Source organism: Lygodium microphyllum, chromosome 8 (genome assembly GCF_053477565.2).
Source record: "Lygodium microphyllum isolate KBCC chromosome 8, Lygodium_microphyllum_v1.1.10, whole genome shotgun sequence".
Lineage (NCBI taxonomy): Eukaryota > Viridiplantae > Streptophyta > Polypodiopsida > Schizaeales > Lygodiaceae > Lygodium > Lygodium microphyllum.
Window position 1 is genome coordinate 33512821 of NC_141142.1, and position 144179 is coordinate 33656999.

The following is a 144179-nucleotide window of genomic DNA, read 5'->3' on the forward strand; positions in this document are numbered from 1 at the left end:
TGTATCCCGAAACACCACATAGTTCTCACCAGGTAAGTGTACCTGCAGACGCTGTATATCAGGCTTTTCATCATGCAATGCATAATCATAGATCCGCCAACATGCCTCAGAGGCAGAAACATATCGTGCATCCAAATAACTTTGTATCTCGTCCACCTCGTGAGCATCGCCACCATTCCGGATTGAATCAACTCCAACAGAAAATTTGACGGTTGCACAATCATGCCCCTTGTACACATACTTATACAAATACTTCACAGCCGCAATTGTCGAGCAAACCTCTACATTTATGTGTGCATTGTATTTTTTACTCAAGAATGGATTATATGGAACAATCCATCGATTATCAATAACATTACCATTTATGATCACAGAGTTTCCATCATCTCGTCTTCGATAAACGGGATAGCCAGAACTATCAACTGTCGTCGTGCCCACGAATTTTCGCGGGTAATCTTTAGTACATCTACCCTTGTCCATACAGGGACTCTTGGGGTTCAATCCTCCGCAGGGGCCATGAATGTTACACTTTGAAATTGTCTCAAATAAGGCTGGAAACTTAACTTTATTGGGTAACTCAGCACAAACCAGTCTATCGTAGTGACATGCTTCAGAAGGTTTGAAAGACGACTCTAAAATTAGCAAAGTATGAGAATGTGGTAGCCCCCTCTTTTGGAATTCGATCACAGTAACATAGCCAGCAACCTTTCCAAAGAGATCCTTCTGCAACAGCGTACACATCAAATCAGCATGCTTTTTATGAAACACGCGAGCAATCAAATCCGGACGATCATAAGCACTTTGCCCATGCAACAAAGCATTAGTAATCTCCAACCACTTTGGATTGCATGTCATTGTTATAAAAAGGTCAGGTTTTCCCTTACATCGCACTATAGCCATGGCATCCTGATATAATTGATACATGTGCCTTGGTCCACCTGTGAATGACGACGGTAAAACTATCCTCTTGCCAACAGAGGCACCAACAATCGGCATTGTCCCATCATCGTTTGCCCCCACTATGTCTGCCAAGCCTTTATAGGCCTCCGATCGTAACACAGATTGATTCTGGCGACACCAAGTTAACCTGCATTGCTCTATACTACAATAAGCATCAACAATAAATTGCTGCAATAGTCGACCAGCACGCAATATGCACACCTCAGTATCTTCACGCACTTGAAGACGAAATGCATAAAACTGCATCTGGGTAACACAATTTTTATTGGACAATTCATATATGTTAACAGGAACACTAACATTACTGTAGGGAACCTTTACATGCCAACCATCATCCCCCATAGGAAAAAGGAGGACATATAGCATTGGCATATATGCCCTATGCAAGTTTGAAATAGCAACACATCGACCACCCCGAGTGTAAACATGAATATCCCGACGATCAAGAGTACCCTCGTCACCCTGCCCTGGCATGATAGCTGCAACCTCAGTTGCTGCAGGAGCAGAGTATTGTTTACTGGTTCTTTGAATACCAAAAATACTCATTCTTAGTTCCTGCACGGGGTTATTTTGCAATTGCAAACCCACTGACCTAAAAGCACGTGCATATATGTTGTGTCGATGCATCATACATTGAAGCTCCCCTAGCAAGTTTGGTAATAAATCATGCATAACCCCCAGTCTATTAAGCAAGTCATGCTCGGTATCATAAACATACAGTTGTGCAAATCTTGGCCTTTCTTGACGCTGCACATCAGGAAGCAAAGTACCTATACGGTGATAAACAGAGCCATGCACTCTAAAGGTGTAACCATTCCCGATAACAGGCAGCTCATCAACATTAGCTCCGAGTGATACAAATGCAAGAGCGATGTTGTATGCTCGTATGTTGTTTTTAAATATCCTACTCTGAGGGTGCATGCCATGCAACAAATCATGCAATGGCTGCGATGGACGTTGCAATGGCGGCAACATTACTTTTCCATTTCGACAACAGTGTCTTCCAAACAAAATCGACCCTTGAACCCGAGTCTCGCATCTCCACAACTTAGCTGAACACCTTTCACACATCATACAAAGACTCCCCATGGAATGCACATCCGGCTCTTGAAATAGTAGTATTGACATTGCCGGGTGAACATCCGTTGTAGGCAAAGCATTTAAAATGGAGCACAATCCACCACTTTGGGGATCAAAAACAACAATATTATGAACACGTGACTCATTAGCCACGGAATTTTCCACATTGTGGTGATTTCCAAAATCTAAACCAACATGCTGTTCAACTGGCTCATTATCCCCATTTACAAATTCAACACGGTGAGACACACTCTCACAAACGACTCCGCTAAGATTTCCCCCATGTTGGCACATAGACATTGAAGCATTATTAACATGTGACTCAAAAGTCACATGATTAAGACCATTGCAACCACCCACTAATGGCAAAGCATTCATCAAATCCACACCAAACTGTCGCTGGGCTTGAAATCCCCTAATGGTTCTATCCGGTGATGGCAAAACATTAGCCACATCTATACCAAACTGTGGTTGGCCTAGTTCACAATGACTATTTAGAATCTCCTCATGGAACGAATGGTTTTCAATGTCTCTTTGAATGGATCTACTATGATCTAAAATCCCTTTCCGAGCCCTGAGTCTAGCAACCTGCCGTCGCTCATACCTCGTGGAAGTAAGCATGTCCCTACGAACACGCAACACATAGTCTCTCCCAGTTGCTCGATGCGAACACCCCATATTGATCACTTTGCCACAAAACCTATTATCAACGTATGCACACATTTAATATATAAATATGTAAATTTAAGATTAAATATCAAGACACAAAACCAATACAACCCAGTCAATGTATCTGTCTAAAAAGACGCTACACCATCCCATTAAAGAGAGAGAGAGAGAGAGAGAGAGAGAGCCTGGTTGCTAAGATAGAAGTAACCTTGGTAATTAACAAAAGAAAGTAAACATGCAACTGCAAAAACGACTATCAATACATTTTATCAAAGGCATGGTTTGATTTCTAAACTAAATGTATTGCGTACATTCGATGTACACAATATATCAAATCTAAATATACCAACCATCATTGGAGTATCAAATCTGCTCCATGTAAATATCAAGAAAGAGACATCACGTCATACACACTCAATACATTTTACTCAAATATGCTTTGTTATATCAAAAGTGTTACACATCTTAGCATTTTCCATGTAGGCTTTACAAAAAAGAAGCAAATATTATCATAAAAAGTGCTAGCCCATGCACTTTAAAATACACAACACAATTTGAACCTATAAGTTCCACCCTAAGCAGTTTTTGCATATACATAGTCTCCTTAGATGCGACCGTTCATCTGACGGCTCAATTGTTGCAACAAAGCATTAAACCTACTAACATTCATTTGAAACTGCAAGAACAGCAACCGACAACCCCTCTAGCAGATCACAGGTTCATGGTCATCTCCAAGCCCCCAAACGGAAGCCCACATATCGTTCACCAGCAGATTCATTAATCTGCTTGTCTCAGAAATAATTGCTGAAAGTGCCCTTACTTCACCACCCAGATCAGTCGACACTTGCTGGAGAACACCCTGCGTGTGTTTGGTCTCGCTGACAACACCATACAGACCTTTAGCCTGTTCATGTAACTCCATTGAGTACATGGCAAGCGCACTATCAACACGCATACATAAACTCGTCTGCATTTCCATCAACTCATTCATCTTGGCCTCAAGTTTTTTAAAGTCCGAAGCACCCAAAGTAGCCCTTGTGTTTCTTCGAATCTTTGCAGCTCTTGTACATTTAGCAACATGTATCTCTTGTCCCCTTGCCACCTCTTTCATTTTTCGCACATTCATTCTATTATAGCTTATACATTGGCTGTAATGAAACATATAAACAATCATCTCCAAAAATATAAATAGTAGCACTTTGACGCAATCACAATTAACAAAACTATCTTCCATACCCATGCGAATGAACCCAAGCTAGCAAGCGCCGAAGAGATGATGTTGTTGCCATTTTGTTTATTTCAACTGAATCCACTACATTCAATGGAGTCGAAAGCACTACGTCGGGAATATCTCCTATGGCTTCGCTTTGTTCCGTGGCTACACCAAACGTCAAGACATAAGTGATAGACACATTCACAACCTTCTTGAGAGTAAAGAACATGTTCCTATACATAAAGGTATCCCCAGTCTCGAAATACTGATTGGTGCCAATCCCACACGACACACAATAACTTACCAACTCACATTCGCAACCACAAACCCTAAATGCGTGAAAGAATATATGTACGCTACATTAGCACAATCTTGAGAGAAAAGAACATCTCCTATATAGAAAGATGTCCCCAATCTTGAAATACTTATTGGTGTCAATCCCATAGGACACACAATACCTTACCAACTCACATTCGCAGAGAGAGAGAGACACAAAGAGAGAGGAGCGAGGAAGGCAAACTATACAAAACGTCGCAACATATCAAAGCTACAATCATTCTATGTATCTAGTCCAATCTAAGTTACAAAAGTTCATTAGCAAAATTGCTCAGTAATCAAGAGAGAAACATAGAGAAACAGAAACTATTAAAATGGATTAAAAGTAGTTTTATAATTTGCAAGACACATACGATGTGTTTCAAAATGAAGATTTTCATCAAACAATTCATTTAAGAAGTCTTGCAAGAATTACATATACCAAGCAAACCACGACAAAGAAGCACTGGTTAACATTGCCAAAAACCTATTGTGAACCACTATTCAAAGATGCAACATTCTCTAGTGCATATCAAGGGCAATGATCTCCAATGCCAGAAGATGAGCCTGCACGGCGATTCATCTGCGTTAACATTGCTGAAAATCTATTCAAATAAACTTTCAAAGAAGTAAGTTGCACATCAAGAGCAATGTTCTCCGGTGCAACTAAGCTCTCGTTCTTGTGTGCAATCAGGTCACATACTCCATCCTCTATACGACCTGTACTATCAAGAATATCTTTCAGCTTCTCTTCTTGATCATTCAAAGATCCAGCATGCGGGCACCAATTTTTCTGAATATGCTCATAAATGTCACCTATATAACCTTTGATCTCTTCTAACTCGCCCTGTATAGTTACTGCATCAGCAAGGTGCCCTTCATATTTCTCGTCCAACAGTCTCTCAATCCTCTGTAGTCGGTCACCAATGTTCTCAGAAATTGAAATCGAAGCTTTTTGACGTCGAAATAGTGTCTTCACTTGCCTTTCAATCCCATCCAGGCGACGAATAAACCTTAAGGAACCAACGGAACTATCATGCCCTGCAACATGCTTAAATGCACAACGAACAGCCTTTTTCCTTGTGGCCTCCTTTATTTTGCGTGCATTCATTTGCACGTTAGAAGTGCACTGTATAATATCTTCTACAGACATATTCTTGTTTGTTGTAGAAGCCTCCATACTGGACAAAAAGACGCGTTAGCCTTGAGGGATATATAAAATATTCTCGAAATTTTAAAACAGCAAAAACCACCATGTCTTATACTACCAAAGTTTAACTAACCCTCTCTCTCTGCTTGTCCCTCTCCCTCTCTATACACCTAACCAACCAACCAATGCACTAAGTAACCAACCTCTAAACTAAAGTAGCCTACGAACTAAACAAACTAAACCAAGTAAGGTAAGCAACTAATCAGCCAAACTAAAGTAACTAAAGTAAACCAATAAAACTAACAACCTATTTAACTAACTAAGTTTCTAGTTAAAGTAACCAACCCATAACACATATATAAACTAAAACAAAAAAACAAACTAACCCTAAACTAAGACACAATCTTCTAAAGTAACTAAGCAACTAATCTAAGGTAAAACCTACTAAGTAACTAACCCATAACACATATATAAACTAAAATAAAAAAACAAACTAACCCTAAACTATATGTAAAGTAACAAACTAACTAACTTACTCTCTCGCTCACTCACTCTCTCTCTCTCTCTCACTCTCAAGTAACTAACACTCACTCACTCTCTCTCTCTCAAGTAACTAACACATACATAAACTAAAACAAAAAAGCAAATTAACTCTAAACTATATCTAAAGTAACTACTACCTTACTAACCCTAAACTATATCTAAAGCAACTAACACTCAAATTAAAGTAACTATTAACTAAATAAACTAACTAACTAAATAAAGTAACTAAGTTATAGTCTAAAACTAACTAATCTAAATAACTAATTAAACAAACTAACAAAACTAAATAAACAACCAAAACTAACTAAACTAACTAACCACAAATCTAACAAAACTAACTAACAACCAACAAATATATCAAAAACAAATTTACAACCTGAAGAGAGAGAGAGAGAGAGAGAGAGAGAGAGAGATCACCGACCTCAAATAGCAATCCTGACAAACAAACTGCACAAAATAAACCAAAATACCAATAAATTAAACCATACCAAGCAAACCTCTCTCTCTCTCTCTCTCTCTCTCTCTCTCTCTCTCTCTCTCTCTCTCTCTCTCTCTCTCAAAAGTAACTAACACATATATAAACTAAAACAAAAAAAACAAACTAACACACAATCTAACGTAACTACTAACTAAATAAACTAACTAAAGAACCACAAATAACTAAACTAACTAATTAAATAAACTAACTAACTAAATAAGTAAACTAAGTTCATGTAACATAGGACTAAAAGTTTACATGGGTATGCATGAAACTATTCATCCATGATTGTCTACCTAACTACTTACATACACATATACTATATCCAAATATATACACAAACACAATAACATGGATATTATTATAACCACACAATGGACCAAATAACCACAAACAACCACAACTAACTAAATAACTAACTAAACCAAATAACCACAAACAACCAAAACTAACTAAATAACTAACTAAACTAACTAACAAAACTAAATAAACAACCAAAACTAACTAAACTAACTATTTAAACCAATAACCTAATTAACTAACCAACAACCTAATTAACTAACTAATTTACTATTTAAACCAATAAATACATTAGAAAATACCAAATAAATTAGTTATAGTCTAATCAACTAACTAAATAAACTAACTAAACCAAATAACCACAAACAACCAAAACTAAATAAACTAAATAACTAAATAACTAACTAAATAAACTAAATAACTAACTAAATAAAACAACTAAACTAAATAAACAACCCTAAACTAACTAAACTAACTAAATCACTAACTAAACTAACTAAACCAACTAACCACAAATCTAATCAAACTAACTAACAACCTATTTAACTAACCTATTTAACTAACTAACTAAATAAACTAACCCTAAACTAACACAACTAACTAAACTAACCAAGTAAACTAAATAAAATAAACTAACCCTAAACTAAATACAAAGTAACTAACACACAAAAATAATTCAAACTAACTTATCTAATCAACTAACTAAACAAACCTAAACTATTAACTAAACAACTAACTAAACCAAATAACCACAAACAACCAAAACTAACTAAATAACTAAACTAACTAACAAAACAAACTAACTAACTAACTAACCAAACAAACTAACAAAACTAAATAAACAACCAAAACTAACTAAACTAACTATTTAAACCAATAACCTAATTAACTAACCAACAACCTAATTAACTAACTTATCTAATCAACTAACTAAACAAACTAACCCTAAACTAAATAACTAACTAACCACAAATCTAACCGAACTAACTAACTAAATAACTAACTAAACTAACTAAACTAACTAAACCAAATAAACTAACTAAATAAACAAACAACCAAAACTAACTAAACTAACTAACAAAACTAACTAACTAACTAACTAACTAACAAAACTAAATAAACAACCAAAACTAACTAAACTAACTATTTAAACCAATAACCTAATTAACTAACCAACAATCTAATTAACTAACTAAACTAACTATTTAAACCAAGAAATACATCAAAACACATTTACAACCTGAGAGAGAGAGAGAGAGATCACCGACCTGAAATACCAATCCTCACAAACAAACTGCACAAAATATAAACCAAAATACCAATAAGTTAGACAATACCAAGCAAAGCAACCTCTCTCTCTCTCTCTCTCTCTCTCTCTCTCTCTCTCTCTCTCTCTCTCTCTCTCTCTCTCTCTCTCTCTCTCTCTCTCTCTCTCTCTCTCTCTCTCTCTCTCTCTCTCTCTCTCTAAACTAAAACTAAAACAAACAAACTAAACCTAAACTATTAACTAAACAACTAACTAAACCAAATAACCACAAACAACCAAAACTAACTAAATAACTAACTAAACTAACTAACAAAACAAACTAACTAACAAAACTAAATAAACAACCAAAACTAACTAAACTAACTATTTAAACCAATAACCTAATTAACTAACCAACAACCTAATTAACTAACAAATTTACTATTTAAACCAATAAATACATTAGAAAATACCAAATAAATTAGACAATACCAAGCAAAGCAAACCTCTCTCTCTCTCTCTCTCTCTCTCTCTCTCTCTCTCTCTCTCTCTCTCTCTCTCTCTCTCTCTCTCTCTCTCTCTCTCTCTCTCTCTCTCTAAACTAAAACTTATCAAATTGACTGATCACCTAATACCTCAATTTTTTGGGAGCTGTAATCATCAATGAATATGCTTTAAGAGTATTAATGACTAGCCTTAATGACAAAACTAAAGATTTCTAACCTATCCATAGCTATTAATACATATGAGCTACAATATATAATAAATGGACAAGCTAATGGATGTGAATCAAATCAATCATCATCCATATTAAATGGTCCCTATCATGTCAACATATCATAACCATAATCGAGTAACTCATGTGTATCATCATAGTCAACTAACTTTGTGTACATGCACATATAATCATGTATCTATAACCATGATGAATATTATACCCTTGGGTATGATCAATGTAATCATGACAATCACCTATGCTCATGGCAGCCAAAATAAGTGTTACTATTGTGCTCATAAAAATAGGAACATCCATAACTGTAATAATAAAATCTACCATCATCATTGACATCATAGTCCATGTCTTAGTCCTTAATGATGAAAATGCTGGCTAAAAGGAAGTGATACCATCAAATAGACCTAAAGTAACAAGTGTGAAACAAATGTATTAACAAGAGATAACATGAGAAATATGTACTAGAAAATAAGCAAGTTAGATATTTGCACAAAGATGATTATTGTGAGTGCAAGGTATCCTCATGTACACATACCTAAAAATAAAGATGGTCCAATGACACTCAAAGAAAATGAAAAGTTTTTGAACATGTATGTGATCATTTATGTTCGATCCACTATATATGTGAGAGGAAATAGTTAGTTAATAATATGGTGCTAGTTAAATAGAATCTAGCAATATTGATCTCGTTGCTTATATTTAACAAATGAATGATGGTATTCACATATGACACATATCAATAGATGAAACTAGATTTTCATATAGATTATTACTTGGGTATTACTTTTATGTTGCATATTTAACAAGCCTAAGGACTCATGATTGATTTTGCAACCGACTTTGGCAAATGATACACTTTCTCTACCTCCTTCATCATAAACCGATTAAGTAGATTGAGTACACATAATTGATTAGACCAAAATTTCATGTATCACCTATAGTAGCTAGAGTCTAAAATTCTACACAAATATAAAGTAAATATTTCATAATGATTCATTTGTAAATTGTTGAGAGTGGAGAGTGAAGATGTGGCCCCTTGAGATTATCTCCCATGGGGTCTTTAAGACCCTCAAGATGAACAGTCAAAAGTGCAACTTAGGCATGCAAAAAATTGTGACCGTGCTACTTTTTGCAAAAGTAAACCTAGCCCAAAAGGTAAACCCAACTCATTATGTACCTTAAAAGTAAACCTAGCCCAATGTGTAAACCCAACTTGCCAAAAAATGGATTTGACCACCTAGGATAGCTACATGATTGTTGAAAAATGAAATGATAAGAATTTATATGTCAAAAACAACACTCACTATACATGCATATTATGTGGTTTAATGGTTTTCAATTTTGTGCTACATCCATGTGCTCATTGGTTCAAATGCCTTCATTCTTTGTATTTCCTTCAATGTTTTTATTTATCTCTAAATTTTTCTATAAAGATGCTATTATTTTAGAACATTTTAAATTTATGGAAGAGGTTTAGGCTTCTACCAAGGACTACCATATCAAAAAAGTATACGAGAAGACAAAAAAAAAATTTGCAAGCTTGCAAGGGAGGTCTAAGACAAAAATGTAAACTTGGCAAAGAGGTTTTGAAAATTTGGGAGGGGGTTCAAGAGAAGAATGTGAATTTATAAAAGTTAAACTTTGAAGATTAAAACTTTTAGGGAGAAATAATAAACTTAAGGAAATAACAAAAAGAAAAGTTTAAAGGATATGAACCCATGATCTCATGAATATAAAGTGACTTTCAACCATTATACCACACATTATGCATATATTATGATGACTACTTTTAACTTATTTTGTAGCAATTACTTTATCTGGTAAGCCATTTTAGCAACAATTTCCTAGCAACCATTTTTTGGCACGTGTTATGAGGGCTTCTATGCACATCTCAACCATTTTTTGGCAAGTTGGATTTAAATAATTGGTTGGGTTTACTTTTTAGGCCAAGTTTACTTTTATAAGAAGTAATAGATGCGATTCTTTATGCACCTAAGGTGCTTTTTTGACCATTGATCTTGATTCTCAAGGGTCTTAAAGACCTCGTGGGGATAGTCTCGAGGGATTTGGCCTATGGCCAGAGACATGACATAGTGGGCATATACTACCATTAATATCCTTTAGTCTCCCATCTACGTTGGCAACTTGGCATGCATGCAAATGAGGATCAAGAAGAGGCCTCTGGCTTTGGGTTGCTAGTTAGTGCTCCAAAGCAAAGAACAATTCAGGGGACCACATGGAAGTTGAGTATGTAGAGGCCTTGCATAATAATCAAATGGACATGGAAGAATTTGAGAAAACCCTCAAGGAGGAACTCAAAGGGATAACCAAATAGAAAAGGAGACATTACAAAGAGGCCAACAAGAAGATCATCACAACCCTTATTAGATTCTCCTTAGGAAGACTTAAGGATAGGTATGCTCTAGTTCAAAATTTTTGGAGTGTATCTCTGCTTCATGGTGAGAGATTTGAAAGATGGCTTACCCTCACTTTCAAATCAAAGGCTTCTCTAGAGTAATCAATTTTCGGTAAAGGCTTCTTCTTTTTATCTATGCTAAAAGAGAGCTCATGATGCATAGCACCCTATGTCACAAAGGTGATTTGGTTTACTCTATCCCTTGGGTTTCTCACTTTAATCCAAAAGACACATTGCAACATGAGTCCCCAATCCCAGTGGAATTTAGCAGGATTTTTATTTGCTTGATTGTAAAGGGGTTGCCATTATGGAGACCCTTGCTCATAGAGTGTTGCATGTTCATCCTAATGATTCAAGTCTCATGAAAGCTAAGAAAAAAGCCCACTTTTTGTGGGATCATAGGCTTTTCCTCATACATTAGAATCCTTTGATGTGAATGGCATTGAAATTGTTACTTACTTTGAGTTTTCATCCTTTCCTAATAACTACTATGTGTCTATGTAGAGGCTTGGGGTATTTTTGACTAAGAATGTCAACAAGGAGAACAAGGTTCTCAAAACAAGTTCCCAATAAGGTAAAAATGTGTCCCTCAAAACAATGGCAAAGAAACCTCTCATGGAGAGGAACATATTTGTTGTACTTGGGGGATCAAGGCTATGAAGATGCTTTGTCTTTTAATATGGTAGCTTTGTCAAGGAGACTCAAAATTGTTTATTGGATAGTTTGTCATTTATGCTCATCCAAGAACTTAGTTTGCCGTGATATTCTTAGAGCATGAAACCTACTAGTCTAGCTCCTCAAGAGGTCAAACTTTGACCAAAGGATTTGTTAGAAGAAATGTTTATTGGCTATATTTGCTTATGAGATTTAAGTAATAGAGGGTCTAGAGGCACACTCCTTCTAGTGAAGCCTAAGTTCTAGCCTCAAGTGGCTTGAAAGCAACTCAACAACCAAATGATAGTTGCAAATCATTCTATGGTGGATGGTCTACATTTCATAATCATATTAGTGTGTGAACCTTACAATACATCCAATGGGGAGGAATGTTGGAAACTTTTTAAGGAAATTGATAGTTTGGATAATATTATACTGGAACATGACTACCCATCTCGGCAACAGATCCCATGGTAGTGACATAATTATTGCTAAGTGAGATTAATGGAAAGATCTTATCAAAACCTTTGAGTTGTTGATATTTCTAGAATTTCCATCTAGCATAATGCCCCTTTCGCGTGGCATAATAAGCAATCCTTGATAAAGGACGACTTAACAAAGCCAAATTGTCTCAAAAAGGCTACATGATTGCACCATCACCACCTACAATTATTTTAATTGTTCCTATTTAACAAGATTCCAAACCCTTTTAAGTAAAATTATTCCTTTTTAGGTCAGGCTATACAAAATCAAGAAGGCTTAGCAATGAGCTATTATGGCAGTACAAGACTTGTTGGCTAAGGTGGGAGAAGCATATCAAAGTAGTTACCACTATTGCCAATGTATTTGGGAAGAATGGAACCAACCTTAGAATATTTTTCTAGGGCCAAGATTCCACTACCAAATAAAGAGTTAGCAAAGACCTAGCTGCTAATCTAGGGAATGCATAGTTGTAGGCTAAACTAAGGTACAATGAGCAAAACATCGACGAGTGGTTCCATCAACAAAATGTAGGCAACAAAGGTTTACATTAGAGCCAAATGGACTCTTAATGGGGAGGTTTCAAGACCCTTTTACTTCAAGGCCTTAAAGAGCAAGCATTAGAAGGAAGCCACTACACAAATCATTGATGATAATAGGGTGTCTCATTACGACGATGAGTCAATGGGGAAAGTATTCTCATCTCATCTTGCTATGTTAGTTGGAATTAATCTTGTCATGGATACTCAATTGGTAGCAACCTCAATGAAGTTTGCTTTAGAGTTGTTTGTGCAATTGCCTCTAGATCAGGCTCTCTCTTTAGCTACGCCCTTTCCCAAAGATGAAATTGTTTTGGTGGTGGGAAGGATGAAACGAGGTAAATCCCCTAGTGTGGAATCTAAGTTGATTTTTTTATCACTGGCATTTTTGGGATCTTTGTGCTCATGACAAGATGTCCTATTTCATCAATGAAGGAATGGTGAAGCTAATACCAAAAGGAGCAGATATGAGGCTATCATCATGGTGGTGTCGACTTATGCCATTGAATGTCATATACAAGATTTTAGAAAGCTCTTGCTTAAAGGATTCAATTCATTTTGTCTAAATGCATATGCATATATCACTTCATTCTAATGTGAAGAATTCAAGATGCTATCATAAACTTGGCCATGGTCATGGACCATGTAAACCATTCTAAGAAAAAGTGGGTGGTGATTAGTATGAACTTTGAACAGGCTTATGACCAAGTCACATGACCTTTTGTTCTCAAAGTCTTGGATGCATTAGGTTTAGTCCTTCCTTTTGTAAATTGGTGGCAACTTTATATGCCATAGCTTGTGTCTTAGTAATGTTCATCTTGCAAGTGAATTTTTGCATTAAAATATCTGTAAGACAAGCTACTTGTTGGCACGACTCTTTTCTTAGATTACAAATCCTTTACTTAAAAATTTGGAGCTTAAAGTTGGGGAAGGATTTTTTAAGGCCCTCTCTCTTTCTAATAACAATATTTTCTACGTACAACTTTTTGCAAATGATAACACCAATTTACTTGCAATGGAGAGAGCCTCTCCAAAAGCCATGCTTCAAGTTTATGGGAAATTCCCAAAAGCCCTAGAATCCAAATAAGTGCTTCCGAATTGGAGCTCATTTTTCTCTCCTTGATGACCTTGTAGTATGGCTTAAAGAAACGTGCTTCAAACTAATTGGTTCCAGTGTGACATTTTGATATTGGGGGTGCTTGTTAGGAATAGCTATCTCTGAGAGAGAGATTTTAGTGATAGTTGGCCAAGTTAAGAGACAAGTTAACTATGGGGTTGAGTTCAAGATGGTCTTTCTAAAAGGCTAGTAATATTGCATAACTTATTTGCATTTATTATTTCATTGTCTTCAGTTTTTCCTTTCTGTAAGTCCTGTTGGCATGAAATTGAGATAATCTTCAAGATATTCCTATGCTTGTTTAGTCATAGTAAATTAGTCCCCAGAATTGCTTGGAGATAGGTTACTTTTCCCAAGAAAAAGGCTTAGCTGATTTGGCCTCGCAGTAGCAGGATGAAGCTTCGGAATTCACATGGCACAATTGACATAACAACAGGAGAAGAGCTCGCCTAGATCATTGCTATGCAAATGGTAATGCTTCGTGGATCGGTTCTAAATGAAAACAGACTCCTCTAAATGATGTAATAGCATTTGATCATACACCCCTTTCACGTGTACCATGTTTAATTGATTATTAAGTTTTAGAAAAATAATGGATTTATGCTATATAAACGTTGTGATATCAACATACTATCTTGCTTGGAAAAAAACCTCATTTTTATTTAAAAATACATAAAATCAAAATTTCTAAAAAAATAGTGCTATTTTAAATCTAATTTTAGAAAAAGAATCATTTTCTTAAGCTTTTTGAGAGAATCTAGGGGAATCTCCTTAGGAGAAACATGTAGCTTAGCCAAAAGGTTTGCAACTATGTTAAAGGATGTAGATTATCCAAACTCTCCCTTTCAATGGTGATCATAGTATTGCATGCATATGACATGTCTACTTCGATGCGGTTATATTCCAATCTCCTAAGAGGATGGTTCAGTCCTGTGAGATTTGATCCTTCATCTTCTCCCATAGTCTTGCCCTACTCATCAAAGGGAGAGGGCCATAAATCAACCATACATTCATCACATTTCCATGCAACATCCCATTTGCATGTGTTAGGACATAAAGAACTTTGTCTAAAGCTTTAGCCAAGACATCCATCTAACCAACGTGATCTACATCATACAATTGTGCAAAAGGGTATCCTCTGTGGAAAAACGATGGGACCAAGGAATGCCATAAAGTCACCTTTGAATCCAAGTGCAAAGGCTATGATACAATCTCTCTCTTGCTAATAGTTGACCAATGAAAAGTGGAAGCCCTTACCCACATAGTTGTACTAGATGATCATTGCAGGTGCACGATATGTTTGCAAGAACCATCTAGCAAAATCCTCTTCCCTAGGGATTCTTCTCATGAAGAAGAAAAATAGTCAACACGATGAAAATATGCATACCTCTTTTTGGTTCTTTGTAGGGAAAATGCTACTAGTATCTTGAGAACTTTGGCCTTGCTTTCTACGGCATCGAACTTTCTCTCCTAGTTAAATTGTATGATGCTCTCATTCAACGATTTCTTGATTTGCTCCATAACACTAGATTGCAATGCTTTGTAGCAGATAAAGGCCTCCAGAGTTTTGGCATTCTTTGTCCTCTTCTTGCTCATCTACTCATCTCTACCCTCCCTTATCTCATCCTAGCTTCTCTTGCCGCCTTCCATTGCTTGCATCGGAGGAGGCCAAGTCTCATAGCCTTTATCTGACATTGTTGCCCTCCTAATACTTAAGGCTAATAGATGTCATCAATGGGACTTAATACCACTACGCGACCACCTATCCCACTCAATCACTCCCTTCCCTTGTCTTTCGACACATTAACAAGTGTTCTCAACTTAACTAGGGCACAATTTGAACTCAAGGTTATAGAGAAGGAAGCGGTCATTGGGGGTACACTTTGTGTGGGAAGGCCCCTTTAGCCACTCCCAACATCCTTTCTCTCTCCCTCCCTCTCTCTCTCACTCTCTCTCTCTCTCTCTCCATGCATCCACATCAACATCCAAACCCACATTTCAAATAATTCAATCTCCAACTCAGTACCCACTTCAATTGAAGTGGTTTCTTGTGGCTCAAAACACAAGATATATTAAATAAGTAGAAGGCCAGAGAACGTTCTCCTGCGTGAGTGCGTCCCTCTGAGTTCTCTCCCTCCCACCTTCATAACGTCCACTCGCAGCCATGATCAGCTGCCTCTTAACTACTAATTTGACGATTTGTTGCGTATATAAAAGGAATTCCAAGCTCGACTGAAGGAAAGGAGGACAGTTAAATTCGAAAATAATTGCGTCTGAAATTCCTTTGTTGTCTCGGTAATGGAGCTTCATCACCCCCACATGCTGCAGAAGTCCAGAGAAAGGCCGCCATGCACAGTCCTCTGGGAAGGATAGCAAATTTAATTAATACCCTCCGGCAAGTGCGATTATTATTATAAGAGCATTTTGTTAATCAGATTTTAGCTAATGGCTTTAAGGTTTTTCTCTCCTTTTAATCTTTGCTCTTTGCCAGTATGACATCAGAATCAGCAAATATAGTCATGCATCTGCAGAATGAGCAAATGTAAATCTACTTCAGTACATCTCACACTCTTGGAGATCTCACAGGATTAATAAAAAATGTTGCGCAACTACAGGAAAATTAACATTTTCAGCCCTCTGCTGACCCAATGCCACTTATATGAGTGTAATACAGAAATTAAAATAATGTTGAGAAAGGCGTGTATTTTCTTTTTTCCAGAAGGTTGAATTGAGTATGATATTGCATGAAAATATATCAAAAATATATAGCCCATTTTTTCCTTTTTTGGGGACTGTAACTTGTATCAATATTTTCCTTTTATTTTAAATACTTTCTTTTCTGCCTTCCCAAATAAAAGTAAAAGTTCTATAAAGGTGTCTTTAAAAAGACAGAAAGAATGAGTTCTTTGCAGGAATACTTCTCCTTTTATTTTAATACAAATGTCGGTAACCCATATCGTCAAATTTCCCTAAAAAATATTTAGAAATTAAGGACACCTGAAGATTTCTGAATCTTTTTCAAAATTTGTAATATTTAAACTTCCTGAGATCCTATGCTTTTAAATGTTTTTTTTTTGGGACAGCAGGGGTTGTGGTATATATCCGAGTGATGGTAATGATGAGCAGGACACACCATTTAATCAGTTTCTGCTACTTTTGGGTCTCTGAGGCCGTAGGCAATAAAGGGGCCTTTTGAAAAAATTTGAATTACAAAATTCGGATACTCTCTCTTTTCACAGGGCAGAGAGAGAGAGAGAGGGAGAGAGAGAGAGAGCCTAGAGGTGGCTTCTTTTGCATGTGGGCAGCCCAACCTCCCTCTCCCTCTCTCTCTCTCTCTCTCTCTCTCTCTCTCTCTCTCTCTCTCTCTTAGACTCTATCTAGCCTCTATTCACACACAATTGACTTTCCATCTTCCTCTGCATGGTGTCTCATTCGAGCTGGCAGTTGCTATCAGAGAGGAGGGTCTCCTTTGCTACAATTTTGTGTCTGCACTCTGTCTCAACCTACATTATTCCCCAGTGCCCCCCACTCAACCAGTCGCTGAACCCATATTCCACCCAACCAGTCATGTCTCATTGGTCGCTTTCTGTCGCTCTTCTGCCTATTCTGCCAATTCCTACGCCATTTCCTTGAATGCAAAGAAAGAAGCTCTCAATCTTGATGTGTCAAGAAAACTCTCAATATTGCAGTTCTCTGCTACTGGCCTTCAAAGAATTACCATTGCAAAGAAAGAAGCTCTCAATCTTGATGTGTCAAGAAAACTCACAATATTGCAGTGCTCTGCTACTGGCCTTCAAAGAATTACCATCACTCACAGGCACATCTCGCTTGAAGCTTAACCCACTTGGCTGATCAGAAGCTCGCTATTCCTTCCAGCATCACCAATTCGCCTCGTCATGTCTGATTCCAATCGCGGTATTATCACCTGAATTACAGTATACTACAGTCCCCACATCCCTGCATACTGCCTGCACTCGCAACATGCCAGCCCCATGGTCCTCCTGGAGGAAGATCCTCTCCTGCCGGCAAGACCTCCAATGCGCGGTCCATGATCCGAGAGGCTCCCGGCAAGACCTTGATTGTGCAGTTCATGATCCGAAAGCCTCCCGGCCCCCGTCGGGCCGGCATGATCCTGCGAAGGTGCATCATACTGTGGCCTCAGCAGCCAAGCCCGTGCATGCCAGGAAACGAACTAGCTCCTCCTCCTGCTGCTCCAAATCAGCCTGCAACAATATCAAGAATGTGATCCACAGCAATCATCCGGCGCGGGTTGCACACCGGGCGGAGAGCGAGAGTCCGCCACCACTAATGAAGAATCAGAGCAGCAGAAGCCCATGCATGCCCAAGGCCGTCGTAGACAAAGAGCACACGTTGGTGATGAGTCCTGAAGCTGGGCCAGAGATCTACAACACTAAGGCTATGCATATCAGGAAGCTCTCAGGTTGTTGTGATTGCTCGAGCATCACATTGTGCCAACCCCCTGGCCTGCTTCCTCAGAGTGCCCAACCTGCCACGCCTAGAAACAGTTCGAGCTGCAGTCACCCTAGTACTCAAGCTCTTTGTTGCAACAAATGTGGTGACAACTTCAACAAGCTTGAGGCCCTTGAGGAGCACCATGCGACATTCCATTCAGGTGCCTTAGTGACCGAAGATGAAAAAACTTAAAGCAGTATCTTTGCTTAGGCGGTCCGCATAACTGGAGATGAAATTTTTTTTAAGCAGTACATGTGCTTAAGTAGTCTGCATAGCTCTATCCTACGTTGCAAAATTTCACACAGATGATCCAATTAAGCCTTAATAACTGAAGGTGAACAAATTGTGGGTAGTATTTGTACTTAAGTAGTATACATCAGCACCTTGCAATATTTCATACAGGGGTTCCAATTGGACCTTAATTGTATTAAGGTGTACAAGTGAAGTAATCTGCAATTTCTTTGATAACGTTTTGGGTGCTCCAGAGCAACCTCAGAACATAGACTTTTTATCAGCAGGGTTTATCTATTGTCTCTTTGGCATTATATTTGAGCTGCTGGATGAGATTCTTGGAGCTGGCTATCATTTGTAGTCTCTACTCCAATTTTAGATCAGACTGTAGAAATTTGCTGAGGATCACATTGATTCATGAAGCTGATAACGTATTGTTTTCCACATCTGTATTTTCCTTGCACTGCAGTTGTAGAGTTAAAGGAGGGTGACTCTGCTAGAAGTATTGTGGAGATCATATTTCAGACCAGTTGGTTAAGGAAAGACATACCACGAGCCAAGCCGGAGCGGATCTTCAAGGTCCTGAACAGTCCAAAGACTGTAGCCAAGTTCGAGGAATACAGGGACATGGTGAAGGCCAAGGCCAGCAAGCTCATCAGCTCTAGAACCAGACACTATTCCCGATGCCAGGCTGATGGCAACGAGCTTCTGCGCTTCTACAGCACAACTGTGTCCTGCTCTTTTGCCAAGCCATGGTCTTCTTCATACTTGTGCACATCCATTACATGTGGTGTGTGCCAAGTCCTAAGGTCGGGATTCCCCATGAAGGGCCAGCCTGGTATCTTCACAACTGGAAGTAGTGGCAAGGCCCATGACTCAATTTTCTTCTCAGACGATGATTATGACTGCGGTGCCATTGGGGATGGCAGGCGTGCAATGCTCGTATGCCGGGTGATTGCAGGCCGTGTGAAGAGATTGACACATGAAAGCTCCCAGGATGGCCCTGGGGCTCTGAGTGGGTATGATTCCTTTGCAGGGGAGGCAGGCCAGTACAGTAATCTGGAGGAGCTGCTGGTCTTCAATCCAAGGGCAGTCTTACCTTGTTTTGTTGTCATCTACAGCTACTAACCCAACCCAAAGATCCATATGTTGCCTACTCCTTGTGTGCAGCGTATGTTCAGCAAACCCATGTCGATATGATTGTCATGCTTAAAGTCTGTGATCTGGGGTTTACCTAAATGGATATACATGAAAGCAAAATCTGGTATCGTATTCTTCTCAAGGAGATTAAAGTGGGGAATCCCACATCACTGCTACTCTCTTGCATTTTGCTTCAATGTCGGTCCAAAAGGTTGAAGCTGGAAAATGCAAGGGCGTAGCATTAGTAATGTTAAGATACTGATTGGCCTTCCTTATTCCACTTTTGTTATGTACTCATCAGGGATTCCCCCATGAATCCTGTTTTGCTTTGAAGGGATGGGGCCAAATGTAACTTGGGATGCTGTTGAAGATGATGCTCTCTCTCTCTCTCTCTCTCTCTCTCTCTCCAATCACACGAGACACTCCAAACAGAAGCACAAAAAAATGTTCATCTCAATTAAATATCCTTTTTCTTCTTGTAGGTCTTTTGCATTGTGAGCAAGAATCATCACTCCTATCTATAGACTTTGGGAAATACATTTTTGGTAGCAAATGAAAAAGGCTTGCAATTCAAAATTTTGGAGGGGTTTTTGAAACAAATTTCCCAAATTTAAGGGTTTAGATCTTCTATAAAATTTGATTGTTCTTATTTGAAGCATTTGTAATTCATTTATATATATATATATATATATATGGTGAAGATGTGAAATGTATTAAATTAGAAAAGGTAAGGTAAGTAGGGGATCTTGTCCTTATCAATCAAAAGCATGACTTACAAAGCTATAGCTAGCACACATTTGCCAAAAACTTGTACAAAAAGATTGTGGAGCTAGTTTGTTTGGATGAAACAAGGTGAGTTTGTTAGTTTATTTGGTTGAGTTGCAGCTTGTGATCCATTATTAGTCCAGTTTGAAAAGGGATAAAAATTTTTCCAAGTGAGTTGCAAAATATTTTTTAATGGTCAAAACATTATATAGAGCTCATAAAAATTTTAATAACATTTTGATATTTTTATCAAGTAGTCTTAGTTACAAATGAAAGGTTCATAAAATGTGGACATGGAGGGGTCAATAGAGTAACACTCCAAGATGCATCACTTTAGGGTTTTAGAAAATTTAAAATATAAATAATTTTATGGCTCAATTGTTAGATTTAAGCTAATATGTAATTTTAAAAAAGTTATATTATATTGAGTGACCAAAAAAGCCACATCTTTATTGTAAAATTGTTCTTCAATTGGGGTGGGGTGTGTTTCTTTTGGGGGTGCTACTTTATTGGCCCCTTTAGATGCATCACTTTAGGATTTTAGAAAATTTAAAATATAAATAATTTCATGGCTCAATAGTTAGATTTAAGCTAATATGTAATTTTAAACAAGTTATATTATATTGTTGAGTGACCAAAAAAGCCACATCTTTATTGTAAAATTGTTCTTCAATTGGGGTGGGGTGTGTTTCTTTTGGGGGTGTTACTTTATTGGCCCCTTTACCCTAGTGGTCATTTGACTTTTTGTGTTATCTATTGTAGAGGGGTTTCCAGTGGCTTGAGAAATTCTTAACGGTGAATCCCAATTAGGCGAGGTAGAGAAGATAGGTTGGAATCTTGATGGTGTAGTCTTTAGTTGCTGCACTATTTATAATGCTTTGGAACAATTCAATAATCTTATTGAATGTAGCTTCTTTTTTCTCTTTTGAGCATTTGGTACTACTCCAAAACATTTGATGGACGTTTGCACGTCATGTGTTGCTATTTTTTGGGCATTTCTTTGAACTTGCTAGCGAAGATTCACTTTAAGTTGAGAGAGCCAATCAACATCTTTACCATTAAAAACTTTTTTATCGTGAACAAGCCATATGGACCATAGAAACATTGCATGTATCAAGGTCCACAAGGAGAGAGAGAGAGGTCGTTTGCTTCACGTAGGAGGATTTCTTTCCATGTCAATTTATATGGATGGTCGAGGGAAATGAACTCTTGTAACCAATTGATATAACACCTGTTACTTGGGCATAAAATAAGAGTGCACGATCGTTTCTTTATCCCTCTTGCATGGTGGACAAAGGCCATTGTCTATCTTGATACGTTCTGTTGGTCTAGACCTTCCTATGGAGTATGAGCCATAGCAGATGAGAGATCAAGAGGAGGTGGTAAGGGGTCCATATTTGTTGAAAACGATATTCCCATTGATAGTTATTCTAGTTAAGAAGCCATCTTTGATTGAGGGCAACGATCAGTTTATTGTTGTCGTCCTTGGGTAAGTTGGACAAAGGGAGTAGAGGACTTTTTGGTTCCACTCGAAATCCTTCACCTTAACTTGCACATTACATTGAATAAGCATTGGGTTAAAATCTTGCCAGATTCTTTTTCGGTCTTGAATGAACCTTAAGTTGTCGGTGTTCAACTTGTATTGCCTTTTGAGCTCTTTTGGACCCCTCCAGGTTTTATTGTCCTTGTCCCAAATGTCCAACCGAATTTTGATTCCTTTCTTGTTAAATTTGGAGGCAATCCCATATTGATGAGGTTCAATTGGGGGAAGAGTGAGGCTTTTAGCTAGAGTCTCTTCCACTCCATATCTTTGATTTTTGGGCCGCAGGAATTATGATGTGCTTGAGAATAACGTTACGTGAAGCAATTCCTTGTGGGAAACCTTTCCATCTTTCTAGCTTAGAATGGATTTTGTTCATTACCCATTACCATCTTTGTTTTAGTGTCACTCCAAAGCCCATAGGGATACCTAATAATCGAAAAACTTCTCCTTTCGGGTTTCTTTGGCAACTGATGTCCAAGATCCATTGAGGGGCTTGGATAAGAGTTATGGCTTTTGTTTTGGTATGGTCGATTTTGGAGCTTGAGGCTAAATAGAATATGTCTAGGCAGTTCCAAAAGGTGAGGATGGACTTTGCATCATTGTTGAGTGTGGCATTAGTGTCATCTGCAAATAGGTTAAGTATCATTTCTTTTTTATTGGGTAGTTTGATGCCCTTGATTTTACCTTGAAGTCTAAAGTGCTTTAAGAGCGAGCTTAATCCGTTTGCAACTATGGCAAAGAGGAGAGGTGCTAGAGGGCATCCTTGTCGGATGGACTTGCACAAATGGAATGGCTCCGTTAGTATGCCATTGATTGAGATGGTTGTGGTAGCATTTCCAAGTAGAATATGGACAAAATTGACATACTTCCTACCTAATTCCATGTCTACTAAGGATTGTAGTGTATAATCCCACCCTAGCCTATCATAGGCCTTATCAAAATCTATCTTGAGAAAGATGAAGTCTTGATGTTGTTTCTTTGCATATTCCATTCCCTCTCACGAATTGATGATAGCATCCAGTATGTAGCGGCCCTTAACAAAGCCTTTTTACTCCTTCCGTATCCAAGCTTGTAGGTGGTGTATCAGTCTCCTTGCCAAGGCCTCGACGAAGACCTTGTACGTGGAGTTGAGACAAGTTATGGGTTGCCAGCTACTTAGTTGCTCCTTAGCTCCCTTCTTATGAATTAGTTTAACCATCCCTTGGTTAATTGTGATAGGGAGAGCCCCATAATGGACTGCTTCAGCCCATACCTCCGTAAGGGGCATGACCAAAAGGTTTTTGAAATCTTGAAAGATTTCGTTGGGAAGCCCATCAAGGCTCGGGAATTTTCCCTTAGCTAAAGAATCAATCGAGTTTGCTATCTCAATTGGTGAAATGTCCGTGTTCAAAATTGGAGTTGATTCAGGTGGGATAACTCTTTTTCTGAATCGAGAAATCATGGCTTTGGCGGTTGTTTGATCTAATGTAGGTTGGTTTGTTTTCCCAAAAAGGTCGAAAAAATGGTTAAAGGTGACAGTTAGGTTTTTTGCTTGGTTTGAGCCAAAGGTGCCATTAGGTTTTTCCAGCAGGGGAAGCCTCTCTTTGGCTTGCTTGGCCTTCAAGATACTGAAATTTACCTTAGTCGGTCTGTCTGTGTGGTCTGACCACCAATCTCTAAGAAAAAGGTGAAAACTTTTAGTTTCTAAGGCCTCTTCCTGTCTAAGGGCCAACCTTCTAGAGAGAAGCAGATCTTGAAGGTGAGGTTCCCCTTAATTTTTTCTTCTATGAAAGAGATTTCTTGATAAAATTTTGCCAGTCACTCTTGCCTTATCCTTGTTTGTGTTTGTTTCACCCTACTAAAAAGTTTGTGGCTTTCTTTGATGGCAGTTGCCCAGGCTTCGGCTGGGGGTTGCCTGTCGTTGGGAAATGATTGGGCCATATGGTTTCGATTCCCTCATGAACATGATGGTATTTAAATATGTCTGGGTCTGCGTGGAACTAGTCCGCTCTACATGAGACAGATGATGCTAGTGAGAAGGAAGAGATCGCTGGTTTATGATTCGACATTGCTATGGTTTGTGATGTGGTTTGGGTATAGTCTGCAAAGGATGTGAGGACATCTCTAGATACATAACACCTATCTAGACGAGCTTTCCTCATAAATGGTGGGCTTTGGTTGTTAGACCAAGTAAAGCCCCCTACTTGGCCAATATCTACCAGATTGAAACCCGACTAGTCCATTCCATTCTAGCGACTCAACACCCCCTATGATGTTGCCTTTACTTTCAAAGCGTCTTGAATATGTTCCACCATGTTGAAATCCCTTGCAAGTATCATGGGGAAGGGGATGGATTTTAGGGATTTCTAGGTGGTGATCCTATCTTTGGGAGAGGAGGGGGTGTAGATTGATGTGACTGCCTAGTCTTCTTGTCCTTTGAAGACTAAGCAAGAATTAGGGAGGCTTTTATATACAACTGGTTGTATACAAATGGGATGACCCTTTGAATTCTTGATTATTATCTTGTCCTTAAGCTTCTTACTATACCCACTTCCATTAAAATTTGGGGATGCCACCTCGGATTGATATCAGAGGAGGGTCTCTGCCCTAATACTTTACCTAATGGGGCTGTTATCGAGCCTAGCAGGGAGTGGAAGGGGTCAGGTAAATTCAGGAGCTCAATCTAGACATGCACTTTTGTAGGCTTGGGGCCATTAGAGTCGAAATCTATAGACCATTTGAATAAAGTTAGTGCTGCATTATGCAAGATCCATTGACCATGAGACATAATAGAAATCACCATGTCTCTGGTCTTGGACAGAAAAATGAAATAGTTATTGGGTAGATATCTGGTAGATACAACCTTGTATCCCAAGTTGCCCCAGTGCTCTCTAATCCACGATCTCAGGACCTTGATTGGAGGGTCTCGGGCCATGATAGAGGCCAATAAGGGCACGTTAGTAATACGGGAAAAACACACGATCTATTACTTCATCTTCTAGGGTAACTGAGCACATACCTTCCTTTCTTGGTTTGGGGAGGAGTTCTTATGTATGATCTACAACATTCGAGATACTATGACAACCTCATCGTTCGGTTGATGAACGTTAGTTATAAGGACAAGGAGGATATTTGAGATTACGTCACTCATATGTGGAGTCTCTTTAAGAGAACTCCAACTGTAGGAGCGACCGAGCGAATGAGCGGTCTTCACTGTGTTTATAAGTGGAATTCAAAGCAAAGAGCTTTACAAGGCCTTGGTGAGCAACTCAACCCTGCAAAGAGAAGCACTAGCTAGGGTCTTTGAAGAAGCCATAAGAGTGGATGACCTACTTAAGTAGAGGAGCTCAAGACCCACAAATCAAGAAAACACTACCTCTAGAACCTTGGAAAGAGCTACGATCATTAGTGAAAGATCTAGCTAGAGTACCCAAGACAAGGGAAAGAGTGTCGACCAGAACCAATCTACCAGAGCCAATAGGAGTTAGCGGACGTGAAGATATAGCTGACTAGGCTTCAAGAGATGATGAGAAGGCTTGCACGACCTTATGTGCAATGCATGAATTGCAGTGAAAACCATCTTTCGGTTGAGTGCATGGATCCTAGATCCAAAACATGTTCCAATTGCAGTAGGTTTGGCCATGATGCACTGCATTGCTAACTAATGAGGTGATTTCCATACTCACAGTCGATACAATCAACCTTACTACCTAGGGAATATACTACAACCTTTCAGAAGGGGAGCTCCACTAGCTCTTCCAGCACCCAATGATTCAAAGCCAATCGTCCCTAGAATGGACATCAACACCACAAGAATATCTAGACCACTTGGACCCATCGTGACCCATCCACTGAGCGATGCTCCGATACATTACGTAGAGGAGCCAAATGAGGACGAAGAGGGTAATCCCATCTTGATGGATTTCAAACAAGTGCTAGTGATGGCATTGGGCAAAGGAAGAGGTAGAGGGCTAGCAGGATGACAGAACCAAAAACCCATTGCTTGTTGGACTAGCGATCACCTAGGACACATCTCACCTTGATACCTTGAAAGGGAGTAAGCCAATTGAGACAAGACCGACCTGAGATGCCGTGAGTGTGGGATTACATACTTGTATGCCAAGTGTCCTGGGCGAAAACCTTCCACTAGTTTGGCTTGTGCTGTCCATACCATTGGGGTTGTTTAGAGTTGAAACACTTGATGGTGAAGCCATGCCAATTCCACTGAATGTCATGACTCAAGCATAAGTAAAGTAGGCTGGTCTTTTATTACTCAAACCTTGCAACCTCGATGCAACTTCAATAGGGAAGAAAAGCCATAGAAAAAGGAAAAAGAGGCCTGAGACAAAGACTATGCTTAAGACTGATAGTGCCACCACGTTACCAAAGGGGAAGTAGTTCATGGATGCAGAAGCAGAGACATATGCTTCTATGACATTAGAAAATGGAAGTGCCAAGATTGGAGAATATCCCAATCTAAGGTACCAATTAGAAGTGGTTGATAAGGTCAAGGAGTGGGTGAAAGAAGCTTAAGTGCACCTAAAGGATGCAGAACCAATTATCAAAGATGAGATCAAAGAGCTCTCTAGTGTGACCACACCGGTCTCACCCACAGTGTGACCACACCGATCTCACCTGCTTAGTTCAAATTAAGAGACACATCCGCACCCCATGTAGCACCACATAGATAGATCCTAGAGGTCATAGGTAGGTAGACTAGCTAAGATAATTGGCAAAAGAGCGTAGAGCCTAACTAAAAGTAGGCGATTGACAACTTGCTTATGACATTGATATCGGCCCCTGTGACTCTACCTTTGGGAGAACTCCTTAGGTAGAATCCAACCTTATGGCAAGTGCTGAAGTAGTTGGTAGAAGGACCAAATGAGCTTAGAGTGAATGACCTGCCCAACCAAGATGCAGCCATGCAGATATCTAGCTTGACCCTAAACTCAGTGTCTAAGTCCTTATATGTGAATGCCATTTGGGAAGGCATGGAAATGAACACAATCCTACCTTTCATAGCATTACGGGATGCCTAAGAAGGGGGATTGTAGACAAAGAAGCAGGAGTCACTGTACTTAGCCATGCAATCCTGCAGGCTTGGGTTAACCCATTTGTGAAGAATGGAAGGTTTAACATCACGTTGGCCAATGGAATGAAAGTTAGGCCATTTGGGGTGTTGAAAGACTAGCCCTTGAAGATAGCGAGAGTCCAATTATCAGTGAACTTCATAGTCATGAAGGGAGTAGTCTATGATATTCTACTAGGCTGACCTTGGATGAAAAATACATGAGTGATGGAAGATTGGAGCAATGGTCTCATGTTCTTGGGAAATAGATCGAAGGTTGTAAGAGTTGAGATGGATAATTGGAAGACCACGCTGGTCAACCTAGACATCATATCCACTATCTTGAAAGGAGACTCACAAGTTAGGAACTCTTACATGCCACTAACAAAGTATATCCCTTACCCCGAGGATGAGAGGGATTGGATGCATGTGCTAGCCACCATCAACTTGCCATTCTTAGATGACAAAAAAGATTATAAGCAGGCTGCAAGGACAACTAGTGAGTCCCATGAAGCCACAATCTCTTAGCTACTAAACAATAAGACCCTACCCTTAGTACCATTTTGCATGATGACCAAGAGCTCTAGTAGACAACCAACACCTGTCCCCTTCCACATTTCGTCTAACAAACTCAAAATCTAGGGAATCCTTGAATACTTGACAAGAGGGCTAGTAGGTAACCTAGATGCTGATCTCAAACCCCTTAAGGATCTCATGGATGAGCCGAAGTGGCAATGGACCAAGTACATGACTTGAACCAAATGTATAGTTGGGCACTGATCACGGATGAGAAGAAGGTTGAGAATATAAAATTAGGAGATGATTAGCAGTCAAAAGGTAGTAATTCGGACAATGAGTATGAAGAGTACTACTCTATAAATGAGGAAAGTAAGGAAGAGGTTGAGATAATAAAGTATGACATGGACATCTGAGTGATTGAATAGATACGAGTAGACTCCAAGCCACAAAAAGCCAATGTATTTAGGATCAAAAGAGGAGTCTTTAGACTGGAATGTAATTGTACCTACTTAGTTGGACCACCTAGGGGTGATAGACTATGAGCAAGCTGGATTAGTTCAACTAAGTATTGCACCACTCCTTAGAACAAAATTGACCTCAAAGTTACAACCACTAGGGGAAACTTCTTCTTCTAGCGAAGGTTTTGAGTTTGACTCTGAGTCAAAAGTGAGCTCTGAAGGTGACCCCGACCACCTAAGGCCAAACACATCAAAGGGGACTTGCCAGTCCACCTAAGGTGCAAGCGGTTGAAGGAAGATAAGAGGAAGTAGGTAAGGGGATTGGAAGCCAAAGAACAACGGAAGCCCCAAGTTCTACCTAAGTGCTTCATGAAGTTTGAAAAGGGCGACATGGTAGTGATCTTGTTAGGAGCTAAGAGGCAAGGACAAGAAAATGAACCAATAGAAGGGCTTGTTAAGGTCAAGAAAGCCAACGTAGCAAGAGGAGGGAAAAAGCCTTGACCTGTTTTCATAGCTATTGACATGACTAAGCAAGTTGTTACTTTCCTGCAAGAGTACATAGATGAATTTGCTTGGTCCTTAGATGAGCTCAAAGGAGTTGATCTGAGGGTCATGACCCATAACATCTAGATGATTCCTAATACAACACCCATTAAACAGTGACCATACCCGATGAATCCAAAGCACACACACGTTGTCAAGGAGGAGATAGATAAGTTGTTGAAGGGTGGACTCATCTACGAAATCAAGCACATGGACTAGGTATCACCCATAGTGATTGTCTTGAAAAAGAATGAAAAAATTCAAGTATGCGTAAACTATAGAAATTCAATGCTGGGACAAAAAGAGATAACTATCCACTACCCTACATGGAGCACATGCTCGAGAGTGGCAAAAAAAGAGGCTTACAATCTCATGGAGGACTTCATAGGTTATAACCAGGTGTAGGTACACCTTGAATATATGCATAAGATAGCCTTTGCAATGGAATGGGATGTGTTTGCCTATACAGTCATGCCATTTGGGCTGACAAATGCACCAACTACATTTCAATGTCTCATGTGTGCCATCTTCAAAGACATGCTTAGGTGATAATTGGAGGTGTTTATTGATGATAGGCATAAGAAAGTGTTTACAATAGAATGGGGCATGTTTGCCTACATAGTCATGTCATTTGGATTGATAAATGCACCAGCTACCTTTCAACACCTCATGTGTACCATCTTCAAAGATATGCTTAGGCAAGAATTGAAGGGAACATCTAGATAACTTTGCACAGTCTTTGAGTGGTGTAGGTTGTATAATCTCTCATTGAATGCCTTGAAGTGCTAGTTTGGGGTGAAACACAGATGTAACCTAGGGCATGTGGTGTCTAAGAATAGCATTACCACGAACTTCTCCAAAGTCAGAATCATTATTGATTTACCACCACCCACAAACTATAAGGGAGTTTAGTGCTTCTTGGGACATAGGGTACCATTGGCAATTCATTTTGAACAATGCATTAATTGCTAGACCCCATTACAAATTCTTGATCATATTTGAGTGAATTAGGGAATGCAAATGCTCCTATGAGGGACTAAAAAAGGCTTTCACTATCGCATTGATTCTATGAGCCCTAGATTGAAACATATTCCACGTGCACATTGATACCTCAAAGTTTGCTGTAGGAGCTATTTTTGTGTCAACCTGGTGAACATAATCTTGATTATTTTGTGAGCTTTGCTAGTAGTAGACAACTCATAGATACGGAGATGAAATACTCCACAATGGAGGGGAAAGGCCTAGCCATGGTATTCGCTATAAAGAATTTTTGTCATAATCTTTTGGCTACGTCCTTTGTCTTCTTCGTTGACTATCAAGCCTTGCTTTATCTAGTGAATAGACCTTGCACTACAGGACACATAGCTAGGTGGTTACTTTTGCTTCTAGAATTTGACTTCTTTGTGATTGTATGCAAGGGTAATTAGCATTATATGGCAGACCATATATCCTACATACCCACAAGAGAGGCTGTTGGACAAGGCATTGTAGAACGACTTGCCTAATGCACATCTGTTTAGCATGTCCAGTGAGAGAGAGACCTTTTCAAGACTCATCTAACACCGTATTGGGTAGATGACATAGTCCAAGTCCTAGAGCATGGACTGCATCAGAGACCTATAGAGAAAGCTAGGGTAAAGCACCTTATCCTTAAGATTCAACTCTATCAATTAATTGCCAACCATCTCTATATATAGACTAGGATAGGTTGGGTTATTGCAAAGGTGCATATGTGAGTACTAAATGCATGTTGTTCTTACTAAAGCACATGGTGGAATTATTGGAGGACACTTCAGTGGAGACACTACAACGCTTAAGGTGCTGTAATCTCAGTTGTGGTGGCCCGTCCTATTTTGCAATACTGCTAAGTTTGTGAAGCATTGGGACGAATGTCAAAGGACCAAATTACCCATTTGTAAGGATAATATGGAGTTGAATCTCTTAATAGCATGACAACTCTTTGAAAAGTGGGAGATCAACTTTATTGGGCCAATCAATCCTACAATGCAGTACTCACAAGCAAAGCACATCATTGTAGTAGCGACAAATTATATCATAAAATGGGCCGAAGCTCGGGCCACCATGAAGAATGATGCTAGGACAATGGCTAAGTTCATTTGGGAGCAGGTGATCTCGCAATTTTTGGCTGCTCAATCAAGCTAGTTAGTGATCAAGACGACATACACTTCATTAATGAAGTGATTGCCCATTTGTTGTCCACATTCTTGATCATCCATAGAAAAGCATCATCATACTATCTTCAAGCTAATGGTTAGGGGTAGAAACCATGATCAAGACCCTAGTGTTAACATGCTAGCTAAGGTAGTCTCTGCCTCACGCACAATTAGGAAAATAAACTCATGGCAGTGCTGTGGGTCTACAGAACAATCTACAAGGATGACTATAGGGCAAACACCATTCAAGCTTACCTATGGAACTGAAGCTATCTTGCCAATAGAGTTTTTCATTCCAAACTTGAGAGTGCCAGTGCAAAGAGAGATGGGATGGAAAGTAGGCATGGAAAAAATGCTTGGTAGAGCTAGAATGCTTTTTTAAGACTCGACTCCTAGCTACCCATGTGCTAATATACAAAAAGGCGAGACAAAAGATCTGGTTTGACAAAAATGTCAAATAATATGACTGTGAGCAAGGCGACCTAGTGCTATTGTACTCTGTAAAGGGCCATAAGTAGAAGATGAAGTTCAAAGGGTTGGGGCCTTTCAAGGTCCGCAACATTAGTTGAACTAGAGGGAGAGGCTTTAGGCTTCTTCAATGGCAGTTTCCTCAAGAAGTACTACCCTCCAACACATCCATTACATGGGACTCCAATGCTATAACCCCTTGTGAATGTAAGAGTGGCCGCCATCACACCGAGATACAAGACGAGGATAAGAAAGTAGTAGAACTTGCCTACCTATGCATATCAGTTGATTTCCTAGAAGACCCGTGCCTTTGACACACTTATTGACGAGGGAGCTGGCTTTAATAGTTTTACATATGATCATTGGATCCTCATTGGTCAGCTCCAACTGTGGCCTATTAATACTAAACTCAACCCATTTGGGAATAGTCCTACCCATAGTTGGAAAAATGCAAAATAACAGTCTCTATTGAGAGACTGAAAGTCTACATATGATCTTCTATGTGATGCCTAACACCAAGGCCATCGGTAAGGAATTGCTGCTAGGATGTGCATTAAAAAAAACAAGCACATTGCAATGTCGAATATGACTCTCGCAGCAGCACATTCACCTTGCCATTGGCAATGTTCGAATAGTAACAGCAAGAGCAGCGTGACTCCATCGCAGCCTGTAGTGCCATCACTAGAGGAACCAAGGTCTAAGGAGGGGAGTTGTAACTTGTCCCACCCTCCTACCAAAAGAACTGGATGCAACCTAGAGGAGCCACATCCAAGACCACTGAGAGGTAGCTCAAATGGGTGCCCAAACGACAATTACGATCCCCTAGTAGCCAAACCACACAAGCCCGTACCCAAAAAATCTCACGCCCTAGGCCTAGGAGACAAAGCTGATGCTACAGAAGCAGATGAATGATTAAGTTGCGATGGGTGCCCAAAGACTTATTGCGTGCCCAAGGCTACTACAAATGCAACAACTAGATTTGGTTGCACAAGACTATGAGTGGCACATGTGTCCCTCCATTTAGGTCCTAGGGCTCCTCTCCATAAAATCATAAGCCCAATGAGGACCAAGAAAGCACCTGATTCAAAAAGCATCAACCCCATAGAACCTCAACGAGTCTATCGACCAAAATCGCAACTAGCTACCCCTATACCCACTCAACTGGATGATACTCCTAGTGTCCCAATGGCACCGGAAGTGAAAATAAACACATCACCTGAGCCCCAAGACCAATCCATCACACAAGTGGCCGCTAAATGCCCCACTAAACAATCCACAAAGTAGGTTTCAATTCCTAAGTTATCCAATCTATAGCCAAACCCCAACCTCTCGTAGGACTAAGACCCTCGAATGAGTGTAGATCTATCCTTGCCTTAGTCTCAAACCTAGTGACAAATATGGGGGACGACTTAGTCGTCTGCATTAGATGATTGGATGCCACCTTTACCATGCTAGCTAGGAGCTACAAATGGCTCGATTTAGGGCTCCTAGACGAGTCATTCACACAGTAGATGTGGACTCCATGCCATGCATCTGGGAAGAATCCGAATTCATGTTTATCAAGATTCCCATGGCAGCCGAGAAATTGATCACCAATGAGATCTCTTAAGAGAAAGCTTGCAAACAACAGCTGATCACATCCTATAGCCAAAGCAAAGTCTTTGCAACAAACTAAGAGCTAGAAGAGCTCACAAAGCTAGTAGGCTCTGACTCTTCTTTTCTCTACGTAAATGGTATGCTCTTTGCCTTCAATGAGAACAAATGGGCTGTCAAATTATGGCCAATGCTGAGTAGAGATGGGGAATCAAAATCTTTGAGTACGATCCAACCTATGTGGCTCCTACTTCTTTCTTCAGAGGATTGGCCATTGGTCACAATCGACCATTAGAGGACCATATCTTGGCCCATCCCTATTTTGATTAAATCCTGACCAATAAAGAATTGCATATCACTAATAGGATGAGCTTCAGTGACTTCCTCACTGATGTCCTAACCTACTTTATGCATGACATCGATGGTCATGCCCACTTGGAGTATAACCTAAACTTCTACAAGTGGCTCATGACAAAGTAAAGTACAACGGGCATGTGCCTAATGTCCTTAACCCCTCATCTTGCAATCTTGGAAAGTATTTTCATCACTCCCAAGGGGGAGGGGGTAAGGAGGAAAAGAAGACATGACTTGAACCTTAACCAAACTTTAAAAAGCAAGGACTAATAAAGGTCAATTTGTACTTAAGGAGAAATTTCATGGAATTATTGGTTGAACTATGTGGACTTCTTGAAGAAAAAAATTTCATTTTGTACTTGAGCACTTTATCTTTCCATAATATATATTCATATTCCCCTAGTAGTGAGCTGTTGCATTATGACATGAACCAAGATGATTGAGCATGATAATGGCAACAAACTCCCATTCATGTAAGAAGAAGAGCTAGCCAAATAAGGCATGATGATGGAAATAAGGGCCTTTAATCAGCTTAAGTTCAGAAGCATCCATGACTTAGAAAGTGTGGTGATGAAAGTAGAAGTGGTAAAATAAATTGTTAACCAAGGTAATGTTGGCAAATATATGGAGAAGTTTAGCCAAGCCATCGACTACAATAAGTGTGCAGAGTTCTTGCAAACTTTCAATGTGAACAAAAACCGTGGCACTATGGCAGTGAGACAAGGAGGAGAGACTCGCAGAGAAGTGGAGTTGAGCCTTAAAAATGGTGAAAAGAGCTCTAGTGGTGGTCAACAAGCCAAAGAGGCATCCCAAAAAAGATGTTTACGGTATGCTAGGGATGGTGGACAAGGCCCAAGTATACACAAATGATGGAGTTAGCTTAGCTGACATTCATGACCCTGACATCATGTTGTTGTAGGCAAAGATAGCCCATGAGTTATTCTCCAATCGAAGGTACAATGCCTTGATGAACAGGATTGGAGTGTCACTCCTTGAGATCCTCACGGCTGTCCCTAGACAAGATCAATTGGAATGGCTATGTACATAAGATCATGGAATCCTCAACGAAAGTGCTAGCCACAAGAGCTAGAGCAATACCTGGGGAGTCTAGAGCTTCCACAGTAGAGATGGCAAGGAAAAAGCCAACAACTAAGGCCTCAAACATAGGTTTTGGAGGTGTGCTCACCACCATCATCCATGAGGCCGTTGGGGACTTAAAAAGACAAGAAGTGGTGGAAGAAACCTCCGAGTGTTCACTAGCCCCCCACAAATCGCATGTGTAGTCACTTGAAAAGAGGGAAGCTCTACTCCAAGTCTAGTAGTAGCAAGAGGCTTCAAGCGAGAGAACCATCACTGGAGAATGGAAGGAGGGCTCAATCCCATTGAGCCAAGGTGAAAAAAGAAAAATCAAGTTGAACATTCTAGGGAAGAAGAAGACCACCATGGTAGAAGAAAACAAGGAAGTAGGATTTACACAAAAGGAATTGAGAGAATTAGAAGATGAACAGAGAAAGAAGTAGGAAGAGGAAGAGGAGCGATTAAGAAAGATGGAAGAGGATTCAAGAAGGGTGGAAGAGGAATGAAGAAGGAAGCAAATAGAAAATGAGAAAAGAGCTCATAAGGAGAAGCCTAGGTGATGCGCCAGAGGTTCTAGCACTACAGCAGAAGAAAGACATCAAGGGCACATTATGCCGAGCAAGGGAAAGCCCCCCATGAACCCAACACCACCAACCCTAATTGCAACACTAGCTACCACCCAGGAGACCTCAGAAGGGGAAGTGGACCAAAGCAACATGGTGCTATGGGTGCAGTACATATTGAACTCAGCGAAGTAGTTGGCCTAGTGCCCCCAGTGTGGTGGAGCCTTAATAATAGGGACAAAGAGCTGCTCCCATGGATGCAAAATCTAGAAATGACCCAAACAAGTCCAATGTCAAAGCATCGACAACATCCATGCCATTGGCCATAGCAGCAGTGACCAACTATGATGAGTCTGTGTATAAGCCAACTTGAAAAGATGAAGGAAGACAAGAAGGCCACCATGGCAAAGTTAGAGATTGAAAAGGATGTGTTTGTTGCCTACCAACTAGAGAAGACAAAGCAGATAACCATCTATTAGAGGTAGGTGAATGACCTAAAGGGGTAGGTGAATGACCTAAAGAAGGAATTAGAGGCAAAGAAGAAAATGGAGGTGGAGAAGAAAGAAGAAAGTGCAAAAGAGCTACAAACAGAAAAGGTAGAGGGAGAAATGGGGCTAGAAATGGACTTCTCAAGCCTCATACATGGGCAAAAGGATATGGATGCACAATTTGAACAACTAAAGAACGTATGAGAGGAGCTCACCGAGGAGCTGAAAAGGGTAAAGACACAAGCCCATGTAGAGTTCCATAAGGAGAGGAGGAAAAATGAATGAGTACTGAAGGAACTACAAGAGATTAGGGCACAGAAGGACAAGGAGTCAACTAAAAAGTTGCTAGAGGCAGAGAACCAACTCCTTGGGACCCTCCAAGAGTAGGAACAACTAAAAAAAGACCCAAATCTTCATAAACAAGACAAGTAGAAGATGCTAGAAATCTAGAAAGAACAAGAGGAGGTGGTGACAATGCTATCACAAAAGCTAAGACCGAGTCAAGGCAAGATGGAGGAGAAGGCCAAGGCATGCGAAGAGACGAACCCTAGAAGAGTCACAGACCTAGCCAAGTGCCTTGCCCTAGTAGAAAGCGGGAAAATCATGGTGGAGGCAAGGGCCGAAGCAGTGAAGGTTGGCTAGAAGTCTAGCAACATGCCTTCCTTAACACAATACTTTATGTAACATAGGCCAGAGATGATGACTCCATGGAAGGGCTAAAGAGGAAGCTGGAGGTCTCAAGGAGAGCCATAAAGTATGGACTCCAAGAGCACACCCCAAGAACCAGAACTAGCCCAAGCTTGATGCAATGAAGGTAACCTTTGATGCAAGCAGGGCTCTTGATGGAGAAGTTAGAGCAACTCAAAATTGGAGAGTAGGAGCATTGAGAGAGTAGCCAACTACAATGGCCCAAGCAGAACCACCAACGGATGAAGGGTCCAATTTTGAGCAACATGACAACACCCACGCACATTCCAGTGAACAGAGCTCTCCCCCACTCTGTCAATAGATAAGCAGAAAGGCCAAGAAGAAGAAGAAGATCCTGTCACTGTAGAAAGAATCATCGAGGCCAAAATAAAATGCACAGAGATAATTGAACTCACGAGGAGAAAGTTTAATGCCAAACCACAAGGAATGCCCATTGTCCAAATGTTGCAAATTGAGGAATAATTGCCTATTGATTGGGCACTCTAATTAAACCATTCGGAGTAGTGGAAGAATGGGTGTAGTCCACTTGAATTTGACATTTTCTACCCTTCTACCCTGAATCGAGTGCTATCCCCTCTAGTGTGGTTGAAGGAGCCATCTAGGTCACGAAGAGGCTAGGGAAGCTGTGGCTAGACGAGAGGGTTAGAAATCCCACATTATGGAGAAGAGACACTATGAAGTACTGGGAGGATAAGGTCATGGAAGAGCCAAGAAAGGTCAAAGGCTACTAACTCCCAACCTTAATGGCACTGAAAGATCTAGGACACCAAATTTGAGGCATAGATGGCTTCTTGCAACATGCTACCATATGAAAGGGATGACCCCACCTACATGGCTTACGCAAGGTGCCGCGTATGGATTTTGACAAGGAAAAGCATGGAAGATATACAACTTCCCTTTGACCTACAATGCCAATGCCACCACTCTTGAAGAATGCCTGACTTTTGGGGCACAAGACTTCCGACCCTCCATCAGTCAATTTTTGGACGAGTTCATGAGATGCCTTGACCACCCTGCCTTCCTCACTGCTTGTAATTACCTCCACTTCTTGCGATTCCTACTAAAACAAAAACCAATAGCCCAAGAAGAGTGCATGCCACCCCTCTATTTTGATGTCAATGTAGGGATAGATAGTTGTGCACTGACCTGCCTAATGTTAAGGGCCACACTCTTGCCAACTTTTTGCATGAGCCTTTTGGAAGATATGAGTGGTAGCAAGTTCTCAAAATATAAACATCCTTTCCTCTCTACTACCCCTCTCAATGTAAGAATTAACTAAAAGGGCTACATGCAAAGCCCTGCTTTCCTTAGCAAATCTCTTAGGCCCCCTCAAAATGTAACTACTGAAGAGTATCAGGATGAGGTCTAGTATACTCCCTCCCAATATATCCCAAAAATATAAAATATATATTTTTTAAAAATAGATACAAAGAAAAGAGAAAATGAAGAAATGATCCATGCGAAGTAAAAGGAAAGGAACAAAGAGCTTCCTTATGTAACATTAGAGTGCCACATACACTGCACCTAGGGGTTCTCAAGTTAGATGCATTCGGTGGCATTGGTCTGCTGGCTCTATGCCTAACTCCCTAGCCCTCCCTATTCCCCCACTTCACACTTAGGGCACATCAAGGGCAGGACACACCTAGAGAGTTTATGCTTGATCTGTCTCCCTAAGTCACACCCACATCACCTCCCCTTGTACACAAACTGGGTCCTCAAGTGTGGAACAACACCGTTGGCTTCCCCCTCAAGTTTGACCCAACTCCCAATTTCACTAGCACACGGCATCATGCACTGTACAATGAGGTAGATACACCTCCTGGTAGTGCACTTCCTCTTCCTTTTCAGGTACATTTGACAATCCGTAAAACCAACCACCGACTTCAAAGGCCCCTACCACTCACCCAATCTACTCTCGGGCTCCACAACCCTACATTCATGTTGTAATGATTTTTCTCCATGTTTAACCACTATGAAGCCCCATCATTGACCCACATGGCAATCATTCAACCATCTAAGTCCTCATCAACAAGTGCTAGCAAGTACCATGGGATTGGGACTTTTGGCTAGGAGGGGGTAATGTTAACCCTAGTGCAAAGAAAGAAAAAAGGATATTAAAAAGATGCATAGAAAAGTGGAAAAAAGTGGCCCGACTTTAAAAAAAAGAAGGAAAAAATGTCAAAAGTACAAGGACAACCTTAAAAGTTCAGGGCAAGTGCAAAAGAGGAAAGGTGCATTTTAAATGTAAATGCAAATCCTGAATTTTTGTAAGAGAGCGCTATGCTCCCTCGTATGCAATTTGTAAATATAGACGGGCATGGGTAAAGGCATGATGTAAATAGGAAGGGAATAGGAAAAGAGTACCTAGGCTAAAATGGCCGGTCATGTAAAAAAGGGATGGGTGCCAAAGCGGTTTGTGGGTCCTGGCAATTGATTGAGAGCTCCCACCACCCTAGAGGTTTCCCATAGAATGGTAGGATAAATGATTTAGAAAGGGCTAAAACATGACTATCCTAGGAAGATTAGTTTATAACTGAGCTTATGTTACTCACCTGAGTTCCTAAAAGTCATCGTACTTTTTTTGTAGACGGTTATGATGTGAATTATGCCTTATAAGACATGATTTGATCGTAATGCATGGATTTTTATTTGGTTGCACACATTGAAGAAATATGTTGATAAATTAATTATCCATTGTGGAACACTCAAAGGGATTATTTGAATTATATTTTGTCTTAATAAAGAGATGTTACCCTTATTATGGAAAATTATTATTTTTATTTGAATCTTGTGAACCCCCTGAGGAGAAAATTTGTACTAATCTTGTCAAATGAGGGTTTGATGCATAGGTGGATCACCTCTATGGTTGCATCACGAATATATAATATTAGTAAAGAGACAAGAGACCCGAATGGGCACTACTTGATATACTCCCTAAAGGTCAAGTGGTGAGAAGATTGCAACGGGATTCTGTTTGCTTCTATAGTAGCGTCCAGGGTAGGAAGGCTTTAGACACCCCACATTGAGCCTAAAATGGAGTTGGAAAACCTCCATGGCCTAATGTTGTTGGACATTAAAAGACCCTATTTAAGACAAAGGGTGGATTATGGATTGTGTCCATGGGACTTGGGCATGAGTATCTAAGTGCTTTAGATATGGGTTCCAATGTAAGGGATGGAAGGTTGGATTAGCATTGCACCTTCTCTAAGGTGTGGATAATAACGTTATTGCTATTGTTTTCTAAAGACTATTTGATATTGTCTTTGTGTTTATGCATAAATTACATGAATGAATCTCGTGTTAATGGGTCAATTAAAGAAGTTATTTTTATATATCAAATTAGTTGTGCTAGGTAATTACGTAATTAACTTCTTCTATTATAAAAGAAAAGAGGGAGGCGGATCCATGACATGACCATATGTGGTCTCGGTGAACTGAGAGCTTTCCCTCAAAAGCATTAGACTTAGGATGTTTTAGGAAAGAGCTGGACAATAACCATCCTAGAAAATACTATAGATCCTAGCCTCATGTCATTTTAGGAGGCCGGCGTGAGACTTTGCCTTATGGGTTAAGGGCTTCATGCATTAGGTGACTCTTATTTCTCACCATCTTTGAACTAAGTGTGACATAAGTCCACTTTGGTTACAAGTAGTTGCTTGAAGATCTATGCTATATAAATTCTTAAGTGACTACAGTACGATCTAGGAACCTTATTTCATGTCAATCATCATGGGTATAGAGTAGAGCTTCCCTTGCAAGTGAGCCTACGTAATGTTGTCCATGATATTCAAAGGGAGTTTCGAATAGTGTTGCCTAAGACTATTTCGTCATGAGCTACCCAAATCATGTAGTTAAGGGAGCTTTTGACAAGCATGTTTCAACGTGACTTAAGTACCAAGATCGATGAAGTCCCATTGAGATAAGGTTTTTAGGTTGACTTTTTATTGCATATTCACCCCCTCAACCAACCAATTAGCATTATGGTTGGTTGAAGTGGGTCGGGGCTTCCTTGGTGGGCATACTACTTTGGTTATGATCAAGGATTGATCCCCCCACATATATTTGTATTATTATGTATATATTTTATAACATCAATTCCTTGATAAGATCATTATTTTTAGTATATGGAGCTAATAGTGTTTGGATAACGGTGCTTTGTTTTACGTCATATATATGTGTATTACCACAATATTCTAGATAGATATAGAACATTAAACAAGTGTGATTATGAGAGTTGTAGATATCTTAACCATACTTAATTTATTACTTATTGAATGGAGCTTCACCTTAGCATTTTATAACAAGCATATATGTAAATTTATAAAAGCATTTTGGAGTAAGCAATAATTCATACCTCTAACTTGGACCTATATATATCCACAATTGCTTTAGGTATACATACAAATGTCTTATGTATGCATTTTCAAACATATAAGCAATTTGCACCCATATAGTTAGAGTAATAATAAGTGTTTAAATTGATGATAAGACAAGTTCCCCCTTCATCATTAGGAGTAACTTTCTTCCAAGCAATTCTAGGACTACTTTACTAGGACCAAACAACCATAATAGCATCTTGAAGATTATCTTAGTTTCATACCAATAGGACTTAGCGAAAGGAAAAATCAAAGATAAGAAAATACTGGAGGAAACTAAGTTCTACAATATTACTAACCTTTTGGAAATACCTTGAAATCCATCCCATAGTCAAGTTGTCTCTTAACTTGGCCAAGAACCACTAAAATCTCTCTCTCATAGGAGTAGCCGTTCCCAACAAGCACCCCAAATATCAAAATGTCACATTAGAACCAATCATTTTAAAGCCCATTTTTAAAGCCATCCTTGAGGGGCATCAAGGAGAGTCACATGAGCTCCACTCTAGAGTTGCTTATTTTGGATTCCAAGGCTTTTGACAATTTCCCATAAACTTGAAGCAAAGCTTTTGGAGAGGTTTTTCATTGCAAGTAAAATCGTGCTATCATTGCAAAAATTTATGCATGGAAAGATATTGTTATCAAGAAGAGTGAGCCCCTTCAACGATAGTTCCCCAACTTTGGGCTCCAAGTTTTAAAGAAAAAGCCATGTAATCTAGGAAAAGAATAGGTGTGCTAGCGAGCAGCTTGTCTTATAGATATTTCTACGTAGAACTTCACATGCAAGATAACCATTAATTGAGACACAAGTTGTGGCATTTACAAATAAAGTTTCCATCAAATTATAAAAGGAAGAAGAAAGCCTAATGCATTAAGGACTTTAAGAACAAAATGCCACATGACTTGGTCATAAGCCTTTTTCAAAGTCCATTTGATTACCACCCACTTTTGCTTAGAGCTGGTTACATAGTCCATGACCATAACCAAGTTTATGCTAGCATTTTGAAATCTCCACCTCAAAATGAAGCCATATTAATATTTGCAAATACATTTAGGTAGATTTATTAAATTTATTTTAGCAAGAGCCTTGCCTAAAATATTATATATGACATTTAACAATGTAAGTGGATGCCACTATGATGATAGTCTCCTCTCAGTCCCTTTTGGTATTAGCTTCACCATCCCTTGATGGATGAAATATGACATCTTGCTAGTAACTTTGATGTAAAAAAGTACTTTATAATGTCATGAGCCCAAATCCCAAAAGTGTCGATGATAAAACTCAAGTTGGATTCCAAACTAGCAGATTTACCTCATTTCATCTTTTTTTACCATAACAATTTCATCTTTGGGAAAGCACCTAGCTAAAGAGAGAGCCTGATCTAGAGGCAATTGCACAAACAACACTAAACTAAACTCCATTAAGGTTTCTTTCCATTGAGCATCCACAAAACAACTAATTCCAACCAATATAGTAAGATGAGTTGAGAATACTTTCCTAATTGACTCGTCATCATAAGGAGACAACCCATTATCATCAATGATCATGTAATGGCTTCCTTCTATGCTTGGTCTTTAAGGCCTTCAAGTAAAGGGGTGTTGATACCTCCCCTTTAAGAGTCCATTTTGCTCTAACATAAAACCTTGATACCTACATTTTATTGATGGAACCACATGAAGCTTTGCTCAGTCTACCTCAGTTTAGCTTGCAATTATGCATAGCCCAAATTAGTAGCCAGGTATTTGCTAACTCTTTGTTTGGCAATGTGTCTTGGGCTTAGCAAAATATTTTGGGGTTGGTTGCATTATTTTTAAATGCTTTGGAAATAGTGATATCTACTTTGACACACTCCTCCCACTTTAGCAATGGGTCTTGTGGTGCCATAATAGCTTGTTGCCAAGCTTTCTTGATTTCACCTACCAATAGTGGCAACTACTTTGACACACTCCTCCCACTTAGAAGTTGGTTTCTTGTTTCCATATTTGCTTGTTTCCAAGTTTTCTTGAGTTCATCTAGCTTGATCTAGAAAGGAACAAATCTACTTAAAAGGGCTAGACCCTTGTTAAGTAGGAATAACTAACATGATAAAAACTAAAAGTGAAGTGTGATAAGACTCTTGAATGTGATATAATAGCTCATTGGTTGTGATGGTGCAATCTAATAGCTTTTTTGAGAAAGATAGGCCTTGTCAAGTTTTCCTCATCTCCAATTATCAAGGAAGACTTATTATGCCACATGAAGGGGGCATTCTGCTAGTTGGAAATTCCAAAATATAAAAAATTCAAACATTTTGATTAGATATTGTCATTACTACCATGGATCTATCGGTAGGGTGGATTTGGCACTAGGCTAGGTAGTGATGTTCTAGTCTCCCACACTACAACAATATTATCCAAATTATCAATTTCTTTTAAAAAAATTCAATGTTCCTCCTTGTTGGATGTATTGTTAGGTTCATACACTAATATGACTATATGAAACCCATGCCATCTTAGAAAGATTTGCACCTATTATTTGGTCGTTGCCTTACTTCCAAGCCAGATAAGGTTAAACCTTTGTCTTCACCAAAGGAGTGTGCCTCTAGACACTCTATTGCTTTAATCCCATATGTAAATATAGCCAAGAAACATTTCTTATGAGAAATCCTTTGGTCCAAGTTTGACCTCTTGAGGAGTTAGAATAACAGGTTTCATGCTCTAAGAAAATCATGGCATAATGGGTTCTTAGAGGAGCATAAACATCAAACTATGTAGAAATATTTTTGAGTCTTCTTGGAAAAGCTATCATATTAAAAGATGAAGCATCTTCATAGCCTTTACCCCCAAGTACATTAAATATGTCCATCAGCTTCTTTGCCATATTTTTAAGGGACACATTTCATATATCATGATGATTTATGCTTCAATGGTCTTCCCAAGCATTAAAGAGGTATGCCAATCTAATCTTAATCTCTCAATTTAGCCACTTGAATCTGGAAGTGAACCCTATAGGTCACCTCAAAGAGGGCTTCATCCCCTCCAATTTGAATAAAAAAACTCCCCAATCGGAGCTATGGTTTGAAAGTTATGCCCATTTTTGTGCACTAGGGTCACTATGGACAGGGTGTAGACCGCTACCACAATAAATCCATTAAGGAGATCAAGCAAAGGGAAGTGGGAGGTGGGTGGGATGTCAAATCAAGTATCTGTGATGGATCACCACCCGGGTCAAAGGGAAACCTATCCTCTGGGTCACAGAGCAGTTTGTGATCAACATCCTTCGTGGGCTCAGCCTGGTCAGTGGGTAGGCCATCCTCATCATTGTGCCAATCTTCCATTACATACATGCTATGAACTTTGACCTTAGCTATCTTGCACGGGAATTTTGAGGCATGATCAGGAGTGTACTTATCTCGACACTTAAAGCATAGGCCCTTTTCCTTTCGTTCCTTCACAACATCTGTAGAAATGAACCGTTGGCCGTTGGATCCATGGGAAGGTGATGCAATGGACTATTTATTTTCAGCATACTTATTCTCAGCATTAGAGCCAGATGCTTGTTAGACTTCAAGCTCATCTATATGTCTTCAGTTATGATTGTACTCGACACTTAGGACGTCCAGTTATACCACACTATGCGGACATTGAATAAGTCGGTGTTTTAGGACTTAGCTGTCTTTGGTGTGAATGGTCCTTGAGACCTTAGGTTGTACTATTCACTTTAGTTATGTGTGAGAATGGATAATGGATGTGTGAGAGAGCACAATACTCTACATTGTTACTCCAACTCTCTGTCTCTTTCACTGACTTTGAACATGGTATCAGAGCACCCATGATTGGGCTCTGTGGAGTGAAGCATTCGGGAGTGAAGACACAGGTTCTTGAAGTGAAGAGGGTTGACTACCATTGACTGTCATTGTCTGTGCAACAAGGTATGCATTTTGGATAGACGGAGTCTATGCTTCATGTTAGTGTTTGAGGCTTCTGTGGGGGCAGCTTTGGGGAGCACCCTTGAGCACATCCAAGTGCTCATCTTTATCATCATCATCAACATATGCTACTACCATCAGATCTACTGTCTGTGTGATTTCACCTGGTTCTGCTCTGCTGTCATAAATGTCTGCAAACTGTCACTTATACCATTCACAGACTGATATAGAGCTTGCCTATGCTCTTTGAGAGATTATTGAAAGCTTGGACATGTCAATACTTGGTTAGGGACTCATCAATGAGCTGAAAGGACTATTTGCAGGTCTGGAAATATTCATTGTTTGATGTATACAAGGTACATACATCATGTATGCATGTCAAACATGAGATTAGAGCCTTCAAACATGTCCAAAACAATACCCGAGCTTCTGTACATGCAAAGAATACATATGTATTGAATGCCATGCTTATAAACTGAATTTTGGTATCAAAAGAATTCAAATTTGTGAGTTCTTGACGAGCTGAAAACTGTCATTCACAGTCTATAGCAATCATTCATCTACACTGGAAGATTACATGTTTATTTTGTTGGTCTTGATGACATGTATGACATTGGATATGTCTGCAAAATTGTTTGAGGATTGACATGAGCATTGAATGCTCTTAGAAACTAAAATTTGGATTAGAAAACAAATGCTTTGACACTCTATTGGATGGTCATGAAGTGTGAATGCATTGTCTGATATTGCTCTTGAAGACAGGACAACTTGGAAGCGGTCAGGCTCATGTATTGGATCCCATGTATGGTGGTACATGTCTATGATGTTTTGAAGAGTTTGGTGGAGTGAAATACATTGTCATTGATTGTTTATGCTTGACTGAAATTTACAGCAAATGTACCTTGCTTTTGTACTTGCAGTTCATGTTGCATTCAGTGCAGACTGATATGTCTGGAATCCCATATGTAAAGATATAACTCTGAACTGTTGTAAGTGATCTTGGGGCATGTACCCTCTATGTTGAGCTCAAAAAGAGATGTTGGTTACTGCCATTTTTCAAACTACAGACTACCTGTCTATACATGAATAGGTTTTCCAAATACATGCTGGTTTTGCATTGAATGCAGTTCGTACATGCAGGCTGCAGGTGATTGCCAAGTGTCAGGAGGTATATGTACCATTGTTTTCAGGCTGGAATAACTGAATGTCTGAGCACATAGAGTGCTAAAAACTGTAATAAACAGTTGCAGGTTGAAACTAAAATGTTAAGAAGAATTGGTTTGCAAGTAGCCAGACAGGGTCTACAACATGGCAAATGTAGAAATGACAGACAATATTACCCAGGTTGTGGGGGAGAGGTTGGGCAGCCATAACTATGCCATCTGGAAGTTCAAAATGGAAAACTTTCTGATAGGTAAAGGATACTACATGAGCTCCCAGATCAACCTACAGCTGATTAGAGACGACTACATCGAGCTTGGACAGAAAGAGCTCACAGGGTCTTGCACTGGTTGTCTCTATGTATATTCTATGTATATCAGATGCCATGGTAATGTAAATAATGAGCTGCATCTCTCCTAAGGATGCTTGGGGCATCCTGGTCAAGTACTATGGCACAACCACAAGTGCCAGAAAGATATAGTTGAATAAAAAGTTCAACAACATGGAGAGAAAGAGCAGATCCATACAAGATTATGTCACAGAGATCAAGACCATTGCAAATCAGCTGGCATCTGTTGGTTCACAGGTTGAAGATGAAGACATGGTTGTTGTGACTTTGAATGGCTTGGGGCCTGAGCATAAGTCTTTTGATACTTCTGTGTCTGTGTGGGTTGAAATTCCTGATTTCAATGAGCTAGTTGCATTGCTTATCCATAAAGAGGTTAAACTTGGCTTGGCTACAGGGTCAAGCAGTTTTAAAAACAGGGATGTAATTTTTTATTCCAATCAATGCAGCCATGGCAGCCATGGTAGAGGCTATGGGCTTGGCAGAGGAGGCCAGTAGAATGCATCCTATGGAGGTAACAACCAGTAGGTATCGAATGCAAGAGGTGGTGGAAACTTTAGAGGCAGGAGGAGATCTAGCCCTAGAGGCAGAGGCTCTTGGCAGCAGCAGTGCCCATCTGACAATCGAATAAGGATAAGGATTGTCATTATTGTGGGAAATATGGGCATATTGCCAAGGAGTGCTAGAAGAAGCAGGGCAAACAGTATGGACATTTTGCTACGTCTAGTCAGGCAGATGATGCTTCATGTGATAGATTGTTTTCCATGCAGTATGTAAAAGACAGGGCTACTGGAAAATCCACTGATGATGCAATTTGGTATATTGATTCAAGGGCATCGAACCACATGACCCATCACAGTGATTGGTTCACTGACATGGTGGCTGAAAAACATGGCTATATATGTACAGGTGATGACACGCAGCATAGTATTGAGCATAAAGGCAAAGTGCCTCTTGTGGTTCATGATGACAGAAATAAAAATTTGCATGATGTACTGCATGTTCCGTCGATTACAAAGAACTTACTATTTGTCGGTCAGATGACGGAGCAGAACTTGCAGGTTAGATTCAATAAGCATGGTTGCTTTATTGAAGAGTTTGGCAATGGATGCAAGTTAATAGCTCACAGTCACAGGAATGGCAGAATGTTTACTCTTGATGCTACTTTGCCAGAGTTGAATTTAGCTATGTTTGCCCATGGTTCTGGCACTATCAGAGATTTGGAAAATTGGTATAAGAGAGTAGGGCATGTGAATTTGCAAAGGCTACAAATTATGAAGAAAAAACAGCTTGTTACAGGTTTATCCAAGTTCCAATACTCAGATATTGGTCATGTATGCGATGCTTGCCAGTTTGGTAAGTAGTCGAGGTTGCCATTTGTCAGGCATATAAGGCAGAGTACACATCCGTTGCAGTTAGTGCACTTTGATGTTTGAGGAAAAACCCATAATGCATCTATTGCTATAAGCACATTTTTGTTTGTTGTAGAAGTCTCCATACTGGACAAAATGTATGTGTTAACCTTGAGGGATATATAAACTATTCTGCAATTTTAGAAATAGCAAAAACTCCTAGATGGCATTGGATTGACCTCCCAATGCATTAAATCTAATTTTGGGAAAGTTCTAGTCTTAATAAGGGGCTAGATTTTCAAGTGTTTTTCTAAGAAAAGCTCTAATGCATTTTACTTAGTTTATACAAGGAAAGGTATTGACACTGTATTAACATCAAATGATATGGTTTTGATAATCCGAAACATTGTATAATCAACTTGAATATCTGATATTGATTGGATTTCCATCACTGTAGCTTGAAGGTGAAAGAGTTCTAACATAACCATCTACATCTATTGAGTTTAAAGAAGGTTATCAAACACTCGATAAAAGTCCTTTTTGGAGAGAGAGAGAGAGAGAGAGAGAGAGAGAGAGAGAGAGAGAGAGAGAGAGAGAGAGAGAGAGAGAGAGAGAGAGAGAGAGAGAGAGAGAGAGAGAGAGAGAGAGATTCCTTAAACACATGCAATGTATCAACCTATCTTAAAACATTGAGGAGACTATATATATATATATATGAGAGAGAGAGAGAGAGAGAGAGAGAGAGAGAGAGAGAAAGAAAGTTATATTAACGTCTTCTAAAGACCAAAACTGGCCTATGAGACAAACTGTGATACAACTAATGAGGTCCAGCTATCCAAAATAAAAGTGCTGAATGAAAAGCTAAAAACTGGAAACTGAAAATATGGTGCTGTGAGTGTGATAAGTGTCGTATATCTATATGTGCGTATGTAGCTCTGGTACTCCAGATAATGGCTACAAAAGGAGAACAAATGTCGGTTGTGATAGGGGAATAACTGTCGGCTGTGATAAAGTGGTGCGATGTGTATATGTAACAGATGTAGGGAGATATACTATCCTGGGATGTAGTAGCAGTCGTCGAAGTCGCTAATAGCAGGTGATCCCTCCTGGATGCAGGATGTGGTGCATCGGCGGTGGAGAAAGAGCAAACTGGAGATCTGAGATCCAATGTGTCGAGTGTCGTCGGATCTCAGTCTGCTGTCGATGTAGATCAAGAATCCTCCGGATCTCCTGTCGGTGTGGCTGTGGGGTTCGAAACCCCCGGATCCTCGTGCGGCGTCGGGTACGCTGGTCCTCAGCCTGCTGTAGTGTGAGCCCAAAGGTCTGGCTGGAGGCTGGTATAGTAGCTCTCACTCTGTCTGTCTGAAAGAACTGTGTAATAGTCGTCTGGGTGGGCCCCTCTCTGACTGGGACCCACTGTGTGCTCTGCTCTCTGATGTGCCATGCCTCTCCCAGAAAACGGCCAAATGATCTCTGATCCATATCAGTCATACATCCCTGAAGTGAGCTGCTCAATGTGTATCTAGATCTCAACTCTGAGTATGCCGGGCATCTGAGAACAAAATGCTCCTCACTCTTCACCTCTGATCTGCAAAGGGGGCATATCCTCTCCTCTCGTGGGATGCCACTGGCTCTGCCAATCTCAATCATAAGCTGATGTGATGATACCCTGAGCTGTCCAATAAGAACTCTCAATCGATGTGGCATATAGATCTGCATATATCTCGGAATCTCTATGAATCCCTGCTCTGATATGCTCAAGAACTGTGTATAATAATGTGCCATCTTCGATGGCAGTGGCTGTGCAGGGCTGACCCATGTCCTCTGTATATAAATATGCCATATCTCCTGTCTGATGACTCTGTTCCTCTCAGAGAGAGAGAGTGTGTAAGTGGGAGCCTGAGTATCATATAGAAGAGGTGGGAGTCTATCAATGTCCAGCCCATGTCTGTCAAACCAAGCTCTAGTCTGTGCATACCATGATGTGGTATCCCCCGCTCGAGCCATCTCCTGAGATGCCATATATGCTCTATATGCAATGCGATCTCTGTCCATATCCTGAAATCTATGTAGGAAGCAGACTGTCTGAAATAATGCCTCGACTAGCATGGGCGGTGTGGCAAGCTCTGCTCGCACAATGTCATGTGGGACTGAGGCCTTGCTGCGAATCAATCTAGATATCATGATCACTTGAGGTCTCTCCATCAATGTCCATACATAGGCCTGGTCCCCATATAGCTGCTCCATACATCAGTGCTGGAGTGACTAGAGTATCAAAGAGCCACCCCTTGGTGCGGGGCTCCTGGAAATGTGCCTGATAACACTGTCGCTCCATAAGAGCCAATGCTGAGTATCCTCTAGTGAGGCGGTCACGAGCTGCCTGTGTCATCGAGAAAGTCCCTGAAGCTGCTGTAAAGGTGACTCCCAAATATACATATGATCCAGTGACCTCAATACTCCCTCCTGCTGCCATGAAAATACTCTGTCTGCGTATCTGAGCTGATGTATGGAATATAAGAACCTTGGTTTTACCAAGGTTCACTGTCATGCCTCTCTGTATGCAAAAATCATCCAATGCTAATAAATGCTGCTGTAATCCCTGAGCTGAGTCTGAGACCAACACAATGTCATCTGCATATAGTAAGATATGAACTGTGGCTCCACTGAGATCTATACCTCCACCGGCTCGCTGTTGAATAAACTAGAGAGAGAGAGAGAGAGAGAGAGAGAGAGAGAGAGAGAGAGAGAGAGAGAGAGAGAGAGAGAGAGAGAGAGAGAGAGAGAGAGAGAGAGAGAGAGAGAGAGAGAGAGAGAGAGAGAGAGGTGTCCAAACCATTACATTACAATCTAAGGGTCTTCCAACACATTAAATATAATTTTGGTAAAGTTCTAGTTTAGGGGGTATATTTTCAAGTGATTTTCTACGCAAATCTCCAAAGCCTTACTTAGCTCATACAATGAAATTTTTTACACTATATTAACATTAAAAGATATGATTTTGATCACTAGAAACATTATCTAATCAATGTGCATATCTGATACTGGTTGGATTTCCACTGTTGTAGCTCAAAGGTGAAAGAGTTTTAGCATAACTATCTACATCTATTGAGCTCAAATAATAAAGTAGGATAGATGCGAAAATTGACAACATTGCAACTATGACATGCAAAAATTGATCATCATCATTGAGATGTTGCTCAAAGCATTCCTAACTAAGGGTTGAATTGCAATTAATTAATTATTAACCATTATAAATTTTTTAATTAACCAGTTATCTCTTAAATGATATGTGAAAATTGACCATCATCATTGAGATGTTCTTGGAAGCTTTCATAACTAAGGGTCTACACCCACTTGGTTAATTATTAATCATTCTAGATTCTTTTTTAGATATAACTTTACAATTATCATTAGAATGAAGTCTGTAGAACATGTTCTCTAGTTGATGATCCTTAATGGTAATAATTTCATATTCTTGTTGGTAGTCTTTGTCAATGCAAGAAACTTATTAAAGTGGCATTGAGCTTGCTATTGGTACAAAAGACTTATTGAGGCACCCTAGTTAGAAGAAGGCCAAGTTGTGTCACCTTGGAAAATATATGTCATAAGCATCTCCAAAAGTTTGATTGTGGCATTCTATTTTCACATTAAAAAAAAGTGGACAAGTGAGAATTGCTTTACAAGACAGGATTGTAAAATAGGATTCATGGCTGTGATTTCTCTATATATATTGATAGAAAATTTACATGTCATTATTCGGTCATATAATTTTGTAGAAGTAATGTTAGGATTTCATTTTCTTTACAAGGTTAACTAGTAATTTTATACTTCATTGTGGATTTCTCAAGTAGAGGAACATGGATGGGTTAAAGCATTGCAACAGGGATGGGTTAAATTATTTCAACTTTGTCATAATAAACAACATTTTGCTTGGAAAAAGTTAGGGTAAAGGGGCGAATAATGTGATGCCCCCCAAAACTAAAACTCACTCTTTGCAAAAAAGTTGCACAAATTCTAGACACTTAAAGTTATGATGCAAATCTTTATATATTGTATATAAGCTTATTATGACTCAACTATTCAATCATGCAATTTTTTTAATTCTGGATTTTGTAAACCCTTAAAAAAGTACATCATTGAGTGTCATTCTATTGGCCCCTCATTGTGACTCTTTTATGGACATTTCATTCATAACTTATCTACTTGATAAAAATATAAAAAATGGCCCTTAATTTATTTGAGCACCATATGGTATATATAGTTCTATTATTTAAATATGTTTATGTAACACATATTATGTGTATAGTTCTACTATTTAACAAATTTATGTGATACACACGTGCACGTGCACATGCACGTTCGCATGTGTGTGCACACACACACATGCACGCACGCACACACACACACACACAAGGGGGAGAGAGAGAGAGAGAGAGAGAGAGAGAGAGAGAGAGAGAGAGAGAGAGAGAGAGAGAGAGAGAGAGAGAGAGAGAGAGAGAGAGAGAGAGAGAGAGAGAGAGAGAGAGAGAGAGAGAGAGATGTGTCTCATATTAAGGGAACTAAATTACCTTTTGGGTTCAATTCTTTAGCCACGTTTTTGGATAGACTAAAGAGGAAATGAAACTAATACAAATTTTCTAGATGCATGATGATGTATCAACAACATTGTGAGAATGTAGGACAATCTTTGATATCAAAGTTTCACATCTTGTGAGTGCATAGGTAGTCTTTAAGAAAGAAAGGGCCATAATGCTCCTTATAGGTAGGGCCATGGCATCCTGTTCAAGTCAAATATGGATGTCTAAGTCTAAAGAGCAAACGAGCTAGAAGTCGTACATCAGAAAAAGAGGAATCAAATCCTAAATGTCACAAAGGACTAGAATATCAAAGTAGTAGTATCTACGTGTGGAGCCATTTGATATGATACTAGTCCTTTGATATTCTAGTCCTTTGTGACATTTAGGATTTGATTCCTCTTTTTCTGATGTACAACTTCTAGCTCATTTGCTCTTTAGACTTAGATATCCATATTTGACTTGAACAAGATGCCATGGGCCTACCTATAAGGAGCACTATGGCCCTTTCTTTCTTAAAGACTACCTATGCACTCACGAGATGTGAAACTTTCATATCAAAGCTTGTCCTACATTCTCACATTGTTGTTGATACATCATCATGCATCTAGAAAATTTGTATTAGTTTCATTTCCTCTTTAGTCTATTCAAAAAAGTGACTAAAGAATTGAAACCAAAAGGTAATTTAGTTCCCTTGATATGAAACACATCTCTCTCTCTCTCTCTCTCTCTCTCTCTCTCTCTCTCTCTCTCTCTCTCTCTCTCCCCCCTTGTGTGTGTGTGTGTGTGTGTGTGTGTAGCTATATACATAAATATGAAATAATTGATACTCAAATGATGATTATTGGTGGATTTATGCTAACTAATGATCTTGTAGCACTTCATTGTATTCTCACTTGAACCATGTTTTATATGTAAAAAAGTGAAACCCTAGGTTTTTATTGCCTTTTTTAAAGAAGCTCTAATCTAGGTTTTATAAAAGCAGTTTGTTTGTTTTAAAGTTGGGCACTTCTTTCTACTTTCACACATTCTCTCCTTATACAAATACAACTATAAGCATGCACATGCACATGCATAAAATATATTAGGTGCTTTGCACCTTGGCTACACAAAGCATGACATCATGAGACAAAGTGTCCTTCACAACCTAAGCCATGCTTCACATGGCAATAGTATTTTTTCCATCATCGTAGCATCCTAATCCACGTTTATAGTCATCATGCTTGATATTGATGGACTCTCCAATCATAACATCAAGTACAACAATCTACTTGGATGTCAAGAGTAATCTTCAGCTTGAATTATGCATTTATATTGATCAAATCTATGACAACTAAAAAATCATTGGCTTTAGAGACAAAACTATTATAAAAGGCAAGAAATTTATTATCACAATCCCAAGAATTTAGGGTAAAATATCCATAAAGGAACCTACAAAACTTTACATGTAGCATATCCAATTATGAATTGAACATGAGTAAGGCCCTCCTCCTCCACAATCCTACATAACTTGCCACCATTTTTCCCCTTGAGCCTCCATTCAATGTCAAAAACCTTGTGGATATGCTTGACATTGAGTAATAGGAGAGTATCTAGATTGGAAACTATAGGTTTTGAAGCTTGAAATGAGCACTTAGTATGATTAAGTATAGTGACAATAGACACATATATGTGATGGTTTTGGCACTCATACCCCATGCTAAGAAGAGTGATACTAGAGTCTCACCTTGTTAAAATCATGGCTTACTCCCTCCTACATGCATCTAGCGAGGGAAAAAGGATGGACAAGAAAGTATTATATGATTAAAAAGTATCATACACGGTTCTTTGTTGTGTAGGGTATTCCAAATTCCATCTTGTCCATCTTCTTTTCACGAGTTCCTCAAAATCTCAGAGTTTCCTAGTTCTCTATGTAGCATAGGTTCACCATTATACCTCTTAGTCAAGTATGTGATATAGTTGTTGTTTGCGAATGTGCCTATGATTGAAGGGAATCATTGGCCAAATTATGGGGTGCATTCGACATGATCCAAAAGAAGGACATAGAAATAAGCATACCAATATTATCAAAGGATATATACAAACTATTGGGCTTGTACATAGGGAATTCTTCCCATTTTAAGAAATTTTGTATTTGAATATGAGATGTTTAAAAATTTCCATTGTGACACTAAACATAATAGTAGTTATCAATGCAAGTAGGGTGAAGTTGCATATGCATGTAAATTAGATATCTAGTTTTTATTGCAAATGCAAATGATAAATTGCAAATAGGGACTTAAGACAACGATGCAAGTCAAGCCATAGCGCAACATGCCGGATGCGCTAGTAAATTGTAAAAAGCCTTAGAGTTAGTTCAAAAGACTCACAACGAGTGAATTCAAATGAGTCACAACAAGTGAGGTTGTGGGCATTCAACTTCTAAGCCCTCTTAGGTAGGACGGTCTAGCTAACATAAGATGTATGTAAATATTGAAGAGGGCCAATCAAGAACCCAAAAACTAGGAGGGGTGCCCAACTTTGTGGAGAAAACCCAAATCCAAAATCTATGTAGAAAAGCCAAAAAGTGTGTGAAAGTGACATTATTGTGTGTGCAAACTTGAGAGCTCTCTTCTCTTTGTCTCTACCTTACCTTCATGTGCTTCATGTTGAGAGTGAGGGAGCGTGAGAGTGAGTGTCTGAGACTAAGAGAGAGAGTGTGAGTGAGGGATTGGGAGAGTGAAGCTTCTCTTTTGTCTCATATTCTTCTCTTCTTCCCCTTCTTCTTTCACAATTTAGACAGTTAGAGGTGGATTCAAGGGATATCTCTTCTTCTTCTTCTTCTTCTCTATGTTTCCTCTCTATTGGAGCACTTGAGGAGTGGATCAATTGTAGTAGAGTGGTGTAGTAGAGTGAGGAAGCCACACTTGGATCATGAGACCACCATCAAGCCTTTGAACACATTTGGATTACAAGGGTAAGGAGGCAAGCCTACTATGAGCTCTTTGATGCCTTTTTTCTTGCATTTCTGGAGATAGTGGGAGAGAGTAGATGGTTATGTGATTGAATTGTGAGAAAATTATATGCAAAGTAGTTGAGTTGAAAGCCATTGAAGATCTTGAAACAATAGGAGTTTACCCAAGTCCAAGTTGTCTTGTGTGTAGCTTGACATTTCAATTTTGTTGTTAGGGCATAGACAAAATCAATGGACACTTGCATTGCAGTCCATATCAATGAAAATAAGCCTTTGGCAAGGCTATAAAGAACCTTGAAAACAAAGCATCAAGTCTAATTAACAATCTATGTTTAGTGCCACACACACAGAAGAAGAAGAAGAAGAGTATATTAACATATCTAAAAGGCCAATGTGGCCTATGAGACCAAACCAATATATACAATGGCATACATCTCTCATCTTAAAAGGTAACATGTATATCTATGAGACTATAATTTAGATAATATTATGTGTAATAATATGCATGTGGTATAAATGTAAATGATAATACTGAAATAGAGAAGAAAAGAAGAAAAGAGAAATGGTAGAAATGTGTTTTCCCTCAATGAAGTATGTCTCTGAGGTGGAGAACTAGCTCTGTGTGATTAAGATGCCTCAAGATATGTCTCCTATGGCTCTCAATGATAGCCCTACACTTTCTATGATAAGGGTGTCTGGGTCTCCTCCTAGGGTAGACATGGGCATCTCCCTCGACTAAGTGCCACTACTCTATGTAGGGAGACACCTCTTGAAGATGAAGCTACTTTGCAATATGTCCCACTTGGTTGTCTATCAACAATGGTTGGTTGATCTCATATTGGGCTGCGTGGTAGCGAAAAAGTCGATAACAGCCCTCTATCTGGGTGGAGTTGGCTATGGGGGGGCTCCTATCTTGTAGAATAGTTTCTCTACATCTCTAAATTTCTAAGAGAAAGAATCCTAAACACCTTTGGTCCTCAAACTGCATCACCTACCATATAGGGCCAAAATCCTCTTGAAATAGATAGTGGTATCTGCTGCCTCGAGTGTTGTAGTATACCATAAATCGATAGATGTAATGCTCCTCTATCTTTGACTCTCACTCACAAAATTGGCACATGTAATCTTCCATCTCCATACCTTCCAATCTACTTATCTCAATCCTTAGATTATGTGTTTGAGATATGGATCTGCCCAATAGTTGTACATAGCCCATGTAGTACTTAATTTCTAGTCTTGATTTGTTGATCTAACCACAATGGTTTAGCTTTGATCAACTGAGTTCAATTGTGGGGCAATCCAAGCTGTAATCATAGGTGGATAGTTTATCAATCTACAAACCTTGCAAGATCATCCATGTATCCATTTGAGCATGCCAACAATGTCTATCATCCTCTATTGCTAATTGTTTAGATGAAGTCAATGCTAGCCATGGTTATCTATCTTAAGGAAGTTCCCATAATCTATATATATAAGTCACTGCTTGGAGTAGGGCCTCAACCACCATAGGTGCTGCTGCCATCTTTGCTCTGATGATCTTGTATAGGGTTGAGTTCTTCAATCGTATCATACATGATATCATCATGACCAATAGTTACTCCATATGCTCCCATCCGCCGTAAAACTCCCTCTTTGGTCCATCATAATTTATCAATGGATGTCTCCTTGTGTGATAGAATCTTGGGCCCCAAATGACTACCCCATAGAGAAGTGTGGATCTAACCAATGTATCAAAGAGTCATAGTTTGGTGTCTAGTTCATGGAACTATATATGTGTATGCTCTCTCTAGTGTACCTAATGTTGCATATGCTTGTGCTAGTCAAGTCTATGATGTCTCTCTCCAAGAAAATTGTGGCCCTTTGAAAGTGACTCCTAAGTATGCATGATGTCAAATAGTCTTTACTAATTCTCCATCAAATGTGGATTGATGCTTAGATCTCATTACCCAAGTGGCTAAGGTGTTGAATATCATAACCTTGGTTTTCTCAAGATTCACCCTAAGGTCTCTATCTCTATAGAAAGTTGATAGTGCATCCAAGTGTCTCTCTAATCCCTTCGACAAGTCAGATACAAGCACACATGTCTATTCACATGCATGTTATATATTGAGACTAGTGATTTTAAAAGCAATTCACAAGTAGGGCATATGCATTCCTAAAGGTGACTAGGATGATTATGATTTGAATAATACATGAAGTAAAATTGGATTTGATGAATGAAGATTCTTTGGTTGTGATTAGAAAGGATGTGCGCTTGTGGATTTGTACAATAAACTACTTTTCCAAAAAGAATAAAATGATTTATGACAATCTCTCTATGGTTACTACCCATGTGAAGAGGAGTTAAATACTATTTAGGTAAGGTGCTTTGCATTTAACTTCATCAAGATAGAGGTTTCACAAATGTTTCTCCTAACAAGTTGGCTTATAACTTAGGTATTAGAACCAAATAATTGGCTCATCGCAAGCCCTTCACAATCAAATGTACCTTAGCATCCCAGAATAGCAAAGAAGATCATGAGGCAAGTACATGAGTTGTTAGAAAAAATATTAGCACAACCTTTCTCATTTGCTTTTGCCATGGATTAAGGGCTCTCAATAGGATCACTTCTTAGCATAAGTCCTTCAATCCACACATTTAATTCTAAGGCAAACATCTATCTTTAGGACATGATAATGATAGATATATATGGTACAAATGTTCATTCATAAAATAAGATTTCAAGGTTTTATATTGGTACCTTCATATAATTTTTTATTTAACAAATACATAATTTCATTTCATTACATGATGCACAAGTACCTCTTATGAGAATATAAAAATTTCACTAGAACTTTCTTTACTACAATCTTCATTCATGTAAAAAATGTAGATCACCAATATTTGCATGTTGATATTCATGGCATGTAAAATAAAAACAATGCTAGCTATAATAGGTATCCATTTTCCTTTGCACTCCCCATTTTTTCTCACATACACAAGTTTTCATTTTTGTCTCTTATTGTTTTTCTTAGACTCTATGTATATGTGCTCATATACGAGAGAGAGAGAGTGTGTGTGTGTGTTTTTTTTTTTTTTTTTCATACATGTGTATCTATTTGTATGGTCTCGTAAATGTGTATCCTCTCTTTCTCTCATTATTTTTATTCTCTTTTTCTTTTTCTTCCTTCTATATATCATCTTTATATACCTAATGTGTGCATATATATACATATGTATATGTGTATGCACGTGTATAGATTACATACATGTGTGTGTGTGTATGTATGTGTGTGTGTATGTGTGTCTATATATATACATGTGTGCATGTATATAAGTACGTATTTTATAAATGTATCCTCTCTCTCTCTCTCTCTCTCTCTCTCTCATATATATATTTACATATGTATATCATACATACAAGTGTGTACGTATTCACATATCTCCACTCATACAGGTGTATGTATGCATATAGTACTCATGTGTTTTTATAGTTTGTACATTTGTATGTGGTTTTAGAGCATGTATACATTGCATGAACATGTTCAACCATTAAAATATCATCTCATTTTATATGTGAAAAAGAAAGAATCACATGCAAGTTTTAAAAGACTCACCGTTTCCCTTTCCATGATCATATCATATATTTCATTTAAAGAGACAAAGAGAGAGTGTGTGTAAATACATGTGTGTTCAATTAAGATAGAAAAAAAGAGAGAATAGAAAGTAAATATAACCCCAACCCACCCTTCAAAAAAGAAGCCCTCTTTTGTTCCTAAATATCAAACTTCTCCTCCTTGTGCTACATAGGCTTAAGAGCCTTCTCATTAGTTCAAAATCCCAAAAAAAAACTCTAAATAATATATAGAATAAATAAAATTTACACTTATTACAACTATTTTGCATGAGTATGAGAAACAAATAATGCCCTTTTTGGTAAGCTCAAAATTGGTATGAAGCATGGCTAAATGTTTACATTTAACAAAGCCTCTCAATATAAAATGTAGCACTTGTGGAAAATATAATAGTATTGCCATGAATCAACAATGAGATAACACACTTATGATAGGGGATTGCAAGAAGCATAAAAACGATTCCAAAGTGTATTGAGAAAGAAATGGCTATTATAAAACATGAAATCGCTATAATGGCTAAGACTCTCAAACACTATTATGGACTCGATATATATATCAAGGTGCCATATGTAGTTTATGATTGTAATTATGCTACATAATTCAAAATAATAACTTGCATTTGAGTCGGCCCTCATTTTGTGATTGTATACAATACCATGACTTCGTAGAAAGGTTTTCACATGAGAGTAATTTCAAAAGCTTTCCAATATCTCATTTAAGGATCAAAGTGAAAACAAACTAATGTAATGTAACTCACCACGAGCCGCTACTAATACATGAACTAAACCATGCTTAGCATCATGCTAGGTACAACAATGCATCTTTATAAAGATAAAATGCAAACCACATGACAACAATGAAGTGGATCCAAGGCAAGCCAAATACAATTCACACAAAACATTCAAAGAGCTCACATTCCTATGTATGTGTGACTTAATTTTTGTATATGTGATGATTTTAATCACTTTAACCTTGGAGCTAGCTTCTCTAATGAACAAGCTGAGCTTGACTAGCTTGAGGAGACAATATAAACGATGAGTTCTTAATAGAGCCTCATAGTGCGATTGCATGACTATCTCGATGTTAGTTAATGTTTAATTACCTAATGGGTTTAGCTAAGTGAGCCAAGTGAAAGGAAGCTATCTAGCATTGTTTCAAGAGCATTTTATACAATATGTGTTGATACAAAGTCCTAATGATAAATCACATTTAAAGAAACATATGATTAAAAATCGTGGCTCATTGTTGCTTTACTCATTCTATACGTTGCATGTGAATGTGCTCCTCTTCGGTTCAATGCTATCAAGGGAGGATTACTACTAGATCCTACTAATGACAACCTAGAGGGTCCAAGTTGGACCCTTTCCAAGGAAAGGGTATGATGATTACAACACTATTACCCTTTCATGTTTGCAATTTGCTCGCTTGCAATATGGCTTTGGAGGGAAGATGTACACCACTCGATTGCAAGCCTTCGAGGTCACTAGGTCACTTTGCCTCAATTTGGGTTCTCTCTCTCTCTCTCTCTCTCTCTCTCTCTAAACAAAAAAATCATCATCGATTTTTACACTATTAGTAATTTTGTGTCTAGCAAATGTACTTAAAATGTCATTGGCTAAACACAAGCTTGCTTGAGCTTGTCGTCAAGAGACAGGCTTATCGATTTAGCTATGGTGTATACATCTAGCAATCTTTTATTGAGTAATCACTGCAATTGTTTTGTTTGCTAATGGCGATCATATTGGAGCTGTCTACCTTATCAGCCTGATACAGATACAAACACATGGATTAGAGGTAAACGTGAGGAGAGAAGACTAGGAAGAAGAAATCTTCAATAATTCTATGTCAAAAAGGAGTGTCTTGTCAATCAATCCTTGGTTTTTCAGCACAAAATCAAGAGCCCTTTGCCCCTGCACACAGATAGTTAATCAGCCAATGTGTTAGTCGTGACTTGACCAGTTCTTGTTTTGTAACTTCACAAACCATGTTTACTTCATATTGTACCAAATTAAAACTGTGCTTAAACATATCCAATACTATGCATACCACCAGAAATGCTATGCTTTAGAAGCTTTGCTTTTTGGTAACATGCGAATGAAGGGTTCATAGCACACTAGAGGATTACTTTGGAATAATAACTTGAAAACATCAAACAAACAAAAAAGAATCAACTGGTCAAACAGGATGCATGGGCATACCGAAAATGTGGTAGGTCTTGGCCCCTTCTTATTGAAGTCATTATCTGGGTATCCAAGCTCAGGTGGTACAATTATTCTGCAAAATCACCATAAACCTTCTAAAGCTTTGAAGAGCTTACAAGAATTGATGCGTGTTAATTTACTGGCAACACTCTTGTTATTTTGTACTCTTGTAACCACACTAATTTTAAAAAGGTCGTTAGAGCTCTGGCTCCTGCCAAACAATATATTCTATTATTCCAAGGTGCCCTTGAGGATGAAAAACAAGACAATGAATTGCAAGGTCCTGCCACGAGGAAGTATGACTCTAAATATTCTTGTGCTTTCAATATCATCAACAAGAAAGAGGGAGCGGAGATAACGAAGATGAAGACCAAGAGGAAAAATGATAGCCCACCAAACAGTCTCCCTTATAATAAACTTTATTGGTGGTGAAAGTTGTGGGTGCAAAGTGAAGAAGAGGAAGATGATGAAGAGAGAGAGGAAGAGGAAGATGACAAAGGAAAGAGATTTCTCCTTTAATCAGAAAATAAGTTGCACTTAAGATAAAATCAGAACCCCAAGAACAAACACTATGGCCTTGTTGCCTATAGGCAGACCAAAACAATCCCGAAATAAATATGAATGAGACAGGCTTATTCTACTCCAGGGTAACCTCTTTTATAATATGCAACTGCAGAGAGCTATTAAATGTCCGGGGTTGGATACTTGTTGCACAGGGACACAAACCCATGCTGATGGGCTCAAGACTTCCTTAGCGGATAGACTAAAGGCAGAAGCAACAAAGTAGTTTGTTTGAGAAATTTCAGCTACAAACACAAGAATAGAGTTAGAAGGGTAAGACACAGGTTGTACTCACAAAAAGATAATCACCATAGCAGCTGTATTTGGTAACTGGGTATGGTAATTCAAGACTGCTAGTCTAGGGGGTACAGGAAGTATTGATTATCTACATTGTTGACATGGGATTTCATGCAAAAAAGTGGTGTGTTTTGGGGATCACATTTCAATGGCAAGAAAAATAACAAACAACGTGTTTGTAGAGAATTGGTCTGATGGCGCACTTGAGGATTTGTGATTTAAAAAACTTGAGGTTGAGCAAGTAAGATGGAAAAGGGCTTCACTAGCCCTTTATAGCAATCAAATGGAGAAACAAAAACACCTACTTCAACTAAGCAACATTTTCCATACGTTCATGTATAATGGCATGGCAACATATTATTAATCCACAAGTTTACATGAATGCGTACTCAAAAGTTCTGATGTGCTTGACTTCTTGATAGGCAGTCCTCAGGCAGCTAGCCTGGTGCCAGAGCAGTATGTTTTGAGCTATTGGAACATGACTATGCATTTATGAAGAATACCTTCAAAGTCAATAAGCAGACAAATTAACAAAATATAAGACACAAAATGTGCAACCAAATTAACAAATATAAGACACAAAAGGTGCAAGAGAATCAAGACTAACAAATATATAGATTTCAAATAATGGCTAATACGATGGATATGTGAAGAACTTGCATCAATTCTACTCCCTAAATCCTCATCTCTGATACCCTTGCAATTGTGTTCATGGACATCTAACTCTTTTCTGGTGAAAAACTGGAGCAAACTGTACTCGCTAAAATCCTCGGCCTCAATGCACTGTAATTGTGACATTCAAGAGTGTCAGGACAGTACAGTAGGGGGCTATCTAGACAGCTGATATACCTTCACATTAAGGAGTGTCCTTCAGACATAACTGGTCCAGCTCTCCAAGTATGGCTTAGGAAAGCCATAATAGGTGCAGTGGCTGGGTGTAGAAATCACGTAAGCCTCACTGGTTTTCAACTTTCTTCACACTAAAAAGCATGCAAAAGCTGCCCACCTTGACAAGAATTCCCCCACAGTAAATCAGTGCCCACTACCAGCAATCACAAAAATATGATTACTCAGGGCAATGGATGTCAGATTTTCATTGAAGCTTTAGTTGGTTGTCCTAAGTTCAATGTCAAATTTCAGCTGTCAAACTTTGTTAGTCTTTTTCCAAGCCACAAAACAAAACGGTGTGCATAGAGAAAACAGAAACTGAAATGCCTAGAGCCATGCTTCACCATAGATGACCAGAGAGTCACATAGAGAATCTTTGATTAGCACACGCAAGGATGACTAGCACAAGGCAATGCATAACATAAAGCATGCCATTACAACTTGATAGCATGTCAACACCTGCTTCCAAGTAATGTCCAAGCTTTCATTAGTCTAGCAGACTGGCAATTTTCCCCAAAAAAGAAAAAAAGAAGAAAAAAAAAGAGAACAAATAGTTTTACCTGCGTACACCTCCAACATTCATTGTCGCAATAGCCTCCTCAAAAGCTGGAATAACCTGGACATCAAAGAGAGCAGAGTGTAGAAAGATGATATCTTACAAAGAAAAAGGGGCTGTTTTAGAAAACATCAATATACAATTTCCACCACAGAATCTGTTGAATTAGACCTAATATACATAGGCAAGCACATCATGCACACTCATGAATATTGTTGCTTTCACCTGTCTAGGCTTTCCCTTTGGTAAATAAAGAACTACCCTACCCTACACCCCCCCCCCCCCCCCCCAAAAAAAAAAACAACAAACAACAAAAGTGGCCGTGAAAGAATGACAACATTACATGCCTCCGAAAAACTTCCAAGGGATACCAAAATATGACAACTGATACTTATAACAGCTCATGAAATATGTATGGTGCACATGAGGTAGGTAGAGAGAAGCTTGTTTGAACCTCATGAGTTCCCAACTTGATTTTCAAAAAGTCCTTTTCATTTCCCTGCACAGTTTATAGCCAACATTCACACACACACACACACACACACTCTCTCTCTCTCTCTCTCTCTCTCTCTCTCTCTCTCTCTCTCATAATAGGTAATTGTATTAATTACGAAAGGAGTACGAGATTACAAGATGCATGATGGCTCTAGGCAATCGTGCATAAACTCAGCTCTCTTTTACAGAAGGTCAGAAGACTAAAAATAGTACAAAAGTCATGGTAAAGAAGCAGCAGAGATTGCCATATGCAAGGGACCAAGTCCTCCTTGGAAAGGAGATCAGTGTGTTGAATAAGATCCAGCTACCAATGTAGGAGACCTTTCAACTTAGCAAGGTATTTCTACACCCCAAATGCGGAATCAAAAAGAAAAGCATTTGAGTTGTCCAATTGTGCCAACAGCCCAAAAAACGGAGGAATGGAAACAAAATCTTCATGTTGTTGTGCCAGGGTAGGGTATTTGAGTCGAGCAAAGACCCAATCAAAGGGGCGCAATGATGTGCCAACCACAACCCTCCAAATAGCAAACAACAAGGACCAGATTTTTTGCACCAAGGGGCACAAAAGAAAATGGTGCGAGAATATTCTACACTGGTGAGGCAAAAAAAACAAGAGGTAGGAAATGTAGCGTTTTGCAAGTGCTGCAACAAGAGGCAGCCCATAGGAAGACTTTACTTTTGTATAGTGTCTTATTGAACCAACCCTCCACATGACTCTCTTTTTTTTTTTTTTCCGTAAAAGGTAATTGTATTAATTACGAAAAAAAGGTACAAGTTTACATGATTACAAGATACACGAGGGCTCTAAGCCAACGTGTGGAAAATCCCAGTACGAAGCCAGGAAAAAGTTACACAAGTCATGGCAAAAACGCAGAGGAAATTGCCATATGCCAGGGACGTAAGTCCTCCTGAGAGAGCATGTCAAAATGCTGGAGAAGATCTAGCTGCCAATACAAGAGACCCTTAATCCTAGCAATATGCCGCTGAACATTATAGGTGGAATAAAAAAGAAAAGCATTCCGAATGGTCCAATTATGCCAATAGCCCCAATATCGAAGAAAGTGAAACACGAGCTTCATATGTGGCTGTGCCAGAGTGGGGTATTTGGGCTGCACAAAAACCCAATCAAAGGGGCGTAGCGAGAAACCAACCACTGCTCGCCAAACGGCTGACAAGAATGCCCAGATTTTCTTAGCGATGGGGCAAAAAATAAATCGGTGACCGGCGGATTCCACACTAGTGGTGCAAAAGAAACAGTTGCCATTGGAGATTCGTCGCTTGGAAAGAGCTGAAGCAAGCGGAAGACCACCAATCATCACCCTCCAAAGAAAGACCTTATATTTGAAGGGTGTCTTGTTCAACCAGCCCTCCATCACAGTTGCCCTCCACCATGACCAGGATTTACGCAATCCCCATAGAGTATTCGCTTTAGTAACCAGTCATTGATGATCTTTAATCAGAAGATGATACACCTGGTTAGCGGAAGCTTTGCCTAAATTCAGCTGGCCTTCAAAGTCCCAATCCTGCCAAGGATGATCCGAAGCAAGGGCAAGAAAGGGTTGTCTGCTCTGGAGAACCATCAAAAGCTGTTCCCATAAATGCCTATATCCACGAGGGATCCTGAAAAGCCTCCTAGCTGTACGAAACGATATTAGAACATTGCAACTGGCAAGGGTGGCACCCGCGACTGAAGTTACGCCCAAACGTGCCATCCGGTTGAATTGTGGTCGAAGCTCGTATTTACCTTCCCATGAAAGTAACCGCGAGACTGCCAGCAATTCCAATTGAAAAGAATTAATAGCTAAGCGATCCTCCGCTGGATGCCACTGAGCCTTCCGCAGGACCAATTTCCAAGAACATACCAAATGGGTAAGCAGCGATGAAGAAGAACTGGAGAACCGCGAATCAGCATTAAGAACATGCCACCCAGAACTCCGGATTTGGGTATTGCCATGCAGAACCCCATGATCCTCAAGGAAATAACGGGCTATAATGACCCACGGATAATGATCCGAGCACATGGCGCGGAAAAGAGACCGACGGAGTGCCAGCATGTGAGTTTGGGCATCTAAAATAGCTCCTCCACCCATGCGTTTGAGGGGTGCAGGCATGCGACCAAGAAATCCAGGAAATACCTGCATGCAAGGAATCCTTCTTCCATAGCATGAAACGAATAGACTGAGTAAGAGCATTCAAAGTTGTAGTAGTCCAAGGCAGCAATGGCAAGAAATATGTGAGCATTGGCAATATAATTGTCTGGGCTACTTTGAGGCGAACATGGAAGGGCCAAGCTTGAGACTTCCAATACAAAAACCTAGCCGCCAGTTTTTGAGAAATCCACTGCAGAAGCTGCTTTGGGGAAACATCAACACCCAAAGGGTACCCAAGATGCCTGACAATGGAGCCACGAGGAACAACCATACCCTGCCAATCCAATGACTGCAAATCCGACTCCGCGCAGCTGAGAATGGCTGATTTCAATGCATTGATGCGAAGGCCGGACGCCTGACCAAAGAGAGCCCAAACATCCAATGCTTTGCGAAGGTTATCCTTGTCCGCACGCAAAATCATAAAGCTGTCATCAGCCAAGGATTGACTAATGAAGTGTTGTCCAGAAGGAAGTGACAATCTAGCCAACTGAGTAGAAGCTGCCATATGAGATAACATCGAAAGAACTGGATGAGTCGCAAGGGCAAAGAAGAGAGGGCTCGAAGGGCACCCATGTCTGACAGAGCGGGCAAGGACAAATGGCTCAGTAACGCCTCCATTCAGCATGACTCACGAAGATGCCGCAGCACTGATGGTGTAGATTAGATGAGGCATCCGAGCGCCAAAGCCCATAGCAGACATAAGTTCAGCAAAACGAAAGACCAGTCCAAATAGTCAAAAGCCTTTTCCAAGTCCAATTGAATCAGTATGACCTCCTGATTAGAATGCCTTGCGTAATCAATCGCCAGTTGCGCATTTAATACATTGTGCAGAATGTTTGGGCCCTTTTAATGAAAGCATATTGAAGAGGGTGCATAATGGCAAGGAGATGCTTATGGAGCCAATTCGCCATTACTTTGGAAAAGATTTTATACATAGAACCCATCAAAGAAATTGGGCGCCAATGTTTCAACGTAGACGGCGAAGGAACCTTTGGAAGCAGTTTGATAAGTTCTTCTTTCCATGAGGAAGGCATGATCCCCGTTTCCCACACCTACTGAAACAAAGCCTTCAATGGTTTCGCCAGTTGGGTAGCAAACGCCTCAAAGAACTCATTGGTGAGACCATCCCAGCCAGGACTTTTATCCTTGGGCAAGTGTAACAAAACGTCCGTAACCTCCGCCTCACAAATATCTAACTCCATAGTAGCTTGCATGTCCTGCGGAACCTGATTGTGGACCAGGTCATAAAAAACCGAACGGGCCTAAGCAGTTTGGGCTGAAGGTGGAGAAGTGGAACCAAGAAGGTCGAGGAAATAATTCCTACACATATATACAATAATCTGCGGATCAAGGACCAGGTGGCCTTCTACATCCTGGAGTCTGGTCATATTCTCTCGAGCAGGAGAGGCATGGAGAGCTCGAAAGAACTTATGAGTTTGACACGCACTATCTTGCAAAGTCTCCGTCAGATGTTGCAATTTGGCCTGCAGATACGATTTCAACTGAAACTCTTTAATAAGATCAGCCACCCCATTGCCAGTGCTAGCAGAAATGCATCATCTGGAGTCTCCACCAGCAGAGAACGAACCAAAGCCAGCAAGTCCTCCACTGCTTGTCGACGCCGCCGACAAAGAGAGGCATGATGGATCCCATACTACCGAGCAACCCGCTGCACATTAGAGAGCAATTGTTCAAACGAAGCAGTGCCTTGAGAGGAGAAGTCCAATAAGAATCTATCAATCAATTGCTACATATAGTCCTGAAAGATTGCATGCTTCAAATAAGACGAGTTGAAACGCAAACGGAGTCTCTCTAGAAATTGCTTAAAAGGTGCAATGGGTTGTGCAAGCAGCTCAAGCTGCAGAGGGAAATGGTCCAACAAGGCATATTGCTGCAACACTTTCATTTCGAGCATCTCAGGAAGGAAATCATCATTCTGCATGATGTATATGCGGTCCAACCGCGACCATGTTGTTGCATACTGGGCAGAATGGAAAGTAAACCCTGTAGAAGACGGGTGTAGCCAGGACCAGAGATCTTGCTTAAGAACAGCAAGAGCCAACTCGTGCTACATATGACTTTCCAACGCGTCCATTACCGAATGCTCCGATGTGGACTAGGAAGAATCAACACACACATTGAAATCCCCCATCAAGAAGCCCCGTCTGCCAAGTGACAAGGAAGTTTGCAAAGTATGCCAAAGCTCCCGACGAGATAAAGGATCATTCAGAGCATAGAGGCCAAGTAACCATAAGATCTCCCCTTCGAATAAAATTTCAATCACCAGAAAGCGGCCATGTACATCATTTTTAATAAGAACAGGCTAATATTTTTCACGTATAATCATGAGCACACCCGAATAATGCATGGCCTGTGTCCCTACATAGAACAAACGAAAGCCATGGCAATCCACAACTTTTCCGGCTTCTCCATGACTCTTGTGCTCAACAGCACACATGACATCCCACTGATTCTCATGCAATACAGTCCACATGGCATGTTGCTTGTGGCGAGAACAAATTCCTCGCACATTCCACGTGGCTATTTTCATGTGTATTCAAAACAAAATCAGGTACGAGACACAGCTTGCCTCAATTTGACTTTTTCTGCGAGAATGTCCAGGACTCCCTCATCCAAGAAATCTGCCAACACGGCAAAAGAGTTCTGAGGACCAGATTTGGAGGTAGACGGCATATCTACTAGCTTAGGGATGGAACGGGGATAACAACGATCCCACGGGGTAATGACGTTGCCTCTGGTATCAAAAGCCAGCTTAGCAGGTGGACCCTTTGGATGATCCGAATACACTCTCCTAGTGGGCTGAGGACGGGGGGCAGAGGAAACCATAGCAGGAGCAAAGTGCTCTAAAGACAACATTTATTTCCTGTGCATATAGGTATGCATGGAATGTTGTGAGGCAGTAGGCACAGTATTCTCCATGCCAACAACAACCCTGTTGCCTTTTTTTGTGCGTACTTCAACCCAGTCAGTGCCACGGGAATCCAAACCCGAAACCTGTTGTTTACCTTTATCCAAAACTTTAGGTGGGTGGATAGCATCCTGCGACGGAGCATCACACACCATATCTTCCATGGGCAGCGAAACATGCCCAGCATCTGAAGTGTGTTGTTGCTCTGAGCATTCAGCCATAAAATGCCCCAATTGTCCACAGGAAAAGCAATGTCTTGCAAAATTGCCCCATTTCAAACAAAAGTGTAAAGGATGCATGCTAGAGCAATTGAGACGTAACCAAGCAGGCCTTTTCCTTGCAGTGTCCCATAACATACACAACCGGGTGCGATTCACGGCCCTTAGACTTGGAGGGACCAAAACAGTGCCCACAACGGCCATAGCGTCCTTCAACAGTGGCCAATAGACAACCGGACAATTTTCCACTTCAACCCACACAGGGCATTCACGTTGCAACAGATGTTGAAAATCTGCCATTGGGCGCCATGGTACAACATGGACCAAACGGCGATAAAAAAACAAAGGCAATTTAGACAGGAGAGCAGCACGGTGCATCTCAGATTTCAACAATACCTCAAAAAACCCTCGGGGCCCAACAAAAATCTCTTCAACACATTCCCCTTGTAGCAGACTGTGCAACCACTGGCGAATCCCTACCAGTGAAGAAGAGTATCACAGCGCGATCATAAAACACTGAAAAGGAGCGCAAGACAGTTTTCGGGTCCACAGTGGCTTCCAAAACATCTTCTGGTGCAAAGTCAGAAAAGACTTCCTGATTATGTTGAACATAATCGCCAACCAGAGTGTTGGCAAATTCCAGCAAATGCTCCCAATCAACATCCTGAGAGTCCACAGAATCCGAAGCAACTTGAGCATAGGAACGATCTTGATGATCCATTCTCTCTTCCGAAGTATGCTTGGTGCATTTGCCTGCAGGCTGGAGGTCAGGACCAGGGGGCATCTCTTCAATGCACGGAACCATATCCTCGGGTTCCTCGGTATCAGAATACGGACCAAGCGCTGCCACCGTTTGGTCTATAAAATCCAGATCTAGACCAGCCATATTGTATCACTGCGTATACCGGACAGAGGCCGAGTGAAGATCTCACGGGAGGCAGAAACGCACAGGCCGCTCTCTCTCTCTCTCTCTCTCTCTCTCTCTCTCTCTCTCTCTCTCTCTCTCTCTCTCTTTGTGTGTGTGTGTGTGTGTGTGTGTGTGTGTGTGTGTACAGGCACAAATCAGCTCTCTGATCTATGCAGGGTTGCAGTCACGTGCTGCCAGGTGATGGCTCTCTTTCTCTGACTCGGCACAACAAACTGCACAGGGCAAACACCCACGGACAGCAGGCACAGCAAGCACTGCCCTCAACACTGTGCCGTCTCCTTCCAAGGCTCGCGATAGGACAGAGCGCAGCTCCTCTCTGCGTTGTATGTCAAAGGTGCCTCACAGGCCCGCAGGTATACAGTGTGCTATGGACAGCATCACGTTTGACGAAAGGCGACTCTAGTCGAAACCCTAAAACGCACAAAGAAGCAAGCAGGAGCAGGCTGCGGCTAAGCCTGTGCTCTGCGCGACCACAGGCTTCAGATGGCAGGCGTCAGGCGAGCAGGCAGGCACAGGCAGAGCAGGCAGGCAGTCGTCAGGCGGGTGGGTATTCAAGTGCGCAGGCAGTCGTCAGGTGGGTGGGTCTTCAAGCGCGCAGGCAATCGTCAAGCAGTTGTGAGGCGCGCAGGCAGGTGTCAGGCATCAGTCAGGCGCGCAGGCAGGCGTCAGGCGGGTCTTCAAGCGGCAGTCTTCAGGCGCGCATGTCTAGGCAACGACAGGACGGGACGCACCGGCGGCACCATCTCTCTCTCTCTCTCTCTCTCTCTCTCATGTAGAGTGCACCGCCCACAGCCCACTCATCCACATCCCCACTGTTAGCAGGCATGTATGTCTTGTGTGGTCATCTCCTACCTACAAGCCTCAATTTGAGTCAAACAAGGATATTAGGAGCTCTAACATTGTCTTTGTCTATCATTTTTTGTGTTTTAGACACTTTAGGTGGAGGGCACATTAGTGCGTTTCTTTTTGTGCACTTTTGGCCATTATTTTAGTGGTTTGACCACATTTAGGGTTCTCTCTCTTTTTCACATATATATAGGCAGCCTGCCCTCCCACTTTCATTATCCATCATTGATCCTTCGTGATTAGCCAGTCCTCATCATTTGACACGTAGAGCTGCGTGTTGGGGCTGATCGTTGCAGCCTTGTACCTTCAACCAATGCAATCACATCATTCCCTCTCTCTCTTGCATTCACTCTTTTTCTCCCTCTTCTCTCTGTGTTCACTTTCCTCTTTCCGTTGCCCCCACTCATATGATATTAGAACCATGTGTGGGAGCTGGAGATCTTGAAGAGGAGCACTCTGTTTGAGGCAGCCCTAGTGCCCAACACTCATCTCAAGTGCAGCAGCTAATTCTCAAGCAGACAAGCACGTGTGGACACCTGCATTTGACAGCTGGCTGTTCTTCTCTGCCCTAGGCGGCCTGTTTCTCAAGCATCTGCACTTGCAACCCTGCGTTTTCCAGCTGGGAGGCACATTGCAACTTGGGTAGCAGTTAATTACTGCTGGGTGGCTCTATCTGCAGGTTCTAACCTTCGTTTGCTGCAGGTTACCAGCCTCAGCTTTGTGTTTCTGGCTTACAGGCAGCCTATCACAGGTCTGGGCGGCCTTATCTGCAGTACTCGGGCAGGCTTTTCCAAGGAGACAGACCCTTTCTCAGCTGGGTGCAACCTATTGTGTGTTGGGTGGCGTTTTTACAGGCAATTGAAGTCTGCATTTTCAGTCACAGGGTCGTCTTCTCCCTCCTACCAACACATCCGCACACTGGACAGTTGGACAGGCTCAATTTTTCTGCTGCAATTCTTATTGCCCACTCTCTCTTTGCCACATGGAATCATTCTTGGCTGGGTGACAGGTTAATCACCTGCTTTGACTGCATTAATTGTGGCCATATTTGTGTTTTGCAGATCTGCCACTTCAGCTCAGCATCGAGTCATTCCTCCTACCTCGGATACTCCCCATCTCCATCAGTCTTTTCTGGTTTATAGGTTGCTGAACCCCGTACAAGTGGAGAACATTCTAATTGCAGCATCTTCTTTGTTTTCTTGCAGGTATTTCTTGAAGAACAAATATGGCCAACATGTATGCTATGGGGGATCGTGTGGTTCAGCATCATTCAGACCGACCACGATCTTATTAATCTTTCCTACTACATTCTTCCAGGGCTTCTAGTCCCCAATTGGCATTGATGGCATCTCCTAAGCAGGTGCCGGTCCTACCCTCTCTCTCTACATCCGACAAGTTAGATGGGACAAACTACCCTCTATGGTTGTGCCGCATGGAGTGTCTCCTTGACAATGTGACCTTTGGGATTTTGTTACAGTCCCTATACCCCAACCCACCGTGGATCCTCATGTTGGTGTGACGGCAGATTCGACAGCTTTATGGGATCGGTTGAATGCCATAACCCACTCTTTTTTCTTATTGAGTTGTACAGATTTTGTGCTTGTGCATGTGAGACATATCCGCACTACTGCAGAGATTTGGAGGAGATTGGCATCTCTCTTCTGGATCCAAACATTCGAGTATCACTTATCTCTTGAGTTGACACTACGACATTTTTCTACCATAGATTCCCCTACGATGAGGGATCACATCCACAAGATGGAGGAGATTCGGGATGAGCTTTCATTCCTTGGTACAAATATTTCTTCAGAGGACCTAGCTGTGACATATCTTTCACATCTTCCATCACCGACATATGATGTGTTCCACACCAGTTTCATCACTTCTCATAGCCGGGAGACTCGCACTTGGGAGGAAATAGTTCCATTGGTTCTTGAGCACAATGCGCATCATCGTGAGACAGATTCTTGCGGAGCCCGTGCACATGGCCATGTTTATGTGGCTTTATCTACAAGTACAAGACAACCCAAGCAGAAGAAAGGAAAGTGAAAGGAGTTGAAGTCATCTTTTGACTCAAATACAGATTTTGTGGGGAAGCATAGAGGATATCCCACGTATCCTCATTGTGGGAAGACCTCACACCTCGAGGAGAAGTACTAAAGGATATATCCTCACCTTCATTCGGAAGCGAAGGGTGGATCTACATCGGAGCCTTTGTCTACCTCTACTTTGTCACTTGCTATTACCATGAAGACAGTGTTTTTACACATTTCTCAGGTGGAGGGGCCTTCTTCGACTGTCTCAACTTCTAAGCAACCTTGGCTCATTAACAGTGGTGCCTTGAGTTATATGACTCCCCGAGGTGATTTGTTATAGGATCTCCGTCCATCAAAGGGTATCATCACTTCTTGTGACATTTCTTCGGTGCCTGTTAGTGATGTTGGCACCTTGCCTCTATTGTCTAACTGTCCCCATCAAGCTTCGTTTCTACAGCCCTACATGTTCCTGACTTGGGCTTTCCTCTTCTCTCAGTTTCTGGCCTTCCTCAACTCGGGACCTGCGTTGCCTTCACCGAGCCGGCCATCTTTGTTAAGGATTCTTCTACAGGAGTCACTTTTGTGACAAGTTTGTTGGAACATGGGCTACCTATGCCCCATTCCCCTTCCATTGTGCAAGGCCCTCCAAGGTAGCTTTCCCTTGCCGCCTCATTCTCGATTGTGCACCAATTATCCCACAAGTTACATCCCATCCCCAACCATCTCCTCTAGTGGTTCCCTCATACCTCCCATCCCTTTCAAAGGGAAACAATATTGGTGATGTGGCTGTGGATTCCCTCGCCCTTTGTGTTTCGGTGGGGGCTCCCCAAGCTCGTGAGGAGTTTCTTCAAGTTTTCCAATCTACTTTGGGCCTTTCTTTTATGTGGCCATCCCTTTTCTTCATCATCGAGCCACCATCCCCTACTGCTCGGCCCTTAGTCCTTGTTGTTTCTATACAACTTATGGTATCTTTCAATAGCTCCTCACCATCATCTCATAGTTGGGTTAGACGCTTGGCTCACCCATTCCCCACTAAAGTTTTTACGAGTGATTCGTTCAAGGCCTCTCCATTTCCTTTGCCCTTTGGTGGCCTTCTGTTTGATTAGCTGTTTATACGGAGAGAGGGTTTGGCTCCTTGTTTGGCTTTCTTCATTGACAAACTACATCGGCATTGGCACTCTTCTTGCCACCCTCGGATCCACTCTCCTTTGGCCTTCTGCTACATCCAGGATCCGAGAGGGAATGTTCACAGTCATGTGTGTCTTGCATGGTCATCTCCTGCCTATGAGCCTCAATCTGAGTTAGACAAGGACATTAGGAGCTCTAACATTGTCTTTGTCTATCATTTTGTGTGTTTTAGACACTTTAGGTGGAGGGCACATTAGTGCATTTCTTTTTGTGCACTTTTTGCCATTATTTTAATGGTTTGACCACATTTAGGGTTTTTCCCCTTTTTCGCATATATATAGGCAATCTGCCCTCCCACTTTCATTATCCATCATTGATCCTTCGTGATCAGCCAGCCCTCCTCATTCTCTTGTCCCCCCACTACAATCTAGCACCCACATTGATGCATAGAGCTGCGTGTTGGGGCTGACCATTGCAGCCTTGTACCTTCAACCATTGCAATCACATTGTTCCTTCTCTCTCGTGTTCACTCTTTGTCTCCTCTCTATGTTCACTTTCCTCTTTCCGTTATCCACTCTCACACCCAATTGAGACACCATCAAAGGATACAAACGATACTAGCAAACCATTGAGCACCTCAACCTTCAATTTATCCATGTTAGATAGACCTATGAAGATATTATGGGGTGATACTAATCCTCCCCTTTTCCCCTCAACATGCCATATCAGCTCCCCATTGCATCAGATCCCTAGTGTTTTTAGCCCTCTGAGTTCCTTCTTGTTTCCTAGCTAGGATTTTTTCTTAGATTATGATTTCTTTATTCTACTTGGAAACATGAAAGCTTCTTGAATTTCCTACCTTTGTCTCATAGGCTGATTTGGCCTTTTCTAGACACTAGTACACACATCTCTCTCTCTCTCTCTCTCTCTCTCTCTCTCTCTCTCTCTCTCTCTCATAATTGTATCAATCACCAAAATACAAAACTTAAAAGAATATGACCACAAGAACAAATGGTCTATATGATTGACAAGGGAACCAAAGAAACTACAATATGCCAAGAAAGGAGATCCTATCAAGGGAGAATATCTACTAGCTCAATGATGTTGAGCTGCCAAAGACCAAGGCCTCTCAAACGGTGTCGTACCGCTACGCGCACACCGTGTAAAAAAATCTAGAGTGTGGCTTCCTTTTAGATTTAGAGAGCCAATGCCACTTTAGGCATTAGTGTTAGTGTCCATGGTTCAAAATATTAGATTTTTTTGGACAAGTTTTTAGCCAATTTTTGATATTCTAGATATTATCTCTTGTAAAAATCCATAAAACTATAGACAACTTCTAGATTAGGATGACATGTAAAAGAAAGCATATAGCTTTCAGCCAATTTGAGAGGATTTTATGTAAAAGGAGAGATTGACAAAATCGCACGATGCGCGATCGCTGTTTTCAAGCAATGAACAGCACTCCGAAGGGAGAGATGGAGTGATCTGGTAAAATTCTGGCCAAGTGTGCTTGTATTTTATCCCCTTTCAGTGCCAATGGAAGCATCAAATTGGCGATCTGAGCAGCATAGGGAAAGGTATTATTTTATTCACGTTATTTTCTATTAGAGTTATATCTTCTCGTAATGCTGAAAGAAACTAACAGGCTTCATCTCTGTTAGTATTCTTCTACATTTTCTAATTCTTTTTTTGAGTATTCTTCTACGTCTTCAATTTCTTCGAACCCCTTCTCTTGCGTCTACTCCTCTCCCTGAATCTACCTTCACCCTGTTGTCTCTTATCTTCAAGAACTTGGCTTGAAACCTTCAACCCTTCTCTTATCTCTACCATCTCCGGAGTCTAAGCTCTTGAACCCCCATATATTCTTCTCTTGCCAAACCCCTGTGGTGACCTTCAACCCTACGCGCTGCAACATTAGTGAACCCGACGTGAAGGTTGGTGTAAGAGAACTCCAAGATGGGGGATTCTTCAGGAGATACTCTACAACAATTGATGCGCATACTGCAACAGACTCAGCAACAATAAATCCAAATGTTACAACAACAACAACGAAGGCAAGACGAAGAGAAGATTGATTCCACAGCTATCAAGGCCCTAGAGGAAGTTGGGCGTGAATTAAAACAATTTAATGGACAAAATGTCTCTGTTTTTATTCGCTTGTATTTTAAGAAAATGCTCTTCTTTGGTGTACCGCAACATGCATGAAGTCGCTATTTTGCTAGACTAGCCAAGCATGGTCTTCAAGAAAGAATCCATGGTCTTTTTCAGCAAGATGCGGATTGGCTGCATTCAAAAAAGCCCTACACGAAGAATTATTCTTAGAAGACTCTGACCTAATGACAAAGAAAAGTTTCATTGATTGGGTTGAGAAACCCAACAAAGATTTAGCTGTAACCGCTTTATACCATGAGTTTGAAAGTCAATTTGGACAACTTGATGCTGAAGACCAACAAAGTATGGAAGATCAGAAGATTGAATTATTCCTTAAGGCTGCAAATCCCATTCTGCAAGAAAAGCTTGTTGATCGCCTAGAAGATGCTACCTCTGAATCAGGAGTCAAGACTGTATGGACAGATGTTACTAATGCAGTTAATATGATTGCTCGAAGAGAGCGGATGCGGCTAAGATTGGGCTCTACTTCAACTTCAACAACTCCATTGATGGAGCTTGTTCCACCTTCAAAATCCCCAATTCCTTTGACTAATCAACCAACTCTTTCTTCTTCTATTCCTTCTAAAAATGATGTCATGGATAAACTCATTAAAAGCATGCGTAACCTTCATCTGAATCTTACAGAAATTAATTCCAAGGTGGAGAAGCTGGATGTCAAAGTTGAAGAACGAGGACATTCATCAATTCAAAGACCCATGAGAGAAGGCTTTAACAGGCATTGTATTTGGTGTGACAGCCAACAACATGACAAGAGAGAGTGTTCTACCTTCCGTGAGGCTAAAGTACAAAAGCTCGCCTTTTGGAAAGACGAAAAAATTCATGCAGCTTAAACTGATCTTTCACTAGAGCCAAATTTTGGCAATGGTGGAATGAAGAAAAGATTAGAAGATTTAGCTGTAAAGAATGCTTATGCAGCAATTAATGCAGCTACCTATGGGCTACAAATTGAGCCAACTAAATTAAGTTTGAAAGCATGTAAAGCTAATGTGCAATCTAAAGTATGGATACAGGCACGAGATCAAATGGAACGTGGTAAAACAGCCAAAGAAGATTTGGCTAATGCCAGTCAATGCATTTGAGGAATAACTGGCTAGAAAGAACCGGTAGATTCTTTTTCCGTCTTTGCACATTTGGCTGACATCAATCATAAAGAAGTCTTGATTGGAAAAAAGAGAAGAAGAGAAGATGAACCAGGGCCTTTCTCTTCTGGCCCTCCGAAACGGGTAACTAGAAGAACGCCTGAACAACCAAAGCTTGCTGAAAATATAACCCCAGATCAAGAGATGAAAGATACGCCACAAATAAAGAAGACCGAAGGAAATAAGAAAGGTAAGCAGCCAGACTACAAATTGCAGTTTGACATAGAATCTGCAACCGATCTCAAACGAATCCTAGAAGAACGAATTCTACGAAGTAAAATTGAATTTACCTTAGGCGAAATTCTTAGAATTGCCAAACGTGAATTCCATGATATAATTATTAATGTAATCAAAAGAAAAAGACAATATGTTGGTGATGAAGCTTAAGAAACAGTGCATGCTTTTTTGCAAGTTCTTCGAGTTTTTGTGTAGGATGAAGAGAAGTTGACTTCACAAGGAATTCAACTTGAAGCAGTTAAAGAATTAATTGCAACAATTGAAGCTGAAGATAAAGAAAGCATGAATGCAAAAATGAAAGAAATGCAAGCTGAAAATGTAATGGTCGGCTAGTCCAAACCAGTTGGGCAGCCCACCTCTCAAAAAGAAGGCCGTCTACAGCATATGCATGAGGAGAAATAGGCTTGGTTTATTCCAAGCAGTCACTACTCCTGTATGCATTAGGCAAAAGCAACAACGGAGACAGTCGTCAAAATTGGAGAAAAAGAAATACCATGTATTGCACTCTTAGACCATGGCTCGGAGATAAATGTCATGGCAAGGAGTCTCTATGAAAGTGGTGGATGGCCCATAGATATTGATCTAGGTTGGCAAATGAGAGCTGCAAACAACTCTTCTGGAGAGTTACATGCTGTATGTCCTAATGTGCAGATAACTATTGGAGACATAAAAGACAATTTTCAATTTTTTGTTCAAGACTCTTGTAGTTACCCTATCATTCTTGGGCAACCTTACATTTCTGAAGCCCGCTTGGAAACAAAAGCTCTTGATTATGGTTCTTCCTATGCTCGAATCCGAAGCAAGGATAATGAACGAGCTATCCAATTTCTTACTGTGTGTGTTAATCATCATCAAAACAGAGATCGACTACGTGATTATCATGTGTCTCCTAATGCCCAAGAATTCAAGGGTTTTCGGGCTGCACTGCTATAAAAGGAGGCTATGGCAGTGCGTCATGTAAAAATATCGAACCTCCTTATGCTACAGAAACTGTCTCTAGCAAATCTGTATGTATGTGCAGCCAATAGTATGGGCTGTTATAAGTCTCTTCCGACCATGACTAAAGCTGAAAGAAAATATTTATGTCATGTAAAAAGAGAGCTAAAAACTTATGACATGATGGCTGAAAATGAAGATATTTCGGGCATTTTTTTAAGGCTGATTACTACTGACACATTGGTTGCAACATAAGCAGCTTCTCATATAGAAAATCAGGCTGAAAATCAATCCATAGAAGTATGTACATTGGATTTTTATCAAACAATTCAAGAATTTGTTGAGCAGAAAGACATTGGTTTACTCAACAAGGCTGAAGCGCAAGTGGAGACAAAATACAAGACAGTGGATAAGAAAGTCAAGCCTATGGCAGTCCCACTACCTCCTGAAAGTAAAGGGCTAGCTGGTAGGGTAGCAAATTAGTCAAGTCTTTGTGATCCTTCCAACATTGGTCACAAGTTCATATCTGAAAGTATAAAAGAGCTCAAAATAGGTGAAAATTCTTTCCTTTCGCCAACTGAAAAATACTCTTTTATGAAATGCTAATGAAACATGGAAAAGCTTTTGCATTTTAACCAAGTGAAATAGATTATGTGGATCCAAATATTGTGGCTCCTATAATCATTTTTACGGTCCCACATGTGCCTTGGAACCTCAAGCCTATTCCTGTTCCAAGGGCGCATTTGCCCAAATTATTGGAGCTTCTAAATGAAAAGATCAGAATGAAGATTTTAGAACCTTCTTCAACACCTTACTCAAACCGATGATTTACCATGCCCAAGAAAAATGGATCTTTACGATTCATTCAAGATCTACAGCCTGTTAATCATATCACAATCCGAAATATTGGTTCAGGTCCAATTGTTGACGAATTTACTGAAGCTTTTGCAGGTAGACAAATTTACTGAAGCTTTTGCAGGTAGAGTAATTTATTCTATGGGCGACCTATATTCAGGATATGACCAATTTCATCTTTCATTAGAAAGCCGAGACATTACCACAATGAAGACACCTCTTGGATTGGTCCGCGTGGACACTCTACCACAAGGTGCAACAAACTCCGTAGCCCATATGATGAATGTCATCCACAAAGTCTTAAGGGACTTTATTCCACAACTTACTCTTCCATTTCTTGATGATGTACCTATCAAGGGATGTGAAATCAATAAAAAGAATAAGGAGTTTGACGAAGATGGTTACAGGACATTTGTAGTTAACCATATTCATGATTGTGACAGGATTTTAACAAGGCTAGAAAATGTACATCTTACTCTTTCTGGAGCTAAGTCGATGTTTGGAGTAGAAGAAGTCCTACTGGTCGGTCATCTATGTGGCCCCTATGGACACAAACCTTCACCAATCAAGATAGATGCCATCAGCAGAATGCAATAAAAATGCACAAATGTTTCAGAAGTAAGAAGATTTCTTGGCGCATACGTATTCTATCTCATATGGATACCAAATTTTGCTCATGTAGCCGAAAATCTTTATAAACTATTAAAAAAAGGCCAAAGATTCTCTTGGGATAATGAGCATACTCTCACTATGCGTAAATTAAAGAAGCTGTTAATTTCAGCCCCCAATCTCAAAAGGGCTGATTATTCAAATGGTCAACCCATTATCCTTACTCTGGATACAAGTCCCATTGGGATAGAACGGGCTGTTGGCCAAGAGGATCTTGAAGGTAACAGATATGCAATTCATTTTGGAGCAAAAGTTCTCAATAAACGTCAAAGAAGGTATGCACAAGTAAAAAGGGAATTGTGAGGAGTTGTAGCAGCATTAAAGTGTGATCGTGAATACTTTATAGGTGCTTCCATAGTGGTAGAAACTGATTGTCTTCCACTCTTGGGCATGATTGCCAACTGCTCTACACCCGACATTGCCATGCTAAGATGGATTGCATATATTAAATCTCTCAACCCCGAATTAAAGCATATTGCAGGAAAGGCAAATCCAGCTGTTGGCATACTATCACGTGCAAGATATGACAATGAAAAAGAGCTGATGGAAGAAGATGAAGCTGAAGAATCTATACTTACGGAATTTCATTCCATGGCTGCTGAAAATACATTTTCAATTACTACATATACTGGTCCAAAGCTGAAAAAAACAAGGTGGTCAACTAGAAGCTAGCATACTCATTGCATTGCTCAAGTTCTAGTTCATTTCCTTGAAGAAGATTGGCTGAAGATCGGCCAATATTTGAGCACAATGAAGAAGAAGGAAACTTGGACTGATGAAGAGTTCAAGCATATCAAGAGGAAAGCTTATGGCTTTTTTCTTAAAGAATGACATCTATGGAAGCACGCAAAGAAGAAAAAAGGAGCGTCAGTCCGAGTTTTAGGTAACAAAAGATTGCAAAAACAAGTAATGAATGAATTTCATGAAAGCCTGTGGGCTAGCGATAGAGGCATATGGGGAACCTTTAGTAAAGTCAAAGAAAAATATTGGTGGCAAAACATATATCAGGACATAGCACATATTGTTGAAACCTGTTATATGTGTCAGATGTATTCTATGGTCAAGCATCGAGATGGGTTACAACGGACTTATCCCTCATCTATACATTATAGATGGGTTATTGATCTTGTAACCATGCCTATAGGAATATGGAATATGCGGTATTTAGTGCTTGCAAGAGAGGATCTAACCAATCAAGTTGAAGGCAAAGCCTTAACAACCAAGACCACTCAAGTTGTTTATCGTTTTTTGCTTGAAGATGTGTTTTGCAGATATGGTTGTGTGGGTAAAGTAACTGCATATAGAGGAGAATTGGATGCTGATGAGGCACGCAACTTCTTTGCTCAATTGGGTATCAAGTTGGCTTTGACATCAACCTACAATCTTGAAGGCAATGGAAAGAGTGAGAGAGGTCATCAACCTATTCTCAAAGCTCTAGCAAAGTCTTGTAGAGGAAAGATCAAAGAATGGCCTAAAATGCTACCTTTTACATTATGAGCTGACCGGACTACTCACAGTTCAGTGATTGGCTATATGCCAGCTAAACTTATGCATGGACAACAACCAATTATGCCAATTGAAAAATCTATTCTCCATGGAGTCTTCTATCTTGGAAGAAAGACATCAATAGAGAAGAGTTGCTGACTTTGCGCATATGGCAACTAGAAAGAAGGCCTGAAGATGTTCAAGCAGCTATTGAGAAGCTAAAGATAGCAAGACTAAAGAACAAAAGAAGATTTGATAAGCAACATTGACTTCGGCCAAGAGCAATTCAAGAAAATGATTGGGTGCTAAAGCGTTGGTTTGGCCCGTATGTGGTAAAGGTCATTCGCGACAATGCCACATATTCATTGGCTGAATTGGATAGGACTAGCATAAAGATACCCGTAGCTAGAGAAAGAATCAAGCTCTTCAAACGAAGAGAAAGTTCAACATATGAGTTAGAAGACTTAAATATAATTCAATAGCATGAAGACATAGAGGAAGAAGAAGAGGCAGAAGATGAAGACATTGACATGGCAAGAGATACTTCTTCTGACACTGCAAATCCGTAAGACCAAATGCCAGAGGATGTGCAGGTTAGGAGGGGGTGGATGTCGTGCCACTACGCGTATACCGTGTAAAAAAATCTAAAGTGTGGCTTCCTTTTAGATTTAGAGAGCCAATGCCACTTTAGGCATTAGTGTTAGTGTCCATGGTTCAAAATATTAGATTTCTTTTGGACAAGTTTTAGCCAATTTTTGATATTCTAGATATTATCTCTTGTAAAAATCCATAAAACTATAGACAACTTCTCGATTAGGATGACATGTAAAAGAAAGCAAGTAATTTTCAGCCAATTTGAGAGGATTTTATGTAAAAAGAGAGATTGACAAAATCGCACGACACGCAATCACTGTTTTCAGGCAGTGAACAGCACTCGCACTCCAAAGGAGGAGATGAAGAAGGAGTGATCTCGTAGAATTCTGGTCAGATGTGCTAGTATTTTACCCCCCTTCGGAGCCAATGGAAGCATCAAATTGGCGATCTGAGCAACACAGAGAAATGTATTATTTTATACACGTTTTTGTCTATTGGAGTTATATCTTCTCATAATGCTGAAAAAAACTGACAGGCTTTATCTCTGTTAGTATTCTTCTACATTTTCTAATTCTTTTTTTGAGTATTCTTCTGCGTCTTCAATTTCTTCGAACCCCTTCTCTTCCGTCTACTCCTCTCCCTGAATCTATCTTCACCCTGTTGTCTCTTATCTTCAAGAACTTGGCTTGAAACCTTCAACCCTTCTCTTATCTCTACCATCTCCGGAGTCTAAGCTCTTGAATCCCCATACATTCTTCTCTTGCCAAACCCCTATGGTGACCTTCAACCCTACGCGCTGCGACAACGGGCGATATAACTCTGCACTCCATATGTGCCAACAGCCCTAGAATGCAAAAAGTGAGAGAACTTTTATATGTGTTTGCATAGGATTTGAGAATTTGGGCTGTCCAAAAACCTAGTCCTTTGGGACAACTCGACAAGAAAGAAATCGATGACAAGAAGTTTATTCACATGTTGTGCAAAAGAAACATCCAACATTCAAGATATGGTGTCTCAAGAGTGCAAAGGCAAGGGGAAGAGCACCAACTAACATTCGCCAGATAAAACTTTGTATTTAAAGGAAACTTTATTGAGCCAGCCCACCATTACCACAAATTTCCACCAAGTGTTACTTTTATGAAGACCTCAAGCACCATTGTCCTTTTGGGCCAGTCAATACTCATCTTGTATAAGCAAGTGGTGTATCTAATTCACTCATGCATTGCCCAAACACTAGGTCTGGTATATATCCAATCTTGCCAAGGTGTGTCTTGGTTCAAGGGGGGGAAATGCTACAACACATGTAAGGAGGTTGAAATGATCTCTCATAAATCATGATAACCTTTCGAAAAATGAGAATCATCTAACTAATCTGAAAGACATGACAACAACACTTGTAGGCAGAAGCACATCAGCAACAATGATCAGCCCTAGCGAAGCCATTCTATTCAACTTTGGTCTCTCTTGTTGTCTGTCTTTCCACAAAAGAGCCTTTGAAACAGCCAACAAGTCCACTCTCCTGGAGTTTGCCTGCTCATGATTAAGAGGGGGATGCCATGAAGATTTGGCACCAATCTCCAAGAATGCACCAATCTCTCTCTCGCTCTCTCTCTCTCTCTCTCTCTCTCTCTCTCTCTCTCTCTCTCTCTCCAATGGGTAATTATATTAATTACACAAAATGAACAAGAGTCTCATGACTATTAAGAATCACACAAAGTGATTGGAGATGGCGGCACACCAAGGAGCCACTGAAGGAGACCTCACAAACGATTAATGTAGCCATGCATCTAGAACAAGAATCAAAACGAAAGCATTATGGATAGTCCAATGATACTGACATCCCCAAAATCATAAAAAGTGAAAAACGACCAGTACATGTGGCTACACAAATCTTGTAAATTTGGGGTTTTTGGAAAACCCAACCCTGCAGTATCTACAACTTCCGGCAAAACTGAACACAAAACTTGACACAAGAGAACCATATGTGTTGAGCAATTAGGCAAGCCATAAACCCACAATGAGAGGTCTCCTCATCAACAACTATACAAAAAAAGCAAGATCCAAGGGCCCCAACAAGTGGTAGGTCTCTCACTTTTCTTTTTTCATGAAAGGAAGTTGTATTAGTTCAGACGTACAATTATAGATAGACTATATGACTAACAACGAGACTGAAGAAACCATCGTGCGTCAAGAAAGCAACTCATATTTAGGAAGAACATCTGCAATCTGAATGACTTCAAGCTCCCAATGAAGAGGATCTCTTAGAGGGACAATATATCCATGTATTCTAAAAGAAAAATTAAAAGAAGGCATTCCAAGTAGTCCATATATGCCAACAACCCTAGTAACGTAGAAAGTGGAAAACAATCTTCATATGTGATTGCACAGAGTCTCACAATTTGGAGTTTCCAAAGACTTAATCTTTAGGAAGCATGGAGGACCCAACCACTTGAGACCATACAGTGCACACAAAAGAGACCAAAGTTTCTGAAACAAATGACAAGAGGTTTCTATGTTTTGTCGTAAAAAAGAAGCAACAATCATTTGAAATACACTGATTTGAGAGTGCAAAAGCAAGAGAAAGGCCTCCAATTAGCATTCTCCAAATAAAAACTCTCTCTCTCTCTCTCTCTCTGTCTCTCTCAAATAATTGAGTTAAGTAGTAAATATTTACATCAGACCATCAGGTCAGCATTGAAAATAACAAACGTAAAGGAAAGTCTACACAGACTCGAACACAAAAATGTCACACAGAAAGAACAACTGGTGTGGAGCGAACAGTATCCAGCCAAGGAGCAGCAATGTCTGGAAGAACTAGATCAGCAACACCATAGAGGAGATTTGCCACAACACTAAACCACGAATTCGGGCCACATGACCATGAATGCCAGATACTGAATCAAAAATGAAGGCATTCTGAGTTTGCCAAATATGCCATAAGGATGTCCATCTAAGGAAATGGAAAAGGCAAGAATAATCTGAACACAAAGAGGTCATGGAGGTCATCTTTCCCATAATCCACGAACGAGCTGATATCCAGTGCCGAGTCAACAAGAACTACACACGGGAAACAAAACTCCAAATTTGTCTCGCAACAAGGCAGGAGACAAAAAGATGCAGCACTGTCTCATCACATGTAGTATAGAATACACATCGACCAGCAAAGATCTTGCGAGCACACAGCACATTCCCAGTAGGAAGAGCCCCAATAAGTAGCCTCCACATAAACACTTTTCCCTGATACGGAACCTTAGCTTTCCAGAGCTAGATGAATCTATCCTACCACTTCTTTTTGCTCTCTCGAATATGCCATACTTTATTAGCCTTACCCATGACCCATCTCTTGGCCTCCACCATCTAATGATATATCTGATTAGCTGACCTTTTCTCGAAATCATCAAGAATCACAAACATCCAATCACACCAAGGAGACAATAGTTGTAACGCAGGCAAAGGATAGTGCCTCAAAAGTCTGTCTTATATGGCCGACCAAATATCATGATAACCTCTAGGCACCCAAAAGTGCTGACAAATATGCTGAAAAGAATAAAGAAGGGCCTGCCCAAGAATGACACCATCTAGGAATGTCTGCAACCCCAAACAAGCCATCTGATTGAACTTGTCTCGCTGCAGATCTTTATCACGCCAATCCAACAACCTCGAGGTAGCCAGTACTTCACCTAGTAAGGAATTCTCCTCCTCACGAAAATCACGAGGGTGACAAATTGCAAAATATAACATCACCTGCCAAGATGTAATCGTATGGGAAAGGAGAAAAGACTGGGAGACCTTAATAGATATTGTGGAGTTAATCGCATGCCACCAAAAAGCATGAATAACCGTGCTACCATGAGAAATGCCAGTCCTTTCTATTAAAAAATTTTGATATATCTGTTCAGGGATGACCCTCTACACAGAGTGCCTGTAGAACAGGTAACCTCAAAGTAGCCATATGAAAATTAGCATTCAAAAGAGCTGCTCCCCCCATCCTTTTAGGAGTAGTCACATGCTACCATGAAATCCACACTTAGCCCAAGAGATTTCCTTTCTTTTTCCATAACATGAATCAGATAGGCTAAACCAATTCCAATAGGGACTTCTTGGTCCAAGGAAGCAATGCCAAAAAAAACGAAATCATGCTTATCATAATGCATTGAGCAACTTTAAGTCTCACATGGAGAGGCCAACCTTGAGATTTCCAGTACATAACCCAATTATGAATACGGGATGCCATCCAATCCAACAAGGCATGAGGAGCTACCTCCACACCAATAGGATAACCCAAGTGTCTGGTTATATTTCCCTTAGGAATCACAATACCATTCCAGCCCAAAGCCTGCAAATCATTTTCTGTACAAGAGAGCAATGTGGATTTCTGAGCACTAATATGAAATCTGGCCATAGCAAAAAGTTTCCTTGCTACCATTGCCCGATTAACATTCAAGCGATGAGCCTCAAGCAACGTAAAGGAATCATCTGCCAAAGATTGACCCACAAGTTGAATCCCACTAGGAAGAGACAAACCAACGATCTCACCTTGATTAGCTAACTTATCCAACAAAGAAAGCATCGGGTGAGTGACTAATGCAAACAACGAAGGGCTAAGAGGGCAGCCTTGCCGAAGAGATTGAGATAAGGCAATTTCATCAATGATCCCTCCATTAAGTGCAATACGGGCCACTGCCCCTTGACTATAGTATTCACAAGAGAAACCATACGTGGCCCAAAACCCATGATGAATATTAGCTCCCTCAAAAAAGACCAGCTTACATGATCAAATGCCTTTTCAATATCAAGCTGAAGCATAACAACCTGCTAACTTGAAGCTTTTGCAAAGTCAACAATCCCCAGTTGAACATTCAAAATGTTGTGCATTATATTCCGACCCTTAATGAAACCGTATTGAAGTGGATGAACCAAATCGGAAATACCTTTAACAATTTGTTGGCGATGATTTTTGAGAAGATTTTCTATAAAGAGCCCATAACAAAAATGGATCTTCATTGTTTCAAAGAGGTAGGAGAGGGAATCTAAGGCAATAACCGAATGACTGCAATCTTCCAGTCTGAAGGTATGACACCAAAATTCCAAACTTGTTGACATAGGCGAGTCAACATATCCTTAAACTACTCAACATTGGCTGAAAACAACTCATTAGGACACCCATCCCAACCAGGGCTTTTCCTTCTAGGCAAATGGGACAGCACCTCTTCCACTTCATCCTCTAAAATATCAGCCTCCATTAAGGCTACCCATTCTAGCTAAACCTAATTACTAACTAGATCACAAATGTATCTGCGAGCTGAGTGTACACCATCAGAAAGAATCTCTTGAGGGCCCAACAATGATTTATAAAAATCTACACGCATCTGAATGATGGATGTAGGATCTGTCACCATAGCACCTTACTCATTCTTCAAATGCACAATATTTTCCCAGACATATTTCTAATGCAATCGAGCAAAGAATTGATGAGATTGACAGTTATTGTCATGCAACGCTTCCGCTCTGGACAGCAATTTGTATTTAGCATATTCCTCTTCCTGCAGAGATTGAACTTGGCCTTTCAACCATTCAATGCATGTAAGCAAGTCATCAGTGGTATCCCCCAACTGACATAGAGACAACGAATGGGCCAACAAAGATTGCGCATGCAGCAATTCAGCACGTAAAAAGGAAGCATGTTGAATACCATACTGTCAGGATAATGAACGTGCATTATCCCTAAAAGCAGCCCATGCTTCCATCCCTTCTGATAGGACCCTAGAACGAAAGGAATCAATTAATTCCTGAATACATTCCAGATACTGATTTTGCAGCAAGAAGGATTGATTAAAACGAAAAGGCAAACGAGCCAAGAGAGCCTTATAGGCATGAACAGGTCGGTGTGTCATTTCCAAGATCAAAGGATAGTGATCAATCAAGACATATTGTCGCTCTACCCACATATCAATGACTGCAGGCAGAAAATAATCACTCTGACAAATATAGATCCTATCCAGTCTCGCCCATGTGTTTGGATGTTGAAGAGAATGATAAGTATATCTTGACTAAGAGGGATGCATCCAAGACCACATGTCCTGTTTCAAAGACACAGCTGCTAGAGCATCCCAAGCCTGTCGCTCACGACCCATCCATAACCGAGTGTTGTGAAGTCGTCTGATCCAGAGAATCGAGATGTATAGGCATTAAAATCACCCATTACAAAGCCTTGACGAGCCATGGCAAGGCAATGCAAGTCATCCCAAAGTTGACGACGCTCACGAGCAGTAGAAGGAGCATACACACCCACTAGCCATAAAACCTTTCCCTCATACAGGATTTTCAAAATTATAAATTTGTCTCGATGGTCATGAGAAATCAAAGATGGTTGTAATGAAGATCTGCCGGCCAACATAACTCCAAATTTATGTGGAACACGACCACTAAAAAAGACTGAATAATCCTTATATACATAAGATGATCTTGCCAAAGCATGTTGTTTATGCTCCACATCACAAAAAACATCCCAATTGCCAGCTAACACAACTTTCCACAACCGATATTGCTTACTACCCAAAGAAATGCCTTTAACATTCCACAAAGCAATTCTCATGAAGAATCACAGAAAAGGAAACTACTGAACCCCCACTTTCCCTTTCCCTTTTACATCAACTACTTTGGCTGCTTGAAATCTTTCCATCTCCCTTTGAATCACATCTACCAGATCTGCCCTTCGCAAACTAGCAATCGAAGTACGAGAAGGAAGCTATTGTTGTTGGGAACGGAAAACATCCCGAGGAGGCACCAACCTCCCTCACGAGTCAAAGCATAGAGCAGTATCAAAAACCCTTTTTTCATTCACACCAACTGCAGGTTGAGGTTTTATATAGAACCCTCTACCTTGGCATTGAAAAGTCTGAGTGATAGTCTGTGGAGCTGGGTGAACAAGAGTTGATTGAGGCTCGTGTCTGTTGGGTATCTCACACGCCTTACTTACGCCTACACTCATATGGGAGTGTGCGGGTGATCACTAGGACACTGGGGCACTTTTTACTCTCGGTAGGAGAGGTTTTTTCCCCCAGATTATGTGTACTATTTTGTATGTGCTTGTGGTGCACACTTACGGGCACTTACTGTGTTCGGGTGTGAACAGCCCCTTATAACTCTAAGGTATAAGGGTTATCATTTGTACTTTCAGCTTACTCTCTATTCAGTACTATTGCATTGGGTGTCGTGCTCAACTCTGTCTCTCACTCTCACACTGTCTACTGCACTTCAGCTGCACCTCGATCCTCTCCCATCTGACATTTGGTATCAGAGCTGGTCAGCAGCTCTGTTCGGTTCCCGAGGACTTGCGTCAGCACTGACAGCTCGTCAGTACCTGTCTGGTACAGCACGTGCAGCCTGTACCTTCGTCAGCAGCCACGTCACTTGCAGCTCAGTCCTGCCCGTCAACAGTCGTCCACATCTGCAGACGTCTTCAGTCCAGGCGCAGCCTTCTCTGCCCAGCGCGCTGGTTGCAGACGCCCCCAGCGCCACCTGCCCAGCGTGCCACCTGTCCTACACAGCGTGCTATCTGTCCTGCACAGCGCGCCCTGCCCAAAGGCCACCTGTCCTGCACAACGTGCCGCCAGTTCTGCACAGCGCGCCATCTGCCCAGCACGCGCGCTGTTCGTCAACGCAGTCTTCGACAGTCCTGCCCGCCGTTTTTGACCACGTGCAGCCCGCCTGCCCATCGCGACTGGTCAGCCCGTCTGACGACCTGCTCCCGCCTGCCTGCCTGCCTTTGTCACGTCAGCAGCTCGCGACGTGCTGCACGCCCAGGTAAAATTTTCAAAATTATTGTCATTCCAGCCCAGAATAAAATTCTGGAAGCGGCGGTTCACACGCGGTTGGCACAGATTTACTGGAAAAGTAAATTTCATGCAAATTTCTGACTGAATGGTCAGAAATTTTGGGGCTTTTGTGTATTTGGAGGACAGATGCACTTAAACTGCTGATACAGTCACAGACCGACTGTTTTTGACAGAGATTTTGGCAAAATTTTGGGGATTTATTCATAACAGTGTTGCACTGCACTGTTTGCACATTGGGAAACGTGCTGTGTCTGTCTGTGACACATTGAATGCACATTTTGGGGCTTTTGTAACAGACATTTGTGACAGAAATTTTGGGCAGAAAATTTTGGGGCTTTTGATGTTTTAGTGCTGCTGAGCACTAATTGCACCTTGGGAAGCGTGCATCAGTGACAGTTTTTTTGACAGAGTACCCTTTGCACATTAATTGCAGACTTGTGTTTGCTGCAATTTCTGGAAATTTGCAGATTTCCAGCCCGGACTGCATTGACATTGCTCTATTGCCTTTTGGGAAATAATGGCAAATCAGGGAGGAGATGTATTCACCTATGTGTCCAAGGAAGACCGATTGGATGGGAACAATTATTCCCTTTGGTCTTTCATGATGAAGAATGTATTAGTGGCAAAAAATTTGTGGGATTATGTCAGTGGAGAGGAAGCACGACCGGGAGTTGTGGCTCCCGCTACTCCTCCTCCAGGAGGACGTGCAAGAGGGCAACCTCAGCCCCCTCCACCTCACCCCGCTCAGCCACTTCCCCCAAGAACTGCAGCTCAGAAAACTTGGGATACACGGGATGCACAGGCTATGTCGCTGATTGCATTGGCAGTTCAGCGTTCTATCATTCCTCATATTCGTTCAGCAGCTTCTTCACAAGAAGCTTGGTTGATATTGGAGCAGATGTTTGCAGGAAAGAATGAGACTCGCATCTCTTTCTTGAAGAAAGAGCTAGAGACTCTAAAGATGAATGAGGGTGATTCTATGCAGGATCATCTCAACAAAATTCAGGACTTGCGGGAGCAACTCATGAATGTGGATGAGTACTACTCAGATGCGCAGCTGATTTCTACGACATTGAATTCACTGGCTCCCTCTTACTTGGCTTTTCATACTGCCTTGAACCTCACTATGAGGATTTCGAAAGAGCCCATCACTTTCATTCAGCTTGTCAGTTTGCTTCTAGAGGAAGAGCAAACTAGACGCAACAGTGGTGTGGATAGTATAGCCTCTGAGCAGGCTTTTATGTCAAGGCAGAAGGGTAAAAACAGCCAAGGGAAAAATGCTTCGCAGAGTTCTGGTAGTAGTAACACTTCACAGACAAGTCAGAAACAGGGGGGCACGCAAGCCAAGAAAGGAAAATGCCATTACTGCAAGAAGCCTGGCCACTACATCACTGAGTGCAGGAAGCGCATCGCCAAAGAGAAGAAGAAGGAGTCAGGGATGTCTGTTTCTGCAGCTCCTTCCACTGCTAGTGAGTCCGCGTCCTTTGTTGCAGACAGGGACTATTGTTTTTACACTTGCAGTTATAATGTCTCTTGGGCTGATAGAGCATTTAGCTCTACAGAAGATGCTGACACTTGGTTCTTTGACAGTGGTGCTTCACGGCATATCACATCTCGTAGAGATTTGTTTGCTTCTCTTGGTGCACCTCCCGTTGGGAAGTCTGTTCAGTGTGCTAATAATGCATCATACCCTGTTCGTGGTATTGGGGAGATTCAGCTTACAGCCATTGATGGCTCTATTCTCCGCCTACAGGATGCTTTGTATGTGCCTGGCATTAAGAAGAATCTGCTTTCCATTTCTTCTATGGCACGTTATGGTTTGCAGGTCACCTTTGATGATGACCGTTGCATGGTCCGTGACAAGGAACACATGACATTGGTCTTGACAGGTTCTTTGTGTCATGGGTTATATGAGTTGGATGCTCTTTCGGTAGATCAGTCTGCATATTTGACATCCACTCTTACTCCTGCTATGTTAGAGGCAGAGTTATGGCATGCTCGTTTGGGGCATGTAAACTATGGCAGCTTGATGCTATTACAGCGTACTCAGATGTTGGATGGATTACCTCTCTTGGAGAGACCTCCTGAGCATTTATGCGAGGGTTGCATTTTGGGGAAAATGCATCGTTTCTCTTTTCCCCGTGATGTTGCTTTTAGAGCAACAGCCAGATTGCAGCTTGTGCATTCGGATGTTTGTGGGCCCATGCAGACACAGTCATTGGGTGGTTGTTACTATTTTGTAACAATTATTGATGACTTTACACGTTTGTGCTGGGTCTATTGCTTGAAAAAGAAGTCAGAAGTGTATGATGCATTTTTGGCTTTCAGTGCACTTGTGGAAACTCAGTCTGGTTGCAAGATTAAGACTCTCCGTTCGGACCGAGGGGGGGAATACATGTCCTCTATGCTGAATTCTTATTTGCAGCAGAAGGGCATTATCCATCAGTACACTACTGCATATACTCCACAGCAGAATGGGGTAGCAGAGAGGAAAAATCGGTCACTCATGGAGATGGCCAGATGTATGCTGAAGGCAAAGAGTTTGCCTCATAGTTTTTGGATGGAAGCCGTCATGTGCGCTTGCCACATTTTGAACAGATGCCCTACCAAGGCCTTGAAAACCGTCACACCTTTTGAGGCTTGGCACAGCCGCAAACCTTCTGTTGGCCACTTCCGTACTTTTGGGTGTCTTGCATATGCCCATATTCCACAGGTACTTCGAAAGAAGTTGGACAACAAGGCTGTAAAATGCATCTTTATGGGATATAGCAGCGAAAGCAAAGGCTACAGACTCTATGATCCCGTGACCAAGAAGGTTTTTGTCAGCAGGGATGTTGTATTTGATGAAAAATCAGAATTATCCTTGGCTGGTTTTGATACATATCAGGCTGCCCGTGATGTCTTTGAAGGGCTGCTGCCCATCACATTTGGTGATTCAGCTGGTACTTCAGCAAATGAACCTAATGTTCAGCCAGCTGCTCCTATGGAACATGCAGTAAATCAGCACATTGCTGAAACTGAAATTCAGCAGGAACTTGTACACAGTCAGGAAGCAAGACAGGTGCCTAGATGGTACACGCAGACTATGAGAGATAGTCATTTGGAAACACCCTTGGCTGGTCGTACTCGAAGGCAAACTCGACTGCATGATTCAGCACATTCCATGGAGTTTGTTATGGCAGCATGTACTCATGATAATGAGGAGCCTGAATGTTTTGAGGATGCACGACATAGTGTGCATTGGATGGCAGCCATGCAAGCTGAATTGGATTCTATTCATAAGAATCATACTTGGGATTTGGTGTCTTTGCCAGTTGGCAAGCGTGCCATTGGTACGAAATGGGTCTACAAATTGAAAAGGAATGCAGATGGATCCATAGATAAGTACAAGGCACGGCTGGTAGCTAAAGGCTACGCACAGAAAAAGGGCATTGACTATGAGGAGACCTTTGCTCCTACCTCCCGTATGACGACCATTCGGTCTATGATTGCCTTGGCTGCACATTTTGGTTGGAAAGTGCATCAGCTGGATATAAAGACTGCATTCTTACATGGGGAACTTCAGGAAGAAGTGTATGTACAGCAGCCCATTGGTTTTGCAGTTGAAGGCTCAGAAAATTTAGTATGCAAGCTGAAAAAAGCTCTATATGGTTTGAAACAAGCTCCACGAGCTTGGTACGCAAAGATAGATGCTTTCTTGCTTAGTCAGGGGTTTGTAAACAGCCCATCTGAGTCTACCCTTTATGTACATAAAGAGGGGGGATCCATGCTGATTTTGTGTCTATATGTAGATGACCTTTTGCTCACTGGAACACATGCTGATCAGATTTCAGCATTCAAAAATAATTTACAGCAAACTTTTGACATGTCTGACTTGGGTATTTTGCACTATTACTTGGGCATCCAGTTTGTACATGATGCTAGAGGCATTGGATTATGTCAGTCAAGGTACATTGGGCAACTTCTTGAGAAGTTTGGCTTACAGGATTGCAAGCCAGTTTGTACACCCATGGAACCTGGGCTCAAACTGTCATTACATGATGACAGTGATTTGTTTGATATCCATACTTATGCTCCAGCAGTGGGATGTCTCATCTATCTATGCCACACTCGGCCAGACATACAGTTTGCCGTTTCAGTTTTGAGCAGGTACATGCATCAGCCTCGTATGTCGCATTGGCAAGCTGTGAAGCGTGTGTTTCGTTACTTGCAGGGTACTAGAGCTCTTGGATTGCTTTATGCCAAGGGGGGACCACTGCAGTTACATGCTTACAGTGACTCTGATTGGGCTGGTGATTTTGATACTCGTCACTCCACTAGTGGCAATTGTTTCTTTCTTGGCTCGTCATGCATTTCTTGGCTTAGCAAGAAACAATCCACTGTTGCCACGTCGTCATGTGAGGCTGAGTACAAGGCAGCCTTCACTACTGCAGTTGAGTGCGTATGGCTTAGACGTTTACTTGCTGATTTGGATGTATCTGTTACGGAGCCTACTCCTTTATATACTGACAGTCAGAGTGCCATTGCAGTGGCACGGAACCCTGTGTTTCATGCTCGCACGAAACACATAGAGATTCACTACCACTTTGTCAGAGAGAGGCTACATGCAGGTGATATCAGCCTTGTCTACTGTCCTACCACCAGCAATGTGGCAGACATCTTCACCAAAGCTCTTCCACGAGACAAATTTGAAGCATTTCGCGATGCTTTGAATTTGACGCCCTCTGGTGGCGGATGATCCTTGTACACTTGATCACTCTTCACTCCAGGGGGGTTTGTTGGGTATCTCACACGCCTTACTTACGCCTACGCTCATATGGGAGTGTGCGGGTGATCACTAGGACACTGGGGCACTTTTTACTCTCGGTAGGAGAGGTTTTTTCCCCCAGATTATGTGTACTATTTTGTATGTGCTTGTGGTGCACACTTACGGGCACTTACTGTGTTCGGGTGTGAACAGCCCCTTATAACTCTAAGGTATAAGGGTTATCATTTGTACTTTCAGCTTACTCTCTATTCAGTACTATTGCATTGGGTGTCGTGCTCAACTCTGTCTCTCACTCTCACACTGTCTACTGCACTTCAGCTGCACCTCGATCCTCTCCCATCTGACAGTGTCTAGCATTACGGCGAACCACCGTAACCCAAGAATTATCCCGAGGAGACAAGTTTTGACCCGCCGAAAGCAATGCACGCTCAATACCAGCTTGAGAAGCGACCTTCTTTCCATTTACTTGTCCCTGCTGGACAATCGGCTCAGGAGCAGCTCTAGGCTGTTGAACCATCTGCTAGGGATGATGGTCATGCATATCCAAATCAGGATCCATAGACCGTTGCAATACCTCCTAGCTTCTATCACATTTTGAAATGAAATGTCATAAGCAAACGATAAATCTAATTAATAGATGCACACTCTAAAAAGTCTACCCTTAATTATCCAATCTTGCTAGGGACTCTCCAAACGAAACCCAGGGAAAGGCTATTGATTGCACAAAAGATGATATATTCTCCCATAAGTTGTGGTGTCCTACAGGGACATGAAATATTTGACAAACAGACCGGAAAGACATCAAGGTTCATTGTGCATCCAATTTTGCATCAACAATAGAAACCAATCCAAGTCGTACCATTCAATTTAACCTAGGTCTACCTTGTTGCTTTCCTTCCCATAAAACAATCTTAGGGTTAACTACCAATTTGGTCTGCAAAGAGTGGGCTGGCAAGTGATCACTCGGATGCCAATCAGATTTCTGAAGCACCACTTTCCTTAAGTGGACCAAGTGAGTCAATGAAACAAAAGATTTAAGACTAACAAGCTGATCAATATTGCACACATGCCAGTATGAACCCTCTATTCTTGTATTGCCATGCACAATACCCCTATCTTCAAGAAAAAATCATGTGATGGAGACCCAGGGCTGTGACCAAGGCACATGGCTGCAAAGGATGACCATATGAATGCTACCATCAGAGTTTCCACGTCCAAGATCGTGACACTTCCCATTCTTTTTTGTAGCACAAACATGATTTCAGAATACCCACAAAATGCTAAAATGCATGCAATCCTTTTTCTAGAGCATAAAATGAATAGTCCTGAGTAACATCCCTTGAGCAAGTATTTGACCAAGTTAACAATGGTAAATAATATGATCATGGGCAGCATAATTGCTTGAACCACTTTAAGGTACATGTGAGAAGGCCACACTTGTGATTTCCAATAAACAAATTTGTCAACCACCAAAGATCCAATCCAGCAATTGCATAGACAATACATTCAGACCCGAAGGATAGCAATACTTTCTTTACTTACCACCTTGTGTTGCTACCCCAAAGCCTACAAGTCTCATTCTGTGCAACTAATTAGAGCAAATTTTAAGCTAGGCAAGAAAAGACCATTCAAGATAGTCGAAGACTTTCTCCAAGTCCAACTGAATCAACACTACTTGATGTGTATTCCTGGTTCGTATGTTGTGCATAGTCAATGTCCATTTGCAAATTCAAGGTGTTATGCAAAATGTTCCTCCCCTTGATAAAGCCATACTAAGCAGATTGCACAATATCAAGGTGTTCATGCAGACAACTAGCCAATACCTTGGAAAATATCTCCTATCACAAGCACCCAATTGAATCATATTGGTGGAAGTGTGTACTATCTTTTCTTTAAACTACTGTGTGGTTCCACCATAACCTATGACCACTCATCAATGGCCAGCTCTAATGCACTTTTCTTTATATCTACTGAGTGCAAAGGAAACAAATTTAAGGAACAATTAAATATACAAAATAATATAAAGAATACAAATTCTTTTTCTGTTGTATTAGGACATATAGTTTTTCAAGCCTGGCTCTCAATCGCAATTTCATTAAATCATTTACAAACCTCAAGATATCTCTAGAGAAATCAAAGAGTCTCAATTAACACATATCCTCAGATCTTTAGACTCTTTCTCTTACAAGTTTGAACAGCAAGGAATAAAATCTCTTTGCACGATCGACTTCTTTGGCATTGTTATTTCCAAAAACTCATTTAGAAAACTGATTTTCTTATAAAACTAATATCTCTCATTCATGTTTGCAAGTCATGTGTTAATTACAGGAAAGCTAGTTATCCTTATAACCCTTAACTGGATTTAAAATTTCTTTGACCTGGTGATCTGAGCATCAAGAAGTTTAAGAGAGCTTAAGGTTTTAGATAACAACATATTCTCTAAAACATCAACTAGTCCTGACTCCCAACACACAGAATAATTAGAAACCCTACTACCTCTCGGTCGTGTCTACGCAAGTTCCACACTGCCTCTGGTTGAATGTGTCCTCATACATACACGTGTAGATACATATGGCATGCCTAAGATAGGTAGTGGGTTCATAACTAAGTTGGTGGGTTAATAGGTAGTCAGGTACATAAATGTATGTATACATATGCAATGTGCATAAATGTATGTATGGATTAAGCCTTACAGATTGGTATCTGTCTGGACCTTCTGCATACAAAATGAAAGCAATCCTAAATGAAAAGCATAACTCTTCAAGTGAATAATGACTAATACTCTGACATGTTCATGGTAAGTAGTTATGTTCATTGATTTCCCACATTCCAAGTTAACAACAGACTCATGATCAACTGGAATCATGATAGACACTTCATAAATGACTTTTCAAGTAGCAGATCCTAAAGGTTTAATAGAGATATGTGTTCCCTCCAAACATGAAAAAATATGATTTGAGCTTACCTCAAAAGAGCCACCCTTTGCTTTGTTCCGGGCTTCAAAAATACGGCCATAATAACCTATAGTGTAGCCATCCCAGTCCACCTTGAAAACAGTTTACTTTTGTCAATGCTTACAACTCGCAGGAAAAACCTTGTTAAACTGTGCATGAACTGTCCATGCTTACAACTCGCAGGAAAAAGCTTGCTAAACTGTGCATGAACTGTCCATGCTCACAAATTGCAGGAAAATCCTTCCTGAACTCTGCTTCAAATTTGATGTTCCAAAGTGATATAAAAAAACCAGTGGTAATAATAACTTACAACAACTGTTTCACCTTCTTTTGGAATAGAACCTGTACCAACCCGCAGATCCTGCAAGAGACAAGATACAACACAAAATGTTTACTTGCATTAACTGCAAAACATAATTTGGTGTTGGCTTCAATCTGCTACAGTGTATGATTTAAGCACATGTTTTGAATGTCAGAACCTAGCTGCACCTTATACTGAAGGCCAGACTCTGTCTCTAAATAATCAGGATACCGCATTTTTGGCTTCCCATAATCTTTACCACGCAAAGCAGGCACTGAATTCACAAAGACACCAAAAACAGCCCTGGCAGCATAAGAGGGAGTTTCAAAGTTATTTCTACATAGACTTACCTTGTGTTATGATTCATATACTTTCAAACACTAGTGACTTACTGTCTGTAAACTCTGATGCTGTTGCTTCCTCATCTGTAAAACTCTTATAGAACATGGCACCTAACAATGTTGATGTAAGATATAGAATTGTTCTTCGTTGAAAATCAGCTCCTGGACTTTGCACTCCACAGCCATCTTCAAGGCACCAACAGGTCACCAATAAATACTTGCACGTCAGCACATAAAGTAATCTTGTTCTCATAAGTAACTCCAAATCTAATGTCTCATGTAATTATGTGTTCTGAGATCATAGTAGATGAGATGAACAATTATTGGCTTACATGTCATTTTCAAAATTGGTTGGCTTGCCCAACCGATTACACATGATTAAATTGTCATTGAAGGAATCACAAAAACAGAACAAAGTATATGAGGGCCTTACATTGGTGAAGGCCAAAGCTAGAAAGGAAGGGACAGTCAGCACGTGAAGCTTTCCGACAGATATAATAAACCATTTCAAACCATTGATACATTGATTATGCAACTTTCACTTTGAGACCACAAGATCATGGCTGAGATGGATAAAATTACACAACCAGAATAGCTAGTTCCTCACAAGGAGGAGAAGCCTACTAGAGATGCTCTCTTGGGAATATCCTTAGTGTAAGAGTGTCCCATTCAGGTGCCAAAGAGTGATTTTTTTTTTTTTGAGAGTATCCACAATTGCTGCAGCTATCCTAGGAAGCACTTCAACCATGTGCAGATACTGTAAATCATTCTTTATCAGAAAAAAAGTAACTACAACAGCCACTTCAGCTACAATTTATGAACGACTTTCAATTGAAGTACAATGAAACTTCAGCACCATACTGTTTTTAATATAAATTAGAATATTAGTACCCATTGTGGGTACATTTTTAGAAATTGCAATACCAACACCCTAGAAAGTGTTGAACTAAAAATTCTGAACTCAATTCTACCATGAATTCAGACTTTAACTGAACTAAACTGAGCTCCATACATGGGGTTGGTTTGGAAAGCCCATACTGGACACTCAAGTCACACTTAAGCAAGAACCGATTCCATGTACTGGTCTATTTGAAGAACCTAACTTGTAAAATCACCAACAGATCTATGACATGATCAACCGTCATAGGTGAGAACTCTTCACAGACCATCTGCTTTCATATGGTACAATCTGCTGAAACATCTTCACAGAGACACGGGAGCCATCTGGGATGTTTCTACTGAAACCATCCATTGGGATTTAGAAAAAGTGGAGTGAGAACACCCTTCTAAATGCTTTGAGCTGTGAAAAACCTCCTCCGCGATAATTTGCTGCCCTTGGATGTCCTCCTAAGACAAATGATGACTTGTGTGCTCTGAACTAAGCTCGAGGAGACCAGGAGAGGTCATTGGACAAAGGTAACCATGAAACATTTCACCCCTGAAATGTCTTACCCTAAAATGTTGCGTTCCAGCATGAAACGTTTCACCCTTGGGTTTGTCCTAAGTGAAACAGCAGATTACCACATTTAAAATGCATACATTCAGCAGCTTTTAATAGAGATTGTTATTTCCCTTGAAGTGAAATGGTTAGGAAAATTCTTGAAATGTTTCATTCGTGAAACAAGTTTCACATACCACCCCTTGCGAAACACGTTTGATGGTTACCATGTTCTGGACACCAAGGGAAGACCAAAGAAAGCTCTCATTGTGAGGATAGGCTTTTTTGCGACCATCTTGAAAGAGCAATCTGGATGAAGTCCAGCATCGTTACTCAAATTTATGCTCGCAAGCCTCCAAACTGGGGTATCATGTGATAGCAATCTACACCTCCATCTTGTCAGCCGCCACAGCTACCAAATCAGCAGCTAGCTCCTCTTTCCTCTATTTCATCATCCTCATCAGATCCTTAGTGCAGGTTTAACCAGGGTTCTTGAAGAGGAAAAGACATCTGACTCCAAAACATGTTTTTAGCAAATACTACTTCACAAGCAATTGAATACCTTTACACATGCTTGGAGCATGCACCACAGGGCTTCTACTCTTGTCATTTACCAGAAGCTTGGAGGCTGCCTTCCCTTTTTGTTGTTGTGGACTGCTGAAAGTTTGAGTCTGCTGCTTTCAATATCAAGATCACTCGTTGAAGGCTCTGTAGCATGCACTGTGAGAGGCTACCTTGCCAGTAACATAAAGGTGCCCTGCACCTTATTCACCTTCCATTACCTTTTCAGTTGCAGGAGTGGATCCCTTGCTTTATAAACTGTGGAATTTTTTCCAAAGGAGTAAAGTTTTATTTTCCCCTACTAAATGTGCTATAAAGAGGATTTTCATCATACTTAAATAGGTGCTACTAGCTCTTGGTAGATTAACTACATAACCCAAATGATGTATGCCTAAAATTTACTTTCTTGCTATGATATTTTGGTAGATAGAAGTTGTATAACTACAAGGTAATAAATTGTAGTTTGAATTGAAGGGTTTCTAACAATGTCCCTACCAAAATAGTGTCTATACAAATGGTACTTCTTAGTCTCGTGTCGGTATCCTGCAACTTTCAAATCATAATCTCAATCTTTTCCTAATCTGATTAAGAGTTGCAAGTCTACATACAAGGGGAGAAGGGATCCTCTAAAACACTTCTACTTGTAATAGATGAAAGAAATGTACAACATACCTCGTGTTTTATAAGCCCTTGGATTGTTTCGGGTAGATGCCAGCAATGAACCATAATTTGATTTGCATCGGTCTTTAATACAGGATGGACTCACCTGAAATTGTATGAAGTAAGTTGCATAGCTGGCACACAACAAACATTTACATGAAAACATACAAAGATATGCCTCACAAAACCATGAACTCTGTAAGGCAAAACAAAGAGGACATCATCATTGAGAACATCATATTATCTCAAAGAACAGAAATGAAAAATACACGGTTGACAAATTTCAAGGCCCAAAAGCCCAAGTTTGTCTAAGAATGGGGCATGATCATGCTACAACATTGGCATTCTGTTAGGGGCAATACAACCAGCTGTTGTTGCTAGTTGGGTGATGGTGTAACAGTTGATACTGCTGAGAAACCACTTCTTCAGTTCGCACACTTCATTAAAGGTTTTGCACTAACAGCCCCAAAAAGGCATGCTGTCCACATTTAGGCTACTTTTTCAGCAGGTGCCCACATAGTGTTGCACCACCCTAGACAGCTTATGCCTATAAATAGGCCGTCACTTCATTCATTCTTTACCACTCTCTCTTCAATCATTCTTCGCCACCTCCTTCAATCACCACCACTTCCCTTCTCTCACTAGCCCCTTCCACTGCCCTCGCAGTCCTTCAAGAGGACATTGCAGTTCATGGCTCGTGGCTGCCTTCACCCTTCCTCTTCTGCTTCAAGTGCCCTGTTCCATCATCAGCCCTTGCGTTTGGGGCATCTTCCACCTAGCATCACCATCATCTACTTGGCGTCATCATTTTTCTCCTTCAAGCTCCACCTTCACTTGCGTTTTTCAATCTAGAGGTCTTCTCCTTGTCTAGTGTCATCATTTCTAGCTTAGCATTAGCATCCTAGCTTTTGGCAACAGTCTACATCACCTAGTGTCAATGATTTCATTACTCGTCTATCTCAGGGGCTGCTGGGACCTTCGTTTTTGCAGCCTAGCATCACTCACCTGTCACACAAAGGCTGTTGGGACCTGCGTTTTTGCAGCCCAAATCCTCCTCCATCCTCTAACGTCATCATTATCCACCTGGCATTAGCATTTGGGCTGCTCTCCTTGCATTACAACTCCAACACTCTGGGATTTGTGTTTTGCTAGCCAAGTCACTCCCTGGTATTAGAGGACTGTGGTTCGCTCCCTCAACAGCTGGTGACGATCTTCCACATCTCCGACGGCATCAAAAGGCTACGGTGCACTCCCTCGACAGTTGTCTTTCACCTTCCAATGATTACTTCGATAGCCCATTGCCTTGGAGGACTGTGTTTCGCTCCCTTCACTGTGCAGATTTCCACAATGTTGCTGCCCGATTCAAACAGTACAATGCAATTATCTTTTGAGCTTCGGCTCCGTTGTATCAACTTTTCTTCTCATAGCATGATTCAGTGCATCATCACGTTGTTCTTCTTGTGTTTTTGAGTTTCTCTTCTCTCTCAGTGTTTGTCGTACACACTTTGTGTTACTCCCTGAAAACTCTACCGTCTCTCTGCATTGTTGCCTATTTTGACATGGTATTAGAGCATAGTTGTTATTTTTTACAGATACATGGGCGGTTGTGGGTTAATATCATCCTAGGTGCATCACTTCATTGGATAATTATCGTCACGTGATCTGTTCATACAAGTCCAAGCTCTTGCCCACTCAAACACTCAATGTTCATCCTCCTTGCTAGGATCGCCAGGAAGAGGGTCCCAATGCAATCAAGCTCCATTGTTCATTCACTTGTGAGCTATCCTATCTATATAATGGGAACAATACTAGTGTCACACTTGCCCTCTCCCTTGGCAAATTTTTGGAGGGGAGACTACTAGCAGATTGCACATCTCATGGGTTAGAGTTATGCAGTTAGAGTTTCATTATTTTATGCCAAAGATGATTGAGGCGGGCCGCCCTAATTTTGGGCGCCACTCCTTAGCTGGCCAACTTATACCTTGCACCCTTCTTTTGGGTTGGTCGAATGGTTGCCACATCTCGTATTCTTATTGTCTATTTATAGGCAGGCTTCCTCCACTTCAATTGTCACCACACTTGCAAGTTCACTTCCACCCTGAAGTGTCATCACACTACTAAAACTCGTGTGACCATAATAAGCATGCCAAAGCTTTGCATTCTGCATAGCGGAAGTAAGTGTGCTAACTATCAGGGCATGATGTGATTTCTTCTCATAATTATCAAGCAAAAGATACCTTTGTACAATGACCCTGATAAGCAAGGAGCATAATCAAGCTCTCTATCTCTAACAATGCATTTATCATCTTCAAAGATGACCTGAAAGCCTTGTTTATTGAAGGTTGAAATTGAAAGCAGGTTTTTAGTGATCCCAAGCACAAACAATACATCTATAAGCTGAAAATTTGACCCATCTGTAGCAATGATTACAACTGTACCAATGCCACATACATCATAGCTAGAGCTATTCGCACACGAAACTCTCTTCCCTATAGGGGCTGATTACATGAATGTAAACAAACACTTCTGTGAAGTGATGTACTTGGATGCCCCATTATCATAATACCACGTATACTGCATTTCAGCTGCATTAATGCTGAATCAGCCATAGACATGTCATAGCTACAAGTCAAAAATGCATAGTCCTCCTCAACCAAGTTGGCTATAGCGTCACCATCTGAAGACTGAGTCATGAGTGGCTGATGTTTCATGGACAGCCCAGTCGAAGTCATCCTCCTTTGCTAACCTCTTTCAGCATTCGTCTACGTAATGGCATGGCTTTTTAAAATAGTGGCCTTTTCCCTTCTTTTTCCCTTTATTTGAATCTTGGGCAACCTTGTCAAATGGATGTCCCACATCAGCCTTAGACTAATTTTTCACATGTTGCTTGCCTTTGCCCTTGCTTTTATGCCTAGAGAGCATCACAACATCACTTGATCTCATAGCCACGTTCTTCGGAGTCTGTTCCTCCTACAACAAGAGGCCAATTAACTACACAAACATGAGGGATTGTTGTGGCCCCCTCACAGACAAATTCAAGGAAGTGTGAAAACCAAGATAAGACTCTCAAAGAGAGTTCAAGGTGATGTTGATCATCTCCTCATCAGACATCACCTCATCAATATTCAGCAACTACTCTCTCATATCCCAAACATCAGTCAAGTGATCTGTCATAGCATCACTCTCATCCATGTGTACATTTGTCAATTCTCTTCTCAAGTAAGAGATTTTGACCTCATTGCACGCTACAAACATCTATTCAAGGATATCCCAAGCTGCCTTTGAGGTCTTACATGGCCAAATATGAGGTATAATTGCCCTCTTGACTGAAAGAGCAATTAAAGATAAGGCCTATGCATCCTTAGAGTCCCATTTCCTTAGTTTTTCTGTAGGAGGAATGTGGGCAGCAACAGGAGCAACTTGCTGTCCTCTAGCCTCTCTTGGAGGCATCTCAAGTGTAAACCCTCCCAATCTAGCTGAATCGCCAATCACAAAGGCCCAAAGACCCTTAGCAACAAGGAGATTGCACACCATGAAACTCCAGAAGGAGTAGTTGGTGCCATCCAATTTATCCTCCTAGGTGAGGACACCCAAAATGTTGCTATGGTCACTGTGACCTTGTTGAGCCATGGCTGCAATAAAGTGCACAAACCACAATCAAACACTTCCAAGCTGAAGTGCAAAATGTGCTCACACAAGTACCGAGATCCCAACACAGGATAGATTATGCAATCATGAAATTGTCTCAAAGTAAAATCTACATGTAAATACCTTGAAAAGCTTGCCAAGACTGTTCAGAACAGCAGCACACTGCTGTACCTCAAAATGTGTCCCCAAAAAGTCCATCTCAGCAAATTTAATGCTGTAAATCCCCAACATTTCACCAATTTCTGTGCCAAATGTGTGTCAAATAGCACTGAATGCTATAGTGCACCTATTTGCTGCTTTGGGATGTGTGAAACGCAAAAGCCCCAAATTTCCTCGAAGAAATTTCAATAAGTTGAACAAATTTTATACTTACAGCCTTAGGATTCGATGAAATATCACCAACAGATGCAGACAACAACCAGTAAGTAGACTACACCTCGGGATGCATGCTGGACCCAAAAATTGGAAAACCCCCAAATTTCTCACACAAATGTTAAAGAAATTGTTCAAGGCTGGCAATTTTGGTGGAGATTAGTGCAGGGGACTTCAAATCAGGCAAAAGACCCAAATTTACAAGTATTTTTTGCCTCCTTGAGAAGCATGTCAGTGGATTTGGCAGTTGTGGTAGCAGCAATCCAGTGACGGTGTGGGGGCAGAGGGCAGCTAGGGTGGACCTAGAGCAACTGGCACTGCCGGCTACATTGACTCTAGGATGGTGCTGGCTGCAATCAGGGCAGAAGCAATTCACTGCTGACGGCGTGGACAGGCAGCGCAAGGCAACACTGCTGCTGCAGGCATTGCAAGTAGAAGCAGCTAGGCCTAGTATAGGCGGTGTGAACGGGACAGCAGGCGGCAGCTGTGCAGAGCAACGACTGCTGCTGCAGCTGGCGGGATAGGCAAAGCAGTGTGACACTTGGCAGCGCTGCTGCTTGGCAACAACAGAGTAGCGCCTGAGCAACTCAATGTTGCTGGTTGGCAGAGTTATTGCTGGGCAGCATTGTTGGCCACAGCTCGTTCATCTTCGACAGCTCCTCCTTAGTGAGATAGCCACGGCACTGACCAGAGCAGGTGGCACCAGCTGATGGTGATGAGACGAAACCCAATGCATGGCTCTCTTACCAAATGTGAGATCAACTAGAGAGAAACAAGAGGCAGTGAGCAGTAGACAATGTGAGCTCAAGAGAGTGTATTAGCTCAAGATTGCACGACACAATGAAACATACAAAGAACAACTAAGGTCTAAGGTTGACCCAGCCACACATCCACAACCTAACTAGAGTTTGATTAATTTAACTCTAGAGTTTTGTGGTGTTGCATTTAAAGTCCTAGAGTTACCAAACTTTGACACTTTCATAAGTGTCCACACCACACAAATTACATTGGGCACTGCCCAAAATTGGCAAATTCTAACACAATGCCTACTAATGACAAGCTTCAAGACACTTATGACTACTCATCTTTTGAGTGTTCTTCTAAAGGCTTGTTGTGTACAAATTCAAGTTCAAGGATGTTGTCTGCTCAAGCTTTTCAAACTTCAAACAGGGGTGACATGCAGAGAAGGAAGAATGTACAGTGCTATGATTGTGGCAACATGAGACATCTCCAAAAATCTTGCAAGACACAGCTGTAAAGAAATACTCAGACACAGAAACACAAATAACAATCGTACGACAAAGCACAAACTGATAAAAGAACACAATTAGGGTTAGGGTAACTCAAAGACAATGAACACAAAAAATAACTGAAGTGATATAACTACTGCATATACAATGCTCATGTAGCAAACACACTGTGCAGTGAATGAATACTGAACCTCGAACTCCTGTATCTCAAGGATCACGGCAAGGGTAATGAGCTAGAGAGTGTCGTAATCTGACAAATCCCGACTTGCAGCAAGGCAACCTCCAGATGTCGAACACCAACAAATGCAACAATGAGAAGCTGGATCTAATGCAAACGGCAGTGAGGAGAGAGACTAAAAACGCAGGCAGGACAACTTGCAGGAGAGAGAAAACTACCAAACACAGGTTGGACAGCCTAGCGACAATCTGCAAAAGCTGGGCGGCAGCTGGAGGAGAGAGAAAACTACCAAACGCAGGCTGCAGATGACGTGGCAAGCAATACGGCAGCAAGTCTGTGCAGGAACAACAATCGCCTAGCTGGGATCAGCTCCAAACTGCGAGAAGAGGGTTGGAAATCAGGCGCCAACTGATATAGACAGCAATGGACAGCTTCAACTAAGATGTCCTCTGCAAACGGGGTGTGGGCAGCAAGCTGAAACACCTGAAATCTACAAAAATGAGATTGTTAACTGAATGGAGGACAGCATACATATTTATAGAAAGTTTGGGCCCTCCCAAGTGGGTTTGTGCTTATGGGTAATGAGCTGGAGAGTGTGTCGTACTTTGAACGAATCCCGAATCGCAACAAGGCAGCCTCCAGATGTCGAACACCAGCAAACGCAGTAGTGAGAAGTTGGATCTAATGCAAAAGGCAGTGAGGAGAGAGACTAAAAACCCAGGCAAGACAACCTACAAGAGAGAGAAAACTACCAAACACAGGCTACAGACTGGCAACAGCCTGCAGAAGCTGGGCGACAACTGGAGAAGAGAGAAAACTGCCAAACACAGGCTACAGATGATGTGGTCGGTAGTACGGCAGCAGGTCTGTGTGCAGGAACAGCAATCCCCTAGCTAGGATCAGCTCCAAACTGCGAGAAGAGGGCTGGAAATCAAGCGCCAACTGATGTAGACAGCAATGGACAGCTTCGGCTGAGATGTCCTCCACGAACGGAGTGTGGACAGCAAGCTAACATACTTGAAATATACAAAAACGAGATTGTTAATTGAATGAAAGGCAGCATATGTATTTATAGAAAGTTTAGGCCCTCCCAAGTGGGTTTGTGCTTATGGGACACAGAAACTCTCTAGGATCGCGTTTCTTTTAAATAAACAAGGTTTCTTCACTAATTAAGCAAGTTTTGGGGCTGTTTAAGTAAAGCTGATGCATTTTTAGCTCAACACCCCCCCTCAGGCCCAACAATGGTGCCACAAGAAAAATCTTTTACCCCAAGGTGTCCCACCCTAAAGAAGCCAGAGCATCGGACAAAGAGTGCGCGTCGGCTGCCTAGTGGCCTACTAAGACTACAAAGGCAATGGCTATCTTACCAAGAGAGCCCAAGCGATCGCCCCAAAGAGGACAGGGCATTGGGCAAAGGGTGCGCATCGGCTACCCAGTGGCCTACCAAGCCCTACAAAGACGGATGGAATCAACTATGGACTTTTTTTTTAAAATGTGAGAGATTTAGCATTTAGTGGAGGTTCAAATTAGTTTTTTTCCTATTGAATATCCGTGCCCCAAACGGGAGAATGATAAAGGATACTTAGACCCAAGACCTTCACAAAACAAGCATACTATCCCTACCATTACTAGGTGTCAGTGTAGAAGGAAAATGGTTGTGGGTATAGCAAACATGTGAAGCAAGCAATACAAGCAAAGAGCAAGCAAGCTAATGAAAAAACTGCCTTGGAGACTGCCATGGGTAATGCCACGAATATGGTGGATCCAGAGTCGACCACTCCAAAAGACCAAAAATGAATAAATGCGCACAAATGCATGTTCACATAAACGGAATGTCAATGCATGGGGTAATGCAAAGGGTGATGCAAGATGTCATACTCACGCAAGATGCAATGCAACGGTGCCACTTTGACAGTGCCCTCGCAGGGGAATTGTTCAATTGCCTAAGCGTCCTTTTACAATCAAGTCATCCTAACAGTGCGGATAAAGTTACAAAGGTCCATAATACAATACAAAAGAAATAAATGAACAAATGTCTAAAAACTGTAAACATCATCACTGTCACTATCAAGAGTGGAAGCCGCCCCCTCTTAAACTGGAAGGGAAGCAAGAGGGCAGGCTGAACTCAAACTGATCCTAGGTAACAGGTACTAAAGCACCGCGGCTGATTGACCGCTTTGGTCAAAATATCTGCAAAATTATCGGATGTGGGCACAAACTCTAGGGGGATAGTGTCTAGCTCAGCCTGCTCTTTGGAAAAATGGAAGTGGACTCCCACATGCCACGTCCATGGTGTAATGATCAGATTGCTCGCAAGGGCAATGGCACTCTAGTTGTCACAATAGACAACGGTGGGAAAGTCGCATGGGAAATGAAGTGCTACCAGTAAACTCCTCAAGTAGATGGCCTTAGTGGTGCTATCAAAGAAAGCCCGGTTCTCAGCCTCGATCGTGGAAGCTGCCACCGTCTCTTACTTGCAGCTAGACCAAGAAATGGGAGCCATGCCCAAGGTAAAGAGATAGAAGCCATGGGAACGCCAGATGTCGGGATCTCTTGCCCAATCAGAATCAATGTACCCTTGCAAACATAAACCAGAACCATATGTCAGGCCATAAGAATAAGTACATCGTAAATAACGCAACACACAAAGACATGCAATCCAATGTGACATCCTAGATGCTGTGAAATATTGACTGAGTAAGCTAAATCTGGCCTAGTGTGAATTAACCAAAGAAGTTTTCCTACAATAGAGCGATAGGTATGTGCATCGAAGGGCTGTCCTAGGGTATGCTTCAAGAAGTGGACAATAGGATCAAGAGGCGTGGCCACTGGCCGTGTCTGATCCGAAGTGTGCTATTCCACTAGCTGAAGTGCGTATTTCTGCTATGACAAAAATGCATCCCCCAAAACAAACTACCTCCATCCCCAAAAAATAAGACAACAAACCAAGGTTTGTCATCTCAAAAGTAGCACTAAGCTTTGCCTTGATGTCTGCTAGGGCAGCAAAATCTAAGCCTGTGATGAGTATGTCTGTCAGTTTACACCTCTGGTCAGCCACACACTATCTGGCATATCATGGCCATATTTATGGCATTTTTTTCTCCAATCCGACTGCATTTAGTGCATTCCAATGGCCTATTTTGACTGGTCGACCATATTTATGGCCCTATTTTCCAAGTATTTATAGCTAGTCCCCCTACACTTTGGCCATCATCTTTTGTAGGTTGCTCCTCCGACTCTGGGTATACTCCTCTGTCTCCAATGTTGCTGCTGCCACCATCATTTCCAACTAGATCTGGTGCCCTCACTAACGCCTCAAGCTACATCCAGGGACTAATCAATCCCTCTCTTTGTATTTAGCATTTATTTCAACCAGTGCGAATTTCTTTCTCCCTTCATCTTCCTGCTATCTTCTTTTCTCTATGTTCGAGTTCCTTCTTCCATTGTGCACTCTCACATGGTATCATCACCTAACAAGAGATCCCAAATATGATTTTCATCATGAAGACCACCCGAGACCACTAGATGGTCCTCTCCATATCTATATTTGTTGCAAGCACAGTCTTGTTGGGCCAAAGCAACAGCATTTGACTACTTCCGACACGCTCTATTGCCCAAGCAACAGCTCTCCTGAAAAGGCGACAGCTTCTAGCTGCCCAAACGCAGGTTTCTCTACTTCACCCGTTTGTACATATCAATAGTCCCTAACTATAGGCAACAGCATTTGGGTATAGGCAACAACTTTTTCTATGCACATGACACATCTACATCTTGATTGTAACTAATTTCCCTATTTCGATGCTATTGACTGCCAAACGTAGCTTTTTCGAGTGATTGCAGGTTTTGCAAATACCAGTTTTTCAGCTCTACTGACTCCAAGTATGAGGTCTCTCATCATTCCCTTGAGTGATGGCAAGATTAGCCGAGGTCAAAGTCCCCTGTACAAACTCCCCGTTCAGAGCACCCCTCTCCTCCTCCCCCCCTTTGTGTTTCCCATACATTGCGACCTATCACCCTGAAGGTGCCTTACATGGCACCCATTGTACAAGTGCCTATGCTTCCTTCTTTGCCCAAAGAAGACAAGTTGGATGGTTCCAACTAGTCTCTATGGTCGTGTAAGGTGGAGTGCATTCTCGATACCTTCGACCTTTGGAAGTCTCTCCCAATCCCCCGGCCCATGGAAGGCCCTGCACATGGGTCATTGATGGATCATGAAACGCTTTGGGATAGGCTCAACTCTCAAGCCCGATTCTTTCTCTTTATGAGTTTACAAGAATTTGTCTTGGTTCGTGTTCATAGATTGAAGACTACAGTGGAGATGTGGAAGAATCTTGCATCTCTTTACCATCAGAAGACATTTGCCCACAAGATCTCCTTGGAGAAGAAGCTTCAAATGCTCGGTATTAATGATTCTTGTTCTATGAAGGATCACATCAACAAACTAGAGGATATGAGGGACGAGCTTGTGTCGCTCGAGAGGATGATATATTCAGAGCATACCGCCATGATTCTATTGACTCAGCTACCATCTCCTAAGTACAATGTCTTCTACAACAGCCTTCTAACTTTGAGGATCCGAGATACTCTCTTTTGAAAGAAGCTTTCACTACTTGTCTTGGAGTATAATGAGCATCTAAGAGAGAAGGGGACTAGTGGATCAGGCTCCACACAGACTCTTACTACAGGTTCTGGGGGTAAAAAGAAAAAGGGAAAGCCCTAAGCTAAGAAATAGGAGGACAAGAAGGATGATTCCAAGGATAAGAGAAAGAAGCAACCCAAGTGCCCAGGCCCCACACTATGGGAAGGGCACTCATATTGAGGAGAAATGCTAGCAAAAATAGCCCCATTTGAAGCCTAAGGAGGGGTCCAAGGATTCAAAGGCTATACCCGCTACCAGTGAGTCCATCTTCACCCGCTTGTTTGAGGTGGAGGATATGGCTCTTGCTTCTTCTTTTGAGGAGAAGCCCTGGCTCATGGATAGTGAGGTCTCTTCCCACTTGACTTACAACCAAGATTAGCTTCAAGATATGTGATCTAGAGAGGGATACATCATCATTGGTGACAACTCTTTAATCCCCATGCGTGGAGATGGGACCATTCCCTTGTTGCCTAATCAAGGTTCTTCTTCAGCCAAAGTCCTCTATGTACTAAATTTCGGTTTCAACCTTCTGTCTGTTTATGGTCTTCCACAGCTAGGTACCCAAGTCATCTTTACCCAAGATGCAGTACAATTGAGGATGCCTCTTTGAAAGCTACTCTTTGGACAAGTACACAAGATGATGGACTCTACACACTCACAACCCTTGCTCCACAATCTTCACACAAGCTTGGACTACTTTGGCATGCTTGTTATAAGCATTTGAATCTTGATACTATTTAGCGGGCTTCTAGGAGGAAGATAGTTAAGGGACCTCCAAATTTTCCTCCCATTCACACACTATGCCCTAGTTGCTTGAGGGGCAAGCAGCATGGGCAACCTCATCCACAAGTTACTACTCGCAGGGCATCTACATCTCTTGAGTTAGTTCACATCAACCTTTGCAGACCTATGGGCACAGCCTCCTTTTCAAAGGCTAAGTATCTTATGTTGACTGTTGGCGACTTTAGTCGTTATGTGTGGCCCTATTTCTTGGAGTACAAGAACGAGGCGTACTCTTGTTTTTGTGAGTGGAAGGTGTCTGTGGAGAAGCAAACCTCCTTCAAAGTTCATGGTGTTCGAGCTTATCATAGTAGCGAGTTTTGTTCTAACCTATTTTCTGAGTTTTGCAAGGATCAAGGAATTCAGGTGGAATATTCCCATCCAAATACACCATTTGAAAATGGTGTGGTGGAGCTTGCCAATCGGACCATGCTTGATATGGCCCGATCGATGTTGGAGCACAAGGGTCTTTCCCATTCCTTATGAGGTGAGGCCGTGGCTACTGCAATCCATATCCGCAATTGGTCACCTACTTCAGCATTGCAAGATATGACTCCCTACCATGCTTTCTTTGGGAAGAAGCCTTCAATTTCCTTGCACATTATGGCATCAAGAGTCTCTTACAAAGGAGTGAATCAAACACGTCATGGTTATAGTAGTGGCCAAATTAGCAAACACAAGTCTTGATGTAGTGATCTTTTGATATGCCTTGGTGACCACTGGCATAGACGTAGACACAAATTTGGGAGAAAGAAATGGTGGCTAGCCACTGAGAAATCACATACAAAACTGAAAACCATTCTCATGAATATTTCAACAAGCCAAAAGCACGTTCAACTTCACCTTTGACTCCTCCAACAAATGAAAGGAAGGAACCAAATCACGAGACTTATCTACCTTGCAAACAGGAGTTAAAGCTGATGTTTTTGCATGCACATATAGTCTCAGACCCACACATTATGTAAGATGGAAACGCATAAACCTATAATCACCCGTCTATAATAACATTTTGCAGGTACATGCCCCTGGCACTGGTTTATCTACCCTACAAACAGGAGCTGAAGCTGACTTCCTCGCTCGCAAATATCATCTCACACATTATGTCAGGTGGAAACACATAAACCTACAATCTCCTGTGTCTAATGATATTTTGCAGGCACATGTCCCTAGCATTCCCATGCACAGTCACTGGTATATCTGTCCTACAAATAGGAGTCAGAGCTGATGTTTTTGCAGGCACATGCCCCTAGCATTCACATGCACATACGCAGGTTTTGCAGTCTTCTACTAGAAGAGCTGTTGCTCGTTTCTGATAAGAAAGAATCATCACCTGAAATCGGGCATACGTAAGCTTCCATGGGGTGCTGTCGGCCGAGAAAAATGATGAGCGGAGCTTCAATGGCGGGGCCGCGTGAAGGGTAGTACCATCCATCTCTCTCGCCTTCGACCACCTTCTTCCACTCACCCGCCACCATATGATTTATCCAATAATCCAAAAATTATTTGGTTCAGAACTAAATCAAAACAATGTCAGTAAAATATTGCTACGTTTTTAAAAATTTATTGAAAACGAAATCCGAGTGATATTAGCATGGGAGCCCTTGGCACCTTAAAAACCATTAAATTATATGTACTAGGTGTTCCGTACCTAGATTCTACCCTTTATGTCACTCTTCCACTTGAGGCTCGAAACACCATACATGATGTAGCTTGGAATGGGGTAAGATTATGGGAGGCAAAGGTATTGAGGAGACACCAGGGCTACAACCCCTTAAGGTGGAGGGAGATCACAAAAGCTATTGGATGCCCATAGTGTGAACGCACCCATGTTAGATGGCATGAGGGATAGCACTAATTTGATCATGGTGCCTAGAATCTACAATGGCCATGTACCTTGCTACTAAAGCAAATGTTTGAGGCATCGTTCTACCAATGGAAAAAAAAAGGAATTTGGGAAGGGCCACTCTCAAGCCTCTCTTCTATCCACATTGATGTCCTATACAATTATATCACACAATTTCCATTCCTCTCGAATTGTCTTTGGTGACATGAAAACTCTACCTTCTAATCCACAATCATAAGTTGGTATGGTTAAGAATGCAAATTATGTGGTTGAAAATCTCAAGGTAAACACGGAATTTTCATGTGCGAGAAAATTAGCCAAAGGAGGAATCTTTTTGTCAATAGTCATGTATTCTATGGGCAACATCTACATATGAGTTCGGTGTGGTGTGTGTCTTAAGGGATAAGTTCTAAAAGGATCCTACAAAGAATTGGCTATGGCCAAAACACTTCATGCATATGAGCCGTGATGTGGGAGGGATATCAAGGGCATAATGGCCCGGTGATGTGACGCGACGCGACGAGTGCATGCTGTGACGCGATGGCGTCTTCTTGGCATCTCTTATGAGTTGGTTTCTGTTGCATGTTCAAGACGCAACGTGGTACTGCGCACTCATGAACCATGTTACTTGTGCGCGCGATCCGTGTTGCGGACCCATGGGACCAAGATGGCATTGTCACACTTGGTATCAAAGCTACCTCTCACCCGACTGCTGGGGCGGTCTACATGGGTAGAGGCAAGTTGGCCAAGTCTTCTAGTACAAAGTATCCAACAAGTCGAGACATCATATCGAGCTTGTTCAAGTGCATGTGTTGAAAAATGAGTTGTCATGTAGAATGAAGCAAGGTCAGGGCTGCGTGTCGCCACCCACAACTAGTGAAGAAATGTGAAGAGGCTACTATAGCTGAATAGTTCTATGCCTATCGAGTGCGTGCGAGAAGCGAGCTTTTGAGCGAGCTTCTCTAGGCAACCTCCATTTCTTGTTTCACATAGTCCACTTATTCCACCCCTTGATTTTTTTGACCTCCACCACCACTACCACAACAACTTCATCCACCACCATTGCCACTGTCATTGCCGTCGATGCTGCCACCACCACCACGCTACCTCCACCACACTACCACCATCTCTACGCCACCACCAATACTATTTCCATCTCCACCGCCACTACCATTATCCCCACCACCCCCACGATTGCCACCACTACCTTCACTCACTCATATACGCACACACACTCTCTCTCTGTGTGCTTCTCCCTCTACGTGTATAATCTCTTTTTCTCTTTCCAGCACACTCAATCAAATAGCACTCCATCTCATGTAAACAATTTTTCTCTCTCTAGCACGTAACATGGATTCATTCATGCGATCACCTCGGAAGAATGAAACACCACGGCCCACCTCTCTCTCTCTCTCTCTCTCTCTCTCTCTCTCTCTCTCTCTCTCTCTCTCTCTCTCTCTCTCTCTCTCTCTCTCTCTCACGAATTACTCCATGTCTTTACTCTCTCTCAGTTTAGGGTTGTACATGCAATTTCTCCCTCTCACTCTATATTCTCTCTCTCTCTCCCTCTCACCTCTACACACACACACGCGCGCGTACCTATATGTACGTATATAAATCTTAGTCACTCACTCACTCTCCGTGTTTATCTCCCTCCCTCTCTCAAAATCTCTCTCTCATGCATGCGATTAGTCCACATTGTATCACAATGCCTCACATCAAATTACGGCATGTGTTGTAACAAACACTTCTCTTAAATCCTAAACATCTCTCTCTCTCTCTCTCTCTCTCTCTCTCTCTCTCTCTCTCTCTCTCTCTCTCTCTCATACACATAATGTAAATGCTTGGGTAGCCACTCAGTGTTTTTAGAACTTTAATTTCAATGCATTGATAGCTTCCTCCCCTCCCCCTCTCTCTCCCAATATGATACAAGACAATTCATACAAGCAAACCAAATGTACATTTATATTGTATTAACGCTGGGAAATGTGCTTTTGCTTGTCAAATTAAGAGAGACAAGTTCACCAAAGACTTGCCATCCAAATGGATTCTATAACAGTGACTTCTCAACAAAATAAAATGTGGTTGTGCTAAGAGGTAGTGTTGGCATTGTATTGTTGGTCACTATTTAGGTGGTGTTGGAAAAGTTCTTCTACTTCCAAATACAATGTGCAAGTTTTCTTCAGTGAGTGTGGGTTGGTGTATAAACATGTTGGCATTTGCATCCATCCCAAACACTCGAAGGTACACATAGTATAGGTGCTTACATGCCAAATACGCTTTTCCTTCTGCGGCACGGTCCATGAAATCTTGGCAATTACATGTTGGATTCTTTGCAATGTGCACATCATAACACTCATGCATGACACTTGGTTAGCTATCTCTAGTTTGAAAACCCCATGCTTCAAGGCCTTCACCACTATGTGCGATGCCAGGAGGCATATTCCATGGTGGATTCCGTGAGGTTTTGCGGCAGATTTCGTAAAATTATATTTGTTGCTGGGGCTCATACACAAGGTGGATTCCTTGTGCAAAAAGTCGATGGGGATGCTTGTCCTTTTCGGGCATCTTGTTAATTTAATGTGCAAGTGGGTGATTCCATAGCGGGTGATTCCACAAAATACATATTTAAATTAATGGACGTTTATGAGTTTAGAGTGCGCACTCGTAATAAATTAAGGTTAGGATTGAGTTCTAACCAATTTATTTATTTTATAGCTGAAGACTGCTAGGTATTCACTTTTGTCGGTTTAATTGTATTATTTTCTAACAATTGTGAATGCTTTAGTTGATGTGTAGAGCCAGGCAGTAGTGGCGTTGGGAAGCATTGGGCGATAGCGTGTATTCAAGTTATTTAGAAGAAATTATCATTTTGATGGGCGCATCTGAGGCGTGGCGCCAATATTTATTTTGACGCGCTTATTTATTAAAGCGCCTAATATTTATTTATTATTTTGTATGCGCATGGGCACACATTTAAATATTTGTTGTTGGACATTGTATTTGGGCATAGCCCGACTCTTTGGGCACCCAATTGCTTGAATTCTTTAGTTGGACAAAAGCAAACACAAAAGCTAAAGCGTGCTAATTGTAAATTGGGCTATTTTTTGAGCTTAGAGATGAATAATATATCAAATACATGCTTTGTGGAGTGCTCACACAAGGCATGGGGGGAGATTGTACCCAATTAGTATTTTGCTTCATGTCGTGCAAGTCTTCTCTCTTGTTTTTTGTACAAAAGTAGAGTTCTTTTGTTCTTGGGGACCTTCCGACGCTTGCTACGTACGCATACAGCATCCGATTTGTGCACCCGTGGTATCAAAGCGAAGCTGAGATCGAGAGCTTCCAATCGCTTACCATCTCGCGCGAAGGCGGAGCTCCTGGAACGATCGAGCTCTACAGCCAGTCCGCAGCAATCTGTCAATACCAGCATGTTCTTGGCAGTGAAGAACCCCCTTCTACGCACTTGGATCGCGAAGGACCAACCTCTATAGGCGGAGGACCACTCAGGAAGTTCCTTTGTTAACTCTTCTATTTCTCAGAGAAACATGCAATCAATTTTATAAAGATTAAGTGTGAAAGCTTAGTGAGAAAGCTTAAAAAGCTTTAGACATAAAATTTCACCATCAGTGGCGGCAGCATGTACTAATCGCCGCCGTTGCCGTTCAGAAGCTGTCGTCGTCCTCCAAAAATCAATGATTTTAGTTAAAGTTTTATTTACTTAAAGCTTAAAGCTTTTCAGCTTTACAAAGGTTCAAAAACTTCAATTTCAAACCTCTCCCATAGTGGTTGTTCATACATAGCTAGTCCTAAACGGATTTTCAACTTTCCTACAAGCCCCTATTCACACTTGGGGACTGATAGAGTTCAATTCCAACAAACAGATTGCTATACGCAGACTACACACACGAAGTATCCTCTTGGAAGAAGACAATGATATTAAATTCAGCATTCGCAAAGAAGAAATACTGCAAAAAGTCATTTATAAAAAAAAGAGAAAAATAAGCCTTGTAAACCCTGCTCTCATCCCGCTAACAAGATTTCGACTGTGTGAGGTCTTTTAGAATTTTGCAGGATGTCCGATCAAACCATGGAAGATTTTATGACCGAATGTGATTTACTGAAACCAACGATGAAGCAAAAACTGGATCTAATTATGATGCAGCTTCAAGAGGAATGAAGAGCATGTCAAATTTTGCAAGCTCAATTGGCCAATCTGCAACGATCTACTACCGACCAAGATGGACCACAATCTGAAGATCTTATACGATGTACGATCGATGCGACACTTGAAGCGCAATCTATTTGGAAAAAAACAAAGATAAGTAAAAGAAATTTCAAGTTTCATACTTTCAATGAGTCACGCGATGGAAAGACTGTACTTGCTTTTATTAGTCAATTTGATGATTATTTTCATGAAGAACAGTATGCTGAGAAAGATAAAATTAAGTGTGTCACTAATCATCTAGTGGACAGAGCATCCCTATGGTGGAATGTTGTCCGCAAAAGCATTGATTGTCCTACTGCTTGAAAGACTTTCCAAAAGAAATTTTTACAGAATTTCCTTCCATTCCAATTTCATGAAAAAGCAATCAAACAATGGGATCTTCTGCAAACAACAGAGGGATCATGAGCCTATTTCACAATATACCGAGCGTTTTTGGAATGCTTTATTGTAACTTCGAATGTTCAAAGATGTACCTGAGGCAACCCATAAACGCAAGTTTATGTTTGGCTTACTTGGACATTTTTATGCGGAGGTGAACATGTTCAAGCCAACAACTCTTGAAGATGCAATTTCCTTGGCCCATGATGCTGAAGACAAAATCCGAGGATGAGAGAAGTGACCACAACAATTTCAAACAAATGGTAACTTTGGTTCAAAACAATTCAATTCAAATTTTCGAAGATTCAATCAAAACCGTTTCCTTCCATCTTCATTCCGTAAATCTTGGACACGACCCCCTGCTTTACCATCAAACACAAATCCAAATTCTAAGCCATATTTTCATACAAATTCCAACATCCTTAAACTTCCTGTTATTACCAATAATGTGTCTAAGGCCAAACCCATAATCTGTTACAAATGTCATCAACCTGGACATCTAGCGGCAAATTGTTAATCCAAAAAGTCGACTGTTCACATCAATTATTTGGGAGCAACAAAAGATGAAGAACATGAAGAAATGCCAGATTTCACGGAAGACGATGATGATATTGGTACTACTTCAAATACTTTACCAAGTATGAAAAATCCCCATTCTTTATTAACGATGAAATGTCTTGTGCATGGTAAAGAAATGATTGTTTGACATGATGATGGGAGCACACACGACTTTATTTCTGCAAAATTGGTCAAAGAATTGAATTTACATACTATTTCTACTCATTATCGCATCAAGGCTACATTCTTAGGCACTAGATACAATGGAACACAAGAAGTGCATGACTTAGAAATTAAAATTGGTGATTATGTTGAATGCAGAAATTTCTTAGTTGTGCCTTTGCGATCTAGTGACATTATTTTAGGAATGCCTTAGCGTCATCAATATAATCCCGATATATATGATTCCATGCATTCAATGAAGATTCATTCTAATGGGAAACAAATCACATTGCTAGGTATGCACACTTTCGATAATTTTCCATTGCTTAGTTATACACATGCTAAACATGCATTACGAAAAGGTAGCAAATCCTGCTTAATATGGGTGAATGAAATTGAAGTTAAAGAAAATCAGATGAATTCTAAGCATGCACAATTTCTTTCACAATTTCAAGATTGTTTTGCTGCTGACTTACCACCTATACATCCCGAAGATCACAAAATAAACCTAATTCCTAGATCACAACCACCATGTAAAGCACCATATAGACATAATCAAATTGAATAGAAAGAAATTCAAGTCCAAGTTGAAGAATTGTTAACCCGAGGACTCATTAGACCCACTAGTTCTCCATTTGGTGCACCTATCCTATCAGTGAAGAAGAAAAACAATACCTATAGGATGTGCATTGATTATCATGTCCTAAATAAGATCACTGTTAATAATAGATATCCGATTCCTAGGGTAGACGATCTTATGGACAAACTACAAGGGTTTGCAATATTTAGCAAGATAGACCTTAAATATGGATACCATCAAGTACGATTGGACACATCTGATATTTTCAAAACTGCATTTAGAATGCATTTGGACACTATGAATTCCTTGTTATGCCTTTTGGTTTAACTAATGTACCAGCCACATTCAGTCATATGATGAATCGCATATTTTTGAAGCATCAGCATTGTGTCATTGTTTTCTTTGATGACATATTGGTTTTCAGTGAGAATGAAAACAAGAATTATGAACATTTATATTTGGTTTTCAAATTATTGAAAGAGAATCAATTATATGCTAATCCTGAAAAGAGTGAAATTTTCCAAACACAAATTGAATACCTAGGATATTTTGTTTCATCTGAAGGTATTAAAGTTGACTCTAAAAAGATAGAAGTAATTTTGAATTGACCGATACCTAAAAATGTGCACGAATTACATTCTTTCTTAGGTCTTGCTAGCTTTTACAAAAAATTTATGAGAAATTTTTCATTGCTTGCATTATCTTTGACAAAATTATTAAAGAAAGGCATTGTTTATCATTGGTTCGACAATAAACAAAAGTCCTTTGATTCATTGAAACATGCTTTAACTTATGCTCCTGTATTGCAATTATCTGACTTCAATAGACCATTTTTCCTAGTAGTCATTGACGCTAGTGGATCTGGAATAGGAGCAGTCCTTATGCAAGATTCCCATCCCATAGCCTACTCTAGCTGCAAACTTAAACCCTTTGCACTTAAGTATTCTACCTATGAAAGAGAATCAATTATATGCTAATCTTGAAAAGAGTGAAATTTTCCCAACACAAATTGAATACCTAGGATATTTTGTTTCATCTGAAGGTATTAAAGTTGACCCTAAAAAGATAGAAGTAATTTTGAATTGGCCGATACCTGAAAATGTGCACGAATTACATTCTTTCTTAGGTCTTGCTAGCTTTTACAAAAAATTTATGAGAAAATTTTCATTGCTTGCATTATCTTTGACAAAATTATTAAAGAAATGCATGGTTTATCATTGGTTCGACAATAAACAAAAGTCCTTTGATTCATTGAAACATGCTTTAACTTGTGCTCCTGTATTGTAATTATTTGACTTCAATAGACCATTTTTCCTAGTAGTCATTGATGTTAGTGGATCTGGAATAGGAGCAGTCCTTATGCAAGATTCCCATCCCATAGCCTACTCTAGCTGCAAACTTAAACCCTCTGCACTTAAGTATTCTACCTATGATAAGGAATTGCTTGCTGTAGTACAAGCTTTATGTCAATGGAAATACTATTTAATGGGATCTGAATTCATGATTAAAACTGACCAACAAAGTATTAAACATCTCCTTAGTCAACCACAAATATCTGACCGACACATTAAATGGGCTGCTTTTATTCAAAATTTTCATCCACTCATACAATATCAACTCGGAAAAGAGAATGTTGTTGTCGATGCTTTAAGTAGAAGACCGACTATTCATAATATCTCTGTGATATCTTTTGATTCTTTTCTTCTTATAAAAGATACCTATGACCAAGTCCCTAGTTTTCAAGCTGATTGGAATAAATTAGTTGCAAATAAATGGATTCCAATTGATTCATTGTCTTACGCTAATGGATTTATGTTCTATGAAAAAAGATTATATATAACTGTTCCATTTCAATCATTTGTCTTGCACGAAATTCATTGTCCCCCATACCAAGGCCATAGGGGAATTATTTCTACTTTGCGTACACTGATTGAAATTTTTTATTGGCCACACATGGAATCTGATGTATCTAACTTTGTATCTGAATGTTTAATTTGCCAAAGAGTTAAATGACACTATGGTAAACATATATGGTTTATTAATGCCTTTACCAATTCCAGACTGACTATGAGAACAGATTTCAATGGATTTTATCACTGGTTTGCCTAACACTAAAGCTAATCATGACATGATTTGGACTATTGTCGATAGGTTTAGCAAACAAGCATATTTCATTTCATGCAAGAAAACGTTAACTGCATCTCAAGCTGCTCAATTGTTTTTGAAAACTGTTTTCACTAATCACAGTTTGCCAAAAGTTATTATTTTTTATCGTGATTCTAGATTCTACAATAATTTTTGGATTACTTTGTTTGCCAATTTAGGAACAAAGATTGATTTTTCATCTGCATTTCATCCTAAAACAAATGAGCAAACAGAAGCTACTAATAGTACCATTTTAGATCTTTTGCGTGCATACACAATTTTAAACCACAAACATGGGACACACATTTACATTTACTTCAGTTTGCATACAATAACACACCACATACAGCTACACAGAAAGCACCATTTGAAATTATTTATGGATATAGATTGCCTACACCTGTTACATCATTGTCAAACAAAGTTCAAACTACTGATGATATTGCTAACATGCATGCTACTATTTTTTATGAAGTTAAAGATATGATTACGAAAGCCCAGCAAGCATACACAAAACAAGCCAACAAGAAAAGAAAAGCTATGAGTTTCAAAGTTGATGATTATGTTTGGTTATGCATGGAAAAGAGAAGATTACAAAGTGTTGACAAACACCATGTTGTAAAGTTAGCTCCTCAATTTTAAGGACCTTTCAAGATCATTCACAAAATCAATGACAATGCATTTAAACTAGAATTACCACAACACTAGAAAATCTACAACACTTTTCATATCAATTTATTACAACCTTTTAGAGGCCAATTACCTGTACATATTGTCTCTGAAAACCCTCATTTGCTAGAAGAAGAAACTGAAATCCTTGAACCTGAAACTATTCTAGATACTGACTTTATGACCACTAGAACTGGCCATAGATATTCTAGATATTTGGTTAAGTTTAAAAATCATCCTGTTGAAGAGGCCCAATGGATGCACGCTCGAGACCTAAGTGCTTACCCCTCACTATTGGCTCCACATTGAGCTAATAGCAATTGAGGACAATTGCTATCCCATCCCAGGGATATGATGCTAGGAGGCATATTCCATGATGGATTCCGTGAGGTTTTGCGATGCATTCCATAAAATTATATTTGTTGCCGGGGCTTATACACAAGGTGGATTCCTTGTGCAAAAAGTCGATGGGGACGCCTATCCTTTTCGGGCGTCTTGTTAATTTAATGTGTAAGTGGGTGATTCCATAGCGGGCGATTCTACAAAATACATATTTAAATTAATGGACATTTATGAGTTTAGAGTGCGCACTCGTAATAAATTAAGGTTAGGATTGAGTTCTAACCAATTTATTTATTTTATAGCTGAAGACTGCTAGGTATTCACTTTTGTCGGTTTAATTGCATTATTTTCTAACAATTATGAATGCTTCAGTTGATGTGTAGAGCAAGCAGCGGTGGTGTTGGGAAGCATTGGGCGATAGCGTATATTCAACTTATTTAGAAGAAATTATCATTTTGATGGGCGCGCATCTTAGGCGTAGCACCAATATTTATTTTGACGCGCTTATTTATTGAAGCGCTTGACATTTATTTATTATTTTGTATGCGCATGGACGCAGATTTAAATATTTGTTATTGGACATTGTATTTGGGCACAGGCCGACTTTTTGGATGCCCAATCGCTTTAATTCTTTAGTTGGACAAAAGCAAACACAAAAGCTAAAGCGTGCTAATTGTAAATTGGGCTATTTTTTGAGCTTGGAGATGAATAATATATCAAATACATGCTTTGTGGAGCGCTCACACAAGGCATGGGGGAGATTGTACCCAATTAGTCTTTTGCTTCATGTCGTGCAAGTCTTCTCTCTTGTTTTTTGTGCAAAAGTAGAGTTCTTTTGTTCTTGGGGACCTTCCGGCGCTTGCTATGTATGCATGCAGCATCCAATCTGTGCACCAGTGTGGCCCTTCACAATTGCATCTAGAGCCAATGTTGAGTCTATCCTTTTCCTTGTAGCCTGTGAAACACCTCATCGATATCAACACGAGCCCTCATTAACATCCGCCTCTTGTGCCACCTTTTGTAAAACAAACCCAACACTCTCCAACATGTGGATTTCTTCTACGGTCAAATTAGTGCCTCATGCCACTGGCCATACTTGTGGAACCTTGGGCGGTGCATGTTGAATGGAAAAACAAATGTTCCATATATGGTCCACACTATCATTACAAAACCACATGAACTGGCACCGCATTCCATGTTGATTGCTAGCTTCTCCTCTTGAGCTAGACGACTCCATGATGCCCCAAAATGAAGGTGCAAGCACCCCATGTGACATATTTTTTATAGGTTTTTTGCATTTTCCCTCTCTAGCTCCCAACCATCCTTAACATTGTACACAACTACGAGCTGGAATCCTTTTGATAGCCCAAACGGTGTCATGAAGGACTGTCTCCACCACCATTTCCTCCGAACAATTTGGTGATAAAGGCAAAGGGTCCTCAAAGTTTAGTTTTTGTGTACCCTTTCTCTTAGGTACAAATTCGGTCATATACTTAGGCCTATGAGAGGCATTGGCTTCCTCGGACCCCACTTTCCCATCAACCTTGCATTTTCTTACTATAGTCACATTGTCCCCTTGAAAATTGGGACGTTTATGCAATCAGTTCCTCTTGCCACCTTCTCAACCATCCTTACCGTAGCTCGAGGTGTGGGGCTAATTCCTTGTTGTAGTCGACTCAAAAGCTTCTCTGCATTGAGTCATGCACCATGGAACTTTCCACCAATGAATGCATGTCGTTTTATGCTCTATAGTAGAGCGTTGGCGAAATCATTGACACATGCATCATACAAGCTGATAGATCCCTTGAATCCCTCCCCTGCCAACCAACTTACATGCATTGGCTCTGCCAAGTTTGTGGTTGGCATATGAGCAATGTCCCCCACCACATGGACAAAAATATAGCATGAGAAGTTATGGAATGTGAGAAAACAAACGCACCACGCATCACATCCTACTATTATGAACTAGTCTTACCCCGACAAAGTGCCGCCTCCAACATGGATATCTGATATGCCACCAACTAAGCCAACAATCCATTGTTGGTATATTGCGATCCGCAACTTTCCATGAGGCCCATCAAGCCCGAATGAATAGATATTGCATTGTTGCATCATCTTCCGTGACTGTGCACCTCCACATGCGGCACAAGCGCTTATGCTCATCTTGAAACTCTTAGGCACGTACTGTGATGTGTGTATTTGGAGACTTTGTTCCCAATGAAATAAGCAAGATCTCTCCCTTTCTTGCATTACATTGTCTAGACCACCATTGAACACTGTGCGGATGGCCCTCCAATTGGCAGCTGCCTTGTTTGCCATGAATCCTCAAAAATCAGCGCTTGGGTGTCTACACTTCTCTATCACCTCATTCATCTTTGTCCAAAAAAGAGCTTGTGCATCTGTATCCTCTTCTTTCATCTCACATATTTCCAGAGTCATCAACTCTTGTACACTACAGAAACACAAGAAAGGAATGGGAGAGTAAGGAAAATTATGTTGCTTAAGTTTGTGTTGTGACGGTAGAATCAGGTAAGAGAAACTACATTGGGTCATACACATGTGCTGCCATGGTGGTCCAATCATTAATGCGATGCACGTGGTCAAAGCATACCCAACTATTGCGTAGGTCCCAATGCCATTGCTTCGCATATAATTCACTAAGTCAACCCCTGAGGCTGGCCCATTTGTTGACATTTTGACTATAAAGCACCTACTATCATTGTCAACGGCTTGCCCAAGAAACAGACTACCATGGAAAAATCTGTATGCACAACGTTGCTTTAACTTTAGAAGATGAGATTCCATTCCCTGATCACTCTCAGCGCGTGCTGCACAAACCATGTGTTTGAACCTGCATGCACAAAATATTGATCTTTATATGCATGGCCTTTTAAAAATATTTTGAAATGTGTTGTGAATCGAATAATATGTTACCTGTTCCTTTGAATGAGTGGTTGGAGTTCCTCGAGCATCGTCGAGAGTTCAGTGTCAGACATGGGGACATCATGCTCACGAACCAAGGCACCCATCACTAGCCTTCTAGCCACAGTCATTTGTAGGTGTCGAGGTCCAATTGCACTAAAGTCTCTTACCATTTCCTCTACGGTCTTTCACACCTCTTTGACATTAGCTCTACATGTGCCTCTTTGCACCTCATGGTTATGTGTGCCTTGATGAATAAATAATCTTGACATTGGCCTTGCTGACATTACATAATACACTACAGACTCACACTTGGAGAGCAGGATGGGGGGGTTCTTAAAATAGATGTATCCAAGGCTTCCAAGACCAACAGTTAACATTCCAACAGTCAGTATGGTGGTACTGAGTTTACCTACAAGGCATGCATTTGGATTTGATTAGTGTGATTTACTTGCGATAGGATATTAGAACCATGTCATGCGACTTTGCAATCACTTTAATGATAGTGGAGTGAATGAAGAATCTTGCACCTATCCATGCCACCTTGTTTGGGGAGTTAAAAATCAACCTACCAGTACAATCTCTATTGGGACACTCTAGCTCTCCAATACATTTTCTTTGGTGAATAGTACCGAGGAATGCCATTGATGTTGACATGGGCTTTATCCAGCAATGGCCATCGTACTTTTGCTCCATACCCTCCATTGGATGCATATTGTCTACTATTGGTGGAAGCTCGTATGCCACATTGCCATCATAGCAAATTGGGATCTCCCACTACAAGATATAGGCCTTATACTGACGTTTAAAGCGACGAAAATACAAACAACAAAATTTTCCCTCGTCATCACAAAAAGCGTCATTATTAACGACGCCATAGAAATGTCGCTATCAGCGCCAATAGCGACGCTGATAGCGACATTTTGTGACGCGCATAGCGACAGCAATAGCGACGCGAGCAGTAAAATTTGCGACGCTAATAGTGATGGTAACAGGGATAAAAAAAATTTGTGGCAGGGCAACAAGCTGCCCTGCCACATATAGCACTGTGTGCTGTATGAGAGCCATACAAAATAGTTTCTGCACTACTGTATATAAAGCGCTTGCAAACAAAAAGAATGTATACTAAAATCATAAAACTGATACATGAAATCGCATAAAAAGCGATTAGTACAATCATGACAGAATATCACTAATACATAGAAAATGTCTACATAGATCGGGCGACTAAAAAATAAAGGTGTGTGAGCTCCAAGGATCCAAGGGCGAGCTACAAATCCTCGTCCCCCGAAAGCTCGTTCCGCCACAAAGAAGCATCGAACGGACTTTGCAGAAAAATAAACAACACATCAATCCACCATACAATAATGCATTCAAATATCTCATGGTAACTACAGATAAGAAAGATGAGTGACTTATAGGGCCGCCGCGTCTATACAATCGGTCGATCAATGTGTTGAGACCGTGCCTCTTTGCATATCGAGTCTCAAGGCCTATCGGATCGTGATTTATAATGGAGTGCTGCAAAGAAAATAAAATGCTAACTATTAGAAACATGATTGTCAGTACAAATAATATTTCAAAAAAACAAACAAGCAAAACAAAAGAAAAACTTACAAAGTCCTCCAAATATGTCCTGTGGGCCACCACTCCCAAGATGATGGACCACTTCGGCCTCGAGTCGTGTCCTCGCCACCTCGCGCTGCTGACTCCAACATCTTGGAGAATCTGTAGCCTCCTCCCTCAGTTGGTGCCAGTCGTCTGCATCTAACTACTCGGGCTTTGCAACCCCACTCTTGATTGCCTTGCGTGTGTCGGATCATCTGTGTGACATGTATGCATGCATGCAATCCATCATCCAGTCCATAGAGAATCTATCTACTTCGGTTGGCACCGAAAACTCCTCGTGCAAGGATGCTACTATGTAGTCCTTGCTTCCCTCTGGTATGTTCTTCCAATGATCCAGGATGTTGTGCCAAAAAACTTGTTGGCACAACTCTCTTATGCGAGCCATCACCCTCCTCCCCTCATCATTCATGATGATGGCTCTTGACCTACTATCGACCAGATATCCATAACCCCTAGGAGTCTGCCTAAGATGGGTCCTCTCCCATCTGCGTCCACGCTCATGAGCATATCCAGGAGACCCCTCTACATCCGGTGTACCGACGGGGGTAATCTCTCTCGGAGTGGCACCCAAAGGGATGCCACTTGTGCTGACGGCTGCGCAAAAGCAGGAGTAACTGGAGTAGACATCTCCACAGGTGTGACAAATCTTGGAGGTGATGCAGCTCCAGCTGAACGACGAGATGGAGACACCACATCCATGTCTCCACAGCAGCATCCCCCTGATCTCGATGCACTCCCTCCCTCTGGCCCAAGTCGTGAGCGTCGAGATCGTCTGCTCGAAGCCGAAGCATCCGATCGCGCTGAAGCAAATCTAGCAGAGCGCCCTGACAAAGAACGAGACAACTTCTGGTCTGCCATCTCTCTGAATCTCGCGAGTTGGTCTGGAGACATGCGTGCGAAGATGTCCTGCAACTCCTCATCACTCATCCCTCGACTCATTCTGAAAATGTCACCTGCACAGATAAAAAATGATGTTAGAATATTCAATTTAAATCATACAAAGCACAATAATATAAATCATTTTAAAAAAATCTCTCTTAAAATGCATATCTTATGTACCTTTATAAGAGATTAGTCAACGAATTGAGTAAGTGGATGCTCCAAGTATGAAGTATCCTATGGTCCCATGTTAATCTCCTGACACAACTCCGCATACACTGGAAGGTCGATAGACATGTCACCACAAAAGAATGAGTCCATCTCATTCTCAAAAAATTCTTGGACTCCTGTATTTCCATCATTGTTAGCCGATGCTGGCTGCAAGCTTTCGAGGCCTCCACCCCTTGCAATATCGACCCCTTTATTTGCATATTATCTTCATCTATGCTCGGAACATCGCTTTGATCATATACTCTCGCACTTCGGGGAATTGAAGGTATAACATACCACCATTGAGGTTGTTGGGGGTTTGGATAGAATATTACCTATTCACAAACACGTACAAGAGAGTTCAAACCATTGTGACATAAACCATGTCGTAATACAATTAGCAAAAGCAAATGACTCTATGCACCTGTTCACAATGTGCCGGCAACACAAAGGTGTCGCGCAAATCCATCCATTTTTTTTTCGGAATCTATTTCAAGAAATCCAGATGGACCTCATCGAACTGTTGCTCCAGCTCCTCCAAGTACCACTTTGAACCACTGCACATCGAATAGTATCATGGAGAAGCTACGGTAATCCACCGTAATAATACTTTGCAAGTTCCCAAAATACTCCATCTCATCCACAACCGTGTTTGAATCCGTTGCTTGTCACCGGCTCTCTTGCTCGAACGTTGCCATGACACCACGGTCCATTGTGGAGCGCATTTTGTCAATACGCTCCACCCGAAAATGCCGTCCGCGCAACCACGCTGCACTATATATTTTGTACTGTACATTGAAACACCCAAATTAGATGTGGCATATAAAATTTAGATACGAAAGATTCTAAACCCCTCATCACCTTTGGACTACATCCCCTCGAGAATTCCCACTCCTCCATTGAGACCTCTGTCCCTTTGCGAGATGCTGCGGTCAAGGCTCCATGCAACCATCGCGTTGATATAAACCGCGGCATCTCCTCCATGCCTTCAGAATATCGAATCGGTCAATGACACGTACTACGTCGGAATTCAACTCGCGCTTCCTCTCGATCTTGCCTTGCAATCAGGTACTTGGCTAGCGATGTCTCCATGGAGGCATGGTGCAACATACAAAAGTGATTCACCTTCTCTTCCATTGAGGCATCTATTCTTTTTTCTACCCCATTTCCAACCACTACATCTCCAGTCAGTCTATCATCGTCCTTCAGCATCCATAGCATTTCATTGTCTGGTTCCACCGTTGGTAGCCATTGTGAAATATGCACTAACGCCTTTGATACCAACCAACCTTCGGCCATGCTACCTTCTAGCTGAGCTCGTTGTCGCACAAAGCCTTTCAGGGTTTTCATGAAGCGCTCCAGGAAGAACATCCATCGCGTATGGACAGGTCCAGCAATCTTCACTTCGTCCACAAGATTCACAAGAAGGTGGATTAGCTTGCGAGTACAATGCATGATTGATATTAACTTCAAATTACCATTTGCTGAAAATCCGCAATCGCCTGATCAATGATCTCAGTTTGAAACTTGCCAAATCGTCGTACGTATTCTATAGACAATCGGCGTTTAATTGCCAACTTGCATTGAGAGCAAGGACATGGGACACGCTGATTAAGATACGCCTCGCGATCTTGAACAACAATACCTTCTTCGTTTTCCATCTTATCTACATTACAACAAACAATTTAATGACTTGTAATACAATTTGGGAAAACGAGACTCAAATGGATAGCTTTTCCATGTATGTCAAGTTGCAAGTTGACCATAAGCTCTTGCTTGAGAGGTTTTAGCCTCTGCAAGAGATTGAGAAGCAAATTTTGTAAAACATTGAGGTTGATATTGATGGATCCATGGTGTTGAAATCTAAACTTTAAGATATAAGAAATGCTTTACTGATTGATATAAAGTATGCATGGGACATAGTAGTTAAGAGATTGCACTAGAGGGCTTTGAGTATAAGTAATCTTAGTCAACAAAATTTATGAGCATCATTGAGGATCTCTTAGTCTAATAATAAATCAGTCTCAACAAAAAGCATCTTAGTAATGTGGTTTTTTTGTCCTAGGTCCATGTATAAAAATTAATGCCATCTATGAAATTTATCAACTATAGTTATAAAATTTGTTCCAATCAATTCTACTCATAGTCATAACATTTGAAGAAAATATCCTATGCTCAATTTAAGGGATCCCTCTTCTATAGCAATACTTTTGGGTTCATTTTGATAAAGTACCATAATGACCATTAGCTAGGGTATCATTTCTTTTAGTCCTTCCGTTGACTAGTTGGCATGATTACTAATTTGTTATGCCTATAAAGTTAATACAAAAACAATGAATTATGCATATCACAATTAGATCCCCTACTTGGACATTATGAAGGATATGACCAATTTTAAGCCATCTTAAAGAGTCACCAATGTACGTGGCCCATGGCAAAGCACATTGCATACCATTATCGATAAGTCTATTATCGTGCATCTTAAATCTCCTAATTAGACTTTATAAAGTGTATGACCAATTTTTAGCCCTCTTAAGGAGTCGATGTAATGGTACCCATAAAAAAAGCAAAGTGCATACCATTACCATAATCATGGATATATTATCGTTCCAATATATACACACAGGTGGACTACATCTTGAGTAGACAAAAGCTATCCATTTGAGTAGACATACATCTCCATAAAGCTATCCATTTGAGTATACATCTCTTTCTCTTTCTCTCCCTCTCTCTCCCTCTCCCTCTCTTTCTCTCTCATTTCCTCTCCCTCTCACAATATATCCTAACACTCTCCAAAAGCAAAAGGGAGAGGGAGAGAGAGAATGCACTCTCCCTCCCTCTCCCTCTCCCTCTCTTTCTCTCTCTCCTCTCTAATTTCCTCCCCCTCCCTCTCCCTCTCCCTCTCTTTCTCTTTCTCTTTCTCTTTCTCTCTCTTCCTCTCCCTCTCTTTCTCTCTCATTTCCTCTCCTAAACAAGCAAAAGAGAAAGTGATTTAAACCTTAAACAAGCAAAAGAAGGAGAGAGGGAGACTCACCGATGAGATATGGTGAGTGTGGGGCAGCTCCTCTTTGCGATGAAGGCTCCTCCTCTCCTTCGCGAACAACGGCGGCGGCGGCAAGTCTTCTTCCTCTCCTTCTCTCATGACAATCGCTCTCTCCCTCGCTCTTGCTCTCAAAACACAAAATGTGAAAACGTGAAATAAAGCCGCGCTCGATTTCGGCCCATTTTTTTTCCCTGTGGACCGTCGCTATTTGCGTCGCTATTTGCGTCGCTTACGCAAATACCGACGCAAATAGCGACGCCGCTACCCGCCGTCTCACTAATCGCCGTTGCTATAAGCTCAACTCCTTGTAGTGTCCTCCACTCTCTCTATAGTGCTCGTATTCTGAAGCAAATGATGTAACTCGGTGTCAGCCCCCTGAAGACATTATGTACTCAACCACACTTACAGCATAATAGGATTGTCGCATCCCCTCCTCTTCCTCATCAAGCATGGTAGGGATGGTTTTGTTTTTCTCAATGTCTAAGTGGGGTGGGAGGCTTCCACGGTGATTGTTGTTTTCTCAATGCTACAAGGGCTCTGGGTGAGGTCTATGGTGGGGGAAGGCTGCAATGTAAGCCCATTTCCTTGTTCGACAAGATAGTCTTGCGAGACCAAGGTATCCAGAACATATACTTGGACAGCCTCATGGTCATTGTTACAATGGATCGGTGTGCTTTGTATTTAGCCATTTGCATTGGTGATAGCAAAAACACGGGAGACATTGCCATTGCAAATGTCTTCCTTCTTCAACATCAGGAACCGACTACTTGTGTAGTGCATAATTGGTTTGGCAGAGAGGGACGATACATATATGTGGACCTCGTTATTAAGTGTAGCACTGGATGTTGGATCCATTTCCAAAGCTATCTATACATGTACAAATACTCATGTCAAATATGGGTCTCATTGAAAGACTTAGTGTGGGGGTGTATATCATATACAAGAGAGGGAGAGAGAGAGGAGGATATATAAAGTGTGTGCATGAGAGAGAGAGAGAGAGGGAGATAAAGAGTGTACATGCATGTGTGTTCATGTGAGTGCTATATATATAAAGTATTTGGCATGAGAGAGAGAGAGAGAGAGAGAGAGAGAGAGAGAGAGAGAGAGAGAGAGAGAGAGAGAGAGAGAGAGAGAGAGTGTGTGTGTGTGTGTGTGTGTGTGAGTGAGTGAGAGAGAGGGGGAGAGAGAGAGAGAGGACGTAAAGATTTGTGTGGGTAGGAGAGAGCAAAAGAGAGAGATAGAGAGTGTGTGTGTGAGTGGATGTGGGTACCATAAATAGAGAGAGAGAGAGAGAGAGAGAGAGAGAGAGAGAGAGGGGGGGGGATTGGAGAGCACCAAGAGGGAGCCTGGGAGAGAGATCGGGGGTGATGGATAGAGTGAGGGGGTGGAGGAGGAGGAGGAGGAGGAGAGAGTGAGAGAGGGAGGGAGGGAGGGAGGGGTGTATGTACTTGTGAGATTAAGAAAATAATCCACAACTTGAGGGAGGGGGAGGTGTTGTGTCATAGGGGGTGTGTGGCCTTATATAACCACTTTGACATAGTAGGGCATTAAATGCATGAGAGAGAGAGAGAGAGAGAGAGAGAGAGAGAGAGAGAGAGAGAGAGAGAGAGAGAGAGAAATGGAGACTGGGAGACGTGTGCCATACGAAGAGAGAGATGTGAGAAAGGGGCGGAGGGGGAGTGCTAGTCATATTTTTCTACACCACAAATATTGGCTTGTTGGCAAACCCTTCTTTAGCGACAAAATGATCCCAATCCACATGCAGTCTCTCTCATCAGCTGTCCTGGCCCACATGCACTCTCTCTCTCTCTCATACCTTGGACCCTATACCCAAATAACTAAGATAGATGATGTAGGCGTGCTGACAATCCCTTTCTCGGTGGGCAGAACGATTACTACAAGATATAGACCTTATAGCGACGTTTAAAGCGACGAAAATACAAACAACAAAATTTGCCCCCATCGTCGCAAAAAGCGTCGTTATTGACGATGCCATAGAATCGTCGCTATATGCGTCGCATTTGCGATGCATATAGCGACGCATATAGCGACGGTTACAGAGAATTTGCGACGCTCATAGCGATGCCAATAGCGACGCGAGCAGTAAATTTGAAACGCAAATAGCGACGGTAATAGAGAAAAAAAAATTTGTGGCAGGGCAGAGAGTTATACAAAATAGTTTCTACACTGCTACATACAAAGCGCTTGCAAACAAAAAGAATGTATACTGAAATCATAAAACTGATACATGAAATAAATACATGATAGCATAAAATGCGATTGGTACAATCATGAAACGATATCACTAATACATAGAAAATGTCTACATAGATCAGGCGACTAAAAACTAAAGGTGTGTGAGCTCTAAGGATCCAAGGGCGAGCTACAAATCCTCGTCCCCCGAAAGCTCGTCCCACCGCAAAGGAGCATCAAACGGATTCTGCAGAAAAAGAAACAACATATCAATCCACCATATAATAATGCATTCAAATATCTCATGGTAACTACGGACAAGAAAGATGAGTGACTTACAGGGCCGCCGCGTCTATACAATCGGTCGATCAATGCCCTAAGACCGTGCCTCTCTGCATATCGAGTCTCAAGGCCTTGCGAATCGCGATTTGCAATGGAGTGTTGCAAAGAAAACAAAATGCTAACTGTTAGAAACATGATTGTTAGTACAAAGAATATCTCAAAAAAACAAAAAAGCAAAACAAAAGAGAAACTTACAAAGTCCTCCAAATATGTCCTGTGGCCGCCACTCCCAAGATGATGCACCGATCCGGCCTCGATTCATGCCCTCGCCGCCTCCCGCTGCTGACTCCAACGTCCTGGCGAATCTGTAGCCTCCTCCCTCAGTTGGCGCCAGTCGTCTGCATCTAACCACTCGGGCTTTGGAGCCCCACTCTTGATTGCCTTGCGTGCGTCGGATCGTCTATGTGACATGTATGCACGCATGCAATCTATCATCCAACCCGTAGAGAATCTATCTACTGTGGCTGGCACTGGGAACTCCTCGTGCAAGGATGCTACTATGTAGTCCTTGCTCCCCTTCGGTATGTTCCTCCAATGATCCAAGACATTGTGCCGAAAAACTTGTTGGCACAACTCCCTCATGCGAGCCATCACCCTCCTCCCCTCATCATTCATGATGATGGCTCCTGACCTACTATCCACTAGGTATCCATAACCCCTAGGAGTTTGCCTAAGATGGGCCCTCTCCCATCTCCGTCCACGCTCCTGGGCATATCTAGGAGACCCCTGTACATCCGGTGTACCGACAGGGGTACCCTCTCCCGGAATGCCACTCAAAGGGGTGCCACCAAAAGGAGTGCCACCAAAAGGCGTGCCATCTGCCGACGGCTACGCAAAAGTCGGAGTAACTGGAGTGGACGTCCCCACAGGTGTGACAAATCCTGGAGGTGACACAGCTCTAGCTGAACGAGGAGACGGAGACACCACGTCCGTGTCTCCACAGCAGCACCCCCCTGATCCTCCTGTAGTCGCAATCCCTCCCTCTGGCCCAAGTCGCGAGCATCGAGATCGTCTGCTCGAAGCTGAAGCATCTGATCGCGCTGAAGCAGATCTAGCAGAGCGCCCTGACGAAAAATGAGACAGCTCCTGGTCTGCCATCTCTCTGAATCTCGCAAGCTGATCTGGAGACATGCGTGCCATCATGTCCTGAAACTCCTCATCGCTCATCCCTCGACTCATCCTGAAAATGTCGATACCTGCACAGATAAAAAATGATGTTAGAATAATCAATTTAAACTATACAAAGCACATTAATATAAATCATTTTTGAAAAATCCCTCTTAAAATGCATATCTTATCTACCTTTATGGAAGATCTAAACAACGAATTGAGTAATACAATTCTCCAAGAATGAAGTATTCTATGGTCCCATGTTAATCTCCTGACACAACTCTGCATACACTGGAAGGTCGATAGACATGTCACCACAAAAGAACGAGTTTGCCTCGTTCTCAAAAAATTCTACGACTTCTGTATTTCCATCATTGTTAGCCGATGCGGGCTCCAAGCTTGCGGTGGCCTCCACCCCTTGTAATATCGACCCCTCTATTTGCATATTTTCTTCATCTATGCCTGGAACATCGCTTTGATCATATACTCTTGCACCTCGAGGAGTTGAAGGTATAACATACCACCATCGAGGTTGTCGGGGGTTTGGATAGAAGATTACCTGTTCACAAACACTTACAAAGCGAGTTCAAACCATTGTGACATAAACCATGTCGTATTACAATGAGCAAGCAAATGACTATTTGTACCTGTTCACAATGGGCTGGCAACACAAAGGTGTCGCACAAATCCGTCCATTTTTTTTCGGAATCTATTTCGAGAAATCCAAATGGACCTCGTCGAACTGTTGCTCCAGCTCCTCCAAGTACCACTTTGAACCACTGCACATTGAATAGTATCATGGAAAAGCTACGGTAATCCACCGTAATAATACTTTGCAAGTTTCCAAAATACTCCATCTCATCCACAACCGTGTTCGGATCTGTTGCTCGTCACCGGCTCTCTTGCTCAAACCTTTCCATGATACCACAGTCCATTGTGGAGCGCATTTTGTCAATATGCTCCACCCGAAAATGCCGTCCGCGCAACCACGCTGCACTATATATTTTGTACTGCACATTGAAACACTCAAATTAGATGTAGCAAGCAAATTTAGATACGACACATTCTAAACCCCTCATTACCTTTGGACTACATCCCCTCGAGAACTCCCACTCCTCCATTGAGACCTCTGTCCCTTCGCTAGATGCTGCGGTCAAGGCTCCATGCAACCATCGTGTTGACATAAACCGCGGCATCTCCTCCATGCCTTCGGGATATCGAATCGGTCGGTGATACGTACTGCGTCGGAATTCAGCTCGCGCTTCCTCTCGATCTTGCCTTGCAATCTGGTACTTGGCGAGCCACGTCTCTATGGAGGCATGGTGCAACATACAAAAGCGATTCACCTTCTCTTCCATTGAGACATCCATTCTTTTTTCTACCCCATTTCCAACCACCACATCTCTAGTCAGCCTATCATCGTCCTTCAGCGTCCATAGCATTTCATTGTCTGGTTCCACCGTTGGTAGCCATTGTGAGATATGCACTAACGCCTCTGACACCAACCAACCTTCCGCCATGCTACCTTCTGGACGAGCTCGTTGTCGCACAAAGCCTTTCAGGGTTTTCATGAAGCGCTCCAGGAAGAACATCCATCGCGTATGGACATGTCCAGCAATCTCCACTTCGTCCACAAGATGCACAAGAAGGTGAACTTGTATCATGAGCATGCTAGTGGGCAGGTATTTCTCAAAGAGACAGATCGTCTCAACTGCTCCCTGCCTTGCGGATTCAATAGAGGACGTCTTAATCTCTTTCTGTGAGATCCATTGCACCAAAGTCGACAACTTGTAAATGGCCCCGTGAATTTCTGGAGTAAGGCATCCCACGATTGCGATCGGCAGGACAAACTGCCACAAATGAGAAAGCATTATGAATAATGGTCACTTTTCAAATTTTAAAATGTCCACGCTAATTAAAATCCATTCTGTTCACAAACCTGACATATCTTATGCCAATCATGGGATTTTAGCCCAGACATTTGGTCATCTTTAGAAAATGCGGATCTGAGAGTACACATCATACCCGTCGGAGTGCAGATAGACTTGATTACTTGCTTCACAATGCGCTCTTCTTTGGTAGACAAAACCCAGGGAGCACGAGGAAGCTGCACTCCCCCTTCAGCACTCGACTGCGGCCAAGCGCCTTCATCTTACCTACCTCCTTTAAATCCATTCGTGACCCTATAGTGTCTCTCTTTCCTGTGATGTGGTCCCATAGCAAGCTGCCCACATTCTTGAAAATATGCATGGGATCCAACAAGTGGTTGACCTGTAAGTGGGTCCAATATCGTCTCGCGGTCTTGAACAATAAGACCTTCGTTTTCCATCTTATCTACATTACAGCAAACGAGGCTTAAATGGATAGCTTTATGGAGATGTACGTCAAGTTGCAAGTTGACCATAAATCTTGCATTGTATATAGTAGTTGAGAGATTTTCCAATGTTATATCTCGGCCTTGTATCATGCTCAAGGATTTGTTTGTCCCGGTAGATAATTATTTATTATATCTCGGCTTTGAGTATAAGTAATCCATTTTAAAATTAATGCGCGCCATCTATGAAATTTAATAACTATAGTAATAAAATTTATTTCAATCAATTCTACTTATAGTCATAAGACCTGAGAGAAATTATCCTATACTCAATTTAAGGGTTTCTTCTTCTATAACAATACTTTTGGGTTCATTTTGATGAAGTACCGTAATGACCATTAGCTAGGGTATCATTTTCTTTTAGTCCTTCCGTTGACTAGTTGGCATGATTTCTAATTTGGCATGCCTATAAAGTTAATACAAAAACAATGAATTATGCATATCACAATTAGATCCCCTACTTGGACATTATGAAGGAATTGACCATTTTTAAGCCATCTTAAAGAGTCACCAATGTACGTGGCCCATGGCAAAGCACATTGCATACCATTATCAATAAGTCTATTATCTTAAATTTCCTTCCCCTCCCTCTCCCTCTTTCTCTCTTTCTCTCTTTCTCTCTCCTAAACAAGCAAAAAAGAAAGTGATTCAAACAACAAACAACCAAACCCATCGTGAGAGAGAGAATGCACTCTCTCACTCTCACCCTCTCCCTCTCCCTCTCGTTCTCTTTCTCTCCCTCTCTCATTTCCTTCCCCTCCCTCTCCCTCTCCCTCTCTTTCTCTTTTTCTCCCTCTCCCTCTCTATCTCTCTTTCTCTCTCATTTCCTAAACAAGTAAAAAATAAAGTGATTTAAACATCCTCCAAGCAAAAGGGAGAGGGAGAGAGACAATGCACTCTCCCTCTCTTTCTCTTTCTATCCCTCTCTCATTTCCTTCCCCTCCCTCTCCCTCTCGCTCTCTTTCTCTCTCATTTCCTCTCCTAAACAAGCAAAAAATAAAGTGATTTAAACATTAAACAAGCAAAAGGGAGAGGGAGAGAGAGAATGCACTCTCCCTCCTTCTCTCTCTCTTTCTCTTTCTCTCCCTCTCTCGTTTCCTCCCCCTCCCTCTCCCTCTCCCTCTCCCTCTCTTTCTCTTTCTCTTTCTCTTTCTCTCCCTCTCCCTCTCCCTCTCTTTCTCTCTTACTCTCTCATTTCCTCTCCTAAACAAGCAAAAAAGAAAGTGATTTAAACATTAAACAAGCAAAAGGGAGAGAGAGAGAGAGAATGCACTCTCCCTCTCTTTCTCTTTCTCTTTCTCTTTCTCTCCCTCTCCCTCTCTTTCTCTCCCTCTCTCTCCCTCTCCCTCTCCTTCTCTTTCATTTCCTCTCCTAAACAAGCAAAAGAGAACGGTTTAAACCTTGAACAAGCAAAAGAAAGAGAGAGGGAGACTCACCAATGAGATATGGCGAGCGTGGGGCGGCTTCTCTTTGCAATGAGGGCTCCTTCTCTCTTTCGCGAACAATGGCGGTGGCGGCGGCGGCGGCAGCAAGTCTTCTTCCTCTTCTTCTCTCACAAAGCCTTCGCTCTCTCCCTCGCTCTCGCTCTCAAAAGTCGAAGCAAAAGAAATGAAAACCGCGCTCGGGTTTCGGCCGCATTTTTCCCCCTGTGGCGTCGCTATTGGCGCCGCGACACAAATAGCGACGCAAATATCGACGCCGATATCCGCTGTCGCTAATCGGCGTCGCTAATTGCCCAATTCCTTGTAGTGGATCCTAATTCACATGCACTTGCACTCTCTCTTTAGTCCATTTTTAAAAAAATCCCATACAACTAACGTATTAATGTACAATCATACTAACTGATTAATTAGTATTACTATTACAATACATTAATGTATATAAAATGATTAATAGTAATATATAAATTAATAAACAAGTTAAGTAACATTAATACACCAATGGACGTTCACTTCATACTAATTGATTACTATAATAGCTAATTAATTAATAAGCTAGTTGATATACATGAGTTATAAAACAAGCTAAGTATTATAAATTGAGAAATTAATTAATAATTTAATTTATATAATTTGACCGATATACTAAATATCTAATTAATGAACTAACATATACCATCTTCTTAAATATTATTTGATTTATATTGAATCAATAAAAAGTTAATTAATATATTTATATTAATAAATTGATTAGTAAATATTTTTAATTACTAAATAATTATGTGATAAAATTATTTAATATTTTTAAATAAAATAAATATATAACTTTACAATTAGCAATTACTACTTGAATAAAAGATATTTATTGATTGTTAAAAACTAATTCATAACTAATTAAAGATATTTAAGTAATTCATTACTAATTAATAAATAATCAATTATTATTTACTAGTTATTAATTTTAATGAATTATTTATTAATTTTATGTAACTAGTTATTGATTATTACTAATTGTTTTTTAATTCGTAGTTATTAATTTTAAACAAATAGTTATTAATTTCAACTAATCAATCAATATATAATTTTATTGGCTAAGTAATTAATTAATAGCTAATATATAAATGAGTTATTTATTAATTATTAATATTAAGTAGCTAATTATTCAACTGGGTAACTAATATAAAATATAATGTTATTTGTTAAGTAATAAGTAATTTCTTAATTGGTTGAATGGTTACTTAATTAGTTACTTGGTTTTTAATTAGATAATTAATTATAAATTGGCTATTAATTTATTAGTTAATTAGTTACTTAATTAATTACTTAATTATTAAATAATTAAATTTAAAAATTAATTAATTACTTTTAAAAGCTATTACTTAATTTTTGTTAGTTACTTAATTAATCAATATTTAGTTCATAGTTAATTAATTATTTAGTTAATTAGTTAATTAATTATTAATCACAATTGATTAGTTAGTTAATTAATTTCTCAATTTTAGGAAAAAGTAAATAATACTTTTTAATTTTTTAGTTAACTTGCTAAAATAAGAAATTAACAAATTTATTAATAATTAATTAATTAGTTTATAATTAATCAATTATTTATTTATTAGTTAGTTAATTAAATTCTCAATTTAGAAAAAAATAAATAACACTTTTTACTCTTTTTTTATCTTTATATGAGCGAGAGAGATTCTCCCCCCACCTAGAGAAAGAGCGCGGGCGGAGGATGGACGTAGTGCGACAGGCGGGCGGATGCAGGTAAGTGCTAGAAACTTTTCCCCCACCCAACCCACAAACCTGCTAGGAAGGGGGTGCCAACGCCCCCTTAACCAATCCACAAGTCCCCTTGCCGCCCCCCCCCCCCCCCCCCCCCCCCGCCCCCCCACCCCTAACAAATCCCCTCTAATGTCGTCGGGCCGATAGGCGGGCGGATGCAGGTAAGCGGCATAAAATTTTCCCCCAACCAACCCACAAACCTGTTAGGAAAGGGGCACCAACACCTCCTTAACCAATCCACAAGTCCCCTTGCCCCCCCGCCCCCCCCCCCCCCCCCCCCCCCCCCCCCAAACAAATCCCCTCTGATGTCGTTGAGCAGGTGTCACTCCAAGGCGCGCAACTAAGGCGGCGATCAAGGCATAGACCTTGGCATACTTGGCAATGGGCTACGAAGTCTTCACTAGCACCGTTGGTTGCGCATGAGGAGCTCTCACTAGCTTGTAGGAAAATCTTCCTTGGGAGGTTACCAATCCTGGTAGTGTCATTACCCAAGTGCACTTAACTGCCAAGTGACTATCCACTAGGCTAGTTCTTTTTGTTGTTCTATACTACAAACATAGTTTTAATAAGCTAGTCTTGGGAGGGTTTCCCAAGTTTTTTTTCCATGAACTGGTATATAATACCTTATTAATAATAACAATTATCTTCATAAGTAGAGCAAGTTTCATAATTAGAGCTAGTTTTTAAAAATGTGTAACATAAATCAATTTTCTTTGGAATGTATATGCACATTGTTGATTAAAATAAACTAAGTAAATAAACTAAGTAATGGGGACCCATTCCTTGCGAGAGTAACTTTTTTCCCAACTGGATTTATGGGTTTTCTTCACCTAATAAGGGGCTGTCGGCGACCCCTTTTTGGCGAAAAAACGAATCACAAATCCGAGAATATACAACATGGGGAGAATAGGGACCAATAGGGTACAAGCTTTTCTTCGCCTAATAAGGGGTTGTTGCAACCCCTTTTTGGCGAGAAAACGAACCACATATCCGAGAATATACAGCATGGGGAGAATAGGGATCGAAGGGTACATGTTTTTTTTCTATTCTCCCCATGTTGTATATTCTCGGATCTGTGGTTAGTTTTTTCACCAAAAAGGGGTCACCGGCAGCTCCTTAATGGGCAAAATAAAAACCACAAATCTAATTGGGCGAGGGAAGCGAGAGTAACAAAGTGATGGGGGAAAAGAGAGTAACAAAGTGATGGGAGAGGGATGAGAGAGAGAGATGACATGAATAAAGCAATGTTTGAATGAGTGTGTTTTTAAAGCAATAAAGCAATGTTTGAGCAAGTGTGTAAAAGCTTCTACTTTGTATGACTATCTCATATGATGCTTGTAGGAGTGTAAAGATCTACTATTTAGAAAATTATATCTCTCTCTTTCGCTCGCAAAGTTCATTAGGTAAATATTTGTTAATTAGTTGAGATAATGGGGGGAGAGAGAAAGGGTGATAAGAAAGAGGGTATGTGATGTGTGTAATTTTTTCTTGCCAGAAAGGGGTCGCCGCGGCAACCCCTTACCAGACGAAATTTTTTTTGGCGACCCATTCCTTGCGAGAGCAACTTTTCACCCAACTAGATTTGTGCGTTTTCTTCGCCTTATAAGGGGCAGCCGCGGCGATCCCTTTTTGATGAAAAAACAAACCACAAATCCGAGAATAGGGACAATTAATCGTGTTCGATATGAATGGGGTGCTTCTACATAGATGGCCAAAGCAAAAGGGATCGTTACCAGTAAAGCCCCTAGAAGTGGGCAAGTATTGGGTGATTTTGTAGCCAGGGCTTGCCAGGTTTTTGAAGGAAATATCTACATTGTTTGACATTGCTATCTGGAGCTCCATGAAGGAAGACAACTTAAGTGAGCTACTTCAATTGGTTAGAAGTGAATGTGTGAAGTCCTCAAAGCAAGCACCAACCTTTGTATTCCAATATGGACAAGGAATGTGCAGAGAAACTCCCACAACAACTTCTACCAGAAAGAGTTACACAAAGCTTCTTTTCATGAAATGTTTTGATGACATTGATTGGCCACACTTCAGTCCAACAACAACACTATTTGTGGATGATAGCATGGAGAAGATGCAGATGAACCCACCCAATACCTTTATATGCCCACCCCCATTTGAGGGAAACCCCTTGGACACAATCCTTTTGGAGCACATGCTTTCCTACTTGACTGAGCTAGCGTGCTTCTGTGGTTCAGTCCTAAACTTTGTTAGGATCACCAATTCCATCCCCCAACAATGGAACTGGTGATAAATATGTACTTTCCAAATTATTAGATTTTTTTAATTTACAAGTGCAATAAAATGAGGATGAGAGGGAAGAGGAGAAAGAGAGAGGAATGTGCAACTGAAAGAGATTCTATACAGGCATTTGCTCAATTGCAATACTACAAGATGTGTAAACAAAGCATGTGCAAAATATCTAGGGAAGGGTGGAGTGTAGAAATATGCATGCATGTGAATGTATGTGTGCATAGTGGATTGAGTAACAATGTGGTAATATTTTTGTCTCGATATTAACTATTCGAACAAAGTGAAAAACAATAGATATCTCACGTTACTATAGTGAGTGTAACAAACTATTCGATACCCTATCCTCTTGTAGTAAGTCCACACAATAATGCTCAATTGGAAGTAGTGAAAACATGTGCAATGTAGTTTTGCCTATGTGTGCACAATGGAAGTGATATATCAGGATATAATATCAAATCATGCACATAAAAGTGAGAGGTACATAAATGTATATATGCATGTGGGATAACAATGTGATATTATTTTCGTCTTGATATTAACAACTAAAAGTGTTTAAGATAATTTACCTCATGCAAATCCTTGACCCTTGTAATAATAAGAGTTGTGAAAAACGGATGGATGACCCTTGCAAAATTAAGAGGGGGGAGATAGAGAGAAGTTGCTAATTTAGAGTGTGTATGAGAGAGAGAGAGAGAGAGAGAGAGAGAGAGAGAGAGAGAGAGAGAGAGAGAGAGAGAGAGAGAGAGAGAGAGAGAGAGAGAGAGAGAGAGACCTTAATTAACATGGGGGGAGAAACATGGGAGAGGACAGTAGTGGTGAAAGCGGTGGAGGTGGGAATGATAGCGGTAGTGGAGGTGGCAGTAGAGGTGGTGGTGGCAGTAGGGGCAGTAGTGGTGCTTGATATGTGCACAAGAGAATAGGAGGAATAAGTGGAATATGTGGAACAAGAAATGGAGGTTGTTCAGAAAAGCTCGCTTGAAAAGCTCACTTCTTGCCCTTCCCCATGCCTATCCACGAGGAGTGAAGTGGAGTGCTCATTTGTGTTGAAAATGGATCTATTGGGGCTATGAGGGCCATATAATGAGACCATATTATGTTGGTGGAGGCTAAATGGGGTTGATAGGCTTATGCAGATTAGAGAAAGTTGCTTTGCCCTTTTTATCTAGCTCAAGGGCGGTCTATTGACACGAATCTATGTGAGCTAAAGATGGAGCCTATAGGCTCAAGTGTCTCTTCGAAGATTCATGGGCCTAGCACGAGTACAAGGAATGCGGGCATGGTGGATATTAAGGAGACCCTTTGTGTTAAGGAGAAGAAGATAATAATGAAGTGGAAGAAGTAGAGGCGAGGAGCGGAAAGAGCGGAAAACAATGGGTGCGGCTACAGCCCCACTGTTTTTTCTAAGATGAAGAAGATGAAGATGAAGGTGGAGTTGAGGAGGCCAAGATGAGGTGAAGAAGACTCATGACGCCGCAAGCATAAAGGAATGGCTATGTTGAGCAAACAGATGCAAGACTCCTTGAGCCAGGAGTATATAGGAATGACCGGGTGTATGGAAGAGATGTGTGGAGAGAGAGAGAGAGAGAGAGATGTGGGCATGACGCTCGTGAGCCGCGAGCCTAAAGGAATGGCTAAGAGTATAAATTTATTGGGCTAGATTCCATGCTCTTGCAGTGAAGCTGAGAGAGGACGAGGGACTGAGCAGATGGTTTGGCAGACTCCTAG

The 144179-nt window shown here is 40.9% G+C and overlaps 2 protein-coding genes across 4 annotated transcripts; one reads left to right on the forward strand and one right to left on the reverse strand.

Moving 5' to 3' along the window:
* Nucleotides 1–15986: 15986 nt before the first annotated feature.
* LOC148032132 (uncharacterized) lies at nucleotides 15987–20318 on the forward strand. Its single transcript, XM_087682761.1, has 2 exons — nucleotides 15987–18526; nucleotides 19067–20318. The coding sequence occupies exons 1-2, from the start codon at nucleotides 17875–17877 to the stop codon at nucleotides 19723–19725; spliced, it is 1311 nt and encodes a 436-aa protein (XP_087538887.1). The 5' UTR covers nucleotides 15987–17874; the 3' UTR covers nucleotides 19726–20318.
* A 39222-nt stretch (nucleotides 20319–59540) lies between these two features.
* On the reverse strand, nucleotides 59541–112874 carry LOC148032133 (FKBP-like peptidyl-prolyl cis-trans isomerase family protein). Of its 3 annotated transcripts, XM_087682762.1 has the most exons (10): nucleotides 112698–112864; nucleotides 100513–100606; nucleotides 97893–98027; nucleotides 97689–97774; nucleotides 97510–97560; nucleotides 97211–97291; nucleotides 63277–63321; nucleotides 62827–62882; nucleotides 60518–60593; nucleotides 59546–60229 (listed from the first exon to the last, which is right to left on the reverse strand). In XM_087682762.1, the coding sequence occupies exons 1-10, from the start codon at nucleotides 112797–112799 to the stop codon at nucleotides 60134–60136; spliced, it is 822 nt and encodes a 273-aa protein (XP_087538888.1). In that variant the 5' UTR covers nucleotides 112800–112864; the 3' UTR covers nucleotides 59546–60133. The 3 variants fall into 3 exon arrangements, with proteins under 3 accessions (XP_087538890.1, XP_087538889.1, XP_087538888.1); XM_087682764.1 differs by lacking the exon at nucleotides 100513–100606 and having other exon boundaries at nucleotides 59541–60229; nucleotides 112698–112874; XM_087682763.1 differs by lacking the exon at nucleotides 63277–63321 and having other exon boundaries at nucleotides 59544–60229; nucleotides 112698–112868.
* Between the last annotated feature and the right edge of the window lie 31305 nt (nucleotides 112875–144179).

Excerpts from the sequence above, each read along its gene's own strand:
- LOC148032132 (XM_087682761.1), top strand. The coding sequence starts at position 17,875 with ATGCCAGCCCCATGGTCCTCCTGGAGGAAGATCCTCTCCTGCCGGCAA. Across the intron at positions 18,527-19,066 it reads CCATGCGACATTCCATTCAG|TTGTAGAGTTAAAGGAGGGT; the intron begins GTGCCTTAGTGA and ends CTTGCACTGCAG.
- LOC148032133 (XM_087682762.1), bottom strand. The coding sequence starts at position 112,799 with ATGGATGGTACTACCCTTCACGCGGCCCCGCCATTGAAGCTCCGCTCA. Across the intron at positions 100,607-112,697 it reads TTACGTATGCCCGATTTCAG|GTGAGTCCATCCTGTATTAA; the intron begins GTGATGATTCTT and ends ATACAATTTCAG. Across the intron at positions 63,322-97,210 it reads CAAAGGGTGGCTCTTTTGAG|GGAAATGAAAAGGACTTTTT; the intron begins GTAAGCTCAAAT and ends TAAACTGTGCAG.